Consider the following 132842-nt stretch of genomic DNA (forward strand, 5'->3'; position numbering starts at 1 on the left):
AACACAAAGATCCCTCTGAGAACTGAAGGCACATATAGCACCAATGGTGATTTACATGTATCTCTCAGTGAGGATGAAATGTATTTAATGAAAATCCTTCCTCTGTGAACCATAAACTGATATGAACACACACCATAAGCAGCAAAGCTGGATAATCCTATGAAATCCCAGTGGAACATTGTTTTGGGTCACCCATGTACTGGATTGGGTTTTGAAATATGTCCCACAGCTTAAAGCAAGGACTAAATCAGGCAAGTGTGAGGGGAGATGCAGAAAGAACCTAGAGCATCTATAAAGCCAGAAGCTGGGGTTATGTATAAAAGATATTTTAGTCCACTAGAGCAATCAGGCAGTAATCACCATGGTCCTGATAAAAACACAGATTCTAGGTAAAAAGGAATGTGTGAGGAGGTGAGATTAAAGCACTGTTCCAAAATTTTAGGAAAAATAAGCATTTGACTCACAACTACATCCAAAAGTGCACAAAAATGGAACATTGGATTGATAAAATGTTTTGCAGACATTCGAAGAAACAGGAACTCTTTTCTTACTGCTGCCTCATCTTCGTATATACGAAATCATACAAAAACCCTCTGCTGTGGTTGGAAAGTGTCAATGAGTAAGACAGAAGATGGGATACTACTATTAATAATTTTAACAGTTCACTAATTTGTAGTGTAGGAACATGAACACAGATTGTGAGGTAAGAAGAACTGTAGAAACTTCAAGACAGGATACAATAAACAGATGACAGCACACATACCCACTCAGGGGTTCAGCACTCTTCATCAGAATACCTATGGTGTCCCTGAAAGGTCAAATGCACTGCATTTAAAGGAAACACCACCAAATAGAAAAAACAAAAGTGACAAGCCAAAAGTGAACGGCTAATAGCAAACATGTACTAGAGTATAATATAAATCATGCGATTACAGCACACATTGCTGTGCACTTTTTCCTCTTTCACAAGTGTTCTCCGCTTCAGTGCAATGCTTCCCGTTTTGGTTCAGTCACATTGACGTCCCCCCAAACACACTTCTGTTTTGTGTTTTTACAGCGTTTTTCCATTTGCTGATGCTTCATTAAGCTGACCTTTCAAGGGCAACAAAATACACAGCAATTGGCTTCCACACATTACAAAACAAATAAGAGTACAACTGTTTGCTTTAAACTCTTATCCAACTCAATTGTTAAGAGCTGATGAGACACTTCCTCAAGCCTGCCCCACTATCAACCTTCAATGTTAAGTTCATATTTTTTTTTTTTTTAAATCAGTATTATCAGAATTTTAAAAGTGAAACATTTTTTTATTCCAGGAAAAAGTTTCTATGGAACAAAACAGGATCCAATCAGTCTGGATACTAATCAATTCAACACACTGTTTGTCCTTTTATTTAATAGTCAATTTTTCTGCATGTAGTCCAGCAGGCCCTTTTTTTTTAGCGAAACAAGCATGAGATCAAATGTATGATGACATAGTTCACAGAAAAGTGTGTAATCTGGAAACTGCTGCCTGAGAGCGACACCTGGTGGAGGAAAGCTGGCTGTGCTTTAAAATAGAACCAATACATTAAATCAACTCTTGACAGCAAATAATTATGTATGACCTGTAGCTGTTGACAACTGCAGTAATTTACTAAACAGAGAGCCCAAATTATTTATTGAGTTTATTACAGCCAGTAGTTTACGATACAAATCACCTTTCAAGATGCCCAGCTGCCACCTTCCTAAAGTGGGTGGATATTCTGAGCACTGACACAGTAAAATGACATAAAACAGAGGAATGCATTCAAATTTAATTATCTCAATTTTCTCTATTTTGCTATTTTTTTTTTCAACAAATTTTTGTTTATGATCAAGGTCTAGTCAAACCATCCCTAGACCTGGCAGAGTCAATCGTTTTCTTTTTTTTTTTTTTTTAAGAAATAATTTATCATTTTGCGATGTTTTCAGAGTTTTAGGTTTTTCAATGTTTAAGTTTTTTTTTCTTTTTCCATCGGTGAAGCAGGTTTCAAAATGCTCGATCTGCAAGAGAGAAAAACACAGGGCTCAAATACACATTTGCTTCTTCTCTTTAATATGATTTGCACACCAACAATTTATGAATGAACCTAAAATGTCTCTCCTGAGAACACACCTTAGACGCTGGGAACACCAGCAGGGGTGGAGGACTTCTGAGCAGCCTCCTTGGCCTGGTGGGCCTGGAGCACAGCAACAGCCTCATCCACCTGCAAAAGCATTACATTTATGAAACCAATTTATATGTTGCACTTCCCATTAAACATCAGTTATGAGGTGCATAGGCCATCTGTAGCAATTTAATCCTTTACGAAATACCACATTTATTAGAAATTACTTGTTTCACTAACCTTTGAGCGCAACGACTCAGGTGACTCAAGCATGTGAAGCAGCTCTGAGTTGTCAATCTCCAGCAGCATACCAGTGATCTTGCCAGCCAGGCTGGGGTGCATGTTCTGGATCAGAGGGAACAGACGCTCACCTAAAGGGGAGGACGAAGTCAACAATTAAATACCGAGTATAACGTGCCATGAGCATTTACACTTATTTCCTTATAATCTGAACTAATTATTTACCCAGCATCTGCTTCTGTTCCTGAGGTGGGGCTGCAGCCAGCATGGAGGCAGTTAGAGGCTCCTGTCCTTGGACATGGACTGCCGGCTGAAGGAGGAGGGGGGGGTTAATGACTACACAACCACACTTTTACCACTTGAAGCAGACCGTGAATTACAATGACCCATATTAGTCATGAATACTTGTATTACTTTTTGCTTATTAAGCAGCACATAACTGTGCCAGGTTCTAAAGTCTGAACCCCACTTGGGGAGAGGGGAAATAAAATTAATAATTATAAAAAAATTAATCAGTACAACTGCATTTAATGTTGAATATCCTGAAGGTGTACATTTAGAAAATTTGCAGCAATTATATTTATGAATTACATCCACTGATATCTTACCTGCTGCATGGTGACCTGTGGCTGGGAGGCCATGTGCTGCTGAGGGTTGCGCACACCAGCAGCATATTTGTACTGGGGCATGGCACGCACTGGGGCTGCGGCGGCTGAAGCATTGGCAGGGCGCTGGTTGAGCGCCTGTGTGGCTGCAATGACAACAGCAAGAGGAGCCTGATCAAAACTGCATCAACTCATCATCGGCTCGTGAGGAGACTAAATGCATCTGATTCCTGTCAAGTCAAAGATAAAATACTTACGCATACGCTGAGAAGCCATCATGCGTGGGACCTGGGTGTTGGTGGTGGCGGTTGCACGGATGGTGTTTAAGGCCTGAGGCCTGGGTGCTGTTGGGCGCATAGCATTGGGCATGTTCTGGAAGTCTAAAAGAAGGAAAGGGGGGATGGGGGGGAAGCAAACAGTCATTAGACTTTAGCTCTTTTTAAGTAAAGGCTGCATACGTATAATCTACATGTAATCACTTACGCTGAGGACGCACTCCTTGAGTAGCCCAACGGGGGCTGGGGCGCAGCTGGGCCAGCTGGTTGGCAGAGTAGTATGCAGCACGGTTCTGAGCCTGAGAAGAATCAAGCCATGTCATTAGTTACTGCTACTCCAAAAAACACAGCACACTGGTACAGTTGACCAAAACAGAGTTTTATGTCATGGAAAAGTACTAAATAGGGTGTTGTTGACTCACCTGAGGGATAGCCGCCATGAAATATCCTGAAGGTGGAGCAGGCTGGTATGGGTTAAGGACAGGGTTGGGCACAGCTCGAACAGTGGCCATCCTTTGCATGTACTGGTTGGTTAGATGAGCCTGACGCTCCTCTTTCCGCTGGGCAAGGGCCACATACAGTGGCTTTGTAGCCACAATACGCCCATTCATCTCTGTTACAGCTTTAGTGGCCTCTTCTGGAGAAGAGAAGCACACAAAGCCAAAGCCTTTGCTCCGTCCACCCTCCATCATCACCTAGGGAAACAAAAAAATAGGTTAGCATTTTGTCTAATTATTGCCTTGTTAATTTCACGATCACAAATAAACCCCTCAAAGCTTTTACCTTAGCACTTGTTATGGTGCCAAATGGGGAGAATTCTTTGCGCAGACGCTCGTCATCAAGGCCATCATCCAGGTTCTTCACATACAGATTGACACCCTGGTACATGGAAAATCACAATGAAACTGTTGGACGGTAGTTCAGCATTCCTGCTACTGTCCTTCAGGTTATGCTCCAACATCACAGCAATGAAATTAAATATTGCACCAATCAGACGCAAGATAGCTTTCCTTAAATTGTTCTTGTGACACAATGTGGTGCATGAAAGTGATCTAACCAAGAAATGGGCCAACAAACCTGATATCTGGTCATGCGATCCTGTTTCATCTGCTCAAATTTGCGTTTGAGCTCATTCTGCCGCTCCCCTTTCTTCTGTGCACGGCCCACATAGACTTGCCTGCCATTCAGTTCTTTACCGTTCATTTCATCTACAGCCTACAACAAAACAAAAGTCATGATTAGGTGTGGATTCAAAGAATAAACTACAGCAAGTGCCTTTTTCAAAGCCTCTGGAGATACCAAAAGTCCCCCGCCCCCCAAGAAAGAACAAAGCTGTTAACCTTCTGGGCATCTTCATGCCTCTCGAAGCTGACAAAGCCAAATCCCTTGGATTTGCCACTTTCATCAGTCATAACCCGGATGCTGAGGGCAGGCCCTACAAAACACAAGAGCTAATCAACACATAACACAGCAAATCATACTAACAGCATTTGTGATTATTAAAAGTGTGTCTCTGAAATCTTGCCATCTTACCATATTTGCTAAACAACTCCTTCAGCTTCTCATCATCCATGTCCTCGCCAAAGTTCTTGATATAAACGTTAGTGAACTCTCTGGCTCGTGCTCCAAGCTCAGCTTCCCTCTCTTTACGCGATTTGAATCGTCCAACAAATCTGTTAATAACATGACATACAAAATTTATTTTCTAACTTCATCAAAATATATTCTGATAAAGTTTAAATCAAATACAATGGGGTGAAAGTCCTCCTATGTTGGTAAAATGAGCGTCAGACATTGAAGAGAGCATTTTGGGAAAACAACATACAGCTTATGTAATAAGGAGTGATAACTCTAGAGCTACTGCGATATGTGAACTTCACTGCTTCAAACCAAAATGTAATAAATCCTATCAGCTCAGTTCCCTCACGATTTAAAACTAAGCTCTATAACAACAAAGTACATTAGGCAAAACAGGAGAACAAGATGCAGTCACACACAAACTTTGATCACACTCCTTCAAACACAGACTTGTACAACAGTAGGCACACTTACACTTTTCTGTCATTGAGCAACATGCCGTTCATTTTCTCAATGGCCCGTTCAGCAGCTTCATGGGTCTCAAAGTGCACAAAGCCGTAACCCTTTGAGCCATTTTCATCACAAACCACCTTGGAGAAGGAAGATTTTAGGAGGTCAAAACCATTCACAAACAACATGCATTCCACACAATTGAAACTCTACAGGCTTTAAACGGTCCAATCATTAGTCATGCTAATTAGTTGATTTCATATACAAAACACAGCCAGAAGAAATGGCACCACAGGATGATACCTTGCAGGACAGGATGTTTCCAAATGCAGAGAATGTATCATACAAGGCCTTGTTATCGATGGATTTGTCCAGATTCTTGATGAAGATGTTTCCCACCCCACTCTTCCTCAGTGAGGGGTCACGCTGAGACCACATGATACGGAGAGGCCTGCCTTTTATTACATCAAAGTTCATGGTGTCCAAAGCTCTTTCGGCTAAAACAAATAAACAAATATGTTGCACTTACTTCCATTTTCTTCGTAATTTAATTATTCTAGTAGTATGGCATGTTGATAATTTAATAAAGCACATGTTTAAAATTAAAGATAAAACGAGGTAGCACGGTACATGTTCAAAATGGAGTCTGTCAGTACCACATTTCCTTACATGCTCTACATAGATCGCGGTAAACTTACCGTCAGCTGGCTGTTGGAAGTTCACATAGGCATAGCCTAGGGAGCGACGGGTGATCATGTCTCTGCATACTCTAATGGAGAGGATGGGTCCAGCCGGGCTGAATTTCTCGTATAGCATGGCTTCGGTAACGTCTGGGTGCAGGTCTCCCACATACAGGGAGGCCATCGGGTAGCTAGGCGCGCTGGGATTCATGGCTGGCGAAGCGTGTTCTCAGGCTACGTCTCAACTGCAAGTTCGATATTTTGAGGACAATCGTCAACCAAAATTAGCCTTTTAAGATTTGAGAGATTATTTATATCCGTCTCTACACCAATGCAGGCAGTTATCGCTTAACCGTTAACAACGTGGGCTAGTTAGCGTGATTAGCAAAATGTCGGAGCGTGGCCTAACCGATGTGACTGGCCCAAATTGAAATTTCAATTTTCGCAATCACTTACAGCACTCAAATTTCGGTAGCTTGCAAAACAAATGTTATAATTAACACGTATGCCTGAAAGGACAACTGACTTCAACGTAAAAAACAAGTAGTTAACAATATACCTGGCTAAAGTTAATCGCCCACGCTTTCAACAATGAGGCTAACAGCTTAGCTTGCTAACGTTCTTCTCGTTCCGTCTTTCTTTCTTATCCGTTGGCAGCGTCTTCTTCGCGTTGCTTGAGTTGGCAAATCAAATCCTGCTTCACCGATTTTTGTTTTTCTTATAAAAATATGTCTGCGTGTGCTCTCTAGCTTTTGGTTTGTTTCATAATAAAATGTGTGCCGAGACTAGCCCCAGAGCACACCCTACGCAGACGGATTACAGGATTGAAAGAAAGGTCGGCGGAGGTTGTTTCCCTGTTCCACTCGAAACCACGGCGCGTTTGCTACCAATGCTTGACGTCACACATCTCGCGATATTTGAACTCTATATTTAATTTACAATTAAAAATCTGACGCATAATCTGTCTCATAAACGTTTAAGATTTACTGTTTTCTACACCTTACGAGGCTTATATGTTCAGTTATGTCTTCAACATTGTATTCTAATTGGCGTGTATTCACGAATTTCTTGTGATTATTCGCCTATAAAAGCGAGGGGAAAAGGAACAACAAGGGCATACTTGTGGTGGCAAAGCACAGACCACGGACGCTTGGGGCAGAGACTACCTGGTGTCCTAAACAACGCTACTTCCATCACGTTTCGGTCAGCCATTGCCTTTTCTGATTACTGGGACGAAGTCCTGGAAAACTAAAGACATTATCTAAAATATAAAGCGTTATCCTTCACATGCAGTGAACATGTAACCTTTGTCACACTACAAGGAAGATAAGCTGAGGGAAACGTCTGCAGGAACACTCCCGTGTCATTTATTGCACTCGTGTTCACTGGAGGGTTGGTTCTGAAAGATGCGGCAGCAACTCAGCATTTCTCTGACATGGTTGTGCTCTGGGCGCTCACAGCTAAGGTAGTGAAGCAGCAGACACACCCAAGGAGCCGAGCAGCACAAATTTTTCGTTTTTCCTTTTTCTAGATTTTCAAGTATTTTCAGCTAAACAACACGTGTACTTCTAAATCCCATCAAATAGCTTTCAGATGTGTATAAGGCGTTTTAGTGTTTGAATTTCTCCATCTCCAATTTCCAGATGTGGTCTGTGTTGTAGAGTAGTTATTTACCGGTATTTGTAACTAATCCATTATATTAGATTCTGCATGTCGTTTATATTGCTGCGTGGAAAAAAAGGTGGGTATAGTGGTAACTTGTAACACAAATCCCACCAATGTAGCAATGAAATGGACACATTAAACTTAATTATTTTTTTTATTCCACTTACATGAAATTACACATTTCCCCCAAAAATTACAGTTATGCTTGGGTGTCCTGTAAGAAAATTCCAAAGACAGACAAAGCTAACCAACCCAACAACAACCTTCTTTACTCCTCCAAAAACTACTTCTTACCACCATGCAGTTCAGGCAAGTACTGAGAAAAAGGAAAAAACAAAACAAAATGTCTTAATTTGAAAAAGCATTAATTAGATACGCAGATGGATCTTTTTCTTTTTTTTCCTTTTTTCTTTTTTTTTTTTTAAACTGCCGTGCCAATACAAAACAAAAACAATACAAGCTTGTGTGCTCGTGCTCTTTTGTTCTTCAAAGTTTTCTATACCTCATAACTGATGCATAAAAATACAAGAGCAGTCTACTAAAAACAAACAAAAAAGATAGTAAGAGTAGAAAGTTGAGCAACAGTATGTAGAATGTAACCTTGTCTTCCAACTAAATCTTGGCTTCCTTCTCCCAATCACATCTTCACTGTCTTTACCTCTGCTGTTATTCCCCTTGCCATGTACAAACTCAGTTGTTGTCACCTCAAATATAAGGAGGCAGCTCCTGTTTTTGTCAAGCACAAATGTGTCAAAGGATGGTCAAAAACAGCACCGTTAATGAGTAGTACAGCACATACAGCTTAAATATTTTCTTACTTCTACAAACTTAACCTGCTGCATGTTTCATGAGTTTAAGAAACTGCCCTTTCACCCAGCACCTTAATAATGCAACACCCAAAAACATCTAAACCCAAACACTTTTACCCTCCCACCACACCACTTGAATTCCCCTCCCCTTTCCCCACAGTTACTACAAAAAGAAGGAATAGTAAACCGATGGGAATGAGATGAGTACTGAGAGACCTTAGATAGAAAAAAAGATGGAAAGAGTTGGATGACAATGATCAAAATTAGGTGGTCTCAGTGTTGATGATCATGATGAAGATGAGCCAGGACAATGGCAGGACAACAGGGATGACTACGGGGGTCTGGCTCAATCTCTTGGCTCTGAATCCTCGCCTTCAACCTGGTTGTCCGAGGTCCACAGCTGTGGAAAGAGAAGGAGCAGTAAGTGGGAAGAAAGGAATTAATGACCCGGCAGAGGAAAGGCAAACATGCAAGGACAGCAAAAATCATTAACATCTAATCTTAAAGGAATGTTAAAATACAGACCTATGTTAAATAACTTATTTGGGACTACCAGAGCTGACCACAAAGTTTTAGTCTGAGTCAGGTAAATCATTTTGTGAAGAAAAATGTCATTTCAGTAGTAAGATTTAAGAAATGTAACTTACCGTCAAGTTATCTCTCAATAGCTGCATGATTAGTGTGCTGTCTTTGTATGAGTCTTCACTCAGGGTGTCAAGCTCTGCAATGGCGTCGTCAAAGGCCTACAGGGTTCAAAAACACAGTTCGGTGAGATTTCGATAGCCTAAAACAAGCTGTTGTGTTTGTGTACACAGGTTTTAGCTGTCATTTGTATTTAACAGCAAATTTACACTTGAGTCCTCAAAGATTGATAGCAGAGAAATAACATTACAGTTAGCACTTTAAAATCTTCAGAAATGTAAACAGAAGCTATGTGGAGTAATGAGTTTACCTGCTTGGCGAGCTTGCAGGCTTCTTCAGGTATGTTGAGGATCTCATAGTAGAAAACGGAGAAGTTAAGGGCAAGACCAAGACGGATTGGGTGTGTGGGCTGCATTTCACTTTTGCTGATATCAAAGGCGGCTTGGTAGGCTTCCTGTGAATTTGAAATGATGCCTGAAAGAGAAAGGAAAGGGCAGTGGAGCTGCGTTTTCAAACTATTTACCACAGATGTCCTGTCCTGTTCACACACACATCTGACTGGTCTAACCCATGGGGACCTGCACAGACTTCCATTATGCATTTTAAAAAGAACAGAACTTAATATAAAACTAGACTGTATAAAAGTATAAAATACAATTTTCAGCCATGTTCCCAGTATTAGTAGAGTTTAGTAACTTTAAAGAGACCATCAAAGAGGGAATGCATCGGTCTCATTTGTAGACACTGGCATGCTTTCTTTCCCCCAACCATCTGGGTCAAAAAAAAAAAAAAAAGTAGGAAATCCCTGAAAGGACCATAATGATTTGATCCCAAGAAAAATATTCAAGTAATCCAAGCTGGTCACTGTAGACCAAATAAAAGGTATTGTATGTAAAAAAAAATAAAAATAAAAGAACCTATGCTTCAATGTAATCTTTTTCAAAGTTTTCTAAAAACTGACAGCAACTACCAAAGATCTTTTAGCCCTTAGTACATTCATCCTACCTCTTACTCAAGGAGGACATTTTGACACTTCAGAATCAGAATCTCTATTGTCATTGTAACAAGTCAACAAAATAAAGTGCAGTCCCTGTGGTGTTAAGAGAAAAAGGTTTAAATATAATTACAAAAGAATAGTATAAAGAAAAGAGCACAGTCATTCAGTACACTCCGATACTTTCACAAGTTAACTGATATCTTATCTAATATGTATATTTCAGTTTATCTCAGTCAGCCAAAGATCTAAACCATCACCATACTGAAATGGAGCTTACCTTTCTTGGTGTCTCCTGTAGCCACCTCCGCTAGGTAGCGATAGTAATCGCCTTTCATTTTCAAGTAAAAGACTTTACTCTCTGCTGCTGTAGCGTTTGGAATAAGATACTTGTCCAAGAGACCCTGTTTGAAAACAAAAACAGACAGCAAAGTTTTAGAAAACAATGGACTAAGATATTTAATATAATAGGCAAGGCAAGTTTATTTATATAGCACAATTCAACAACAAGGTGATTCAAAGTGCATATAAAACATGTTCTCTAATATATGTAAGTAGGGCTGTTCGATATAACGATATATATCGGACGACGATATAAAACGTCTATTGTTTCATTTTCCGCTATCGTTTGTTTCGTGGTGTCGCAAAATAATCTGTTTACGGCAATATTTTTTCATCGTTTTGATGGTCACTGTAGTGGCTATATTAATTTCTTAAAGTTCTCTCTTTCTCTTATGTTTAATATAACCACAATACGGACGGACAAGCAACTGTTTTTATGCGTTGTCGTTAGCAACAACGACGGTAAAACCATCACGTGGCGCCGCCGTCCGCTTGTTTATTTTCCACAAACCTTTCACAATAAAGCTCAAGATTCTGTTGAGACTTTTCAAAATAAATTGAATCACGTGAAACAGTATGCAGTGTTTACAGATGAGAAGCAAAGAAAGAGCCATCAGGTGCCAAAAAATAAACCTTAGACTCAAATGTTAGAACAGGCTTTTCCCCGCAGCACGCCGTGTAATAAATACTCAAAGAAAATTGCGGCCATTACAACTTATGTCTAAAAATGTATAGTTTCACGCATCGGTTGAAACACTCGACTCCAGGTACACAACGCCCAGCTGAAAACACTTCACGCAAGTCGAGCTGCCCGAGATTCACAGAATTTACAGAAAATGTTACATTTTTGTCATTTATATCGTTGTCAGGACGATAGACATCTTATACCGGGATATGACATTTTGGTCATATTGCACAGCCCTATATGCAAGCACGTTTTACAACATTGAAGCCAAAACGGCAGCAGTCATCTGTGACCTTTATTGTAAATGTATGCATAATGCATTGACAAAAAACGGTATTCTTACATCACGTGCTGTTAATATTCAATTTCTACTCATCACTTGTTTCCTGAGCCTACAGGAGAAGCTAAAGGCATTTCTGCCTAGTCCAATTAAAAACAAAAACGTGGACAGGCTGAATGGACAAGTGTGGAGTAAAGATGTTGAGATGGGAAATTTGTGGCAGAGGAAAAAAGAGGGCGTGGATGAAAAGCAACAGGGGTGAAGGAAGAGGAGAAAGCCAGGCTGCTGAACTCCTGATGAGCTTTTGCTTAGAAGTAGGTCACTCAGAACCCAGCTCGGCTCTTCACCACACAAGGATGCACCACTTGGTACCCTAGTTCTGAGGGTAACATGAATACTAGCAGGCAGGGAACAGAATACCTTTCTTTAGTGGGAGTGTGCCTTGGTAATGTGCTATATTAAAGAGCAATGAAACGATATCAAACATTAACGGTAAATGGACTGATTCTTATATAGCACTTTTCTACTCTCCCGGAGTACTCAAAGCGCCTGTATACAACGATGAATGAATACTTTAATTTTAATGTAGTTTCCATCTGGCCATTTGCACTTCTCACAAGAGCTGTGCAATAAAGAGATTACAGATGGCAAAGCAGAATTGTTCCTTGTAGCATTGGTGACCAAATGTTAAACCTCCATTAAAATAACATCTTGATTTGTATGTTTTCACAGGTCTTAAATATGACCTCCAAAAACATGATGAGCTGAGTTTTGTTCCTTAGGAAAAATAAATGTTGCAAGATGGAAATACATTACAAAAATGGTCTAAAAGCATTTTGTGAGTGCTGTTACACTGATGTGACTGAACAGAGAAGCCCTCTGGGATGTCAATGTAGGTCTGGGCCACTGGCAAGGCTAAAATCAAAACTACAACCATGGCATGATGGGGAGTAAATAAAACAAACAAACAAACCCAATAACAACGTAGCAGCAACTCTGCTTTCATTACATTTTTATCTTAAGTTCTATCCCCAAGTTAAGAACAGAGAGTTATTACTAAAATATGGAATAACTTAATATTTCTAAACATGACAGTAATGCACAAACTATGTCTGCATGGAGATTCCTTCCAGTTAACACGTGGTTCCTCATCTTATTCATGCCAGTGAGAGTGAGCATCAGGGTGTGTGCACACGTGTTTGTGCAGGCACCATGAGGCAGGAGCACTCACTGCTACAATTATATTATGTAACAAGTACTAACATCACATTGCTTAAAACCAACCTTAAAAGAAGAAATTAAGTGAAATATTTTGCATCCTCAGTAATGTTTGCACTGTCTGTGACAACAGCTTTTTTTGTCCTGCTACTAAGAACAGGAATAAACATGTCTTTAGACTGGGCCAGATGAAAGCTCACACAAACTAGTCCACTTAAAGTACGCACTGCTGGTGCACTTGTCCCACACCCCTTATGTGCCCATTTGGCTCTCTCTTTCAGTCCCCATAAGGCTTTTTGGCGGAAGTGGAGAGCAGTGAGCCAGAACATTTGTAGCTCAGCCTCTGTCATTATAGGATTAGGGCTCAATGAGTCACCGGGCAGATAATGCGCAGGGAAAGGGATGAACAGAAGCAGAGCTCCGACAGATGGATAGAGTACTTAATATGTTTGCAAAAATTATAAAAATAGTTAACACAAAAACAAGTGGCTAAGATCAGTAGAAAAAGTAAACTATTAGTGGAGTTAACAAATGCATCTTTTTCAAAAATACAAATACTTCATCTGGTAACAGAATGTAGATGCAGCAAGCTGATCAAGCCAAAAGAAAGATGAGGGCTTTGTAACCCTCCAAACAGATAACCATGTGTGCATTTATATTCCCAGTAGGGACATGCACAATTAGTCAACTAATCATTAGCGTTTTTCAAGCATTCATGCTACTGTGAATGCATTCACAGTATTGTTCTTCTAATCTTTATTATTATTTTAAAATTTTATTATCTATTCCGTATGTTTTTTAGACTCCTGGTAGAGTGGGAGGAGGGGGGAAATTTATCTTAAAATCTTTTCTTAAAACTGCTGCTGTGTCCACAGCGTTTGCTCTACAGATATGATTTTACACTCAAAACGTAGCCATCGCTGCCCTCTTTCATCCAATGTGTTTATTATTGTAATAGGTGTTATGGTTCTTTCATAAATGTCACCAATGCTCAGCCTCTTCCCTCCAACTCTTTCAGGGTCAGAATTTTGTCAATACGACTTGTACTTTTCATTTGGGAAGGATTTGTTTCGGGCTGACTTTTCTGTTTATTTTAAGCAGCAGAAGTGAGGCGCATGTCTGTGTGCGTGTGTATGGAGCCATTGGGTGCAGTCACTATAGCAACCAGGCTCACACCTGCCTGCTTAACTAGCTCTGTCTCTCACTCTGCCAAGATTCATCTTAAACACTTCTCTTTCAACTGCTGCTGTGTCCACAGTGTTTGCTCTACAGCCATCATTTTACCCTCAAAATGTAGCCATTGTTGTTCTCTTTCCAACAGCGTGTCTTTCAAAGCTCAGAGTTGTAAACTTTTTAAACTGTGTGGAGCCAAGTGGAGGGATCACATTTTAGTCATTCAGTGATTCAAAGAATATGAACTTTTAATATTCATTCAGATGTTTTCGGACTCTAAATTTTATTTTGTTATTACTCATCTTTTTCTAATTTACATTTTAAACATGTTCAGCTATTTTCCAACTTCTTCTGTCTGAACATCAGCTTTCGAAAGTTTTGCACTTTTGTTTTCAGGTTAAAAATTCTGTATTTTCCAGCTCATTCAACATTTTTAACTTAACATTCAGCAATTAATTCATTTCAGTGAATACATTCAGATTTCAGCATTCACACTGCAGTTTCTTCAGAAAATGCACTTTCTAGTTACTATTGTCACTAGCTGGTACCAGATGTAATAGTTGTTTAATCTAATTGTCTTACATTTTACTTTCTAACCACTGCCGGTGAATAGCGTGTCCTAATGTTATGCAAACATCTGTCACCAGATCAAGCGTAGTTGGTAAGAAACGCCAAAAAAACATTTATCTTGGCCTGATTTTTTTGTTAACACCATTACTGTTAGTTCTTTTAAAGACAAAAAAAAAAAAAGATCAGAGAGACAAGCAGCATAACTGAGCGTTATTTGAGAGGTGGATGTGCTTTCCCTTCTTTATAGGATGAGGAGTTCAGTCACTCGGGAGGGGCTCAGAAGAGAGCCATTCCTCCTCCACATCGAAAGGAGCTAGCTGAGGTGGACAGGTGCTGTCCTACCCAAAGGAGCCCCGAGGGTACATGAGTGCATGATTGCAAGGTGCCTCACAGTTGGGCAGCATGACTCATTACTGAAGAATGTGACTAACGTTTTAAAAAAGCCTTTGCTTGGAGTTTTTTTTGTAGTTGAACGGTTCTTAAATTTAACCTGAAATCTGAGTGTTTTTGTTTTTAAATAGCCAGTTACTTGATTTTTTTTTTTTGCCTCATTTAGTTGACAAAGAAATTAGTCGCCAGGAACATCCCTAATTCCCAGCATGCTAAACTTGGAATCTCGAGTTTACTTCAACTGGACAGTCCAAAGTAGAGACTCAAGTTGTCCCTGGTAACTAAAGATAAAGGGCCTTTCTCAATATGCGTACTTGCCTTCTCGTGTACTTGTGATACGTCATCAGTCGGAGACCAAGTACTGTTCCAATTCGAAGTACGCATCAAGCCGAGAACGCGAAAAAGTCCCGGATGTGTTCTCGCTCCGCCCGTTTTATCGAGCATGCATCGGTGGTGACTTGTGTGGACTTGGTACAGCTAAATATCCCAGAATGCATTTCGTCCAAAACTCAAACGCGGCAATGGCGGACAAGCGGGGCTAAAAACTTTTAAATATTACTCTTTCTGGGTCACAAAATAAACTATTAAGTTCTTTTCAAGCGAGAATGTAGCTGTGTAAACTTCAAATATATGCTCGATTTATCAAGATATCATATATTTCCAAACGCGCTCCGACGTTTTCGGAGACATCTGTGACCCGCCAGCTCCATAGCAGACAGCGAGGTCGAGGATTATTACAGCCGGCAAGAACAGCGGACTCCCGGCACATCGTTTTCAACCCCCTCGCGGTCTCTTCGCTACTCAGGTTTAACAAACCCCAAGTAGCTGTCTATTGTATTGAGTGTCCACTAAAATAAAAATAAAAGCGTTCTAACATCTCACCTGCTTGTTTTTATTAAGGTATGTACACGTATGTACATGTACACTATTTTTATTAAGATGTGGCTGTGGCTCAGGAGGTAGAGTGGGTCTTCCACCAATTGAAATGATCAGTGGCTTGATCACTGGCTCCTCTGTTCTGCATATCAAAGTATCCTTGGGTAAGACCCTGAACCCCAAGTTTTCCCTTATGCATCCATTGGAGTGTTAATGCTAGAAGGCGCTTTAGTGTATAAAAATGTACTTGTATGTGTGTAAATGTGTAAGTGATTTGGTGAAGTTTGTAATAGAAAGTGCTTTCATTAATCAATTAAAAAAATGGAGAGAAGTGTGCTGTATAAGTACTAGTCTTAAAGATACGCGCTCTTTCCATTACAATCTTTGTAATATTTACAGAATACTTCTGTAATCATATTTTTGGGCATCAAGATAAACACCCTTTCCACAATGGTACAAAAGTAAAAATACAGCAAAGCTGACTTTGCCAAGAGGACAAGTAAAGTATGTTAGGATATTCAAATGAGAAGATGCTGATAGACTCATTACATACATCAGTAAGGTCAAATGCAAACCACTATTGCCGAGATGATCTTTAACAATAACTCAATTATGTTCTAGCATTGAGGTCACAGCAAGGATGGTGTACTGTTAGACTGAATTATTTCTATTACACCCCCCCCCCCCCCCAACCTGGGGAACACAGTTCATGCTAATCTTTAAGCAAATTCCCATTATTTTTCCTGTGCCTTTGGTGGAATATTTCTGTGGAAAATCACCACAGCCTCAACAACTTTAAAGATTTCAGCAACATATTAAAAGTATATGTGTAACAAATTTTCATGACTTTGAGTTTATCATTTCAAAGGTTCTCTTGACCCTCTGCATCTCCTCCATCCATTAGTCTGTTGTGAGGCCTTTCTGCTCATCACTACTAGCTTCAGCTTCAATAGCCCATTTCCTAGTACCACACCATCCACCATCCCTCCACTGCAAATGTCCAAACAATCTCAGCCATGTCTCTTAACCCCCCCAATCTAAAAGAAAAAATAATGAATTAATAATAAATGAATCTCACCAGGACATCATGGCAGATTTCTTTCAGCTCAGTCTCAATCTTCTCCCGGTAGTCCTTGGCTAAGGCTACCTTCTTTTCAGAGCCCTCGGTCTTCTGCTCAATGCTGGAGACCACGCGCCACGAGGACCGACGGGCACCCACCACATTCTTGTATGCCACTGACAACAGGTTGCGCTCCTCGTTTGACAGCTCCAGGCCTTCCTCTGTCACAGACTTCATCAGAGCAGCCATGTCATCATAACGCTCAGCCTGCTCGGCCAGCTTGGCCTTTTGCACCAGTTCCTTCTGAGGTGCCTCAGACATGACTGTTCACTGGAGAATGGGGAACATAGAAAAGGTTGAAATCAGTTAAGTTAAAAAGTAGTATGACAACTCTTCTGTTCCACCAGCAGATACAATTTTTCATTTCAGGGTCATTTAATGCGTCAAAGTGGAAATACAATAATGAATGTGGGTCCTAAAAAAACAAACAAAAAAAAAAAACTGCACACATCACCTAACACGTTTAATTGAGTTTCCCCCCCGTCTTTCAGTACCTTTACAAGGAACAACAATGATGCATACCGTGGAAGTTTTTCCTGTCATTTGAAGGATTTATTTATAGTCATAAAGAAAGACTGTGACCGACTGAAAAAAACTGAGATATTTCTGTTTAAGGGATATCTGTGCTTAAATAAGACCAGTAAACAAAGCTGTAGATCTATTTAATTAATATGCCAACAAAGCCTGCACAGCAACACTACAAGTAGCCACCTAAGCATCTTGTACAGTATTAGCCCTGCAAGTTACAGGGCAATGTGAGATCCTGTAGACTTGTAACAGAAGAACTGTGGAATACCAGCTAGAGTTTACAGCCTAAAGCACTATGTAGACTATGCACACATCAACACATAGGAATTGTCATTACTATGTCAATAGCTTACATCCGATTGACCTATCAAAAACAGCCAGTGGGTTTACACAAAAATCAATCCCTTTTTTCCATTCCAGTACATGTAGTGTAGTGTGTTGTGTTCAGATCCATCCTAACATACAGAAAATAATGCATTTCTTTTTTCAGTTCCAATCTTTGGCCAAATAAGCTAGGAAATTTTAAAAGTTATTGTAACCGTCATGTTATCCGTAAGTAAACAACTTCTTATAACCGTAAGAGCATAAGTGTGTGAACAAGGAAGTCGATCTTTGCCCGTCAGTGTACCCCTCGCCTAGGAGCAGAATGCACCATGTTAATATGCATCGACTTTAATCAGCAAATAGATGTGCAGAAGGGATGATAAGAATAATATAATGCCAAGAGAATTTAGTGGACACCGTACGGACAAAAATAAGAACTCAATCCTGTATTGCTGGCTCGCCTCTCTGTTCCTCCGGTACACACACCACACCCTTCCCTGTACCTGTGGCTTGCCCAAAAAGCGGAAGCTAAAGTGCGCAAAGTAAAGCGTGCTTGGACACATTATACTGGCATTAAAGTCACTATTGTAGTCGATACTGACCCAAAAGCGCTTCTCGCAAACTCAAACACACAATCTCACCGTAGAAACGCAATTCAGTGAATGAAAAAAACAACCGCTACATTCAGGCCCGCGTGACTCGTTTCAAGTATGGCCCCGTCTATTTCCTGAAAGAGTAACGCCAAGCAAAAGTCTTGCATAAACGTGACTACTTCATAGGTAGCCCGTCATGCTCACAATTTCAAATAAAATATCTACACACAATGTTAACTACAAGAATACAAGGAAAAACAGGAGACAGCTGAGTAGGCGCGACGCCTTTAAAAAGGTGTGTATCGCAGTTGAACTAAGCTAGCTGCTCGCCTGGTGGCACACAAGAAAATACATTTCAATTAACCTCGTTTTTCCTTTCAACACTAGGCACCTAATTGTAAAAACTTTCAATTTAAGATGACAAGCATCATACCGCTTAATTAATAAATCGCTAAATACCCTCGTTTTAAACAAAATGTGCCGTTTGTATGAGTGCCAAAATTTCAGAGCTTCAATTATTCGACAGACACGCCTTCTCCGTCTGCCATTTCCTTTTGAAACCAGACATTAGCCATATCCCACAATGTAACGTTAGCTAAGCTAGCCATGCCATTGTTCTTTAGATTGATGAGCGTCGCCGGAAGACGCAACCCTGCTACCAACTGGAGACAATGAATCTCTATAGCTAGTCTGATTAATGAAAAGTCAGAAGACCTTAAGATGATACATACGAGTTTCAAAATGCACTTTAAAAAGCTGCAAGTCATTTCATACCTGAGTATTGGCAGATGTCAGTGTTACCAAGCCACAGCTGATTCTCTCAGCCGCCCGACTGAATGCAGTCCACGGGGTTTCCTTCCAATCACATCAGTCCAAGGCACTGCCGGAGAAAAGGAGGGCTGACGTCAAACGTTACCATGACAACCAAAGCAAAGTAACATGGAAGTTGTAGTTCACCATTACTTCTCCAGTCTTTGTGAGGCAAATGAGTGCATATAATGTAGTCGACAAAAGCACCCTTTGAAGATTTTGCAGTTCATTATTTTACCGCTATGATACAGGCACTTGTGATTAAGCTTATTTTACTGCCTCCAGCAAGCGGAGAATTCCTCTTAATAAGACAGTTAACATCAGTGATATATCCAACATACAGATCTTTGTCTTACTGTATATCATCATTTTGTATAAGAGTAGAGACTGCAGACACCAAACACTAAGAGGAAATGTCAGTCACTGAATGACACTCAAGTAGCTATATATATATATATATATATATATATATATATATATATATATATATATATATGTACAGATCAATTTTTATTAGAAGAACCATGTCCCTCACTCAAATGCCTCTGTGATATTTCCACAAAATAAAATATTTTCAATAAGATTATTTGCTAAGGATGCTGAGGGCATCACAAACTAGAACACAGGACACGGTTACAGTATATCTTGCTTAACAGAAACTACTATTTCTGCATTCTGGTTGGTTTCCAAGGGGAGAGAGTAAAGCTATTTTTGCCCTGTCACATGTTTTCCCCTTGGGCCAAGATTTCAAGCTTGTAACCTATTTAAGAGCAGAGCACATAGTACTGGGTGTAGAAAATCATAGGCATAAATGCAAAGAAGAAAAAAGATCTTCACACTTGTCAGTTTGTGGTCCAGGAAGGGCGTAGCACCAAACCAGAGTCATTTCGCAGAAAGGGAAAAAAAATAAGATTAAGCTGAGTGATTGCTTACATGTAACCGGTTGGGTGAGTTCTCATTCAGTCCATCAACCTTATCCACAGAACTTGAATGCACATGCACAAGATGAATGGGTACACTGCAAAAAGTCAGTTGTCACAGGGTCACTCAGCTTATGTAACATCTCTGATTGAAACCTTAAAGTGCTACAATAGAGTCTGATTGGTGTAATTAAGCAATAAAAACAGAACTAAACTAGACAATTAATAAAGGGATTAAAAAAAAAAACAACTAAATTTTGATCTTGGATCTACATGTCTTATTAAAGGTAGGTACTCCTAAAAATCCTGCAGGGTATTTAGATTTCACAATGCTGACGTGGTCCTTGGTGAGTGATGTATCAAGAGTTTGTTATTTGCAGGATAATTTATCAATGAATAAATTATAAATAATGGCAAAAAAACTCAAATGATCATTAAAGACAAATTAAATGAAAATAATCCGTTTAAAGTGAAAAATACAGACTAACATTTAAGTATGTAGATTGGACAATGTGTAATATAAATCTGGAGGTGTAGTCACATACATGATACCTGTAGTAGAGTACAGTTTCACGTGGAGTTTTATACGCCTGTAACTTTGAAATTATATTTAACAAACTCTAACTTATATCACTTTAATGGCATTTCTACACATGTAGGAATGGCTATATTTTCTTCAATCAAAATGTGCTAACCTATGCATGAGCAATTGTGATATCATTGTGTAAAAAATTTATATCATACTATGAAATAACCCCAACATAAAATCAAGTCTTTTGCAGTCTCACATCTTGTATATGGTCTTTCGTGGTTGTAGTCAGGGAAGAGACAATGAGAAAAGCTGTTTTAAGGCCTTCTTCACAAAACCTGTTGGTCCAGCAGAACACCACTCTGACCCCACTATTTACTGTGCACCAGTCACAAGATAAGCTCCAGGCTTCCTCATCGGTGTATACAGAGCCAGAGGTTGCCTGAAACAATTCACTCTGTAGATGTTACACTACAGTAAATCAATAAATAACCACTCTTAGAGGAAGCAAAGAGTGTGAACTATAATAGCCTTTTCAATTTTATAGCTCTAATATTCTGCTGACATTTTCCACCCTAATTACCAACAGGATGTGTGCATTAACAAGGAAGTATGAATACAAAAAAAACAAACAAACAAAAAAGCCCACCTGTGTACCAATTTATGTAACATTCCCATTAAGCAAGGAACTCATTATGCTTGTGCTACATTTCTGGTTCATAAATATAGAGATTTTACCATCAACAGTGCAGCTGAGCAGAAGATCTTTGACTCATAATGGGGTATGAGCCGAGAAGCTAATGAAACCAATTGCGCAGATTAAATTTGTTGGTGTTACCTGAAACAGATGGAAGAGCGGAGGCAGACGAAGAAATATACCAAAGAAATATATCAAACACACCAAATAGTCGGCAGGATTAAAATTGTAGAAACTGTCCAATCATGTTGATTGCCCATAATAACGAGGAAGGAATAACAGCTAAGAAAAGGATGAAGAGTGGAAAGGCAGCTGATCCAGATGACACACCTGTGGAGGGTTGGAGATGTCTAGAAGAAAGATCATTGGACTTTTTAACCAGATTGTTTACTACAGACGATGCCTGAAAAATGGGGAAGAAACGTGCTGGCAAAGTATGTAAGGGGTGGTGCAGGACAGGTATGAGGGCAGTGAGATAGTGGTGAGCTCATTCTTGTTTGCAAGGTCAGATTGGAGTCTCTGTGGACTATGACGTTTACACATGACTTTGTGATCTGTAGCGAGCATAGAGAGCAGGTGGACAAGCTGTTTTCTTCCACCTACTCGGCGGAGTATTCTTCTAGAGCGAATACGAGGGATACAGACAGAAAAGTGAAGTTCCAAGGAGTAGAGGTACTGACGATGGGTAAATATAAATACATGAGATGAACATTTTGAAGCAAAAGCGACACAAAAGAGATGAAGAAGAGAGTGTAGGGAGGGTGGGGTGAGTGTCAGAGGTGAAATGTTAAAGGGAATGTTTACAAGATGATAGGGAGACCTGCTATGATGTATGATTTTGAGACAGTGGCACTTACAGAAAGGCAGGAGGCCAAGTGATTGACCAGATTGGAAAAAATATGAAGGACATCTCAAGGTCAGATGGCTTGGACATGTACAGAAGACAGACGGTGGAGATACCGGACAAACAATACTGAATTTGGAGCTGTCGGTTAAGAGGAAGCCCACAGTAGGTCATGCAGATGGTTGGAGTAACAGAAAATGATGGAAGGAACAAGATGAGATGGAGCAGATGCTGTGGTGACCCCTAAGAGGAGCGGCAGAAAAAAAAGAAGCTGAGCTTCCATTAAGTTTCCACCTACTGTAGGGGAACCTAAGGCAGAATTTAGCAACTTTCAAAGTTAAAAACACAACTTGGTAATATTAATATAAAATAACTTTATTCAAAGGCTATACATTACATTTTGTGGACAAAGATATGATTATTACAAAAAGTAAAAACATGGCTGGTTGTCAGTCCAGACTTTAGCAGTGTTACAATGTCAGTGGTTAATGACCAACAGGTCCAAATGTATTGAAAATAGTTCCTTCCAATGAATTAAAACTGTCTTTGCCTGCTATGATCAACTTATATAAAATAAGGTAAAGTAAGATGATGTACGGTGTAATTTAGTTTAGACTTTGCAGGTTCAGAGCTGAAACAAACCAAAGAGCACGAGACTGCACTTGGGATTGTTTTCACATACACCATAGAGATGACAGTGAGACAAGTTACACTGCAGAATACATACAATAGCTGTGCACAATTATGTCACATGTATTACTACAATGACCAACTCTGGGGACAGGAGTTCATTAGTGTTGTCATTTACAACACCCAGTGCAAACCTATTTTCAGTTGACATACCTCTTATAATAGGATCAAAGGTAAATATCCAGATGTTTACTGCAGCAGCAGAGTAGGAACATGGAAAGCTTTGCAGTGATCAGACGTGTAGTGCCCTGTCTGCAGAGCTTTTACAAATTTTGCACATGACAAAAACTTATTTGACACAAACAAAATTTGTTTCATGATAATCTGAGGGGTAAATGCAATGCACAATTTCAGCAACTGTGCAGGACAGTGCATTTGACACATTTTTCACTTCAACAACAATAGACTCATTAAAAAATAATGGTACCAAGCCAAAAAATGTGTTTATATATATATATAGATATATATAATCAGTGCAGATTAGAAGTAAATCTGAATCTAATAGAAAGAACACAGCATTAGTGGTTATGAATGTGACTTTGCAAGGACATTAATGAACTCTAGTCACATTCTGTATAACTATTATTTTGACATCAACCCTTCTGCATCACAAATCCATCTCAGTCAAAACCCATAATGGATTTCACATTACACTGGATTTGGCAGATAACTTCCAATTATCATCATCATCATCTTTGTTCATTTGAGCCAGTGCCAATTCATCTTGTATTCAAAGCTTGCTGTGAAACAGTGGGAGACCTGAGATGGTGGTGGAGCCCATGGACAAGCTAGTCTTGTGAGCATAACATTTTGAAATGATCAGATTTTGCAAATATTGCATACAATCAAAAGTGGAACACATACATTTATGCCAAGAGAGGGTAGCTGTCTTCAGTCCAATTGATTGTGTAAAATCCCTACATAAGCACACCCATACATCAGTTAATCATCATGAGCAATAACTGAAGCTGTACTGAAGATTATCTGAAACACCTCAAAATGTAGAAGCCTGTCCTGAGTTGGTTCCAACTGCCTTACAGAAAGAGGTTAATCCATTACGCCTCCACACCAACCAACTCTGGGGGCATTGGAGACTTTGGATGTTTGCTTTCAAAGTGCTGCTTAAAGGTCTTCGGGTCGGGCATTTGTGTCTGGTAAAGGAAAAAAAAAAAAAAAAGACGACATCAATGAGAATGACATCAGTTTACTCAGATATATCAGCAAAACCATAATATGAGACAAAAGGTGTTTCACAATATGATCTCGACTGGTTGGATATTAGATTACATTACAAACACCAGCTTGTTTAGTCATTGTTAAGGCTTTGAGCTGCTGCCGCTCTGTAATCGCTTGGATAAGTGATAAATGGCTAGAGGAAACACAGAAACTTATTTACAGGTAATACAGAAAGTCACGTTGCCTGGTGAGTTTTCCAGTTAAAACATGTAAACAGGATGTAGCATGACAGCTCATGTTTGACTTCAACCTGGTCAGTCAATCCAGGAGCAAACACAGACTGGTGAAGAGGAAAATCGCCTGGAGTTCTGACAAATTTCAAAAGCAGTCCGATTCTGGACAAGCACTGAAGAGAACATGACTGTGAAATGGTCTCAGAGACAGAAAATCTGTTTGTCCCACTGAATGCAGGTAAAATCAAAAACAAATTGCCTGCATTTGTCGCTTCATTCTTCCAGGAAGAGCAGAAGCTGATGTCATTTATGCTAAACATTGGGCAGTGCTGTGCCAACCGAGCAGCATTGCATGCCACCACCTGTGTGTCAGATGACGGCAGTGACAAGAAAAGCTGACCGTCCTTGGCACAGGTGTGAAAAGAGAAGCAAAAGGTGTATGAGGGTATTAGAAAGGGATTTTAACCACTTTCCATCACACCTTTCTAACAATCGTAGAGATGTAGTTGAAACTTGAAGGGGGGTGGGGGGGGCTGTAAGATTACTATGACCTGTTAGCTTGGCATACTTTATCAATAAGCTGTCAATTATAAACCTGCACAAATCCATGCTGTCCAGGTAAAACAGCACTGGGATGAATCCAATCTCGGTTGTGATCTGCTTTCAGCTTGTGACTCACTTCTGTTCTACTCTTAATGTTTTATATTTGATTGTTTACAAAATATAAGAAATGCCAAGCAATTCTAACTCAGTCTAGGAAAGCTTACTGACCTAGACTTTACTGAAATGAGATCATACCTAGTAATCACATAACATGGTGAAGTTATTTAAGGTAGCTGGCTGGGAAGTATAACTTCCAACTTCAGTGTTACAGTGAAGTGTGAAATGAGATATGGTATAGGTATTGACTTAATCACATTGCAAACAATATGATCAAATCCACTGCAGTGATTTGCCAGCCTCCTGTGTAGTGAGTTCCATCCTAACTACATGGTTAAATGTTAGCTAATGCTGCTAATGTCAGCTTTAGCCCATACCCGACACACGGTGCATGTGTATACTAAAGCAGCCTTAGCTGCAGCCTTCTGGTCATGGCCTTTACTCTTCTTGATCTCTGCCTGCTTTTTGGCGTTTTTCTGCTGGGACTGGAACTTTTGGTGCCCACGGGCCATTTCTGATGTTCCACCTGCCAAAAATATACAACAATTTAATCAACACAGCACTAGCAAGAAGATGACAAGCCTCTAATACAATGACTTTAGGGAAGGTGAAGGGAAATGCAAGGCACCAAGGGAATAAAAGCCACACCATCCTGAAATGCAGAGAAGTGACAGCAGCTGAGGGTTTGGCTTAAGCACTATTAATTATTTACAGCTGAAGCATACCTGTCTCCTAACTTAACTAGACTTCAAAACGTGCAAGGCAGCAGCGGCTGTGAAACGCCGTTTGGAACTAGGCTAACTGTTGCTTTTTGGGTCACATGCATCAGGCAATTATCTCGGAAATTTCCCCAAAGAAAATCTAAATGCTCATTTTCAAAGTTATTATAGACAGACTATAAGATTTAGGTCAGTATTGTAGGGACTGTATGAACTCTGTTTCTGAGCGACATTTTTAAAGCCGAACTCGTTTACTATCATCAAACCAGAATCAGTCAGCTATTCGAATAATAAGCACGTCACAAAATAAGTGTTGATGTCTCTTTTCAGTTGCCACATTGCATTACCTTAATCAGCAAATATTTAAGTTAAAATATCGTCCACCACTGACCACCGTGGGTGATGTAAGGACAGTCCTCGCCATGCAGTGCCCATTCAAGGCTAACGTTATTTGAAAATGCTGCTTTAGTCTTAACAACTTCAACTACCGTTTTTCTCACTTCGGAGACATCTTGATAACACTAAAATAACTTTTTTTTTTTTTAGAAAAAAAATGTAACCATACATTTCTTTTCGTACTAATTCAGAGACACTAGCATTCAGTTAGCCGGTTGCTATCAGGTAGCTTGGATAATACATTGACACATACAATGAACACGACTTTAAGTAGACACTGAGCACTAAAACGTACTACTAGGCGTTTTGTAAATACCTTACCAGTTAAAAAAAGTACTTGTATCAGTGAAGACAATCACTAAACTGAAGCAGCACTACGCTGAGTCCTCTGGAACTCTCGCCTATCCCTGCCGTTTGGCGTCACCGCACTAGTGCGCATGCCCAAACCATGAACTATGATGCATTCAAAGATTTCCAGTAAACCCCAAATCATGACAGTTCTACACGAATCAAGTTGGGGGCTTTACTGACAGCACATGAAGGCTCCATCTTTCTTTACAGGAGGAACATTTCCCAGGAAGAAAAATTGGCGTAATAAAACGTAAAGTAGTTATTTAACCACAAAAATACATTTCCGAACGAAACAACAAGAATAGCAAAACACCTTTGAACTCAGCAAATGCATAACAGTTTTCCCTTCAAGGTGCAAGACAAATGCATGCCACAAGGTGTCGCGATACAACACGAAGGAACAGCCACCATAGTTTTCTCTTACGCCAATTAACAATTAAGATGATATTCATAAGCTTTCGTAAAATACATTTTATGACACCGTTAATATCACCAATATAGCCAATTAAAATATCAAATTGAGTTGGAAGAGCGTGTGTTTTCGTTTTTTTCTGTTTTGCTGCTCACGGGCTTGTTTTTAAACACACACAGAACCCCACCAAAAAACAACACGTACATACAACAACGTACATTATATATAATTTAACGTTGGGCAGTCCACCTTTTACCTATTTTTCAAGACACGCCTTTCTGCTTTCCATTCACCAATGGGGAGCAGTCCTGTACTACGACGCTTAGAAGTATATCACCAATCACAGGGATAGCTTTCGTTTCCTCGTTTATCCTGCCTTAGGTGCTGTACTACCTCGGTCTTAATTGATCACCTTTTCCAAACAGAATACACCCCTGTCTCCATTTATACGGATTATTATCGATTTGTTTTGTTTTTGTTTGTTTGTTTGTTTTTAATATGGACATTTTCTTCTTACACTATGGGCATCGGGAAATGTGTTCGCGAGGATCCAGAGGATTTCATTGGCGGTTTTTAGTGAGACCTTAAATAGAGCCAGCCTTTCCCGGGCTCATTTTTGCAGTTTCCCACACAAACTTACCTGCACTAACTTGAAAGTCCAGTTTCTCTAGCAATCCTAGAAAACAGCAGGGACTTGAAGCAACATGGACCTGGACAGGTAAGAGAAAGTTTTAGCATCACTGATAATAACTTCTGTCAGTTTTAGTCCAGTTCCTTTTAGATATATTTTTTGTCTTCTTGCTATCAGTAGATGTGCACTGGAGCCTATGCTATATAAACACCCCCAGGGACACAAATTACTAAACTAAACTAATATAATTTATTTTAGAATGAGTTAATTACCGTTCACGTACCTGCACATAAACGTTACTGGTTTCGTTTATGCTTTCATTATTATGAAAGATTTCACAAAAATTTGAAAATTAAGAACTACCACGATGTCAGACGAAATTTATCTTCATGCCAATATCTCTGAATGACTTCATTTCCACTGGTTCATTTTTAAAGATATACCAGCAAAAGTGGACTTAAATAAACATGCTCCACATGGAGCAGGCAATTTGAGTGAAGTCTGGTGAGAAACAGCCTGGGGCATTTTTAGTGGCTTGGCACTGGCTTCTGTTAATGAAAGAATGACTTTGTAGTAATAACATGCCTCTCTGTCTTTTCCCATCGGTCGTTCCCAGCAAAAGGCTGGTGGTGGTGGTACCAAACGAAGTGTCGGTGGCCCATCGCAAACCGCTCGGCAGTGAGGATGAGGCATGGAAAACCTTCCTGGAGAACCCACTGACAGAAGCCTCAAAGGCCATGATGAACATCAATGGAGATGAGGACAGTCCAGCAGCTCTAGGGGTGCTGTATGACTACTATAAGGTATGAAACAAAGAAGAATAAAGGATATTGCCACTTATAATTATCTGATTTATTTTAGGCATGGAAAATCTTCCTGGAGAACCCACTGACAGCTGCCTCAAAGGCCATGATGAACATCAATGGAGATGAGAACAGTCCAGCAGCTCTAGGGGTGCTGTATGACTACTATAAGGTATGAAACAAAGAATAATAAAGGACATTGCCACATACAATGATCTGATTTATTTTAGGTCTGAATTGCTTCTGGACTTGTCATAATCCTTTCAGGTTCCCAGAGAGAAGAGGTATACACCCAGTGCCATTAAGCCCACAGAGCCTTCTGCTCATGGGCACAGCAACTGCGGAAAGTTGGACATGGTGGGTCACCAGCTTCAAGCTATGGTGTCACTGCCTGTTAACCTCTCTTTAAACAACAGCACAACCACTGAGCACCAGCAGGGCTACAAATATGGAGCTGAAAGCCACGCAGGAGATTCTAGAGAAGGAGATGGTAAAGGTGGAGAGAATGGACCTCTTGCTCTGGTCAAGACAGAAAGCCAGGCCCCCATGCCACTTTCATTTTCTGGTGGCACCTGCCAAAAAGAGCCTAGAGACCAAATAAGGAGGCTGTATGAGCAAAGCTGTTATGATATGTCCCTCACTGGCTATTTGAAAGACGAACAGAGGAGCAGTCTGGACAGCACGTATGAGGAGCCAGTGGAAAAAGAGGTCAGACCTAATCTGAATAGAATTGTTGGTTGTTGCTATACAAGTTTTGTTGATACTGATAAGTATCCTTTTTCATTATTATTATTATTATTCATTATTTTCATTATTATTTTTTTTTACATGAATAGTTTGCTCATTAGTATCTTCTTTTACAGATGTACCATAAAAATTCTTCCTCGGGAGTCGATGAATTTCACCACAGTCTACCAGCGTAAGTTTAAAAACATGGCGATACTACAAAAAATTAGAATAACATTTATGTGCACACATCTTATCCTGAGAGAAGAATGACTATGAATTTTAGGTGCTTTTTAAAAAAAAAAAATTGCCAACAAATCTCATGTGGGGAAAAAACATAAACACCGTTTAAGTTTCCCCATTTACTGTGATTGTTCTGTGAAGCTGCAACCACATTTATTGCATCACGAAGGGCATCCTGCGTAAAGCTATCAAATCAAAACATGCAAAACATTATAAACAAAATAAAACCTGTAAAGTCAGTCACAGTTTCCTTAACATGACACTGCAGGCGGAATTTATGGAACTATTTTCAGCATTGGATTAACCCTCATTCAGTGCTTTGGAAGAATGGTGTATGTGGGGGTTTAAGTCTAAAGAAACTGCAATGTGTGTTTTTTAAGGTTAACCAGGGTTTCGGTGTGTTTCAATGAATCTATGCGGCCCAGACACACACTCACTGGCCACGCTGTTTGGTACAAAATGCAATGCAATGTTCAATTGCTTGTTAACACAATATGATCTGATCAGCCAATCACTTGGCAGCAACTGGATGCATTCAGACAAGCAGACATGGTCAAGATGAATTGCTGAAGTTCAAGTTAAGCATCAGAATGAAGAAGAAAGGTGATTTAAGTGACAGAGGTTGGAGGAGAATGGCTAGACTGCCTTGAAATGATAGGAAGGCAGCAGTAACTCAAATAACCACTTGTTCCAAAAAAGAAGAGCATCTCTGAACACACAACACACTGAACTGTGGTTCAGTGTGCTGTGGCTACAGCTGCTCTGCCCGCTAAGAAGAAGACAGTAGGAATCAAAATCGGACAATAGAGGATTGGAAAAAACATTGCGTGGTTGGATGATTTTGATGATTTTGGCTCCAATAGGTGGATGGTTAAGACCTAATTTAAACAACATGAAAGCATGGATCCATCCTGCACTGAATCAACGGTTCAGGCTGGTGGTGGTGTGACGGCGTGGGAGATATTTTCTTTGCACTGCAGATGCCTTAGTGCCAACAGTGTCGCTTACACTCCACAGCACTACCTGAGTGTTGTTGCTGTCTACCTCCATCCCTTTGACCACAGTGTACCATCTTCTCATGGCTGCTTCCTGCAGGATAATGATGTCAAAAAACTCAAAGCATCTCAAAGCGGCTTCTTGAACATGGCAATGAGTTCACTGTACTCGTGTCCGCAATTATCAGATCTCAATCCAGTGGAGCAACTTTGGGTAGAACTGGAGATGTTCATCGTGGATGTGCAGCCCCGGAAATCACGGCATGTCATGGCAATGTGGAAAAAAAAGTCTCTGAGGAAATTTTCCAGCACTTTGTTTAATCTACACTATGAAGAATTAACACAGTTCTGAAAGCAAAAGGGACACTAGTAATAAAGTTTTTGTTGAGTGTATGTTGGGCTCAAGTTTGTTTAGAGTCATAAGTGTCTTTAAAGAGTTCCTTGCAATCTTCTTATCTGCTCATTTCACCCCCCCCACGATTAAAATGTTGATTTAAGTATTTACCTCTGGACAGTAATGTGTTTAGTATGTCAAAGGTGATGCTGACTATCTGCTGTTGCTTGACCTCTTTTACTGAGTCACATACACCAGCATTAATCTGCTCTCCTAGAGTGAAAGTTTTAAAGTTTTAACAAGTTCCTCCATTTGGCTGTGATTGCTTTAATTTGATAATATGACAGGAATAGAGTTTTTCTAGTGCACAAGCATCAACTTAAAGAGTTTTTCTAAAATGAAAGAAGCTGGTATATAATTTGATTTTTAGATTAGGATGTCCTTCATTTTCAAAGATTGTCTTAAGTCATTAATTTTTATCAAATATTAATATTGTCAAGGATTGCAAGAGTTCAATGACTGTAGTCCAGTTTCCTTATTGGCACACACAGGATTTAGACTTCAAAGCCTAAACTATATATTAGGAAGAGTGTATAAGGCTATATTTAATAACATTCAGTTTTATATTTTACTTTCACCTGTCATTGTTTTAGTAGTCATCTTACCAATGGCAGTTATGGAGCCCATTATGTCCTTACAGTGACAGCTTCCGGTACAACCTGGAGGCCACGTTATCTCTCCGGCCACGCCAAGGAGAAGGACCCATGGCCTACTTGAACCGCGGCCAGTTCTACCCTTTGACGCTCTCTGCGGCCGGCTTCAGATCATCCCTGCATCAGCCCAGAGGGAAAGTCGGAGTGACTGGAGTGACATCATCCCATGGAGCTGATAGGAGTCTATCCAGGAGTGATCAGTGCACCGTGGGAGGCTCTGAGCTGCCACAGAACAGTATTGTACAGGTGAGTGAGGGAAGATGGAGGAGGCTGAGGACTTGATCACTCAGTAGTGTGAAATATTTGACCTTATTCTACTTCATATTTTCCTGTAGAGTGTTATCATGGTTGTCTTTGGGGACGACAAGGGCAGAGATGAGCAGCTGAAGAATTGGAAATACTGGCACTCAAGGCAGCACACTGCCAAGCAGAGAGTGCTGGACATCGGTAAGACGTTCTGTCCTCACTACCTGTACAATAATGGTGTAGATGGGGACTACTAGATATTTTCACCTAAACCTCACAAAACCATTTAAGGAGAGACTAAGTAGGTGGCAGTCTTACAGGAGGCTCCAGGAGAATCCTGTCACATATCCAGAGCTGAAACCTGATATAATTTGAATAACAGTCAAGCCTGAATTCCCACAGGAGTGCTGTGGAAAGACGCTTATGGGTCTATGTTTGCATAGACGTTAACAGGAGAAATAGGTGGGGGCTTGGATTGTAGCCATATCATGTGCGTTCAGCAAAAGACGTGCCCCAGCCTGTGGCTTAAAACCGAAAGGAATGAACCAGGTGTCATAAACTCTGGTGAATTTTCATGGCAAGTATTGGCATGAACTTGCCACAGACAAGGTGGGAGAGTGAAAATAAGGCAGTGTATTTGGAGTTAATGGTGGAGTGTTGTGAACTGTTGAAAATATGAGATAATGAAATAGACATGCTGCCTGTAATGGGATTTAAAGACAAAATGCTACTGTAGGAGAGAAACGGTGGAATGTTAACTGTTATTGTTGTTCTGACTCAGAGGGAGCAGTTTCCTAGTTTGGGAAATGATCACTGCCTCAACCACTTACTAAATAAGTATACTGTATGTCTTTATGAGTTCTTGGATCAGTATGAACAATCAAAAATTTAGTTGACACTCAGTCAGGGAACAAATTATTTGAACCTCTACTGATTTTGTAGCTTTGCCCACTAACAAAGAAAAGATAAGTCTATAGTTTCAGCGGTAGGTTTATTTGAACAGTGAGAGACAGAACAATAATAAAAAAGAAATATTCAAATGTTCATGAATGAAATAAGTATTTGCTCACCATCAATCAGCAAGATTTCTGGCTCCCAGGTATATTTTATCCAGGTAACGAGCTGACATTGGGAGCCTTCTTAATTTGTTACCTGTATAAAAGATAACTGTCCATAGAAGCAATCAATCCATCCAGATTCCAAACTCTGCACCATAGCCAGGACCAAAGAGCTTTCTGAGGATGTCAGGAACGAGACTGTGGAGCTACACAAGGCTGGAATGGGCTACAAGACCATCGCCAAGCAGCTGGGGGAGAAGGTGACGACCGTTGGTGCGATTATTCGCAGATGGAAGAACCATAAAATAACTGCCAATCTCCCTCGGTCCGGAGCTCCACGCAAGAGCTCACCTCATCGAGTTTCAGTGATAATGAGAACACTGTGGAACCAACCCAGAACTACTCGGGAGGAACTTGTCAATGATCTCAAGGCAGCTGGAAACCCAGTCACCAAGAAAACAGTTGGAAAGAACATGTACAGACCACTGAACATCTCAATGATTCAGAGGAGGACTGGGTAAAGTGTTGTGGTCAGATGAGACCTATTTGGCATCAACTTAACTCGCCATGCTTTAGGAGAAAGAATGTGGCTTACGACTCCAAGAACACCGTCCCCGCCATCAAACATGGAGGTGGAAACATTATGCTTTGGGGGTGTTTTTTCTGCCAAAGGGACTGGATCAAAGGAGGAGAGATGGGGACACGTACTGTCTTGGGTGAGAACCTCCTTCCCTCAGCCAGGACATTGAAAATGGGGTGGGTGGGTATTCCAGCATGACAATGATCCAAAACACGAAAGGCAACAAAGGATTGGCTCAAGAAGAGGCATGTTAAGGTCTTGGAGTGGTCGAGTCAGTGTCCAGACCTTAATCCTATAGAAAATCTGTGGAGGTAGCTGAAGGTTCCAGTTGCCAAACATGAGGCATGAAACATTAATGACTTGGAGAGGATCTGCGAAGAGGAGGGTCTCTCTCTCTCTATTATATAGAGATATATAGCAAGATACAAAGATAAATGTATAGTTGTTTTTGTTATGCAACTATGTTTTGAAAAATTCATACACAAAAAAGAAAATGTGCCTCCAGACAGGCAAAATGTTAACAGATCTGACGCCAAACTTCTCCTGTTTCCTCCGTTTGCCTTCAGCTGACTACAAGGAGAGCTTCAACATCGGGAACGTGGAGGAAATTGCCTACAATGCTGTGTCTTTCACATGGGATGTCAGTGAAGAAGCCAAGGTGAGGGGGGGGGGGCTGTATGTGTCACACCATGGAAGCTGAACAGGTCAGACGACGTAAACTCTTAGCCCTGTGTGGGGAGGATTGCTTAATAAAAGCGCAAGTTTTTGTCTTTAGGACTCCTGGTCTGTGCTGAACCGCGTCAGTGGACTGTTTATACCTCATACTCTCACTCTAGTTGAGGGATCGTATGACTGGCCCCGATGACGGGAGGCGTGTCTCCTGCTTTGTGTCAGGTTATTTGGGGCTGCAGAGACGCCGGGTACAGGGCAACAAACCCTTGAAAACAACCCTGCTCAGGTTTCTACGCAGTGACGTCGGTTAGTTGGATGAAGACAAATTGCACACAGCGTGTAAACACACCCACAAACACACTAAAGAATGAGTCCACCCTAAGGTGTTTTGAGCCCTGGGGCTCCCATTCAGCTCCAGTTTTAATGGGAACTTCTCAAACTGCCTCGCTGACAGACGGGTAATTGCCGTTTTGCTGGTTTGTGGATAAATATTTACTGTGTGGCGCACACGCTTTTCACAAACCGTAATTGCTTTAAATGTGTGTTCAGGCGGTACTGTGACGGTACTGCATCGAGCGGTGTGTGTGTGATTGTACACCTGACCACAATCGTGTACCACTGTGTACCATTAGTCTTACAGAAAGGGAAGTGACTGTCTCAGATGGCACCTTTTATTATTAGTAGTTAAATCACTTTTATGTCAGGCTACATACTACAGGTGCAAAATTAGAGGAATCTTAGTCCTTTTAATGTGAGTGAAACTCAAGGAAGTCCCTGTGAGGTTGAACTTTTCTCTCAAGCTCTGGCCAAAATTCCATGGTAGCACCTTCATGCATGTTAAACAAAAAAATAATGTAACCAGCATGTTTGGATTTTTGCCAGTATGTATATTCAAAGCATGGATGATCCTGTAGTCTGGCCTCTTGTTTAGAGGTGGTAGGTATTTTGAAAGTGAGAGCACTGAGGATTTAGCTTTTAACTGTGACGATATCCTCCCTTCGTCATCATTCACAGTTTGTAATAATCCCTTCTTCTGGGTTTTGCATATGATCTGCTTTGTCTAATGAATACAATTTGTCCTACTAAATATCAATTAGGTCATTAGAAGCACTGATTACACTGTGTGGCTGTGCTGTAAGATGTGAGCCAAGTGGTTCTCACCCTTTCTGCTGCACTCTGACTCACAAGCCTCCAGTATGAGGCCAGACCCCACCCCCCAGGGGAAATGAGGTGGAAAAGGTTGAGGACAAAACAATAGGGTTACTGTGAGGAAATGTGAAGCCTCGTGTCACTCCTATAATCTTTTTTTTTTTTCTTTTTAGAAACGTAGCTCTCCACTGCTAATTTGACACCAGTTTAGATGAAATAAATATATCTATACTTTTTTTATTTGGTGGACACGTTATGTTTTGTTTCTGCATGCTTTGGCTGTTGCCAGGTAACAGTTGGCAACCTCCTTGTTACAGAGTGTGAAATGTGTTGGTTTGGGCAGGAGATGAGTGGCTTCCTGCTGCACACAACTCTTGTTTTCGTGTTTGTTTGTGCTGGTTGAGTGGATGGCACTAAACAGCCACTCTGCAGTGCCCTCGTGAACTTTGTTTCTCCCCCCCCCCCCCCCCCCCCCTTTTTAGGAAGGTATGCTTACACATGCGGATCGCGCAAACACAACAAGCCTCCCACGCACACATACACACGCTGCTAGCAGCAATGCGTCCAGCGCTTGTGGAGAAAATTGAAATGGCTTGGGTCTGTGGAGGTGTGAATTTGTGGAGGTGTGTAGGAGGCTCATTTGTGCTCCAGGCTTTTCCAGCAATCAGCCCTCACCTCTGCAGGTTCAGACACGATGCTGTTGATGCTGCGTAGTGGGAAAATTGGTGTTTAGCCGCAGTTATGAATCCACTGTGATCAGTCTCTGCCGACGTGTTGCTGAAGCTGCCCGTCCTGTTTAGCTGGGAGATTCATGTGGAAATTCTGTCCGTTTGGATGATTTGGCACCAATCATGAGAATCTGTTCCATTGTGCAATTAAATGTGTTAAGATAATGACATGTATTATTGCTTAAAGAGCACACTAAATGATTAAAATAGTGGTAGGATGGTGCTGTTACTTGGGTGACATTTTGTGAATTCTTTTCACAAGCTTTTAATAACCTGCAGATCTGCAGCTATGCCCAATTACTTTAGCTCTGGGAAAGAGGAATGGGTGGAGAAGAGCCATATATTTCTGAAATCTGGGACACTCGCGGTTCTGAAACAATATTAAACAGTTGATTTCTTTATATAAAATCCCACATTCTTGTACCTCTGTGTCTTTGAAGTGTTTTTACTTGACACATGCGAATTTGAAGGAGGCTTATGAGTTGTTGTGGCCTGTGAACTGCTGCTGTTGTGATTCATGGATCCTCTAAACTTTCTATCATTACCACACAGTTTGTGAGTCAGATACAGCTTCATTAGAAAACATATTGACTAATAACGAGTTCTTATGGTTAAACTAATGCAGGAATACCTTTTAGTTAATAGCAAGTTGCTGTTTATTGCTTTACAGGTGTTTACAAAAGTGAAATGGAATTCTGTAACAAAGATTTTCTTATTTGAAATGCACCATTTTTATGCCTGCCTCTTTAGGGACCCCTCCCTAAGATCCCACATTGTTCTGATTGGCCAGTTTCTGGAAACTTTGGTGCAGCAGCTAGTGCCCATAAGCTGTGCGGCATGTACTTTATGCTCTGCTTGTAGAAGTTGATTATATTGAAATTTGTATTCAACCTGACATCAACTCAGGACTATAATAGAAAGAATATGTTCTAAATAGAATACCCATGCTGGTATGAGGCCTGACTTGCTGGCCATTTTATTATTATTAGCATATCTCTTTCATTGCTATACAGATAATACCCAGTTATATCTATCTATGACAACAGCCAGATGACAAAAATCAATTGATGAAAGTACAGGCTGGCTTGTCTAAAAGACATAAAGACCCATATGTCCTGTAATTTTTTTCTCTCAATTTCAGACAAAACTGAGGTTGTTATATTTGGCCCTAAAAATTGTGCCTAATTGGTAGGGGTGCAACGATACTCGTATCGATATTGAACCGTTCGATACAGTGCTTTCGGTTCAGTATGCATATGTATCAAACAATACAAAATAAATTTTTAATTTATTTTATCAACTTTCCTTCTGACGATGCTGTCTGTGTTGAGCGCTCAGTGGATCTGCGCTCGACAGTGCAGCTTAGGCGGAGTAGTCGAATGCAGATTCACTGAGACAGAAGTTAAGCTCTCCTTGCAACATGGCAAATTGAACCTCCCCCACCCTCATTCAGATCTGGCGTTTGGAACTATTTTGGGTTTCATGTGACGTATGACCCTGAAGGTAAGCGCCATGGACTAAAGTAAAACAGTATATTGGATGTGCCACGCAATGCTCAATTACATGGGTGGGAGCTAGTGTGTTAGCGCAGTTAGCTCGTTAACGTGTTGGCCGTCCAGCCCCGGGCCACCCGCAGTAGCTCGTTAACAGAGATTTGCCGTGTTGTGGCGTTAACGTCATTTCAACGAGATTAATGCTGACAGCACTAGTGGGAACACAACAAATATGACAGCACATTTACGCGGACATCACCCTAGTGCAAAGACAAGTGGAAGCAGACAAAAACGACAAGCACGCATGCTACAAACTTTACCCTTTACCCGAGTCATTTAGACAGCGGTTAGCACATGATTCTTCTTATGGGGACCTGATATGTTTAATATGCTGCTGAGAATATAGCCCAGAAGAAGCGTATAGTATAGCTTTTATTTTGGAAAGAGACATTTCTCTGTAATAAAGTCTGTTTTCCAAAGATGAGCGATTCCTCAATCAGATACAGGGCTCGCAAAATCCCCTGCCCGGGCTAGCGATTTTTCCAGTCGGGCTACCAAAATCTATCTCTGCCCTGCCCGTCTGCCTATCATAGGAAGGAAAAATATATGTTAATGCTTTTGCATTCTTTCGGAAATGTAGCTGGGTAATTATGTCATTGGCATCGGTGAGCCACTGTCAATATGTGACATATTGAAATCCCGTTTGAATTTGCGCTTGTTTTTTGCTTTCACTTTGCAATCGCGCGAACTGTGTATAGAGAGCGACAGCACTGATTGGTGAATGATGATAATTTGTGCACCAATTCCTCTGACATCGTCTTATCAATCGTTAGCTTACTATGCAAACATGACAAGTGAAATCTCCCGCAGCAAGCTTAAACATGTGAGAGGTTGATCGCGCAGAGAATCGCTGAGCTTATGTGAGTGCGTGTGTAAAAGCAGCAGGATATATATTGTAGCGGGTCAGGGCTGTTCGGGGTTCTGTTTGTACAGTTATGTTTTGTTTATGTTGCCATAGTGACGGGTGACGCCCTCTCGCTGCGACGGTGTGTCCTTCCGGGGTCAGAGGGCGCCCTGTGTGGTGTTGTTGTTGTTGCTGTGCTGTTGCCGCGCTGAGCAGTTAGCTAGCGGCAGTGTTCTTCTGCAGATGTCAATAAACGGCTGTGCTCCCTGGTTAGCTCACGGGAAGCAAGACAAACGATACCTCCGTCTCCTCCTTGTCTGAGCTCGCCACATTGGTGTCAGAAGTGGGATGATGGTGGCACCCCATGTTCTGACCCGAGTGACTTTTCCCCCGCCGGTCGTGACCGGCCGGTGCGCCAAAAGAAGGCACCTGGACATTTACAGGACTTTGTGTGGGGTAATGAGGTCGTCGGGGACGACTGACCCCTTAGGTGGGGGCTATGTAGAGGGTCAGGGCTGTTCGGGGTTCTGTTTGTACAGTTATGTTTTGTTTATGTTGCCGTAGTGACGGTTGACGCCCTCTCGCTGCGACGGTGTGTCCTTCCGGGGTCAGAGGGCGCCCTGTGTGGTGGTGGTGGTGTTGTTGTTGTTGCTGCTGTGCTGTTGCCGCTGAGCAGTTAGCTAGCGGCAGTGTTCTTCTGCAGATGTCAATAAACGGCTGTGCTCCCTGGCTAGCTCACGGGAAGCAAGACAAACGATACCTCCGTCTCCTCCTTGTCTGAGCTCGCCACATTGGTGTCAGAAGTGGGATGATGGTGGCACCCCATGTTCTGACCCGAGTGACTTTTCCCCCGCCGGTCGTGACCGGCCGGTGCGCCAAAAGAAGGCACCTGGACATTTGCAGGACTTTGTGTGGGGTAATGGGGTCGTCGGGGACGACTGACCCCTTAGTTGGGGGCTATGTAGCGGGTCAGGGCTGTTCGGGGTTCTGTTTGTACAGTTATGTTTTGTTTATGTTGCCATAGTGACGGGTGACGCCCTCTCGCTGCGACGGTGTGTCCTTCCGGGGTCAGAGGGCGCCCTGTGTGGTGTTGTTGTTGTTGTTGCTGCTGTGCTGTTGCCGCGCTGAGCAGTTAGCTAGCGGCAGTGTTCTTCTGCAGATGTCAATAAACGGCTGTGCTCCCTGGCTAGCTCACGGGAAGCAAGACCAAACGATACCTCCGTCTCCTCACTTGTGTCAAGCCAGCCTCCAATTCGAGACTTGCAGTCAAGCCAGCCTCCAGTTTGTTTTACGTTCCCTGTGTATTCAAAGTATTACGGGAATGGATGTGGAAACCGGATTTCAAAATAAAAGCCAACTTCGAGTGAATTAACAGGTATGTTAAGAACATAATAACATATAATTTAGGCTTTTTTTTTTTTTTACAAACTCTAATGTTAGATCTATATGACACAGCCTTGTACCCTAATTGTGCCCTGTCACTATCAAGGCCATCTTATTTTGGATTTCAAAGTAAAAGCCCTGTGAATCTTCATTTTTGAACTACTCTTTCAATGACTTAATAATGCTCTTAAAAGCAAAAGTCGTATTTCCAAATACTATTTGAACTTTATATCAACGCTTTCCAACCACAGTCTTTTTACAGTGATACCATATCAATATCAAGTCAGTCTGATTTTGCCTTTCATAGTAATGGCCCTTTGAAATTGTCCATAATTGACTTAATCTTCTAACGATTCAAAATGCTCTAAAATGAAAAATTCTTGTTTCCACAGGGTAATTCCACCTTAGATCAACAGTATACAGCCCCACAGTGATACCATATCAATATCAAGTCATTCTGATTTTGCCTTCCAAAGTAAAAGCCTTTTCAAATTGTCCACAATTGACCTAACTTTCAGTGATTTCAAAATGCTCTAAAATGGAAATTTCCTGTTTCCACAGGGTAATTCCACCTTAGATCAACAGTATACAGCCCCACAGTGATACCATATCAATATCAAGTCATTCTGATGCCTTCCAAAATAAATGCCCTTTCAAATTGAGCATATACGGCCTACTTTTTTGACGATTTCAAAATGTTCTTAAACAGAATTTTGCTGTTTCCACAGGATAATTTCACTTTAGTTCAACAGTATACAACCTCACGATGTTACCATATCAATATCAAGTCATTCTGATTTTGCTTTCAAAAATAAAAGCATTTTCAAACTGCCCATATCTGACTTGATCCTGGAACAATTTCAAAATGCTCTAAAAAGGAAGATTTCAGTTTCCACAGGGTAATTCCACTTTAGATCAACAGTATCCAACCCGACAGTAAAACCATGTAAATTTCATGTTGGTCTGATTTCGCCTTTCAAATTAATGGCCCGTCGAATTTGTCCATATGTGATATACTCTTTCAATTATTTCAGAATGTTTTAAAAATGAAAATTGCTGTTTCAACACATATTGGGTTTTCATTTTGAAAAGCAAAATCAGACTCAATTGATTATGACAGAATTGAATCATAAAGATGATGTAAAAGGAAGCTGAAATTGCCACTAGGTTGTAATTGATAGTACGTTTATATTTTAAGTCTGTGGAAAGATGTCATGGTTGGTTTGCAAGCTGTTTTGTAATTTCTTTATTTAGAATGACATCTTTCCACAGACTTAAAATATAAACGTACTATCAATTACAACCTAGTGGCAATTTCAGCTTCCTTTTACATCATCTTTATGATTCAATTCTGTCATAATCAATTGAGTCTGATTTTGCTTTTCAAAATGAAAACCCAATATGTGTTGAAACAGCAATTTTCATTTTTAAAACATTCTGAAATAATTGAAAGAGTATATCACATATGGACAAATTCGACGGGCCATTAATTTGAAAGGCGAAATCAGACCAACATGAAATTTACATGGTTTTACTGTCGGGTTGGATACTGTTGATCTAAAGTGGAATTACCCTGTGGAAACTGAAATCTTCCTTTTTAGAGCATTCTGAAATCACTGAAAGTTAGGTAAATTATGGGCATTTTCAACAGGCCATTATTTTGGAAGGCATAATCAGAATTACTTGAAATTGATATGGTAACATCGTGAGGTTGTATACTGTTGACCTAAAGTGAAATTATCCTGTGGAAACAGCAATTTTCACTTTTAGAGCATTTTGAAATCTTTAAAAGAGTAGGTCGTATCTTGGCAATTTGAAAAGTCTTTTATTTTGGAAGGCAAAATCAGAATGACTTGATATTGATATGGTATCACTGTGGGGCTGTATACTGTTGATCTAAGGTGGAATTACCCTGTGGAAACAAGAATTTTTCATTTTAGAGCATTTTGAATCGTTAGAAGATTAAGTCAATTATGGACAATTTCAAAGGGCCATTACTATGAAAGGGAAAATCAGACTGACTTGATATTGATATGGTATCACTGTAAAAAGACTGTGGTTGGAAAGTGTTGATATAAAGTTCAAATAGTATTTGGAAATACGACTTTTGCTTTTAAGAGCATTATTAAGTCATTGAAAGAGTAGTTCAAAAATGAAGATTCACAGGGCTTTTACTTTGAAATCCAAAATAAGATGGCCTTGATAGTGACAGGGCACAATTGGGGTACAAGGCTGTGTCATATAGATCTAACATTAGAGTTTGTAAAAAAAAAAAAAAGCCTAAATTATATGTTATTATGTTCTTAACATATCTGTTAATTCACTCGAAGTTGGCTTTTATTTTGAAATCCGGTTTCCACATCCATTCCCGTAATACTTTGAATACACAGGGAACGTAAAACAAACTGGAGGCTGGCTTGACTGCAAGTCTCGAATTGGAGGCTGGCTTGACACCAGTGTCTCCTCCTTGTCTGAGCTCGCCACATTGGTGTCAGAAGTGGGATGATGGTGGCACCCCATGTTCTGACCCGAGTGACTTCCCCCCCCCCCCGCCGGTCGTGACCGGCCGGTGCGCCAAAAGAAGGCACCTGGGCTCTATTTCAGGAAGCCGGTTTAATGCAAACTCTGAGTAAGTATACCCTGAGTTAACGGAAACTCTGGGTTTTCGGTTTCACAAAGCGAGTTTAGATTAATCCTGAGTGAGTTACTATGACGACACACTCCGTGAAGCTAACCTGCCCCCTAGCAGGTTTACTTCAACTAACCCTGACTTTCTCCGCCTCTTTGTCGGAAACCTGACTGTAGGAAGTGTCAGACATGGCGTGCCCCTTCCTTGAAGAGCCAGTAGATGTTGAAGCCCAAATTCTCCGCAGAGCTCTCCGCCGGGAGAGAGTGATTAGAGCTCGTTTGGACATTTTATCATTTCCTGATGATTTTCTGTGTGAACGTTACCGTTTTTCAGCACAATCTATAATTTATTTGAATAACATCCTCAGGCCTAATATTGCTCATGTGACACATCGCGGACATTCTCTCAGTTCTGTACATATTATTTGTATTGCACTTCGGTTTTTTGCAAACGCGAGCTTTCTGTATAATATTGGTGACGCTGAGCACGTTTCCAAGGCTACCGTCTGTCGGGCAGTCAGGAATGTTACAGTTGCACTGAAACGTCTCCTCGTCTGTGGTGTTCCCCGGTCATAGACCCACAAGATTTATCAAAGAGGGATTCCACAAAATTGCAGGTATCAGGATGAACGAAACTTAATTCATGATGTGGTGATACTTGAACTACTACTTAAATTTTACATTTATTCTCATGGTTCCCAGGCGTGATTGGCTGTATAGATGGCACTCACATTCCAATCATTGCTCCTTCAGTAAATGAAGGAGACTATGTGAACAGGAAGTCTTTCCACAGCATTAATGTACAGGTACATAGTTCCCTGTAGCATTTCAAACTGACAAATTATTTCATTATAGTAATGGATGCTAATTTGTGTTCTCTGCACTGTGAAGATCATATGTGATGCTGCCAACATTATCACAAATGTGGAAGCCAACTGCTCAGCCTCTGTGAGTGGTGGTGGTGGAGGACCCCCACCTGTTTTTCGGGCCTCCGCTTTTTTTTCTGTTGGCTATAACGGGTCACATTTGAGCATACAGAGTAAGCAAATATGTACTTGTAATGTGCTCAGATAATTTCAATAAGTGCTTACAGAAAGAAAATTAATGTAGCCTCTAACTGCAATTGATTGACATCGGACAAACAGACCAAGCACTATGGCTCATAATACAATTACACCTTACCTGTTTGGACTATATTTTTATATTTCATTTTTACTTGCTGCCAGGAACGTTTGGGGCCTGTTGGGTTGCACCTGCGCTCACATCACATCACAAAATAAAATGTATGAAATAAAAAATAAAATATAATAAAATAACGTGTTAAATGGGTGGAAATCCCTAGATCAATGTTTAAATTAACACTCACGCATTGACTCTGTCGGCTATGTTTTGCCATGCATGCTCCCTTTCTTTTGCAGCTGAGCCTGTGTTACTTTTTTTCCGCAAAATTTGCATGTTATCGACATATGCTGCCATCAGAATTTCGGCCTCAAGCGCTGTAAAATACATTGACCGCGCCTTCTTTCCCTCCGTCTCCATGGTGACTCGCTTAATCTGTGCTCCACTAATCAGGGCTTTATGTATCCTCGTGTGCGCGCTTAACTTGGGGTTAAAGCAACTCCACGTTGACTGAACTAATTGTTATCAGCCTTTCTGAAACCGAATATTCCGAGTTGGACAGTTCGGGGTTACTCAACCCTGAGTATCGTTTTTCACTCTGAGTTTTCTAAACCGGCTTCCTGAAATAGGGCCCTGGACATTTGCAGGACTTTGTGTGGGGTAATGAGGTCGTCGGGGACGACTGACCCCTTAGGTGGGGGCTATGTAGAGGGTCAGGGCTGTTCAGGGTTCTGTTTGTACAGTTATGTTTTGTTTATGTTGCCGTAGTGACGGTTGACGCCCTCTCGCTGCGACGGTGTGTCCTTCCGGGGTCAGAGGGCGCCCTGTGTGGTGGTGGTGGTGGTGTTGTTGTTGTTGTTGCTGTGCTGTTGCCGCTGAGCAGTTAGCTAGCGGCAGTGTTCTTCTGCAGATGTCAATAAACGGCTGTGCTCCCTGGCTAGCTCACGGGAAGCAAGACCAAACGATACCTCCGTCTCCTCCTTGTCTGAGCTCGCCACATTGGTGTCAGAAGTGGGATGATGGTGGCACCCCATGTTCTGACCCGAGTGACTTTTCCCCCGCCGGTTGTGACCGGCCGGTGCGCCAAAAGAAGGCACCTGGACATTTGCAGGACTTTGTGTGGGGTAATGGGGTCGTCGGGGACGACTGACCCCTTAGTTGGGGGCTATGTAGCGGGTCAGGGCTGTTCGGGGTTCTGTTTGTACAGTTATGTTTTGTTTATGTTGCCATAGTGACGGGTGACGCCCTCTCACTGCGACGGTGTGTCCTTCCGGGGTCAGAGGGCGCCCTGTGTGGTGGTGGTGTTGTTGTTGTTGTTGCTGTGCTGTTGCCGCGCTGAGCAATTAGCTAGCGGCAGTGTTCTTCTGCAGATGTCAATAAACGGCTGTGCTCCCTGGCTAGCTCACGGGAAGCAAGACCAAACGATACCTCCGTCTCCTCCTTGTCTGAGCTCGCCACAATATTTTAGTTCTGCTGAGCCAAATAAGACAGGTCAGGGTGAAGAAGTGACAGCCAAAGAAAAGCTTACCACAAAACGGAAAAGTTATGACAAATCAGACTATAAGGCAAAAAGAAAGTGCAGCTTTATGGTTTCATGGACAAAAGAATTTCTGTGGCTGCAATATGACGAGCTAAATAACCAGGGCTGCACATAAGTGGTCCGCAGGTGCGCATTCGCTGTCAAAATAAAAAACGGGCACAAGATATGAAGTTGCAACGCGTGTTTGCATACATCAGCATAGAAGTGCTGTATCATCAGCACTTCTATGCTGATGATACAGTTATTTACAGCTGTGGTTCAACTCTTGTCCAAGCCATCGACTCCTTGCAGAAAGCCTTTTCTGCTGTCCAGCACTCATTACATCAGCTTAAACTTGTTCTCAACGCAGACAAAACAAAGCTCATGTTGTTTTCTAAATCAAGGAGACGAGCCCAAACAATCCCATCAGTAACCACTCTTGAAGGTTGGTTCACACCTATAAATATCTGGGAATCTTAATTGATGACTCGCTTACCTTCAAACCACATGTAGAGAATCTTGTGAAAAACCTGAAGTTAAAACTGAGATTTTATTTTCAAAATAAGTTGTGTTTCTCTTTTAATACAAAGAAGCGGCTTGTTGCTGCAACATTCTTGCCTGTGCTGGATTATGGTGATATTCTATATATGAATGCTTCTGCTCAATGTCTTCGAATGGTTGATTCTGTGTATCATGCTTCTCTGAGGTTCATCACTAACTGTAAATTTCAGACTCACCACTGTGAGTTATACTCTCAGGTAGGATGGCCTGCTTTGGTAAGTCGGAGGAACTCTCATTTATACAGTTTTATATATAAGGCGATACTTGGGTTGCTGCCTTCTTATATATGTTCCCTGCTTGTAATGAAACATGCTGGTCGGTATTCTCTTCGTCCGCATGGTTACTTGTTGCTTTCTGTTCCATTTGCCCGAACTGAACTTGGTAAAAGAGCTTTTGTCCATTTAGCACCCTCGGCCTGGAACAAACTGCAGAAGGAATGGAAAATGACTGAATTCATTTCATTAAGTGATTTTAAATCTAAACTACGAATCCTTGAGGCCAAGTCCATAACATGCAACTGTTTCAATTAGATTGATTGTCATTTTAACTGACTTTTTATTTTATTTGAATTTTATTGAATTTTATTTTTATTTTATTTGTATTCTTTCACTTATTGTTGCATGTGTGTTGTTGTTGCCTGTGTTTGAGTAATTTCTGTAACTGTGAGACATCTGCTGCTGCCTATCTTGGCCAGGTCTCCCTTGAAAAAGAGGTTTTTAATCTCAATGGGATCTTCCTGGTTAAATAAAGGTTAATAAATAAATAAATAAATAAGATTTTCAGGAGGAGGACAGACATTTGTTTAGAACTCTTAAAGATGTCGAAGAAGCAAGCTCCTTTAAGCAATTACTGTGATGTTCCTCCACCTCCAAAGAAATGTCAGAAGGAGTCCGAACCACAAAAGAAGCATGTATTCTCGGAAAAGTAGTTGCAGGAGGTGAGCTGGCTTCAAACAAATGATGAACGCACAGAGATGTGGTGCGGAATGTGCCGTGAAAATTTAATAAATGACAAATTAAAAAGGCATGAACATTTTTTTTTGTATCGAAAAAATATCGAACCGTGACACCAAAGTATCAAACCGAACCGTGAATTTTGTGTATTGTTGCACCCCTACTAATTGGATACTTTCTCTGCCAGAAAAGTGAGGAGTGTCCTCTTTGGGTCAGGGATGAGTTTTTGCCCCAAGTGGAGGAGTTTAAGTAACTTGGGGTCTTGTTCACGAGGGAGGGGACAAGGGAGTGGGAGACAGACAGACAGATTGGGGCAGCGGCTGCAGTGTTGCAGATATTGCCTTGTCCCGTTGTGTTAAAGACAGAGCGAAACGTCAGAGCGAAGCTGTCAGTCTACGTTACTGTCCTCACCTATGATAATGAGTTCTGTGTAGTGACCAAAAAAATTAGGTCGCGGATACAAGCAGTGGAAATGAGATTTCTCTGAAGGGTGGCTGGCCTCTCCCTTTGAGATAGGGTGAAGAGTGTAGTCATTTGAGAGGTGCTCAGAGTAGAGCTGCTCCTCTGCATCAAAAAGAGCAAATCAAGGTGATTGGGCATCTGACAAGGATGCCTTTTGTGTGAGTTGTTTTGGGCATGTCTCACTAGACAAAGGCCTCCTGGGCAGACTCATGACACCCTGAAGAGATTGCATCTCTCAGCTGGCCTGGGAACATGTTTTCCCAGATGAGCTGGAGAAGGTGGGGAGAGGGAGGTCTGGGTGTTCTTGCTTCCTGTTCCTGCCCTGCATGGCATGGATTTAGCAATGTTATATGATCATCATCTCTGCTTCAGTTTAAGTCACAAAATTTAAAAAACTGAATGTTTTGTTTTTATTTCTTTTTTTGTTGCTTCCTAGGTCTTTATCTCTGTGAACTGTCTGAGCACAGACTTCTCCTCTCAGAAGGGTGTGAAGGGGATGCCTATGATTATTCAGATCGACACGTACAGCTACAACAACGGCTGTGGCAGCAGGCCAATCCACAGAGCCTATACTCAGATTAAGGTCTTCTGTGACAAGGTAAAGAAGCCTGCTAGCACATGTGCTCAACGGTGAGCTAATAACATGGAATTGGATAAACCTTTTTAACCTGTTTTTAACATATTCTGACATTTTTTTCTGTTTGCAGGGTGCTGAGAGGAAGCTTCGCGACGAGGAAAAAAAGCAGCTCAGGAAGAGTATGAAAGGTGAAACCTTTTTTTGGTTTTGTTTGTTGCTAAGACGTGATTACAATTTATTTACAGAAATAAAATTGTTCATATTGTTTTAAAATCCACTGAAACAAGGTTACAAATCCTTGACCTTAGGACACTGAGACTTAAAAAGGTTTGCAAATGTAATCAATTCTGTACTTGAAGTTGTCGCTTGGCAACAGATGTTAAGTTCACACTGCCTCTGGATTAGGGAAAAATGGCAGCTCGGGGTTGACCACGATAAAGAGTGCTGAAAGTGCACTGTTCAAAAGCATTGGAGACCTGGACTCCCAGCCCGTTCTCTTCATTCCAGACGTCCACTTTGGAAACCTGCAGAGAGCGGGGCAGGTGAGGGACCACGCTCTTTCCAACACACACACACACACACACACACACACACACATTCGTTTTGACATTTTAGTGAAGACAGAGTTGACATAATGTTTTTTTGTTTTTTGTTTTTTTTTTTATTTTGTTTGCAGGTGTTTGCTTTCAACACTGAAGAAGTTGATCGAAATGGGTGAGTCCCACAGTGGCTTTGTGTTAGTGCACACTGCTCCACACGCTTAGACCTTGAGTTTATTGTTGAGGGTCTCTCCATGGTGAGAAGATTACAGAAGGTTGGACAAAGGCTAATTTTGTTTTTATCCTTGTTTCTACCTTAGAAGAAACAAACTGTTACATGTCAGGGAACCAAGAGCATTCCCATAAAATGACACGTGTTTCTGCATGTGTGTTCATCAGAGGTGTTTTAATGAAGAGGGTTTCATGTGTTGGCCAGGAAGACCTCTGTCCACCTGCACTAAAGAAGTCCAGAGTGGAACCAGAAAGAAAAGGTAACTTATTTCTCATTAAGAGTTCTTGTCCTTGTTGGTGTCGTGGTTTGACCTAATATTGTCTTCCTATACCTTGAATTTTCCAGTTCTACTATATGTGAGGAAGGCGTGTGATGAAGTGTTTGATGCTCTGATGCTGCGCAGCCCAACCCTCAAAGCTCTGATGGAGGCTGTGAGTACTGAGAATACATTGCTTACAAAACAGAAGTCATTACTTCTACAAACCAATAGTTCACTGCCAAACGGTTTGTAGATGGGTCAAAGCTAATGTGACCTGTTGGTTTGCAAAGCCCTGTTTTTGAAGCATCATCTGGAGCATCTTGGTTGTTACCTTGTTAGCTTCTTCAAACCAGACGTCACAAAATGAGCAGTGGATCCAACAGTCGCAAGATAGACCTGTGCTTTATCCTCCTTTTGGCTAGTAATGTTCTTCGCTTTAAGATGTGAAACTAGGGATTGAGACCATAAACTCATCAGGAAAGTGTTTTCTGAGACTGAAGATGTGAGAAGTAGTTATTTCTGATCCTTCTTACATCTTACACTTTTCTGAAACCGGAATAGTCGCAAGAATTGAATTCATGCATGTATAAATGGGGAGAGAGAGAGAGAGATTCAGTTTTGTTAACATCTACTTTGTCTTCACAGATCTCTGAGAAATATGCGGTGCCTGTTGAAAAGATAGCCAAGGTTTACCAAAAAAGCAAAAAAGGGTGAGTCCAACTCAATAAAAACAGTTTCTTCTGCTTTTCACTTGCTTCCATGTCTGTTTGCTTGTTGGCTTAAGGTAGCTTTACATGCCAACCAGTGTCAGTAACCCTTGCTAACGAGGAGAAGAAGAGATGAATAAATATGCCCGTCTTACATTTAGAAGGCATATTTTAGCATAAACCAAACTTCAGGACAAAACTTTGAAATTAAATGAAGTTGTAGGGAAGCCGTGTGAAGAACAGCCGAGGGATCATGTATGTAGAAATCAATTTGCAATAGAGACATGAGCTGACCAGATCAGTTATTACCGTTAAATGTGTTTACTGTCTTTCCCAGGCTCCTGGTGAACATGGATGACAACATCATCCAGCAATACTCCAATGAGGACACCTTCATCCTGGCTATCGAGAGCTCAGCAGACTCCTGGCGTGTGACTCTGTCAGAGATCTGATGGCTACTAACCCCTGCACTGTCATACTCATTATGCTCCAGACGGAGGTTGATCAGTGCTTGGTGACTCTTTATCCATTTCATGTGCACAGACTCATGGACGCTGTTATCAGTGTTGTATGCTGGAGCCAAACTGTTCTTTGAAATCACACGGGAGTCTCTGCAGGCTTTCCTGTCCTGCATGGATCATTTTGAACATTGGCCCTTGGCTCTGGGGACACAGGCTCAGCAAACGTTGAAAACTTGTGGATTTGTTTTTAGGTTAGGAAAAATCTTTTGATCTTTCCTAGCAACCTTACCAGCTGGCAGGAATGCAGTTGTGAACCCTTTTTGCCCAGCTGTCACTAAAAACAGGATTCATCCCGGTCCGCACAAAGACAGCAGCAGCTCTCTGTGGTGTCAGGAAGAAGACGTCATAACAGATTAACAGCACAGAGCACTGCTCCGGGCTTCTCCTGCACCTTCTGTTATCCTCCCTGTACTTCCTCCTGTGATCGAAACTTTGAAATGACGTGACGGGCATTTGAAAAGCCTTTGCAACACCTTTGAGTGCCACACTGCTCTTTGCTTGCTACCTTCCTAATCAATTTTAGACATGTCTCGACTTTAATCTGAAGTGATGGTACTTTAACTCTTATTAGCAGAGGTGGGACCAAGTCATTGTTTTGCAAGTCTCAAGTAAGTCTCAAGTCTTTATCCTCAAGTCTCAAGTCAAGTCTCAAGTAATGTCAGGCAAGTCAGAGTCGAGTCTCAAGTCCCTGGTGTAAAAGTCCGAGTCAAGTCACAAGTCTGAAACTTTGAATTTCAAGTCCTTTCGAGTCTTTAAAAAAAACACACGAAAAAAGCATGTTGCAGTTATGCTAAATGTAAATATTAGACCATGTGATTTTAAAATCTGTGTTTTTCTCAACACATGACAAAATAGTGAACTTAGAAAATATACACAAATTGTGAAATTGCACCTCTATAAAATGCAGCTCAATTAAACCTAGCTCCAAGGATAATTTTCACCGACAGTTCTGAGATAAGCTGCATGTTATTCTTGGATGCGGTTGTAGGACCGGCTTTAAAATCGCATGACAAAAATATCATACATATAAAAAAAAAACTGTATCACCAACGTAGCCTGGACAACATTTGCTAGTTAGATGAAGTCAGCTATCTCATCTTAGCATATTTATATGCATATTTATAATCATACGGTTCTTGGAGTGAGTGCATACACTCATGAAGTTTAGTAACTTCCGGTCACTGCAACAAGCCCAGGTACAGTTTACCGACGGATGGGTGCAGGACCTTGAAATGCACCGTGTAGAAAGTAAAGACCATCGTATGTATCATAAGTTTACCAGTCTCACAAATCGTCGTCATAAATACACATTCCTTAACCGTTTATTAATATAACCTTTGAGCTCAACGGTAATTAGTCAGTAGTGGAAATAATTTCTGGTAGCATCACAGAAATGTAGCAGTGACAATAATATTGTATGCTGTAATCGTACTGGGCAATTAGTGATACAAAAACCTGTTTTATCCTGTGAATAAAAGTATATGTTTTTGTCAATGTACCATAATAACAGAAGCGAAACACAATATTGTGTCAGGACAATTCACTATTTATGCACAATAAATAAAGGAGCATAGCGCGACAATTTCTGTTCAGCGCCAGACTTGCTTGTAACCTATATCACCAATTATGTTAAGAAAAATGACGCATTAACTACAACAGCAGACTGACCTGTGTGGAAATGCTTGGAGCAGACTAACCTGTGAGCTGGAGTGTTCTGGGACGTTATATTTGATCTTTCGCGTCTTTGTTACTTTGGAAACATGGCTGAACAATTTCTCTTCAACGACGTAATCCGATAACAACCGATCTCTTTACCCGTCGGCTTCCCGTGGCTGTCATGCGACCGGCTATTGCAGTTAATAATACAACGGCTTCTTGACATTTTTGTGTTTCTTTTTATCTCTGTGTAACTGATTTTAATTGAAAGCCTGCGTGCGCTAGTACCGCTTGCCACGAGTTCCCAGAATCCTTTGCGGTTCTACCCGTGAATGACGTCACATTTTCAATCTCTATATAATATGCATGTTAAATTTTATATTTGGGGTAAAATATCAAGTCTTTTCAAGTAAACCGGTTCAAGTCCAATTCAAGTCCCAAGTCATTGGTGTAAAAGTCCAAGTCAAGTCACAAGTCTTAGAACATTTTTTCAAGTCAAGTCTAAAGTCATAAAATTAATGACTCGAGTCTGACTCGAGTCCAAGTCATGTGACTCGAGTCCACACCTCTGCTTATTAGCATCCATTATGTTATCATTTTTTGATTGGTTATATTTTTACTGCATGCTAAATGTTTCCTGTTGGTGCCAGTGAAAAAATAACAGTTATTTATCCCAGATTGTAACTACATGCCACTGTCCTGGGATCTATAATTAGATTGAGGCACCGTTATAGAACAGGACTTCTGGTCTAAATTGCTCTTGTTAAATTGTTCTGCTTCCTCTGTGTGTGTGTGTGTGTGTGTGTGTGTGTGTGTGTGTGTGTGTGTGTGTGTGTGTGTGTGTGTGTGTGTGTGTGTGTGTGTGTGTGTGTGTGTGTGTGTGTGTGTTAATTGCTTTTCCTCTCACTAAAGAGACTGCAGTCATTAGTATTTATGACATTCGTTAGGGACTCGCAGGGCCCAGCCGCTCTATCCGTTTACTCCTTTGAGGCTGCAGCAGCCGATCAGAGCACAGCAGCGGAGCGATCCTGTTCCAGCTCGGTGCGTCTGCCTGTATCCTTCATATACTTCACATGCAGTGAAGTACAATTTTTACGATGTGCAAATAAAAAAATAGTTTTCTATAAAGTCACTTCTTTCTGCTTCTGCCAAAATCTACAGCGTGCGTTTTTACAGCTCAACAGTGGCTACAACTGTCACCTGAAGTGTGATGTTTTCAGGTTTCCCCGTCTCATTTATGTAAATATAACATTTAGGAACTCCACCGATAAAATAGACATCCGAGATATGTTAAAAACTGTTACCAAATCAGTTTTACACCCATCCCAAGTGTCACAATATGAAGGCAAAATCACACATGCTATGAGCAGCCCTCTGATTGGCTACATCATAGTTCGGATGGCAAAACTGCATGAATTTAGTATCTTAACAGAAATGAGCACTGGTGTTCTGCATTTTGAATCAGTTTTCTGATAATTCTCTGGGGAAAACTTTAAGAAGGCCATTGAGTAAACATTCGTAAGCGAACTTCTCACGTGGGATAGGTCAGAGCAAGTTGTACCGGTGTCCTTTAAACTGCGTTTTAATACCAGACTCATCTTCTAGCTGTTATTCATTTTATGTCAAAACAGCTTTCTAATAGGCATATTTTAACACTCTCACATGGCGCTGTGAAATGGAGAAATGACGCCTCTATGTAATGTTCTGTATTACAGTTTGGACAGATCGCACTGATGGATCAACTTTAGGTCCTGAACATGGTTTTCAAAGTCTTTGGAATTTGAACATGTAGAAGGGCCTGATCACAATTGATGTTGTTGCTCCGTTGCCTGTTCACACTGTAATGAAGATGACGTGTCCAATAGAGGTGAATTATCTCACCTTTATCTTATCTGCTTACCATCATGGTAATTTAAGGGTTTGTAATTTGTGAAATTTTCATAGGAAATCACTTCAGACAGTTGACTTCCATCCACGGCTTAGCCTTGAGATAAACACTCCCAAATTAGAAACTGAGGGGAAATGGAATAACTTAAGATGTTAATTGATTTAAATATTTGTAATTACAGGAGTGGAAATGTAAGTCAGTATCTAATATGTACACCTGTGTAGCCAATTTATTACAACACTGGTTTACCATAATCAATAGCGTTCACACTGCACTGCTTAAAAGCCTTTTGGAAAAAGAATTGGAAAACACCATACATATTCATACACATCCTATTCATGTCTTTTTCATTCAAACGCATATACTGGTTACCAGTGCACATCTACAGTACGTGTATTAATGTTACTGTACCATTAAAACAAACTAACAAAAACAAACCCCAAACGGATCCTGAGGCAGTCAGGTAGGATGGAGTCATTGATTCATTTATTTTTTTAATTGAATGATCTTTGTTGTGATCACTGTAACCTAACACAACACATTTTGGTCATTTCAAATTAACATACTTAATTATGCACAAAGGTCACATTGATTTTTACAGGTTAATTATACTTTTGTTTGGTAATAGTGCAATTATATGGTAAAAATTGGTGTCTGTATAAAAAAGGCTGAGCATGACCTTAAAATGAATGTAAGCAGTCACATTCTTTAACTTCCTAAGTCTAAGGTTTTTAAAATGTAGCACAAAAAAAAATATTGTTAATGAGTTACACAAAAGTCGTACATTTCTATTGTCAAAATGTACACAGTGGTTTCAAACAGTGTACTTGGAAACTAACTGATCCAGGGATGTGTCTATATGTAAGGTTTCCTTTCACATGTTAAGGATTTGAAACTGCAGCTATTACGACGTGTCACTTACAGGCTAAAAGGAGCTCACTGGGCTGATTTAGAGTATGCACTTGTAACTTTGCAAAAGTCTTTTCTGTGTTTGTTAACATACAAACCTAAGCCATATTTCAGAGTTTATTAACCCTCCTTAAAGAAACTCTGTAAAGTAGTACCTGCCTTGAGGAGACCTCAGGTCAGCTGGAAGCAACATTATACAACAGGATCAACGAGCTTCTGCCAGTGTGACAGGTTAACTGTGACAGGAAGCTGAACGGAGTAGTTTTCAGTGGATGCTGGAAATGGTACAGACAGTCCTAGAAAGAGCAGTTTGGGTCAAAAATTGTATGTAATTGTAGTCATGCTAGTGATGTGACTGTGTATCAGAATATTGATGATCTCTCACTTCAGTTCAGACTGAAATCTTTAATCGGTGACTCCATTGGCATTTTTAGTCATATCATAAAATACTGGCTACAGGTGTACACCTCAGTGGTTTCTGAGGTTTTTGACTATGCTAGCATGATTAACAGTTGCCTAGTGGTCTTTGCATCACATTGCACAGCAATATTAGCACTTTAGGAATATAACCAGAATTCAACCAGCTAGCAGCCAGTTGAATTGAGTCCCCTCAAGTTGTGCTCATTGACTGATGGCAACATGTTTATGAATTAGACAGTAATTTTTTCCAAACCTCCAACAATGTCTCTGAGAGTGTTTGCAATCAGCCCAAGTCAGGCTTTGCAGAAAGATTGCATCTGGTGATGCCTTGCAATGAAAGGTAGTTGTGAATGTGCAACAATCTCGAGCTCTGAGGTGTAAAGATATCCCAAACATTTTGCTATTAGCTTATTGGGAATCACCTCATTAGTGATTATCTCGAATAATATCTTGTAATGTTATGTTGACTCAACTAAAGATGGTAACAGGCTGCCAGTAACAAAGTGCCTGAGATACAGTTATTTGCAGGTAGGAACACTGGTTTGAGTGGTGAGTCAAGGATGCCACTGAGGTGAAAAAGTAACAACCTAAATACTTTAATCATCTAATTCCACAATATTCCACAATTAAGCAAACACCACATGATTACTTGCACACAATATATTGTAAATTTAATTCTTGCCTTTGAATTTGACCCCAAAAGAAGAAAACAGAATCCTGTGTTCCAAATCTGTAGTCACTAAATACAATATACCATACAAAACCTACAAAATGCAACAATTACAAACATTTTGTTCAACGCTGAACAATTGTACAGTATAAATTTATACAATACTGTTTTTTTTATTTTATTTGGCACTTGACCACAAGATGCTTTCTTTACGTTTTAACAGAAACGATCCACATGACAGCGTTTTTCTTAAAAAAAAAAAAATCATAAAAAAATAATAAATGTGACACATTATGACAGTATCATTGCAGTAGTTGTGATTCTGTTTGTTGCTCTGCATCTTTTTTCTCTTTACATAAAAAAACCAAACAGCAGTTATTATACTGAACATTCAAAGCTTTTTCTAATTGGAACATGTTGCAGTTACTGAAACGGCTCGGCTGGGGCCTGGAGGAGGGCGGGGTTACATTCAGGGGTGGAGAAGTTTGGTTTTTCTCTTTTCAGGTTTTCTTTGAAAGCAGAGTGAAGAATAGAGAGACAAAGGAGAGGAGCACGGATTGAAATTATGATATTTATCCTGCGTGTGAGACTGTGGGGCCGCTGCTCACGGTGTGTCACGTGGCGCCGTGTTGGAGACACGATTGGATGGTGATTTAATGATGGAGCTCTCAGCTCTGATAGCTTAGTGCTTGTTTACAGTTGCCTCACTGATGTTGTGCAGGGAAGTCAACCTAAAGAACTTCTTCTGTAAACCTACAGACGCGTCAGCTTTGTCGATCCACACTCGGTCAATAACACTGACGACACAGAAGCGAGCACAGGGCTGAATAGCGCTACCGTCTTGTTTGATATCCATAAACACACACTAAGAACACACACATGCGTGTAAGTCACATGCATATGTGCTATGTTAGTCTACCCCCCCGTACCCGACAACTGGTTCAACATGCTGCCTTTAAAAACATCAAAAGTGAAGAAAAAGCGGTTTTGTTCTTCACGCAATTAAAAGAAAAAAAGGTTTGCATGCTCGATATCTCGCCACAGCTTAAATAAACAAAGATTTAAAAAAAAAAATTATTATTAATATTTCACGACGTTTGTTCATTGAGCACTGAGCGCTCTGGACTACATGGGTTTGCTATACAAATGTAGAGATGCACTTTAAAATATCTACACGGTACTCAAATACTTGTTAAGACTACTTTTCTATTTCTGCCTTAAGCTAGCGCGCGGTGACGGCCTCGGCGTTGCCGCTGCGAAACACAGACAACGGAGCAGAGGGACGCTTTCTATCCTTCAGCGAGACCTCACAAAATGAAAACTACTGATCAGGGTGCTTATGCATAGTAGCGTAATATCACATGTTCTTGTTGGCCCAGCACAAAATATGAAACAAAGTCTATCAAGTCTGCAAAAAAAGAAAAAAAAATACACAAACACACGTACACACTCTCACAGTAGAAAAGAGGAAAGCGGTACTCGTTCCGAGTGAAGGACAAACTTCACAGGTCTTCTCTGCAGATAAAAATGATCTTGCCTACAGTACTAAACACCATCATCTCTCTCGTGGTCTTGTGCACACTCTGTCTATTATACATGTTAGAGTGATGGAGGCTCTGTGCGGCCCTGGCCGGAGCCTGGGGGGGTTACAGAGAGTCAAGCAAAGACACTGATACAGAGACTCCAGTTTATACTGCGTATGTACAACCTACTGTAAACCTTCTTTAAACTTGGAAATGCCTATAGGAGAACTGAGGAATGCAATTACAATCAGTGGGGTTTAATAACCTGATGGGACATCAGTCTTAGTTGGAGTTCGGAGGGTTTCGGATAAACGGCTTGACAGAGGGGTGTGGGAGGGCTGGGAAATTGGAGAGTGTAGCTCCTGTGGCCATCTCCTGTGTGAAAGTCCTCAGTGCACATTGAAAGGCCTGTCTTCTTCATCCTCATCATCCTGTCAATCTTCATCATCAGACTCTCCACAGTGGAGAGTTGTGGGCATTTAGCACCCCAAAGAAGCACTGTGGAGACACAAATGAAGATCAACAGTCACACACAGGTGCTGACATGTTCAAAATATGGAAGCGTTTTTGATCAACACTTCCGGGCTTCTTCCCACTTCTTCAACCATGTGTTGCAGGCTGGTGTTGTTACAGGTAATATAAAAGCAGTTGAGATGCAATCCCACGTTATCTCATATCTAAATTAAATCTCTAATCTTTTTCCCATTTTTCCCGGTTTGCTGACCGGAAACAAAATCCTACATACTTGAATATGCTATCACATTTTAGAGCAGATTACGCCAGGCTAGGTTGGTAAGATTGCAGTCAATATTCTGTTAACCCTGCGAGGTGTAAGTGATCAGATGTGCTAGCCCTAATCCCACCCTGCAGCTGCGGAGAGCAGCACCAGCCACTGGTGGCAAACAGTGCTTTGCAATATTAAACTAAAATAAATACCTGAAACCCCAAACTCTTTTGAGATTATCTACAATAAAACGCTGAATGTGTTTCAGAACATTTTTGCTTTTGTATGTATTACTTTACATAGTTGAAGCGTATCATTATCACATGAGAAAATGTCTAAAAAGCCCCTGTTACAAACGTGTCCACAGCAGAGACAACATCAGCATGTCTATTATTGTTTGCATGAAACTCCTTATAACTGCGCTGTTACAGTTTGATGTTTGCACTTTCAACACAAGCTGAAACAGAGACTCAGCGAGGCTGCGTCTTGCTGCTAGCTCATCTTAAATTGGTCATGTGACTTGGACGCGCCGTTTGATTCCAGAGGGTTACGTCGACTGAGAGCCTCTCGATCTGTTTATGACAGTGAATTAAAACAGAGCATTTAATTCTGTTTTAATTGAATTAAATATAATTACTACCAGATACATCTGCTAATTCATTTTCAGAACAGGCCGTACTCGCTCACGGTACATTTCGTGCTTCCTCGCGTTAACTTTCTCTCACTGGTCGTTTGTCGGTTCAGTTCTGTTTTGTACTGTGCTGAACTTGGACTGCTATTAACTGGCAACAACACAAGAGGCCAGAAGTTCAAAACAACAACAATAACAACAATAAGTGTGTTCTTCCACACGTGAACTCTTATTATGAAGGAGTAATGTGCGCCCTCACACATGCTTCACAACACGTTTCTAATGTTTTGCTGATAAGGCGAAGTGGAGGAGAGACATTTGATGAGAAAGAACTTAACAGAGGATTCTTCTTAAGGGGCTTGAATTTCGTATTATACTTTTTTCTTGCAAACACACCTACCTATTCTAGCATTTACTTGCAAATTCAAAAGCCTGACTACAAAAATATGGTAAATGGCCTGTATTTATATAGCGCTTTACTAGTCCCTAAGGACCCTAAAGCGCTTTACACAACCAGTCATCCACACATTCACACACTGGTGATGGTAAGCTACATTGTAGCCACAGCCACCCTGGGGCGCACTGACAGAGGCGAGGCTGCCGGACACTGGCGCCACCGGGCCCTCTGACCACCACCAGTAGGCAACGGGTGAAGAATATTTGCGTGCTCTGCATTTCTTGGGCGTCTTGTTATCCTTGGTGGCTGTGGGTGCCATAAATAGCTGCAGTCGTGTGCAATAGCTTGTTTTCTTAGTGTGAAGTGTTGTTTTTGCTTCTCGTTTGCAGTTTGAATATTTATCCCAGGTAGAACCCCCCCGTTACTTTTTCCTTCGGTAGTTAGATTTCCGTTCATGGTTCCAGATTGAGACTAACGTGTTTCCTTCTCTCTGCTTCACGAGAGTCAAATTCCTTTTATCCTTTGATGTTGTTTTAATCATCCATCCATCCATCCATCCATTCATCTTCATCCGCTTTATCCGGGGCCGGGTCGCGGGGGCAGCAGCCTAAGCAAAGAGGCCCAGACCTCCCTCTCCCCAGCCACCTCCTCCAGCTTATCCGGGGGAACACCAAGGCGTTCCCAGGCCAGCCGAGAGATATAATCTCTCCAGCGTGTCCTGGGTCTGCCCCGGGGCCTCCTCCCGGTGGGACATGCCTGGAACACCTCACCCAGGAGGCGCCCAGGGGGCATCCTTGTCAGATGCCCGAACCACCTCAGCTGGCTCCTTTCGATGTGGAGCAGCAGCTGCTCTACTCTGAGCCCCTCCCGGATGGCCGACCTTCTCACCCTATCTCTAAGGGAGAGGCCAACCACCCTTCGGAGGAAGCTCATTTCTGCCGCTTGTATCCGCGATCTCGTTCTTTCGGTCACTACCCACAGCTCGTGGCCATAGGTGAGGGTAGGGACGTAGATCGACCGGTAAATTGAGAGCTTCGCTTTTACACTCAGCTCCCTCTTCACCACGACGGACCGGTGCAGCCCCAATCCGTCTGTCGATCTCCGGCTCCCTTCTCCCATCACTCGCGAACAAGACCCCGAGATACTTGAACTCCTCCACTTGGGGCAGGAACTTGTTTTAATCAGTCTAATTAATTCAGTCTAATAACCTGAGGTGCAAACTGTGATCCAGTGATGAGAATAACGGCATGTCCACATCTATTCACAGCTAAAGATGGGAGGGGAAAAGGAGTCTGCGTATGGGTATCACCACAATCTCACAGGATGTAGACAGGATGCATTGTTTTTTTGCCCTTTGTTGGCACAACCAGTTTCAGTTCTGAGTCCAGAGCTTTGTTTATCAGTCTGCAGGATCTCTTTGGTCAATCCAACGCTCAGCTGGCACAAAAATGCCAGTTGTTTGACATTTATTTGAGCTAATGTATCACATTCATCTGTCAGTCACAGCCACAACTATTAAAATTTAAAGTTTTTTAAAGCAATGGATTTTTAAAATAGCATAGCATTTATATTTGCACACATTAACAGAATTATTTCCGAAAAAACAAAAATGATCACAACCAACATTATTAGTCCCCAGAATAAGTCAATCACTGGAACTCTGCACAGGAATGGACTGTGAGGTTGCAGACCAAGAAAAACTCCACTTCTGCAGAAGAGAACAACTTCAAGCCTGAGTCAAATATGTTAAGGACAACACGGAAGAAGATTATGCTTACTGGAAACATCCGCTTTGGAAAGATGAGATGAAACTAGAGCTCTTTGGTAACACTCTTGGGATGCTTCAGTGCATCTGGAACTGGGAATCCTTTCAATGTGGAAGGAATCATGAAGAAAGAAGCCTATGTGAAGATTTTCAGAGAAAACTTCAAGCAGTCACCAGCAAAACCGGCTCTGGGTCATCGCTTTGACGTTCAACACAACGACTGATGAAGAACTACCTCCGGAAGACCAATGTGAACATTAATGGCTTTCTTGCACAAAGCCCATACTGAAAATCTGTGGGGTGAACTGAAGACCATGAAATATGGAGGAGCTTGAGAGATTCTCCAAAGAAGAATGTGCTGGGATTGCTCAGGAGACGTGTGTGAGGCTTGCTGGAAACTTCAACAAATGACTGTAGGCTGTGAAACAGCAAAAAGAGTTTTGATATATTTTAATTCATATTATCCAGGTGATTGAGAATAAAGTCTGCAGTGTTTTTTCTGTGCAAAATACATTTGGAAGAATCTTCCAACATCTTAAAGCTTTTAGCATGAAAAATTCTGTCTGGTTATGCTCTACAGCAGCTCTGTGAGAAAGGACGGCTGGGGAAACCTACAGAAATCATCATCAGCTGTCAGCTGCAGGGAAGAGTGCAGAGGTGATGATGACACGACAATGATTCTCACAGTGCTATACACAAACACTGAGAACTGCCAGGCTTCTCTTTCTCCACTGATTTCAACACACCACAACCTCATCTTGTGACACTCTGCTGTCAGATTGCTGTTGTAACTCATCTGTTGACTCACAGATCTCCTCTTCACATTATCTGATTCTTGGCTCTCGAAGTTACAGCTGACACCGGGAAGGTTTGTCTTGTAGTGCCGCAGGTCCTGCTGAAAGCTCAGAACCATCAAGACAGAAAAGAAGAGAGAGGTGCTCACAGAAACATTGTAGCTATCCTACACACGGGGGCTTTAAAAAGAAGAAGCTTCTTCTGAGCATCAGCACCTGCTCCAAAATACCAGGCCACCTCCTACAAAGTCTCTCATGTCAGTCCATGAATTACATGCAGCCACAAAGTCACTGACACTGTGGATGACCCATCCCACATCCTACACTGCGCACGCAGCCTCGGAATAGATTCCCTCCAGCAGACGTCTTCTCTGCCTGCAAGGCAAAACCGCTCGTAGGAGAAGCGCGTTTGTTCCTGAGGTTGAACCTCAGCCCTCCACCGATCCGACCACACAGCAGCACCGTCAGCGCGAACAGCACGACTCTAAACTGAGCACCCTTTGTTGGATCGGTGTTTCTTTTTTACACTCTCAAGTTTAAATTTACATTTAACTTAACTTTAACTTCAAAGACAGAGACAGAAGTGAATTTTACTGCTTAAAGGAGCCTTACAGGTTGTGTCGATGCCTCAGATTTAGAACTGTCCAGCACTGCTGGGGTCACACTGCAACAGGCGCACGATGGAGGGGTCGCTCTTTGCTCCTTTGATGAACTCTTCCAGAGACAGTTTGCCTGAAAAAAATCAGAACAGAAATGATCTTTTTATCATTCATATTTACGTCCACAGCATAAAGCTGAAGAAGAAAGAAGCATATATACCAAAACAGTGTGAGATAAAGTGCAACACACTGGTGAAGAAAATCCTCAAACAGGAAATGTTCCTGCATTTGTCTGGCAAGTGTGACTGTGTTGGGACCATTAACATTTTAAGTGAGATTATAACAATTTCAGGGTTAATCTCTTATGCTTATTTGGTAGCATCTTTAGTTCAGAGGCTTTACAACATGAACGGTACATCCTAATATGTTCCACTTCTCACCAAAAGGTGGCAGTGTTGAGACAGGTCCTCTCTTCTCTGATCACTAACAGACAGACTACAGCTATCTCCCCACGAGTTGCTCTCCACTTGTGATTCTCATTACAAGAAGTAAAAGACTCTTCCATGCTTTAGTCATTGCGCTCTCTTGCTCTCGCATCATCTTGCTCCCATTTTTCTCCCTTTTCCTCTCCATCACTGCCCCACCCAGCACCATCATCCATCTTTCTCTTCCTCCTGCCTTATTTGTGCCTCTCCTGTGCTGAAGGATCACGACACAGAGCATTACTGATGCATCAGAGAGCTGCACAAGCATCCAAGTCTAACTGTGTGTGAATCTCAAGTGTGACGTATGTGAACGGTGCTGGCAGAGCAGAGCTTCTTTATCTCGTATTAAAGAAGACTTTGGTGACAGCTAATCAGGTGGTAGTTGGATGGAATCACTCAAACAACAAACTTTTCATCCAGAGTGATAAACATCCTAAAGCAATTATCAGTGAGAGAGATCAAAGATCAATACACAGGGAATAATAGTCTTTGTGCACTTTATAAACTAGGCTGTGTGAAGTGTGGATAATTTCATGCTTTTATGCTGAAAGTTAAAACTACTGGAAGTAAATGCTACATCAGAGTACTTCTTACCGTCTCTGTTGGTGTCCATCTGCCTGAAGATCTTCTCTGTCCTCTTCTCAGGTGTCGACTCATCCTCGGGCATCTTCATCACGGACGACACCATCTTATATATCGCCTACAGAGAGACACACACAGTAAGGTCAGATGAGCCGGGTACTAATTTATGCCTTCAGCTGTAGAATCTCACACACATTTGAAAATGATTGCAGCTGACAGGCGTGATTCTGGCCGGCATTTTTCTATTGGTTGACACGACTTTTCATTGTCGCAGCAGATCTGCTGAAACCTCTTGTCTGCTTCTGCCTGCGTGTATCTTGCGTTATGTGATTGGAGATGTTTAGTGTCTTTTTAAAAACATTTACTGAATGCTTTATTGCTTATTTTCACTGCTGATTAAACAATGAACAGCTGAGTGTGAGGTCTGTTTTGCAGGCTGTAGATAATGTATGGCAAAAGGAGGGATTCCTGACGCAGTCTATGTGCTGAAGATTTTGACCTGTTCAGTTTTGTAAGAGATCGTCTATTCTATTTTTGTAACTAGGAGACTTTCTGGGTCATTATAAAAACTCTACTACAAAACTACAGTTTGAATAGCTCACTCCCTGCTTTTTTAAAGGTTACCACATTTGCAACTACATAATCTTACTTTTGGACACCACTAGAGTAGCTTTGCATAATTCGCAGTTCATAATAATGCTTATTTAAACTAAACATTGTGATCGGCTGTCCCTCGCACATATACCCCCTGGTTTGTCCATCCATTCGTCCTTTCACTTAACTACTTATCCAGTTGAGGGTTGCGGGGGGGGGGGGGGCAATCACGCAGTGATTATATAACAGAATATACAAACACACGTTAACTTTATCATACTGCAGGTAATCAAATTGGAGTTTTTATTGCTTTCCTTTCGAAAGCTGAAGTCTTAGTTAATGCTAGCAGTACTTTTCTTTTCAGCCTTCAAAATCCCTGCTGCTTTTACTCGGCTTGTTATACTCGACATCCACTCAGACCAAAAGCAACAAGGCCTTCCACTTTGTCCTGCTGTAGCGTGCCTTGACAGAGTTAACAGAAATCACCGTTTGGAAATCACTCTCGAGCAGAGAGCGTAAAACCCCAGAGAGTCCCCTGTGATATTTGCTTTATTGATATTAGGGACATTTATGGTGACAAACACGCCGGTTATTGAGCATATTTCCACAGTATGTCCACCTGTTCAGAAGTGATTCCAATATGCCAGCTTGTTGCACTGCGTCGCCGCGCTGTGACTGCGTATTTGCGCTTTAGGTAGCGAGGCTTGGAGACCAACACGCAGTCTATTTATCAGTGTTGTGTCTCCTTTGCTTTCTGTTGCATTGCAGGCTGTTTGGCAGTAAACAGTGAAATCACAGCCCACTCTGTCTCTAATAAGGAGGCGGTTTTGAGGGGAATGGGAGCTGACATGTGAACAGATGAGGGATGATTGTGATTACAGTGCAGCCAGAGCTTTATATAGGTGCTGGTTATGCTGCCTATTACCAAAGCGGCAGGGCAGCTCGGGAGTTCAGGGACAAGAAGCAGCCAGAGTGACTTCACTTTGGAGATGGGTCTGTTATTAATTGGCATCCTTCGAGGTGCTGTGAGTAAAGTGAGCTGGTGTTGCATGTTAGGGATTTAGCTGCTCATCTAATCCAGCGAAGCAACACGCTGTACAATAAGCTCACATTTCTAAATCCCCAAATTACAAGCAGCCAGTAAGAAGTGAAGCGACGTGTGAAGCTAAGGACGCTGAGCCCAAGAGAGTCGGAGGATTTTTCTTCAGAACTTTCTAAAAGGATGATTCTGTGAATACGATACTTGGAAATTCCACCTTTTGGTTTTTCCAGTAAACTATTGTTTGCTTCAGCTTCATCAGGGAACAAACTATACTGGTCTGTGCACTCAATTTGGTTGCCCCAACAACCTTTGTAATAATTGGATTCGTTTGGTGTGTTTCATGTTTTGAACAGGCTCTATATAAGAAGCCAACACCAGAGGACAATCTTCTACTTCTTATTTTAAAGGCTTAATCACTGCTAACCAACTAACCTCGGCCCTTCCTGTCTCACTTACGACTTCACTGAAGATGACATCATTCAACAGCCGAGGCATCTTTTTCTTTGGAGCTCTGTTGCAAGTAGGAGGAAAATACCGCAGAACAAGGACTACCAACGAGAGCTTTAGCTTCACTGGGCCTTGGATTTCAGCAGTTATAAATTCATTTTTTTCCCCGGCTGAGAACCATGGCCTCGACTAATAGTCGAATATAGAAAAAACCAGAAGGGGCGTGTTTGGAGGTGTTGTCTCCTGAAATTCAGATAATTTATCTCCAATTACAATGAAATTACCACAGAAATGAGAGATTGTTCATTATTCTTAAGCTTCCTTTTAAATGTGCTCATACGTTATTTCATTAGACTGACATTTCAAATTAGGAAGTGTGTCATCAGTGACAGTTGTTCATTGGAAAAGTGAGTATTTTTTCCTACATAGTCACACTTTTTGTTACTGCAAATTTTCTAGAAATACTGTGATAAATTTAGAGGCTATATCGCTACCTGTCATGTTACTGAATAACACCGGCTTTACCCGAGTTAGCCTCCTAAATCAAAAGTAAAGCCAGTTCCTCAGCCTTTGTCTTTCTTCCCCTGCATCCAAAGACAACAATCTTTGTCTTAATAAGTCAGGTCTTTCTGTGGTCTTTCTCTTCACATATGACACCCTGCCAAATGCTGTATCCTCCCTACAGTAATTGCCTGTCTCCATATCAACTCTCACTTCCCACTCTTACTTTGGATTCTTGTTATATCTCCTGGACTTAGCCTGGGCATTTTTTTCTCCTCCGCCAGTAAATTTCTTATAATTTATCTGTAGCACCTGTGTAGGTTTCTTTTTTTTTAAATTGTAGAGTCAAGCTTCAGCCATCTAAGTAGTACCCATTGTGCAGCCTGAATGTCACAGGGAGAGAGAAGGCTCTTTCATGTGCCTTGAGCAAGCACACAATAATGTCTCCAGTGAAGCCAGAAACAAAGGCACAGGTGTGTGAGGGCAAATACAGAGAAAAAGACCTAGCCACTTGTAAGAGTGAAGGAGAAGAAAAGCAGGATTGCATAGGGCTCTTGGTTTTTACCTTCCCTCCGTATAATACAGGAAATGATGTGAAAAAGGCACCATTGACAGAGGAAGAAATGCAAAGAGTGAGGGAGGGCTTCAGCTTGGTCAGACTTATTTGTGGAGCCGGCTGAGCACCGTTTGAGTTGGTCAGCAGTAGCTACACAAACACAACACAGAGTCTCTCGTATCACCCTCACACCATAGCTGAATATGTTTCCCACGGCGACTTTATCCGCCCGAGCAGCCGTCTATTCATCTACTCTGCTATTCTGTTCAGTCCCTAAATTACTAGTATGAATGCTCTCTGCCATCTTCTTTTTTGCCAGTGGAGACAATGGACGTCCCTCTGTGCTCGTCTGCTCTGCTGAAGGCACCTGGTTTCAGATGAAAGGTAGACAGAGGGTAGATATCAACTATTGATGAGACAGAGTTCAGATTTTGTCATTATCTGAAAAGGATGATCCGGGCTGGCGGTGATCCATCCAATTCAATTACTCTCACAGCAAAGATAATTATGATCATCACCAACATTTACACACTCTCTGCAGGAGAGAGCATTAGCTAGCTGGGAAAAGCTGGAGCTCCCAGGCACAATGGCGAACGGAGGCGAGAGTGCATGGGAAATATGAAGACCACAGTGGGGGAACAGACAGGGTCCTTAGAGTGAAGCACTGGCAAGTGATATTAAGATAAGATATTCTCACATGAATATAGAGGAGAATATGAATGATCACAAAAGAAGACAGAAGAGCTCGTGTGATTATTGTACTTGAGTGAACAAGGCTCTGTTTGGATGACGTTCAGCATGTTTAACATACGTCCAGCTAGTTTTGACCATTACTACGCCACCATTTGTACATGTGAGGTTGAAGACACTGTCTTATCTTTAGAGGTATTTGGTAAAGCACATTTAAAACGTGATAATGGTGCTAGATTCAGCCATTGGACCAACAAGGTGATTGCAATTCATTCTGAGCTAGACAATAATGTATATAATAAACCAAGCAATACATGGGAGCTGGTGCTGGTGGTGCTACTTGGAAATATCAGGGAACCAGAAAGGTCTACAGGCACTTGGATGCAGGGCTACTACTGTTAATCGTTCACCATTATCACCAGGACACAGATACACAGGAGAAAATGAATGCATTTACCTTTATGAGTCACCTGTCGGATCTGCCGTCTGATTCTACTGGAAGCAGCGTGTGACTGTGATCACACTAATCTGAAGGCTTTAGTCAGATTCAAGGATTCTTTTTTAACTTTAGCAATTCCTTTTAAAGGTCTGTCTGAAACCTTTTCTCTAAAATAACGTTTTCAAAATCAGAGGCAGAGCCTGGAGCTTCCAGACCCCTCTTCTGTGGAACCAGCTCCCAGTCTACCTTTAAGCTTAGGCTTAAAACTTTCCTCTTTGATGAAAGTTATAGTTAAGGCTTAAGGTTTCCCTGAATCCTCCCATAGTTAAGATGAAATAGGCCTAGCCTGCTGGGGGCTTACGCTTATGCCGAGTGTTTCTTTGTCCCTCACCTCACCTATGTGTTCATACATGTAATTTTCAGCAGTTATTAAACTCTGGCTTACTCTCTTATGATTTGCCTTTTATCTAATATCTCTCCTCTTTTTCCTCAGCTGGTCACAGGCCATGGCTGCCCCTCCCTGAGCCTGACTGAGGTTTCTTCCTGTTAAATGGGAGTTCTTCCTTCCCACTCTCACCAAGTGCTTGTTCACTGTCTTATTGTTGGGGTTTTTTTCTAATAATGTGCGGTTTTATCTTACAATATAAAACACTTTTGGGCGACTGTTGTTATGAATTGGCGTGATTTAAATAAAGCTGAATTAAACTAAGCCTTTTCTCTGCAGAGGCAAGGGGCCCTAAACCAGACCACAAGCCAAAGACGAAAATAGATGAACATAGCGTGCACGTCTGCACGTGACACTAAAAAGTTAAGATGGCACAGAGTTCTTCATAATCATGCACTTCTTAAAGCGTTACCATTTGCAACATACTTGCACTCACACGTGCTCCTTCAAAATTCATTCATATTCACATCAGCTGAATAGACGCGAGCATCTGAGTCACTGCTTTCTGTTCTTTTGTCCTTGTGAACAGTGACACCTTTTACTGGAAAATGGGCAGAGGGTTTATGGCGTCAGTGTGTAGAAAGAAGTGCCAGTGTGAAGTCTGACTAATAGTGGTCTTAAAGTAATGGGACTAATTTAGCCTTGAATCAATGATAGGTGAAGCAACACAGCCTGGCTAGCTCAGGTTTAAGGCATTGTCATGTAAACGGTGGTTCAGATTGTGCTGAGAGAAAGTAAAGCCACCATGCATTGGTGAAAAGAAAATCAATTATATTCACAGCACTTATTATTATAGATGCCAGAATGAACATTTTTAGGGCAACAAAGAGTTAATCCACAGCACGCTGGATGGGATGACTCATAGAGACCACCCCAAACACAAATATCATCAAGCTGCCTTGTGCCTTAAACTATTCAGACCATGTTAGCACGTATCAGTTTTTATTTCATTACAATTATCCACCAATATATCACTGCTTAATTCCTTTTAGTCACCTCCTCCTCAGCCATATAGAGCCATAGTAACACACACAGATGTATAGTCACAAATGCGCACACACTGCATTCCTTTTGGGTTAATCTGTAAAAAATAATTGCTTCTTCTCATTGCTTCCTGTTCTTCCTCCATCCCGCCTTCCCCTCATTATCAGGATACACAACATAAATGGCCTGTTTTGAAAATGGCTCACACACTGAAGATCTGATGAGAGTAATTTGAGTGAAACTGCAGTGGGAGAGACTGGCCGGCATGTAATTGTGAAGGAAGTCAAATATAAACTGTGTTTGTGCGTGTGTACATGAAATAGTCTGTTTACACGAAAGGCTTTTGCAGGAAATGCCACCCACGCTCGGCTTTTATCCTGCTTTTCTGTCTTAAAGGTGAGCTGTACCTGGCTACACGGATCAGAAAGCAGCTGTTGAATTTTTCACAGAAAAACAAAATGTGGCTTATTTCAAAATGATCAGAGTTTGTATTGCATTTCATCTGTTTCTTTTATTTCCTTTTCTTTCTTTGAAAGTCTGCATAGTGTGCTGCGCTTTTTAGTCTGCCTTCATTATCTTAATAAATAACAACAGGTGAGCAAGCAGTGTGATTTAATACAGACATGCCTCCTCATCTGCCCAGCGCTGTAGCTTATTCTGGTGAAACATGCACTCAAACATGACAGGGCAAGAAATAATAGAACCTGCAAGCCAAAAGGATACTGAAAGCGATGTAGCCAGTGTGGATTAGGCTGAGCCCGAGTTCCATTTGTTCCTGTAAAAGGTGTGGAGCAGAGGGAAAATCTGCTCTTCTCCTATCATGACAGGGCTACAAGCCATATATAAGATGGAGCTGAGCTAATTAATCTCTGACTGTTTCCAAAACTGCTTTTACTTGGCAGCACAATGAATGTTTCCAATCAATCCAAGTGTACCTTTTAAGTACACTGACATTTTAATGCTGGCAATAAATAAGGGCCTGAATGACGTAGCTCTCAAAAATCATGTCAATGTGGAGTCACATCCAGCACCATGAAGAGTGCTGGAGGCCACAGTGATGTTAGATGTTCTCCTTGGTAGGAAATTTTCTGTATTTTAGACACTTTTCCACAATCTACACAGAAGACTCACCTGCACAATCTCCAGCATCTCAGCTTTACTGATGTACCCATTCCCGTCCAGGTCGTACATACTGAAGGCCCATTTCAGCTTCTGCTCCAGCTTGCCGCGCGACGTCACACTCAGCGCGATGATAAACTCCCGAAAGTCTATTGTCCCATCCCCGTTAGCGTCGAACGTGCGGAAGACGTGTTCGGCGAACTTTGAAGCGTCTCCGTAGGGGAAGAAGTTACCGTAGATCTTCTTGAACTCCTCCATGGAGAGGTTCCCGCTGGGGCAGTCCCTGAGGAAGCCCTTGTACCACTCCTGGATCTCGTGCTCGGTGAAGTCGGTGCTCTCCAGCAGGTCCTGCATCACCTCAGGGCGGAGCTTGCTGTTCTGCTTCCCCATGTCGTCGGTCCTGTCAATCACTCAGCTCACAGCTGGGAACACAGAGAAGACAACGAGCTTGATTTTGAGATGTGACAAAAGTAATAATGTATTTTCTAGTGCTTTTAGCGTTAACCGCTGCAACCATCTTTGTATTTTCCCATAACTCCATGAGTCATGTTACACATCCACGAAGAACAAATGTCTATTAGTGTGAGACATTCAATGAAAAAAAGTTTTGCAAGGGCGACTGTTGCATACATTTTTCCACTGAAGAGTTGCTCAGTTTAGACCTGTGCTGTGTTATCAACTAGTAAAATCAAATGTGTCTGTTTTTCTTTATAAAGCACAAGTTCATATTTGGACTATCAGCTACACAGATGAGCTAGCTGCTGTCTCCTTTAGTAGCTTCGCCTGATATGAAGCAAAAATGTAAGCAAGCCCCTCAGACGTTACGTTGATCACTCCTTTTTTAAAACTAATGGAACTTTCCATGGAAAGTAAAAATAGCTCTGTGGACCCTGAGTGCACACAGCACCAAAAGTACATGGATTTAATTACTCTATAAAATCTCCGCAAACACACTTAACTGGCTTAGATGCGCTGGAAGGAAAAGGCAGTACAGTCAAATGATTTGGAGACTGATCTGCTTAACAAACATCATTCAGATTCATAACCTCTCGAGAAAGACAATTTCTCTATTGTCTTCCTGGAACTTGTGATATCAGTGTTTGCGGTCCAGGGCCCGTATCCCTAAAGATTCTGAGAATCCTCTCAGAGAGCTCCTAACTTAACCTAAAAATTCCTTGCCAGGAGTTTTAGCTTAGAAGTGATTCCAGAACATTTTCAGTGAACTCTGAACAAGGAATGGATGGAAAATCCTATCTCAGTGAGGAGGTGTGGTTGACCCCGTTGCTAGGTATGAGTCATCATTTCAAAAGCCGTGATTGGTTGATCCTACAAGTTTGATGGAAATGAGCTTTTGGTGATAATGAGCAAAGGATGTACCCTCAAATCAATAAACATAATTATACACTCTAATCTTATGCTGACTGTAATTGTAAATAATATTTCACATTCAAGAAAATATCTGGAAAATGAATAGTAAGCTGTAGGGGTTATAGCCATTAGAATCTAAAATATGTGAAAACTTAAACTCATTACACCCTGTTCAAATAATGATTCGTGTCTTATTTGCTCATATTAATATCCTAGCTGACATATTTTGTACTTTCACTCCCATATGGACCCTGTTGAAAACAAGATGGCCTATCTCAAGAGGCTGTCCTTAATGAAGTAGAAATCACAACGTTACAAGTCCAGTGTGGTCTTAACGAGGGTAACACGGCTCAGCTTTTAGCAATGTCTGTGATTGCAGACCCAAGTCATCACTGCTGCATTGTTGCATTTTCCCGGTTGCCAAATACCTCGGGGTTGTGATTACTTTCGTCTCCGGTGTAATAGCGTTGTGGCGTCGAGTTGGTGAAGTAATTGCATCTCTAAGGAGATCCACCACAAACATGATTCCTGCACGATCCAATCTGTAGCATCTCAATAATTCCCTGTCATCCAGTGTTTGCAGGACATCTCTCCTGCCTCTTCTGTTGGCCATTTTGTGCAGCTGCTTAGGGGAACTCCTAAGCCACTAAAAGTCCTCTTCCCTGCTCTTAGCAGATCTCGCCTTAGGAGCCCTTTTAAGCGCTAGGAATCTTGAGGAATAGCTTTTATATTAACTGGGATTGTCGTGTCACTTTTAGGGGAAATTCTAAGAAAACGTCATGACTCTGAGAATTTTCTTAGAATTTGGCCGCTAGGAGCCACTTTTTGCACAAAGATTCTTTAGGGATACGGGCCCAGATCTTTATAAAGAGGTTAAAGCTTTACGATCCCCATCTGCAGGCTCTGAGCTGAAATGTTCATGTAAAATGAGAATGTTTACTTAAAGTAGCGACAATGATGATTCATTAACTGGGCCTTTATTTGAGCTAGAGCAAATGGACCATTGTATTACTTTTAAGACAGTAAAAGCGACGGCGCTCATAAAAGCTGCTCATTAGATTTCGTGTTGAGCAATTGGTGACTGCTGGCTAAGAAGATCATGAAACTTCTCAGGGAGATGATGTTTATTTGTGTATTTACTTTATTCTTTTATGTGTCTTTAAATCACCCAGTATTTCACTGTTTCCTAGTTAGGCTATATAAAATGAAAATGCTTAACAGCTGGGTCATTCAAATACCCAAGCACACTGTTTCTTCTTAAAATGTCCACTCCCAAGCACAATCGTGTTATATAATGCCACTTTTGTTTTGTCTGCACTGCAGTCAATTATGATATTATTTCTTGATGACGCGTTATTTATTTTCTTTCTTACTGCACTGGAGACTCAGTAAGGCATGGAAATACTAACAAATACAGCTTTTAAGTGGTCTTATCTGCCCTTTTGGTGACACAAACAGGAAGTGCTTGCTCCTAATCTCAGAGAGATTGCGCTCTCATTACACTAACTATAGTGTCAGTGTGTATGTGAGTGTACAATATATGCACAGGCATATTTTTCAGTATGAATGCAATCAAAGTATATTTAGAAGTACCAAGCTATGGTGACTGCATATGCTTTGGAATTCATGTGTTGAGGCTGTGTACATTTGTGTACAGTATATATTCAGCTCTGTGCGATGTGCTGTTAGGCCTGCCTTGGCCTGCACTCTGAAAAGGAAATTAGTCACTTATGTCTTCAAAACCACCATGAATAAAAGCATGTTTTAGGAAACCATAGGAAATGAAAGCCTCTTTTTTTACGTCACGACGAACAGCTCGTTCACAGTACTGAATACTGCAATCTCAGAGAGAAATGAGAAGCAAAAAAAGAAGGTGACTTCTTTGCAGTCCCACCCACCAGCAAGTTCAGGTCATATCAAGGTATGACTAAGGCCGTCACCAAGGAAAAATATCCCCAGTGTAAGCAAGGCTATTTGAGAAGTGATAAGTTAAGTGAGTGCTGAATTATCTGAGCTGCAGCCGTGCTCTAAATCATGGTACAATAACCAGGCAGGCGCTATAGAACAGCTACCACTTCTCTTCAGTAAACATGGCGATGAAAAGTGCCCTGATGCTTGGGGTGCTATGGTCATAATCAACTGCTTGAGTACCATGTGACTGATGACACTTATACAATCGCCTTTGTTTACTTTTTATTAAACGACTTCTGCTAACACGTAGGGCACAACAAAGAACTGCAGTGGACTGAAAATGTGGGCCGGGGAGATGTTAGCACATACAGCATGCGCGCTATAATCCCAAAGTATGAATTCTGACAAAAGTTAAACAGGACTAAATGGTCAAAAACTTTACAGCGGTGTCAAAGAGTATGCAGGGCTTGAACTTCTCTCCTTTTTGTTTGTCACACAGCTGTTTCTCTAGCTTTTCTGTGAGCAACCAAACGCAGCGGTACGAAGGCCTACGGCAAGAGAATGTCCCCATATCTAAACAATTATCACGTCTTGCCTCATGATATTACAGCTGGCTTTTTCTCTCCGAGTGGCCAATATAAACACTGTATTTCCAACATGGTCAGACACCACAAATTCATTTTCTTTTTCTTTCCAACTGCTCTAAAAAACAGCAGCTATGCAAGCAGCACTAAAGGTGGTCCTAAGCCCAGCTGCACTTTGAGCTACATTCTTAAGATGCGAGGCCGACATCTTAAGATGTCTACGGAATAAAGATGCAACAGCAAGATGTCCATTATAATTTCAGGCCTCAGTGAGACTGGATGCATTCAGACTTATATCATGTTCAATGTTGCAAACAAGATCAGAAGTTTTACAATTAATATTTAAGGGAACATGAATCCAGCAGCAGGTAATGGAAATAACATTGGTATTTATCCAGTATATATACTGGGAATTGTGCGTGTCTTTAGAGAATTTCACTGCAACCTATCACATATGGTAGATATTACACTGTGAAGGTGTAACATCTACCATAGAGAGATGCTGCTAATGTAACCAAATGTGGCTGCAAAGCTTGTACAGAATATGAAACATTAAGCTATTTGTTTCTACACCAAGTCTTTAGTTACAATTTTGACACTATTCGGAAATAAAAATGAAGCAGTGCTTACTTTCAGGTGGTTTCTTCAGTGTGCAATGGTGCACTCTCTTTTATTAGATGATTCATAGAAAGAAATACATTCAAGGCCTTTAAAATTAAATGAAAGGAAATGACGGACACATGTGATTTTTCATTTTTCTTCTTTGAAGCAGGTGAAGCTGAACAAAGGTTTTGGTTGAATAACTTTCAAAAGCTCTGACTTAGTGCCAATTACCACACTGACCGAATGTCAGCAACGGACCCTCGGAGCGGTTACACCAGAGTCTGTCGCCAAGCACTTCACCTAATGAAATCCACAGCCGTGACCCTGTCTGCTGCTCTAACACCAGCCTGCGTACACACACAGACACATGCACACTTACAAATCTGTAATTAGTGACCCACTGTGCCCTGTCACCTGCTATTTCCAGCGCGTACATATACGCTCACACAGCCCACTCACCCCACACACCGCTGCAGCCATGAAACCACTCTGCCAGTCCCGATGACATGCTTAGCCAACCGAGGATGCTCCTGGCAACCCACTTGATGATGACATGGATTTTCAGCTGAAGCCTGTATGTGTTTTTTTCTGGACCACTGGAAGTTCTACGTTTTGTGGTGGTTTCATCTTCGTGTGGTCTTTTTTTTAATGACCAAAAAGTTCCTCAAGGAGAGAAAAAACAAAACTGGCTACTTCTATAATGGATAGCGATTCTTGCGAGTAACATTATCATTAATAAATTCGTGTTATTGAAAAGTGATTTTCGCTATCCTTGGTAAAAATACACAAAGGGGACTGTAAAACTCTGATCTAAAGGCCTGGCAATCCTTAGGACAACAAATCAGATAGATGTCTATGTATATGTACTGCAATGTGCACAAAGGATTGACAGCAGCTGACATTAAAACGAGTAGGCACTGCTGAGTGACAGGACACGTGTCAGAGCGTCTCAAGGCTGCTGCATCCTTCAGTGTGCTCTTCAGAACGTCAGACAGTGGAAAAGCTGGTTTCTTGCATTTCAGGCTGGGGGTGCTAAGTCCTCATAATATGTCCTCCAAAAAAGCCTACACTCTTGTGTTAGATAGGCTAATAGATGGTCCCATTTGAGTTTTGGGCTTCTTCTAAGCTTTACTGTAAGCTGTAGTTCCAAGCATGCCTAGGAACCCACTGTCATGAGCAGATTATCTACTGTGTGGAAGATGGATAGTGGTCCTGGATAGTGGATCCAGGCCAACGTTAGTGATTTTTGCTGGATTTTAAGACGTTTAAACTCTAGCAGTGACCTGTAGTAGTCGAAATTTTTCAGGTTTTCATCCTAGATGTCTTTTTATGATAATCAGTTGCAGGTTAAGCAAACAGGGTAAGGATCTTATCTTGGTTTCTAATTACTACACATGGAAAACCTTGAAGGTAATGTAGTGACATCCAATTTCAGCCTCAATGTAAACACAGGGATTAAGTGGTTCCAAGGCACAATGGGGGCTTGGCTTAATCACTGACACTGGGTAAGAGGTAGGCTGTGTGTTGGACATGGCGTCGGTCCAGATACTAACACTCAGACCTTCACGATCACATCCTCACCTCCGCTGCTAGGATCACCAATTAATCTAACATGCATGTCTTTGGATTGTTTGAGGAAACTGGTGCGCTTGGAGAGAAGCCACGCAGGCACAAAAAGTTCAAGTGAGAGCATCAAAGACACTTTTACTGTTGAATATGACTTCAGAAATTGACTTCTACTTCATCAGTTGATTTATTTTAGTTGTTGTAGGGAGAGGGAGACAGCAGCTGCAGCATTCTTTAAACACCAAATGAACTATCATTCAAAATGAGCACAGTCATTCAGATTGAAGTAAAGTCTATGCACATCTGGTTGACTACGGCTTGGATTCACATTCACAATTTACAGTCCTTTCAGCTTTGCTGAAGAGACTTTCTGATCACTTCCCCGGTGGACAAAATCATTTCTTTGTAAAACAAAGGTTGCAATCAAACTGTATGAACATGTTTATGAGACAAGTGAAAGAAGAGAATACATATTCAGTAAATATTTGTAGTATCGATATGAATCTTATAGAGTCTTTCATCTTTTTCCTCTTTGATTCATAAACTCCTCACCTTTCTCTTGCACCTTGTTTTTCCATTATTTAAATGCTCTTCATCCTCAGCATTATTTCAACCTACACAGGACCAGCTCTCTCTTATGAGGCAATTCCACTGCAGTTACCATAGTAACATTCAGCAAAATCATAGAGCCATTGATGAGATTTCTGGCTGCATGCACAGCAGACACATGCACATGGGTAAAAAAGCACACACACACACACACACACACACACACACACACACACACACACACACACACACACACACACACACACACACACACACAGTACTCTCAATCAAATACACTGTGCTCTGTGTGTAGGTGTATGATAATGGTGGGGGGTGCAGAAATGTGAGGTGCAGTACCAACTGTGGTTAACTGCTAAACAAATTCAAAAAAGGTAATAAAATGTTAAAATGGAAAGAGAAAGTCAAATAACCGTAATCACAACTGGGTAAAATTGGCCAACGCTACAGTGGTCTGCATGAATCCTCCATTTGAAGCATCCATTCAGTTTTTTATACACCGATCAATTCCAGATAGAGACGTGCAGCTTGGTAACTACAGTTCTTAATTCCTTGAGGGATGTAAACAGGAAATCTAATGCTGCAACATCTTGAGGCCAGATTTCTTTTTGTCTATTGCTGTCTCATACGTGCCATTCTTCTCATGCTTGCATTCACACTGACACGTACGACTACATGCACAAGAAATACCTGCGTGGTGGACCTGGAGCTGTCAAAAAGTCAAGTGGAGAATGATGCGCACTTCTCATTCTCAGTATTTGCAATCTTTGCTGCGTAGCAGAAGAGGAGGAAGCAGCAAGCAATTTTTGTCCAGAAGGAGGAATATACTGCAGATGGTAATATAAATGTTAGCTAGCTACGTTTATCTTTTTTTTTTAAGACACTGATGTCTGTGGATTGGTTTGCTGTTTAGATGTCACCATAGCTGTTGCACAGAATAATACATGGTCTAATGAGCATGATGAATGTAGAATTTTAAGGATTGATACCAGTATCGATATTTGGCAATGTAAAAATCAGATGTTCTCATAAATCTGTCGATGCTGTTTTGGGTTTTTTTGTGTTTGCGGTGTTCCAAACATCTGCATTGCCAACAGGGAATTTGCAGAATATCATCTGGTGGATAAACTATGCAAAATCAACATGGTTGAAGGGTGTTTCTCCTGCCTCTTCTTTACTTTTTTAATTTGATTGTTTGCTTGTTATATAGTTAATATCGGCCGATACTGTCGGCCTGCAGATAAATCGGTCAACACTTACACTCTGTGCAGTAAGTAAATAGTATACATGGAAAACAAGATGAAAGTGTACTAGCAACCCCCCCAAATTGAGGCACAATGTTTTTATTCACATAAAATCAGCTGGATGTTCTGAGTCCTGAAGCAAACAACATATCAACAGCCCATTCTTCCTAAAGTGTACATTATGAACGATTACAGATAAAATATTTTTACAGTAAAACCCAAACTATACCTAAACTGCCCCAATAGCTGCCCCTTATTGAAATCACAAGCAGCAGCACTGCACCAGTTGCCCGTGTAGACAGAATCTTGAATGGAGAAGACTAACAAAAATAAATGTGTGGATTTTAAGATGTGGGCTTGCTGTGAAAACCTGATAACTCTGGAGAAACAATAGTTGTCTCACAAGTAAGGAGGTAAATTTTTCCAGGTTTTCTCACCAAATATGCCACGAGATGTTGAATTTTTCTTTTTAAATGAAGTCGAAAATTGTTGCTTGAAATATTGTTTTAGCTGTGTTCTCTATAATTTCCGTTCCTTTCTTACACACTGACCATTTTGAGAAAAACATACAGTTAATGAACAAAATCTACCAATTCATTTAGTCATTGTTTCTTAAAAGTCAAAAAAAAAAATTACTCTAAAAGACGTTGCTGTTATTTTGCAATTTGTGATAAAATGATGAAATAGCAGTTCTATTTCTTCAACCAATCCAATAAAATTAGCTAATTAGCTTAACTGTATCTTCTAATTCAACCTTGTAAATCCAGTTTTTCACGAATGCCTGGGTGGTATAAATGACTATAACACCTTGGAGAACAGGTACAGCTATCAATGCAATGTAGTTGGAATCATTTGTATTGTAATTAACTTTCACTGGTATCTTGGTTTCCAAAACTGAAGCGTGCTGAATTAGCTAATCACATCAGACTAGCACAGTAGTGAACTCACTGTGTTTACCGTTTTATTCCCTGGCTATCTTTTAACAGGGACTAGACTGTAAAAAAGAAAAACAGAATCTCAAAATTGCTAGTTTTCCTCCCATGTTGGAAAAAATGTTGGTACAAAGTGGCATTTGGTAACTGGTAGCTGGTTAGCATGCTAATTCACCAGATTACTATCTAGTATATAGATTGTAATTTCAATCAGAAGCCGTAGTAGTATTTCTAGGGTAAAACTGAAGCGCTGCAATGTAACAAGTTTGTAGAACTGGGCTGTGATGCCTACACACAGGGATGCAGTCACACATGGAATACCTGGGATGCTTAACTCCATGTAACTCATTTGCTTATACAGATACAGATCCTGTTTTTATGTCAGGATCCAAAGACTGCTGTTCTCTTTGGATCTGTTGAAGCTATATCAGAGAGTTCTGTCAGTTTTACTCCCTATCACCTCAACTCGTACATACAAAGTCTGACTCGTACAAGGGTGGCTGTAGCTCAGGCGGCAGAACAGGTTATCTACTGATTGAAAGGTTGGTGGTTCAATTCCTGGCTTCCCCTAGTCTGCATGCCAAATATCCTTGGGCAAGATACTAACCCCAAATTGCTCTCTGATGCATCCATCGGAATATGAACGCGTGTGAATGTTACTTAGAAAAATGTGCTAGTGTGAATGGGGCTATATAGGAACCAGTCCATTTACCATTTACACTATAATACATGGAATCCGTGTTATGCAATGGTGATGTTATTGATAAATGTGGCAAACAAATATGAGATTTTGAGTATAAGATACAGAAACCTGTTCTAAAAGGTTTTCATTAAGTGCAGGGATACTTCATTTGGAAAGCTTTCTTCTATTTGCTAAAGCACTTTGCATGACACTGCTAATTTTTAATTCATAGGGCTTTTATTATATTATATTTATATGCCGCATATATCTGAATGGAAAGTGCAGATGCAAAATCTGCACTTGGGAGAGCAGTTTGGGATGCAACCCCTGAATAAAACATATATATTCATCGGATCTCCAAGAGACTGTGAGGTGCAAATATAAAGCAGTCATTTTGTTGTTTTTAGGAGAGTGACTGAAAAAGAAATGGCAGTATTGTTAAAAAAAGAGAGAGAAAGTTTCCCATGTTTTTTTTAGAAACATCTGCAGCAGTTTAAGTCTCCAGAACAATGGACAGCAGGAATGAAAGGGGAGGGGGAGACACACAAAAATAGACATTAAAATAAGAAAGAAAATGCTGAGGAATGGATGACTACTCTTTCTGCTTATATCCTGCTGAGCCTGAGGAAACCCACCTCCTGCCCCAGCAGGAAAACTGTACAACAATTCAAATTATTCATCACTTAACTTGGGGGGGTTAAGGCCTTTGGTACATGTTTCAAATGAATCTTCATTAACTACAGTAGTAAGGCAAATCTCTAACCAGTCTGTAACTTCCACTGGTACCAAAGAGGCCTCCAACTGGCTAGTCAGCAGGTGGATAGAAGGTGACTCTAAAACCTTTAGAGTAGGACGTGTGAGTTTGCAGCAGTTGGAGTGAAGTCTGTCTTTCTAGGATCGAACTCCTTGTTTCGTCTCAGTTTGTTTGGCTCTTTCCCGTTAAGTCGCTACCAAACCAGAGACAGCATTTGAAGTCTTGTCACATTGATTGTTGCTAGCTGGTTAGCTGCCCACGATCGTTATTTTCAGCTGTTATACTTTTAAAAGGCCTTCTTAGTCTTCATTAGGTTGCTATGGTAACAGACCTGATAGCGGGTGGATGAGTAGGCAACCGCACACACTGTAGTGTCTATTGATTTAGGAGCAAAAGGAGCGATCCAGTGAGATGCACAAGATGACACACTTCCTCAAGTCAATTTTATAATCAGCTTAAAGGTTATGTAATTCAATCTGTGAAGCTGCAGTGCAGAGATCTGTGGCCATGCTAAAGGTATTAAACATTAATTAATTTTAATAATTATTTATACAGGCTTGTTTATTTGCATTAGATGTACAAATGTATGATGGCCCAATGAATCTGTAGAATAACAACAACATCTCAGCTCAACTATTTTGACTGTTATGAGAATCAGGTCTGGTTGCATGCCTGTGTGGAAAACTGTTCTTCTCTTCTGTGTCTGAGAGAAAACGACCCCTGCCTTGTACTCCGAGGTCGTGTCTAATTTGCTTGGCTCTCCATCTGTGTAGCCCTGGTGGGAGCGCTCTGTCTGCCTGGCACTAGATCATTGGACCTGCTAAATTGGTTGGATGACTAACTCCTGGGGCCCAACAGGGGGAAACAGAATAGATGTCTGCCCTGCTGTTATTGTGGTGATTACGTCTGAGGTCTGCTGCTAAATTTCATACAAGTGAGTTTTCTCAAATCCCAAACAGACCCCATTTAGCTCAGCTACTGAGCTTTGCACTGTTACACAGCTCTGTGGGTAGAGGTTGTCTTTGTCAGAGATAAAAGCCCAACTTCAGCTTGGAAGCTAATTGAGCTAAACCTAAATCTATGAACTTGCTTAAAACTCTACAGTCACTTTTCTATTGCACATATATTTTAACCCTTGTATGGTGTTCGGGTCTGTGAGACCCGTGTTCAGTTTTTTTCAAAAGAAAAATTAAACAATTAATTATTTTTTCACGTGTAAATGTGTTGTGTCTTTCCACTCACTCCACTTGATTATAACTGATTTATTTATAACATTTTATATAAAAGAAAAACGAGAAGCACATTAATTCATAAATGTGATCTAACAAAGGTAAAGGGAAAAAATTAACCATGTTTGCTGTTCATATGTCTTGTAATTGGGATGAAGTAAACATCTGTTGAGTAATTTAACATAAAATTGTTTGATAGTGTTAATTTGGAAAGCCAAAACTCTAGCGGGTCCACCAGACCCATGAACACTGGCTGAGTAACAAAAATACGAACACCACACAAGGGTTAATACAAGAACCCAATGAAAGGTCCTGAGAGCCTAGCTATTTCATTCTACCGTATGCCTATTTCAGTTATTAGCGCATACATTTATATGTATAGGTAACTATAATTTGTGATTAATAATAAAGTATAATGTTAGTGATGGTGATTATAAAGCGTTACCAAGAAAACTTCACGGTGCTGTGTACTACCACATGACAGCACTGTGGAATAAACCTTTAAATGTTCTCCTTCAGACGAGTCAGGACAGCTAATGGCACAAGTTCATAGTGACATTCCAGAGAAAGCAGCAGAGGATGACAAAATAGCACTCTAAGAATAGCAGTCGCACTGAAATCATTCCAGAGTTGGACTAGAACACAAACTTGACGTAGAAATCACCCAAATTTCCAAGATTTATGGTATCACGGCTTTTGACTTTCATGGACTGATTCCCAGAAGTTGCATGTGGTCGGTTTACATTGTCATAACTGGTGCAGACATCAGTTCCCAGATCCACATGGATCTGGGAAAAATCTGAACTAGATGTCAACCTCTTATTCCACGCAAAAGGAAGAGAACAGATTAAGCAGCTTGACATTTTTCCATCACTATAATGTCAACTTTTGCCTGTGTTATTCTTTTCTTTCCAAGTGAATTTTCCGTACGAATGACGGCTGATAACAAGAAAGAAAAGCACCTGCTCAGCAGCGATAGAGTGACATGGCTGTAAACTGTGCTGAACTGAAACTGATAAAAGCTGTTTGCAGAGTAATTATAGGAGCAGCTGGGGAATGCACGTCTGTTACAGGACTGAGGGTGCGGCCTGTAACACTGTATGCATTAATGAGAGAAAGAGTGGGGAGAGAGAGTGTGACGTGGGCAAAGCCTGAGTCTGGAGATGGTTCTGACTGAAGAATGCCCCTGGGGATGCAACAAAGCTGGCTCTGCTTCCTGTGGTGTAAGAAAATATAGAAACAGGATATAACATCACGGAAAATAACAAACAGCAGGGAAGTTACATCACAGTGTGAAGGTCAGGGGTCAGGATTAACCCGGGGAACCGGGCTGTGTTGAAGAGAGATTTTGGGGCATTAAGATTTCTGGATATTCAGACTGTCAGTCAGCTTGAATAAGTCTGTGTTGTTCCAAGTAAACTGACATTTTCTAACTGTTTGATATTAACATAATTTGCTTTAGTTTTAATGGAGCTTAATCCTGTACATTTCAATCTGTTGCCAAGTTAAGAAAGATATTTTAGGTTTGTGGCAGCAGTAATAACGACGGCCCTTTGTTTGACAGAAGAGAAACAACCGCAGGAGCTAGCTAACCAACAAAAGCCAATATATTTATTATTAAAAGTAAAGCACCTGACGTGGTCTGCAAGAACAAAAAGAATATCTTGCACAGTATCTGAGGCTCTTATTTTGAAACAGTGAACATTTGATTCCAAGACTGGAAATAAAGCCTGAAATTTATACTTATTTATGCAACAGGTTGTTTAATTTAAACATGTGCAGATTGAAGGATTTAGATATTGTTAATCATCTTTACATCAGCCTCCTGGTTTAAAGTATTTCTTTCTTATCTTTCTGTGTTTCTTTCTTTTCCACATGTCGCTTAGATGAGTTCACCTGTGCAGTAGGCCAGACTGGGTTTTGTAAATGTCAAGTTTACTGCAACATTTTTTCCCCTTTTGCTATGACTGGTATGTGGCTTTGTAAATACTCTCCCTCCCGCACTGATGTGAACATTCTGCGGACAGCCTTCTTTGCAGAATGATGTCTGCCAGCCTAGACGTCCACTATCTTTATTTGCTGTTTGGAAAAATGACATAATAACACTGATATATACTGATCTCACAGACACAGACATAACCACAGACAGACACACACATGCACACGGAAATCTCTCTTTGCCCTTCAGCGGGAGATAAAAGCTGAGTAACCATCAAACGCACAAGGTTACCACCTGTGATGATGAGGCAGAACAAAGGAGACACGCATTATTGTGCGTGAGTGGAAAACAGCCACTGCAAACTGCATTAAGAGGTCAGTGTATCGTAAAACGTTAACCACAACTGTGCTCAGTGTCGTCTGTTACTGGCAGTAAAAAGGCGCTACAACGTAAACGCAGACGCAGCTAAGTGATGTTGAATCGTTTCAAAATCTATGTTTATGTTTTTTTCTCCAAAAAATAAAAAATGTAAAATGTCGTCACAAAGACAGAGCTGGGAGACACTGGGCCTCAGTCGCAAATATGTGAAACTGAATCAGCCAGAAAAGGCAGAGCTTTCTAAAGTGTTTCCTCTGGAGTGGTTAAAAAAAGCTGCAATACTCGAGAGTTTTTAATGAATGTGTTTAAAAAAAACAACACAAAAAAACCACTTACAGATTACAAATGTGATCACAATCGCAGTGTCAGACTGCCTGGACTTTTAAGAAAGTGAAAGTGTAGTAATCTCTGTTTTTTAATGTTTATAATATCCCAAAGTCCAATTTGAAGCTTTGACAAGTAAATACAAATAACATTTCAAATGCACATTAATACATGTTATGTTTTAGATTTACAGAAAAAAAAACTACCCAAAGATTTTTAAGAACAAGTTAATATCGACTGAAGAAGGACCAAAGATGCAAGAGGAAATTACTGTGTAGATAACTGATCACACATTATGAAGGAAAGTCATGAACAGGATTTGTCATGTGGAAAAAGACACTCATAATCTATGGTAGACTAATCTGTGTGGATTTACAGCAGTTCTGTAACAGCTCACCTTTAATAAACGGCTTGAGATCAGATTTTCCAACCCGATATTTAAATTCAGCATTTTTTTAGTGACAATTCGATGATAGCACTCATCTGCTTATGCCTCACATACCCTAGTAAGGCATGCATCCTGCCTGCCAAAGGTCTCTGCGAGCACTGAGGAATTCCAAGTAGCTATGGATGTGAGATTCATCACGTAGTTGCCACCCAGTTATTTGGATCATTCCTGATGGGATATAATTTACTGTCTATACTGTGAATTATTAAGTGCATCTGGTGTGAAATTTAGAAAAACAGAAAAAAAACTTTAAAACTAAAAAAATCTTATTAAGGACATCTCATCGCAATATGTAACATTTTGTTTGCTGTTGTTCTTGTATAAAATATTTGTTTCATGATTATTTCTGACTACAAATGAGAGGAAAACATATATTACTCTTTTTGAACGTTACTTTTGTGACCAGGACAATAACATTACACAAAAGCAAAGTTTGAAAAAAGATAATGCTGATGGTCTGATCAGACCGACAACAGTAAAAAACACTTATTTATACCACATTCATTTCTTTCAAGCTCTCAATTTTTAAGCAACACATTTGACTTGGGGCAGCACAGTGGCACGGTGGTTAGCACTGTTGCCGCACAGCAAGAAGGTCCTGAGTTCAATTCCACCATCAGGCCGGGGTCTTTCTGTGTGGAGTTTGCATGTTCTCCCCGTGTTTGCGTGGGTTCTCTCCGGGTACTCCGGCTTCCTCCCACCGTCCAAAGACATGCAACTTGTGGGGATAGGTTAATTGGATAATCCAAATTGCCACTAGGTGTGAATGTGCGAGTGAATGTGAGTGTGAATGGTTGTCTGTCCCTATGTGTTGGCCCTGCGACAGACTGGCGACCTGTCCAGGGTGTACCCTGCCTCTCGCCCAATGACAGCTGGGATAGGCTCCAGCGCCCCCCGCGACCCTGAAAAGGACAAGCGGAAGCGAATGGATGGATGGATGGATGGACGTTTGACTTGCTTTTGTAGCACTTTGTGTTATTTTCAATCCTCACCGTGTGTGCTTCTAAGCTCCTCATCTGAGTCAGGCCATCGGTCTCTACTCAAATATTCTGAGCTCGTTTTCTAACGGCATCATCGTCTGCATCTTGCTAACATGAAACGCTATGTTGCATCACATGGATGATTTTCTCTTTTGTTTAAAGACAGTCAACATTAAAGGTTTCTTTGTAGTAGAGCAAAATAAATAAATAAAACAACAACCCAACAAAATTATAGATTTTTATTTCAGACGGCCATCATTATTATCCTAAGTGAGTAAGCAACCACAATTATGTAGCGTCTGGCCAGTGTTGTTCTGCTGGCAAAAGTTTACTTTCTTAATACTTCACTGTATGAGAGCTGAAACTCAAGGACAACAAATACATTCGTGGAAGGAATGCCAAGACTGCTAACCACACATTCAAGAAATATGGAAATATTTAACTTGCAAAGCCCCCATGGGGAACGCAGCAAATAAGACGACTAAAGATAGAAAAGTAAAGTTTCTTGTGCTTTCACATTGTTTTACACCCTGAAGATAATTTACAAAGTGTAAGCAGAAAGTAGGAGTGTGCAGTGTAGTGAAATGAACTCAGATAAACATTCTCAAGCACACACAGAAAACTTCTCAGTAAACCTAAGACAAGTATTCTCCAGCGAGGAACTCCCATCTTTTGTGTCCCGCGTCTAGCATGACAGTGTGCGCGTGTGAATTCCATTCCGCGGCTAAAAATAGAACATCTGTTTCCCATAGTTCCTCCCCACCAACACACGGGAGCCTATAGACCACGGCCATCCTTCAAAAATGATCTGTGAGCGTAACCTTCTGTGGGACCTTTTAGCTGCAGGCGATCCTTCAGAGCCCTCTGCTCTCCTCTGGGGCTGGATTTCAGCTCAGTGACCTATGACCTCTTCATAAAGAAGCCCTTTGGAGAATGACAAAGAGCCTGACCGACCAGCTGTCCCTCTAAACCTCCATAATCACTTGTCTGTCAGCAAGCGCTCACTCAACATGTATATCACAGACATGAATGCATTCAAAAGGGAATGGGAGCTTAAAGTATCTGCACAAGCTGCTCTGGAGCACACTTTGTTTTTGGGATCAATTTATCACCGTTGCCATTCTCTTTTGTCCAACACATATAAACTGTCGCTCAAATAAAGCCTAAAAATAAATGTTAACACATTATAAGCAAAGTGTTTTTGCTTTTTCAATTAAAAAATTGAAAATCCAAATTGAAGACTGTCACTCCAGAGCAACTCTCGAAGCCACGGTGAAGTAATTCCGTCCATTAATAGACCTGTGGTCAAATATACTAACGTGTTGCACTAAAAAGTACTGTCGCTATTTACAGAGAGCGCAATCACAGACTGTAAGTGGTGGGAAATCTGAGATTTTTGCGACTTAACCTGTTTCATATGTTTTTCTGGGAGTTCCTTTTTCACAGGACAAAATATAAACAGAAGAATATTTAGATCACGCGCACAAATTGATTTTGAATGAACTGTGAGTGCACCAGTGAGTGTTCAGAAAACAGGGCAGCCTTTGCAAATCACCCATAAAACTAACCACACCTACGAGCGCCATTATGGGATTCCACTAACGCGCTATTTTAGTCCGTTTAGGAAATCTGTCGTAAATGTCATAATTCTGACAGTCTTTGAAAATACCCAGGTCCCAGTGCTAGAAGCCTCTATTCTCAGACAGCCAGGCATGTAATAATGTATCCCATCTGGTCAATTATTAAAGTTGTTCATCTTCCCTCAAGTGTGGCTGGAGTTCCTGCCTTGTGAATTCTTTCATCCTCTCCATGCACCTTGGAAGCAGGTGAAGTTGTGCCAGAAAATTTTTGCTGCGATTTTCCATCTGATCACAAAAGTCATACATAATCCAGTGTAACAGCACATTATTGCAGGGTCTTCACCTTATAATATAAAGCGCTTTGAGGAGACTCGGTTTGTGATTCAGTGCTACATAAATAAAACTGAATTGAATTGAATTAATAATGACATGAAAGGAAACGTGCTCTTGACAAGTAAAGACTAAATTCGACCTGTCTTTGCAACGACACTAACCAGAGTTTCCAGACAGACGTGCACCTTCTAAGTGCATGTACCAGCGGCAGCATAGACAGTGTGTGTTGGCAGTGACGGTGTAACAGTGCAGGTTAAAGAAAGCAATGTGCATCGATTGTGATGACAACAAAACACGGCTGTACGTAATGGATGTGCGACGCATCCATCTAGCTTGATGGCGCATTAACAGTCAATGAGCAGGAACGCTTCACCCAGAGCGAACTTCAAACTCAAACCACAACGCCTCGGCAGAGGAGTGTAATTGCCTCTTAAGTGGCCTGGTACTTTTTGTTTTGACCTTTGCGCTGAGTGCACGTAAAGTAGTGAAAAATGTCACAGCTGCCTAAGTGCAGTAATCAAAGCCACTGACATTTCTACACTCAAGTCAAACGTGTTTCTCGGCACCAGCTCCATCAGTAACACTGGGACACTACACACACACACACACACACACACACACACACACACACACACACACACACACACACACAGAAACAAATAAATTCTGTCTGACTAAAAGTGCAACAGTGAATATCTATATTGTTATGCATATCTTTTAGATGTTAGCACTGATGCGAGTAGCACTCTTGCATGTTTATATGAGTGGGCCCATACTTTCAAAGTGTTTCCACCTCAAATTAAAGCCACGTGCTACACAAAAGCAGAAATTATAGCATAACACTTTGTTTTTACGCCATTAAACAAACCATCAGCGGCGCTGCGTGTTTGCATGAGCAGCCCTTTATTGATTTTGTGGCATGTTCTCCTGTTTGCACGCGACAACCAGGCAGTTTTGCTAACTTTCCAATGAACCCGGCATAGCGTGTCTTTACAGCACTACGTTCTACTTTTATTCTTGGGCTATAACAATTTTTCATGATAAAGTGATCAAAATAAATCCTTTTTTATCCCTAATTATCTTACTCTGAGCAATCCTCAGCATTTTAACTCTTGTCCCTTTAAGCCTACCATTATTCAAACCAGAAGGTTAAGCTAACGTTCTTCTCACGGGCTGTCCTCTGGCTTCACCTCGGCAATCTGAATATGCTACTCATAGGCACCATCTCCTCCACCTGCAGGTGCAGAGGTTCAAAACTCCAACCAAAAACCATCCTGTCTCATACTGATTGACAGTTTTAAAAAGAAAATCAGGTCCAGAACATCTGCAGGAACAAAGATACAGCAGGACATGTTTTGGTAAATGTTACACTTTTTGCCTGAATATGGTGGATAAAGTCTTTCAAATAACAACTGTATGTATATGCTTTGCTATCGTTGCATGACACAAAGGCACTGAAAGGCCGGATGATGTGAAGAACCTGTGCTGTCAGGAAATACCAAAGGTTACATATCTCCCTGTGTCATCACTCACAGCTGCTTTTATATGTACAAATTCAGCTTGCAGCACTTGCAGCTTTGCTATAAGCAACATGTGACAAGTCATTTAATCTCACATACAGCTTATATTGTTATATTCTGACTCCTCAGCACACTCTTTTATAAATTAAACAACCTTTGCTTTTAGCTTTAGCCTAGCTGAAAATTCGGTTTCATCAGTGCTCTGCTGACTAAAAAGTCCTCTGAGAATTGGCGTGAACAAATAAACATGATGCTGTTTAGCTACTGATGGGCTCAAAAAAAAAAAAAAAAGAAAATGTAGCCACTGTTGTTTTGAGTTTTTTCTCTAGTAAAGCAAGGAAAAGTGCTGATAACTTTCTTACATAACTAAGAGTTTAGAGCAGTCTAAAGCCTGAGCTTTTGCCTCACAGGGATTACGTGTACACACACTGACCTCATTATTTGACATTTTTACCATGGGTCATCCCATGTCAGCTCACCAAATGCTTCCAGCCTGCCTGTCTCTGATTTCCCGGAAGAAATTACAGGGTGACGATACAATTTTGAAGTTTCCACTGTTATTTTCCTCATAAAAATCTTTTTGTGATGAAGATGGGGTCATGTTGAAAGCATCAATTTTTGTGCTTCCATAGTTAAGGCTATACTGGATTAATGGTTCATACATAAGTTAGCCTAGTGCATGAGACACACATTATAGAATAGACTTTCTGTCACAATTATTAGACTACACATTCTGAGGCTGCAGAAGATATGATATCATTTATGATATAATATCATAAATTTTGGATATGTTGCTATCAGACACCAAATCTTCCTATAAAAGTCAAATAGAAATTGTTAGATGATGATGTCATTCTACTGGAACATTATAATAGACTCAAATATGCTAGTGCAGATTGTGCTATCTAACTTTCAAGCAAAATCAAGCGTTGAGAAATTTTATATTAAACTTTTATATACTTTTTTTTTTACATTCTTTTATATTGAAATGATCAGGCTGAAAATGTTTCTGAAAATGTAAGTAATTGATATGTTTGATGAACATCTGTTGTGTTGGGACCTTGAGAGGCACAGAAACAACATTCAAGCTCCAGATAGGAAGGGCCCAGCCAGACGGTGGATTCAAATCCAAGACTTTTAATACCTTTTTATACCATCTAAGAATATTTTTTATATTCAAACCTAAAGTGAGCACTGAATTAGTATTTGAAGTCTTGAAGACTTCTAGGTTGAACAAAGTAAGAGCAATCCAGACCGGAAAAACATCCAACTGCCTTCCTAAGTGTCTGTCTGTTCTCTTATCTCTGTATATTTCTCACTTAAATTACTTTTTTCTCTTTCTCCCTGCCTTTGGCCATAAATCAACAGTTACATAAACTGCCTTCAAGTTAGTTTCCACCAGTGCTAGATGAGACTCCCTTAAGTACAAAACAGGATGTTATAGAAGCCTGGCTCGTACAGTTCAGCTGAGCATGTGTGTAGCAGAATTAAACTTCTCCAGGTTTTTCGGCGGATGTGGGCATAAACACATCGCTCAAACGTCTCTGTGTGAGTGTGGGCTCGGTTGCTAGAACACGAGACGGGAGAAGGGTCGACTTTTTCCATGATATAACCGTATTAAATCAGCTGAGACCAAACATATAAATACACGCGAGCTTGGAGAGGCTACATTTGCGCTCACCTGGGTCCAGCAATAACGTTCTCATTCATGTGCACTGAACAGAAACAGAGCCAGTGATGTGCACACAACCAACTGCCAAACTCTGCTCCTGTCACACACCTGAAACCACACACACGCTTGCATACACACTGTGTACGCTTGCAAACTCGCACTTTTACACAGGTGATGCAGCTGATGTTTGCACAGAGCTCTGAAGCTGCAGAGCAGATGAAGCACATCAGCAGCCTAAGAAATAAACAGCTTCAACTAATGATTATGATTATGCAATTCTCTAATATTGCACTGTTTGCTAAGGCATTGTTAGATTTAAAGCCAAAAAAGTGCATTTAGTATGCCTGGGTTCCTTAAAGTAGATCAGTATTTATCATTGGATGACATATTTTATGTATGATGGTAGAAAAAGAGCATTCCTGCCTCAGTTTTGGGGGCATTTGGCCCTTTTTGATTTAGAAACAGACAGAAAGCTGTTTTACAGTTTAGCTATCAGATGCAGTTAATCACTGTTTTCACGCAGCCACTCACACGGAACAATGAATAAAACTGCGATCTGGGCATGAATTTGATTTTTCACCTGTATACTGCTACCTTTCTCTGTATTTTAATATGTGTCTCCTCTCTGCAAACATGCTTTCATACTGCCAACATTCCCAGCCTGTTGAACAGATATGAAGACAGATATAATTTCTTTCTGTCCCTTGACTCATGCGGCCCATTTTGCAACAAGGTGAGACCCTCAGGCTTTCAGGACATTTGGGACTGCTTAACATGGAAGCTGCACTTAAAGTAGAGCAACGTATGCCTTCAACTGTAGCTTGCACAAATTATTACGTGGCAAAATTCATTCAATTTCAATGTTTTTGAGGTCAGTCTAGGAATAATCAGCTGATAATCCATCTGAAAGGGGGCATAAAAAGGAGTGACTTATGTCTGTACTGTTTATTTGCCTAAACCATCTTATCTAATAACATTCACAGATAACAAAATCTTTTTAAATGGACCATTTATGGTATTCTACAAAGACCACACTTTGAATGCAGTACACACACACACACACAATTAGGCGAGTGCTAATTTGTGCCCTAATATTCTGTACAGAGGCGGACATTTCATTAGATGACACTTTAGATACAGTGACAGAAACCGGTTACATGCTTTTGGCCGATCTCCACTTCATTCATTTGGGAGGAGGGAGGCACTGCTGAGGAAAGGATGAGAGGAAGAGATAAAGTCTCGCAGTTTAAGAGAAGCAGCGAGAGAGACAGAGGGAGGGAGGAGGACTGACGAGTGGATCCAAACCACTTGTTATCCGCATTTCCCCTTCTTTCCACCCTATTTGGGCTAAATACTAGCTGGCATGCTTTTGTGAGAGGCATGCAGGGAGGTGGGGGGGGGGTGTCTGGTGGTGAAAAGGGGAGCTTGTCAAGCTTGCCAAGAAAAGTCAGCAAAAAAAGAAGAAAGAAATAAACTCCTCTAGACAAAAAAAGCTCTTCTATCTTTCCATTATTGATTTGTTTTAAAAAAAAACAACAACAACCATTTTTGTAGTGCATTTCTCTGAGGCTTTCCCATCCCCTCTGAGGGGGGCAGGTGGCAGCTGCTCTGCCCCCCACCACTTCCCCGCCTCTGACTCTCTGGCAGACAGAGTACGAAGCTCCAGCCCACACTACTGCCTGTAACATTAGTAAAGCTTTGAAGAAAAAGCCATGTGGAGCTCCACACACGGCCCCATGTAATGTTCACACTCTCCTTCCTTCTCTCTTCTATCTGTGCACTCACTTCCTGCAAGGGCTTCGAAAACAGATCCGCCTGTGTTTGCTGCAAAAGAAAGCAACTAGTCTTCAAGAGCCGACCCTGAGCGGGGATCTCCCTCGAAACCCTCCGACATCACCCGGCATTTCTGCACTTAATACATTCCGAAGTTTAGATTGAAAGGTGACAAAAAAAAGCACTCTTGACACACACACACAGTGTCATTTGCCACTTCCCTTTTGCACGGGTACGTGTTTTAAGTACACGAAACGAAAGCCATCCTTGATCCAGCTTTAACTTCACTGCACACTGTTCCAGAAGCAACCGCTGGCTGATAAAGCACACAATACACACACACAAAAGAGAAAACACAGGAAGCTTACCTCACTTTGTAGCAATGTACAAGCTGTTCAGCAGTCCATCACCCAGCACTTTCTCTCTAGACTAACTTTGTGGCACTAGCAGCAGCAGCAGCAGCAGGAGGAGGAGGAGGAGGAGGAGGAGAAGCAACAGGCGAGAATAAAAGAAAGCACCAGAGAAAACAAATATGAAGCAAGAACGAGAGAGAGGGGAGGGGGGGAGAACAGTCGAGAGGGGGTAGGAGGAGAAGAGTGCCTGAGAGAGTGAAGCAGAGCTGACGGTGACTGACTCCCAGACTCTCCTAGTCTGAGAAGGTTTATTCAAAGCCCACAAACTAATTGCTTCTCAGACTGCTTGCCTGCCTCCCAGGCCTGACGTCAGCAGTCACATGACCTTGCTGTGGTGTGGAGGGGAAATGAAAAGGGGAGGGCAGACAGCGAGTCACAGAGGGAGAAATAAAGAGACAGAGAAAAAGACACAGGGAGAGAGAGTGCGAGAAGGAGAAGCCGGTGTTGCCTTGGTAACAGGAATTCTGCACCACAATGATTTCAATAGGTCATCTGACACACAAATGCACGCACGCACACACACACAGATTCTTAGTGTTAAAACACAGACTCACGATGAGCAGTTGGAGCGAAGGAAGAGGTAAGAGAGAAAAGGAGAAGTGGAATAAAAAAGTTTCTGTTTCTCCAAATCTTATTCAAAAATGTGTTACAAAAAAAAATCACCACTTCACCCGCCCGTACAGTGCCTGTCTGTAAAGCTCAAGTTCGAAACCTTCCATATATGTTGCGTTGGCTTCCAGAGGTAACTGTTCACTTCTGTTGTTTATGCTGAAACGTCTAACAATACTCAATTTCTGCAGGACCCCAGTGATCTATTCAAGACGTGACTACTAAAATAAGTGTGTGGAAGTGAATAAATTATTAATATACCCACATAAACTTACCAAGTTTCATTGATTTAGGGAAGAAGAGACAACAACAGCTGAGTTTCAGTTGTGTCTCTGTTTTAATGTCATTATACTGTAAAATTAAGCTGTAGATACAAAAAAAGGAGCAGTATGATTATACCTCCGTGTTTTATTGGAAACACTACATGCACTAGAGTTAATGAGGCACATCAGCCTGATTCTTTCAGGTAGCAGCGTTTGGTTGAAATGTGCCACAAATGTCCTTTTACAGGAAATAACACACTGATACTCAAGTGGTTTTGAGGTGGAGACTTGCAGGAGAAAACTGATGCCACTCACACACGAGGGGTTAATTTTGAATGTTTTAGTCAGCAGCTTGTTAACCAGACATAAGAGCAGGGAAATGGCTCTGTGCAGACATAACAAAATCCATGTGTAAACATGTGTACAGTTCAGTAATTTATGAGTGTGAATATGGAAGACAAAGGCTCTAGGACGGTTCTGGTCCCAGCAAAAAAAAACACAGACTTCATACAGGAGATGGATGTTACTTTGGGTCTGCCAAACTTAGACAAGGTGGAAGTGCCTTAAACCTGCTTTCTTTCTAATGGCCAACAGGAGGTGTATCTTCTGACTCCTGAAACTAGTCCCCCCCATCCAAGGCACATGGCTGTTCAAAACATCTGCTTATAGGAGGCAGCCAATCAGAAGTGTTAAATTAAAGGGATCGCAAAGGGAGCTAAAACAGCTTGTTTCAGAAAATGAATGGTCTGAGGGGGTGAAACAAAGCCGTGTACACGATAAATTTGGATTGTTTTGAATTTACTGTAGTTTACTGTAAATAGAAATTTACAGCTAGAATAGACCTAAATAGGACATTTCTGACATAGTGAAGCAGGCTAACAGATTTCACAGATAACAAATCATTACACGATATAAAGAAAGACAAGAACATCCCATTGATATACTTTGGCATGAACTTAAAGGCTTTCTTTCTAAAAACTGCATTTTGTATTTACTTAAGTTATCTTTGACTAATATTAAAATTGTTTGAGGTGTCAAATGTACAAAACAAAGTTATCATGAACGGGGAAAATACTTTTTGCAGCACTGTAGGTGCAAATATGTTTTTCTTTTTGTACTAGCAATTGTAGCATTAGCATTACATACTCATTTGTTGAAGGGTCATTACACTACCATTTCCAAAATGTTGTTTGCATTGTATTAAGTGTAACTGGGCCAGAGCCCAGTACGAGACAGCGAGACAAAAAAATGGCCAAAGAACCTCCTTGTCCCCCCTCCCTCCCTACACTCATCCAGTCTGTGAGTATGAACAGCTTTGGCATGATAACATCATTTGAATAGCATCTGCTGGCCAGTTGAAAGGAGTGCATTGGGGCCCAGAACAGGGTGGGGATGTGTGGAGGGTGGGGGTGAGGTCAGCCAAGAGAAAAGCACCCTCGGGTTGAACTACTGTGAATAAGGTTATGTATGAATGAGTCAGAGGCACAGAGAAAGAGACTAAAGAAAGAAAAACAGGGTGAAGAGAAGCTACAGAGTGCAAGGAAAAGTCATTCGGAGAGAGAATTTAGAGAGTCTGTCAGGCTGGTAAAGTGACTGAAAGACATATTAGACTAAAGTCTGAGTCCTGGGATTAGTGGGCTGGCTGGTGATGCCTTAAGGTGAATGCAAAGTCTTTCAGAATATGATTTGGCAAAGGAGGTGGGAGAAAATGGTATTTATTATAACCACTGACGGATGATGATGACTGCTGTGAAGTATTTTTTAACGCAGGAGATAAATAAACATGCTGCAGTAAAATTGTATCATCCAGGATGAAAAATGCATACAGAACCATATAACGGAGTGGCCACTTGAAGCTCGCACTAAAACTAATCAATCCTCAAAAATCTGGATTTCAAATCCAATCAGCATAACACATGGCTTGGGTCTCTATAGCGAAAATAGCCCATCGAAATAACTGGATTATGGGCGTGTGTTATAGGCATCATATGAGTCTGTCCTGTTGTCCGTATTCACAATGTTGTGAAAACTTTTAAAGCATGTTTAAAATAATTACCTAAAAATAATATTGTGCAATTAACAAGAACCTGCGTCCAAGCTCGGGACAATTTGCAGAGATGTGGTGACATAAAACCACATGGATGAGTCTGGGTTTGGCGGTTGCCAGGAGAATGGTACTTAGTTTGACCGCACTGTGACAAGTTTGGTGGCGGGGGATTATGGTGTGGTGTTGTATAGTTGTAGTCGGGCCCCTTAGTTCCAGTGAAAGAAACTCTTAATGCTTCTTAATGCATACCAAGACATTTTGAACACATTCATGCGCTTAACTTTGTGCGAATAGTGTGGAGATGGCCCCTTCCTGTTCTAACATGACTACGCACTATTGCACAAAGCAAGCCCCATAAAGACATGGATGAGCAAGTCTGGTGTGGAAGAACTTGACAGGCCCACACAGAGTCCTGACCTCATCCTGGTAGAACACCTTTGGGATGAATAAGGGTAGAGACTCCGAGCCAGGCCTCTTGTCCAACATTGGTGTCTGACCTCATAAATGTGCTTCTGGAAGAATGGTCATATATTCCCATAAGCACACTTGTGGAAAGTCTTTCACGTGTTGTTGAAGCTGTTACAGCTGCAAAGGGTGGGCCGAAATCACGTTAAACCCTATGGATTAAGAATGCCATTGCACTTGAGTTCATATGTGTGTGAGGCACATGAGCCAACACTTTTGGCTATATAGTGCATCTATTGTGCTGTATATAGCGCTGTGGAAACACTTTATGTACATATTTCCAGAAAACAGATGCATTACTGTAGACCACCTGGTGTGGCTGCTTTCGAAGCAGAACTTCTACATGCATGCAACCAGTTTCTGGGTATTTGTGTTTGTGCGTGTGGTGTGTATGTTGTGTGTGGATAACAGGCACTAGAGAGAATTCCTTCCTCCTGAAGACTCAGGAAGCAACAGCCTGGGCGGAAGAGAAAACAACAACTCTTTCCAAGGCAAACCCTTCAGAAGTTCTTCCTCTGGAAACGGAAACAGTCCCTGAACACTGTGTCAGTGTTTCAAACACATTTCTAAATAACTCCATTACTGTTTAACTTGAGTTTCTAAAATCAGCTGAAGGCATTAAAATAAACTAAGGTTAGAAACAATGAAAGTTCCTGAATTGGCAAATCAATCAAAACAAGCAGTGCATGAATGCATTCTTATGAGTGGGTTGAAGTTTTGGTGATATTAATATCAGCAGCTGGGCTGGAGGTATTACATAACAACAGCTTATAAAATGGATAATCAGCAGGTCAGCTGAGGCAGGCCCATGATTGTCAACAAGGTTTTGAGTTGTACTGGGGCATTAGTGTTTGATTACGCACTATATTACAGGTCTATTTCTGTGCTACCAATAACAGAGAGAACATTGATTATTGTAGAAAAATCTGTCAGTGCACTTGGTGTCCTGAACATTTGATGTGGTGTGAAATCATTTTAAAACAAAGTTTATAACAAAGGACAACAAAACAGTAAATTTTATTCTGACTGTGGTACTATTTCTGCACTAACCTTTACAGTGAGATATTGCGATTAAAGCTTGGGATGCACGCAATGTGAGTAGTAGCGATCCAATAGCATAAAGACAGAGACCTATGGCTGCAAAATGGCCCATTTTATAATTAAAATATACCAGTAATATTAATAAAAGCATTAGAGAGCGTTTAGCAAGAAGGTTCCGGGACACTCTGCAATCTAGCTGGCAGTTAAGAACATTATCTACTAACCATATATAACAATGGGCTGGCATTGAGGACAGGGTGTAAACCCTGTCAAACAGAACTTGGAGCAGAAAAAAAATGAAAAGATTTTGCTTGATAAGAATTACTTTCACATATCCTGATATGAACTTTGCCCTTGTTTAAAATTAACATTCAATATTATGATCTCACATTTGTACGACATGAAATAAGGAAAATATTATAGTTTTCTTTTAGGATTTCTTGTGAAATTCTAGCATAGGGGTAAATAAATGCTGATTTCGCATGAACTGTTGCTCCATCCTTATCAAGAACTGCTTGGAACAGCATGAAGCATTTCTGTCACTGCATGTCAGATACTGTTAATTGGTATTACAGATAATGTGGCATTGCACAATTGCAAGTCTTGCATTTCTGTGCATGTTCCAACTGCAACACACACGTATGGGAATCAGCAGAAACCTGGCTGGCAGAGAGGGAAGTGAAATCATCTCCCACACACCATATGGTTATGAATGTAACAATGCACTGTCCTAAGAGGAGACAGAAGACATCCACATGCCCACCACCAACCATATAAATGTGCAGTCATGCAGAAAATCCCATTGGGAAAAATAACCTGTAAAAAAATGAAAAGAAACCCGCAAGGAGGTCACTTGACTGCAAATCCTCCTTCACCCTATAGCAGTTGGAGTCAGGGAGTCTGGCATATAAAGTATATACACAAAGCTGTTCTTATAGCCATACGTTCAATTCACAAATCTCACTACACTCAGTAGAACCACTAATCAAAAGCAAATCTCTTCCTTGTGTGTTATGCAACTGCAACACAAGGGGAGGGCAGACTGATGCACCTCGCTGAACAGGCTAATCCAACATATCACACTGTTTGCCAAAGCACATGACGACAGCATCTCAGAGGTCTGTGTAGTGCAACAAAACACATACGGTAATGCATATTAATTTAATATAAAACATCAGTTGAAGGAGAAAATGATTTGTGCACAAAGTTAAAAAGAACTTGAAAGAGATAAAAACATAAATACATGTCTTTGAGATTGATTAGCTGCAACATTGAAATGATTCATCGCATTAAGGCTGTTATTTCTTTTGCAGACGTTGTTTATATGATGACAGGTATCGGACTGGGAGCAGACCCTACATGTGGACACTGACAGTCAGACAGTAGAACACAGTGAACAAGTGAGTACATACAGATGATAACACACAGGAAAAAGGCAAACTGGGAATAGAGCAGTGTCACTAGGCAACAAATGAAAGTAGTTATAGCCATGCTAGCTGCTGTGTGAGCCTGCATTTGGGCACAATTCAGCTAAACTGTAACATTAACATTACTATGAGGAGCTGGGTGTTAAGAACAACATGTCACCCTTTCATTTGTAATTTCCATGAATGAGACATTGGGAGCAATAGACGTTTCAACAAATTGTTGTCAGAGTGGCTATAAATGTATCAGGAAATGTAGACAGAAAAATGTTACAATTAATAGGTCTAATTTTGCTCATTTCAGATGTCACTAAGTAATAAACTACTACAAATACACAAACATATTAACTAATTTAGGCTAATCAAGTAAATAAATGGGTGGTATCACATGGAAATACTGTATCAGTAATCACAGCCAGAGTAAGGTTATAATTCTCTTTTCTTTCCATTCTGTAGAAACTATGAAAATATGGCAACCAACCAAATGAGAACTGAAACGTTCATCAGCTTAAACTGCATGTCAATCAATATGATTTTATCATCTTTGGTCAGTAGCAGATTTGGCACAGTTCCCTGTGGTCTGCATGGAAGACATCGACTTGTCTGCAAACACTAGCCAATAGGGGTGCAACGATACACAAAATTCACGGTTCGGTTCGGTTCGATACTTTGGTGTCACGGTTCGATATTTTTTCGATACAAAAAAAATATTCATGCCTTTTTAATTTGTCATTTATTAAATTTTCACGGCACATTCCGCAACACATCTCTGTGCGTTCATCATTTGTTTGAAGCCAGCTCACCTCCTGCAACTACTTTTCCGAGAACACGTGCTTCTTTTGTGGTTCGGACTCCTTCTGACATTTCTTTGGAGTTCTAAACAAATGTCTGTCCTCCTCCTGAAAATCTTATGTACGCAAACACGCGTTGCAACTTCATATCTTGTGCGCGTCTTTTATTTTGACAGCGAATGCGCACCTGCGGACCACTTATGTGCAGCCCTGGTTATATAGCTCGTCATATTGCAGCCACAGAAATTCTTTTGTCCATGAAACCATAAAGCTGCACTTTCTTTTTGCCTTATAGTCTGATTTGTCATAACTTTTCCGTTTTGTGGTAAGCTTTTCTTTGGCTGTCACTTCTTCACCCTGACCTGTCTTATTTGGCTCAGCAGAACTAAAATATATATCCTGCTGCTTTTACACACGCACTCACATAAGCTCAGTGATTCTCTGCTCGATCAACCTCTCACATGTTTAAGCTTGCTGCGGGAGATTTCACTTGTCATGTTTGCATAGTAAGCTAACGATTGATAAGACGATGTCAGAGGAATTGGTGCGCAAATTATCATCACTCACCAATCAGTAGTGAAAGCAAAAAACAAGCGCAAATTCAAACGCGATTTCAATATGTCACATATTGACAGTGGCTCACCGATGCCAATGACATAATTACCCAGCTACATTTCCGAAAGAATGCAAAAGCATTGACATATATTTTTCCTTCCTATGATAGGCCGACGGGCAGGGCAGAGATAGATTTTGGTAGCCCGACTGGAAAAATCGCTAGCACCGGGACGTCGGGCTAGCGATTTTGTGAGCCCTGTATCTGATTGAGGAATCACTCATCTTTGGAAAAGAGAGTTTATTACAGAGAAATGTCTCTTTCCAAAATAAAAGCTATACTATACGCTTCTTCTGGGCTATATTCTCAGCAGCATATTAAACATATCAGGTCCCCATAAGGAGAATCATGTGCTAACGGCTGTCTAAATGACTCGGGTAAAGTTTGTAGCATGCGTGCTTGTTGTTTTTGTCGGCTTCCACTTGTCTTTGCACTAGGATGATGTCCGCGTAAATGTGCAGTCGTATTCGTTGTGTTCCCACTAGTGCTGTCAGCGTAAATCTCGTTGAAATGACGTTAACGCCACAACATGGCAAATCTCCGTTAATGAGCTACCGCGGATCGCCCCGTGCGTGGGGCTGGATGGCCAACACGTTAATGAGCTAACTGCGCTAACACACTAGCTCCCACCCATGTAATTGAGCATTGCGTGGCACATCCAACATACTGTTTTACTTTAGTCCATGACGCGCTTACCTTCAGGGTCATACGTCACATGAAAACCAAAATAGTTCCAAACGCCAGAACTGAATGAGGGTGCGGGAGGTTCAATTTGCCACGAGCTTAGCTTCTGTCTCGCTAGCTTGCCCTGCGCTCAGTGAATCTGCGTTCGACTACTCCGCCTAGGCTGCACTGTCGAGCGCAGATCCACTGAGCGCTCAACACAGACAGCATCATCAGAAGGAAAGTTGATAAAAGAAATTAAAAATTTATTTTGTATTGTTCGATACATATGCGTACCGAACCGAAAGCACTGTATCGAACGGTTCAATATCGATACAAGTATCGTTGCACCCCTACTAGCCAACCATTTGCTAAGCAGTTGCGAAACTGTTTGATGGAAACTAGAAACTGAGACAGCTGGGCTTCAAACTAAAAGTTGTGCAATACCACTGAAACCAACATCTTTTAACATCTGCAACTTTTACTTTGAAGGTGAACTGTCTCCGTTTCTGGTTTACACTGCAATTTCTCAAGTTTCCACTTGGTTAGCAATCTGCAAGCAACCATAGCAATTCACCCAGTTATAGCCAGCAACTATTCGCAAACTGGTCCGAGAATACGTATCTGTAACAAACCCACAGCAGACCCGGGTGCACGTTCATGCTTTCAAGCATCTCTTTATTAGAACTCAAGGTTGCCATTCGCTCTGGCTGAGCAGGTGGGTGAGCTGTTGGTGAACCCAGTGGTTGCTCCGTGGCCCTCCTACGGGTAGCAGGAACAGGCGCAGGCACAAGCCGGGTACAAGCCGCTCCCACCCGAGGAGGGGGATGGGTGCGGTGGGAGGCTGCTCAACATAACAAACAACCAATAACAACAAACACAGGACCCAGTACAATATTTAAATCAGTGGGGCATGATTGTGGATGCCGTGCAGGAAGTCATGCCCCGCCACAGTATCTTTCCCTAGTGACTGGAGGTTGCCAATCAGCTTCCTGCCCCAAGTGACTAAAGCCTAACTAGAGCACTTGTGGCTCCTAGAGTTTCCAGAAGTTGAATGGGAGGCAGACCCTTCAGCTATGGGGCTCCCCTGCAGTGGAACTAGCTCTTGTGTTCACATGACAGACTCTAATTTGACCTGAAGCAGAAAAATGACTGTACTTCTCTCCTCATATTCATTAATCATATTAATTGTGTATGAGTCAAATGTGTCTATATTTCCTCACAGTCCAGAGAGATGAGAAGATTGTTACTTACAGAATGGATTTATTTAATTCTATTTATAGCTAAAGAGGTGGGCTGTGAAGAAATGGGAAATTTTCAGTGAAAGAAAGGTTTGTTATACAATCGGCAAAGTGTCTCAAGAGTTACTCAATAGCATTACAACCCACTCTTTCCTAAATGATTCAGAAGGCTGAAGACAAGACTGATGACCAGTCTGTCCCATCCCATTGTTTTTTATGGCAGATGGCAGGCTGGATGCAGAGAAAGGATTAAGCAGAGCCCACTGTCTCAGTCTCTCTCTTATCAGAACACAGCAGGTTGGGAGCCAGAAGCAAGAAAAAGCAACATCACCACCTCCCCTATGAGTCACTCACTGGTCCCCTGCTCACTATTACTTAGAGCCAGCACGAACACAATGAATACATATGTAAAGACCCAGCATACAAACACTCCCACAACTGCAACAGTCTTACAGAAATAGAGCCGCTGGGTTCACATACTGATGACTGCCTGCTGGGGAGAAGGGAACAGATAGATGCAGCTCTCCAATCAAATGTCAGACATGATCAAATTCAAGAAGGAAGCTCAAAGCAGCAGAAGATATTTTGGCATTTTGATTTCTATTCACCCAGAACTTCCAGTGAGTCACGCAGAATTTTTTCCCCCAACTTTGGACAAACACAAAAAGGTTGATGAAAAAGAGCTAACACTGTAAACAGACTGATTGCACTGCAGCGTGCACAGAGTGTTATCCACTTTCCCATTTAATTCTCACATGTGCGTATCTAAACTTTCAATTTAGATACACAAAACAGCTAACTGTGATTGCTTCCATTGATAAAATATTATCTGTAAACTGAAATCAAAATTCAGTGACACCCCACCTCCCCTTTTAGATTTTAGATTAGCAGAAGCGGAAGAGGTTCCACTGACTCCAAGTGACCTCAAGCATGAGTGGGGGAGGCGCAGTTGCTGGCTGTCCTTGTTTTTTGCAGTAGACCTCTTATATGGACAAGCTGCAGCTGTCTGTAACTGTGAGAGACATGTCTGTGTGTGTGTGTGTGTGTGTGGGGGGGGGGGGGGGGGGGGGGTGTGTGTGGCTAACAACTAAGACTGAACATGTGTGGATCAAAGACCAAAGGATGCTCGGTCCATTTATCTCTTTTAACACACACACATGCACATATTTGTCCGTGTCTTATGAGTAACTGTAACGGCCCTTGTTCAGAGGGAGATCTGGGGGCCTGGGAACCGTGTCGAAATCACACTGGGCTTCCTCTGGCTCATCTTGGAGTCATGGGAATCAACACTGACTAAAAACAACAGGGCTCATGCATGCCGCAGAGTGACAACTCCACATTTCACCAATTCAGACTGGACACAGCAAACCATCTTCACAAGGAAACGGAAAGAGAAATCTCTTCTTTATAATGATGTAGCTCATTTCAACAAGTGTTAGTACTGGAACATTTATATATTTTGTGGGTATCTGTGTCAATGTTCCCAGAAAGAAAAAAACCCCACACACACTAGGTTACTTCTACTCCCAACTGAGAATACCTGCTGCAGTTTCACATTAAAAGCTTTCAATATGGTCAAACACAAGATGACTTGTGTACCAAAGTACTCACAGAAAATACTATGTGGTAATCATAGCCTGTATAAAAGACAGACATGTCTTAAACCTGAATTCTTTGAAGTGGTGAGCAGATGGGCGACTCCCTTGAGTGTAGAAAAACTTGCTGTATTCCTCATTTTCAAAATCAGGTCCACCCCTCGCTTGTCACAACAGGTTTAAAAACACCTAAATCGTGATGATGAAAATGCCGGTGGCTATGTCTCTAAATTATGTACAGTCTATGGTATTTTCACTTAGCTTTTTCAGTTACACTGCTTTCACTATGGCCTTTTGACCCAAGTCAACAGGGCTTGATAAAAAATGATCAGGGTTACACCTAGAATTATGTTCCTGGCCTGTGACCCGTAGAATCAAAACGATCAGATCTTATTTTAAAAGACTGAAAGCGCCGCAAACTGCCACTACTATCAGCACTACTTTGAAAACTGAACAATAGATTGCTCAGTAATTATGAAAACTTTTGTTTTTTTTTAAAAACAGAAACCTCACTGAAGCATTTAGTTTAATAAAGCTTAATCGGCTTAGTGTGCCACGGTGTTCTTTGCCTGTTATAAAAATCTATATTTGTAGGGTTGAAATGCAGAGAAAAGGTTGGTACAAACACGAGTGAGCAATGTGTTCCTCCTGATTACCCCACAGGTTCACAGTGTACCCTGGTTTGCTTTATCACTCTTTCATGTTGGAGGTGTGATAATATTAATGTGGAAAGAAACCAGTGGCTACTGTTTTGTTTTTTTGTGCTAACCTTTACCCTGTACGCTTCTTCTGAGCGTACAGGGTAACGTCTTGATTTTAGAGCACAGGCTTGGTCAGATCTGCAAAAAAACAGGGTGCAGCCACAACAACCTGGTGCTGAATGCCCAGAAGACAGTGGAGATTATTGTGGACTTCAGGAAGCACACAGCCCCACTCCCCCCCATCATCCTGACTGACACCCCCATCACCTCTGTGGACTCATTCCGCTTCCTGGGTAATACCATCACCCAGGACCTGAAGTGGGAGCCCACCATCACCTCCGTCATCAAGAAAGCCCAGCAGAGGATGTACTTCCTGAGGCAGCTGAAGAAATTCAACCTGCCAACACGGACGATGATGCAGTTCTACACTGCAATCATCGTTGCAGTGGAGCCACTATCAGGGACAAACAGAGACTGCAGCGTGTTGTGCGCTCTGCTGAGAAGGTGATTGGCTGCAGACTCCCATCTCTGCAGGATCTGTACACCTCCAGGACATTGCGGCGTGCAGCTTGGATCTCAGCTGACCCTTCTCACCCTGGACACAGTCTGTTTGACCTGCTCCCCTCAGGCAGGAGGCTCCGGTCCATTCGCACCAGAACCTCTCGCCATAAGAACAGTTTCTTCCCCTCTGCTGTTGGACACATGAACAATAACCATATGACTGTTCCCACCACTAACACATGACCCTACGCTGTGTCACTGCATCATTCTATGTTTGGCACTGATCACCACCTGCACTCATGTATATATCTTTCTACGTAGCACTCTTAATTCTTATTCTCATGTATATATCTCATGTATAGCTCATGCACATATCTTTCTACGTAGCACTTTTAATTCTTATCCCTACTTTTATTTTTTCATGTCTATTTAAGTGCTATTTATGACACTATTTAAGTGCTATTTATGACACTATGTTTGCACTGAAGCACCGCAGCAATTTCCTAATGTTGTAAACCTGCTCAACATTTGGCAATAAACCCCTTTCTGATTCTGATTCTGAAAATAGTTAAACAAAACTAAGAGTCATCAGAAGCCTATTAGCCCACCACGACACCCATTCATTAATATGATTTATTATCTGTACACCAACACTATCGTACAATATTCTTGTGAAAATAAGGTTTTCATGTGAGTGCACATAGCTAGGTGAAAACCAAGTGCATCCCATGATTCAGCAGCTTGTAGCTTCAATAACTCAAAGTAATCTTTAGTAGGACTCTGTCAGTCTCACACTGTTGTGAAGAAATTCAGGCCCACTTTTCTTGCTTTAGTTGAGGTTTGCAGGCGCTTGTTTATGCACAGAGCTCCCGTTTTCTGGGGGGAAAATCTAATATAACTACTGTACATTTCAGAAGGAAATAGTCAAATTAACTTGGAATTATTGGAATTAAGCTTGGTCACTAGGTCTGATATATTTAGAAGAAAAAAACTGGAAGAATACCAAAGCTGAAATCTTATTTTTGAACAGCAAATCCTTCTAAATCTAAAAGTAAGGACAGGCCCAGCTGTGTGCTGATTACTTGAAAGCTGATCAACAATCTATCTGTCTAAACTGTCATTAAGCCTCCAGATTATTAAAAGAAAAATGAGAAAAGAATAGAAATTATCCTTTTTTTAAGACGTCAAAGACTGTCTGAGTACAACGTGCAATGAGGAGTGAATGGAGACTGAAAAAAATGACAATGCAGGACTTCGGTTCATTATTATCCTTTTTACCACAGAGATGAGCCATCTTATAATAACTACCCTTCAATTCCAGGCATCGTTTTTGGACACCGAGCTGCATGACCTTCTCTTTGCAAGCGCAAAGTGTTTGTCTCAGCTTCAACAATGAGAGCTGATGCCATTAAAGCTTTTTCCTGTTGGGCGGCTGCAGGGGAAAGTGTGAGGAAAGCTACCTTCCGTGTTGCAGCGGCTGAGGGAACAGAACAGCTCCTGAGGTTCCTGTCCTCTCTCCCCAGGCTTTCTCAAACAACACAATTTTGGCACAGCACAGTGTGGTAGCCACAAACTCTGCAGGCAAACTGACAACTCTGCATGTGTGTGAGAGGGTGTTTGTGTGTCAGTGGAAGCAAAAGAGCATATTCATCATTACACAACAAAGGAAGAATTTTTCTTTTTTCTTTTTTTTTACGCAGACGCACAGATTTGCTCCCTTTCTTTTCTCACATATAGCCAGCGCTTTGCATTACCTTATGAATTATGGAAAAATAAATTGTTTTTATTGTCAGTCATGTAGAAATGTTGAAACAGTATAACTGAATCTCCATGACTTGCTGAGCATTAGCTGTGTGTTTGCAGAGCAGCAGCAACTATCTGTATCTACACAGGAAACATTATTGAGCTGCAGGTCACCTGTGTTTTGGCAGAGCTCAGAGCCCAGTACACAGTCACTGTAGCTACATGGCAACCGAATAGCAGAAAGTCTGGTTCACCAAATGACATGTATAAAATATAAAGCTATATCGGCTGCTTTTGGGGCTTTATTTTACAAAATAATGAGAAGTAAAATCTCACAATATGAAACTATGATGATAAGGTGCTCATAATGACAACAGTACTGCAAAACATCTATTCTGTGATACCTGATACAGTGCATTATTGGCGGTGGTGATGATGAGTGTGTGTTTTCTATAAATCTAGAATAAATATTTCTCAAAAATAAATGTTTTAAAACCTAATCTATCAGTGTGTAAAGTCTCACTGCTTAACGCCAGTAAACTGCAGATTGCACTCAACTGAATTATTACTGATACAAGTTGATGATTCAGTGAATATCACTTCCGTCTGATGACAGTAATATGAGTGAGTTGTTGAGCATATCCTGAATATTTCTGTTGCTACGCGCTACTGTTTGTACCACTGTTAGCTGCTGTTAGCCGGAGTTAGCTGCTGTTAGCCGGAGTTAGTGAAGCTTTCTTCAAGGGGATCTAATGTTGTTGGAATCTGACACTTAACAAATAAACTCTGATACAATGTGAAAATATAAACAAACTATTTATCAAAGGAAAAGTTATTTTTAGGATACTCAAACCTAACATTAGCTGGTGTAACGTTAGCTAATTAGCTGTTGTAGCTGCCAACTAGCTGTTGCTATTGTTGGCTCGTTGTCAGTTGTCTGGAGATGATAGAGTTCCATGTCTAATCTGCTGAGAATAAGTAATGAGCCTGTTAATGCAGGTTTTTGTGTTTTAGAGCCTTGACCTTGGTTTAGGAGAAGAGGTCTGAATGTTTTTTAGCTTTGAGTGTGACATACTAATGCTGATTTTTTCAATTCAAATTCTTTCTTTGTAAGACCTAAAACTGACATCATATTAAAAAAAATGAATCTTTATTCAATGCAAAATTTTTGTTACATTTTATAATTTCCCCCAAAACTACATGAAGTTACATCATCTTCTCACTTAAACAACTGAAATGAGGCCCGCTGTTGGCTTGTGTTCATTTGAGAGTGTTGGATAGCTTTAGCTGATTTGTCTTATTTAGCTTTGTAAACATGTCTGCGTTCAGCTAGGTAAAAGTGATTTAAGTGTCTGATTCGGTTTGTTGTTATTAATGTCTTCGCCTGTTGCTATCAGTGTGAGCGGAACTATGTGCCTGCACCACTGTGTTTATGTTGTGTATGCATGAAATGTACTGCATCATAACTGGACATATTGGAGGCTGACCTGTTGGTCATAATTGGATATAGCTGATAATACTTGAAGTTTGCAGATTCTGGCTCATAATGGTAATATAAAAGATTGTAATCCTAATTCTAAAAAAGTTATCATATTATATAAAACTGAGAATTTGTTTTTGCAAATCCTTACATGGTGTTTTTACATGTTTAAACATTTTTTGGAATTGGGTTGTGTGTGCCGTTATCTATTTTAGAAATGCTTTCAGTAAATGTATATTATTTTCCCCTGCTGCCCCTGCAAACAACTTACTTAACTTCTATTCACGTATTCCTAATGCATAGGGACCAAAACAAAATACGTTGCCACCAGTATATATGAGTAAGAAGCAGCCAACACAATATACTGCAATATTAATACTTTATCCAAATTATAATGGGGGGAATATCTGCACCGAATTAAGATAAATCTGATCCCTCACTTGGCAATAATAGGGATTGTGACAGGAAATAAAAGTGAGATTAATGAGAAAATAAAATAATAATTATCGTTCAGTGATGATGATGGCGCAGTATCATTGCTCTACGCTGTGGGAAGAGTCGAGTGAAAGGGCCTCCGTAACAGCTCCAACTGTAACTCCAAACATGAAGTGTTGCTGCAGTGTCTTTCCCAGAATAGTTATTCAGTGGGAAGGATTTGCAGTTTGGAAGACAAATAAAGACATAGCACATCATGTGATAACACTTTTTAGTGTTGGGTAATAATATTAGGGAGCTTCTCGATAAACATCTCAAAATAGACTTGCTGATGTCAGAGAAAACATTTCTCTGATCTTTTCTGTGAAAAAAGAGACGCATAATGTAATAATATAACTTTATCACATCACCTTCCAACCAAACAGTAAGCAGGGAGAGAAAAGAGAAATAAAGATCTGAGAACACATTTGTATACAGATAACAGTCAATCCATCAAAACACATTCCCATAACAGTTCCTTCAATCCACCGACATCTTTGAATCATGTGGCATTATTTGCCCTGGCTTTGTGAGCTCTGGTTTGGCTCAGAGCAATGTTAATAGGCCTATGGGTGAAAGCAGAACCACCAGTGTTTACGCACACTCACGTTCTCACTCTTGCTTGACCGCTCTCTTGCACACACAAACATATGTAGCACGTAGCTGTCCAGGGCTTGAGCATATTTCACACACCATTTGTGACTAAAACAAACATTAATGACCTGGTAGTTGGCCTGTCTGATGTCCGTATATGGAATGTAACTTCTGGCTCAATAACAAAGTTAGTCAGGGAAAAAGAGGAAAGCGCTGAAACAAAACTAATAATAGCATGAAAAATCCATGACGAAGGCCAGTTTTGGTTTTCAGGAGATGGTATTCAATGCCATTACATCATCACGCAGCCATTTAAGCAGGCTAATACGAGCTCACCGTAATGGGCCATTAACCGTTATAGATAGCAGTGTGGCTTTCTAATTTCATCCATTTTGGGTTTTGTGAAGTTGTTTTTTCTTTTTTCCAGTTTCTAAAAGCCTGTGATGGAGTGGCTTTTAGAACCCCCCACCCAACACACACACACACACACACACTGTGTTTTCATATCTTTGTGGGGACATCTAATTGACATAATGCTTTAACTAGTCGCTTACCCTATGGAAAATGAATGAATAATCCTAACCCTTAGCCTGAACCTAACCGTCACCCTGACACTAAAATCACATTTTGAGTTTGAAAAATGCTTTCAAACTCGTGGGGACTGGGATTTGTCCCCATAAGGTCTGTTGGTCCCCACAAATACAATAAACGTCCAATTTTTGGTCCCCACAAAGATATGTAAACACGAACACACACACACCTGCAGGTGCATGCTTTCCATCTGGAAAGTCATGGAAAGGAGGCACAAAGGAAGTAAAATAATTTAGATACAGACACACACACACACATAAGTGTGGGGAGCTAAGGTTGTCTTTGAACAAAATGTGACAACCGCAAGACCTCAGCCTTTCTCTGGTACCATGGCAACCTGTTCTATGCATTTGGTAGGTGAGGGAAAGGAGCAGATTCAGGTGTAATCAGTACAACAGTCATAGGGATCAGCCACTGAAATCTCCTCTGTGTGTGTATTCAAATCAAATTCGAGCAATTGTGTTTAATGAACAGAAAGACTACGTTGCAAGAGATTTACATTTTATTAGCAGCAAGCATCCTCCCGAGCTCTATTTTTCTAATATATCTGTGAGGATAAAGCATTCCTATAAATGACCAAACATCACTGACAGCTGAACAAGAAAAGCATGTAATTGAACTTATGCATGTTTATCTGACCTGCTTTGCTTCATTTTAATGTGGTGAAGCTGAGCTCATGCTGTTTGTGCTTTTGCGCTGCGGCAGGCTGTGGTTGTGGTTTGATGGGCACAGGGATCCCAGCCATATTGAAATCAGGCAGTGAGTGGTGCACTTTATGAAAATCAATTACAAATTGCTGGCCCCAAAGCAAATCCATAGTGCAGATGAGATGGCATATGGGACACTGTTCTGGATAGATTTCTCATAGTGTTGTATTAAGGGACATGACTTGCATTTTCTGTCTCTAAAACCTTCTGTAATGATCCGTTGTACTCATTCTGAATGACAAAGTTCAAATTAAACGTTTACCTTTTGTGCTTTGTCTTCAAATCTTTAAATTATCCTACCTACACAAGCAGGCGTCATGCACAGGCTGGCCCTGCACCCCAACAGTGGTGGGTACACAACATGATGCAAGTGTGCTAAACAGGAATAACCCTGCGTAGCAAACAAGATTTTAAGGACTGAATGTAAAATAAAAAATAAAATGGCATTTAAAACTACATAATGCAGAGAAAGACGTAACAATGTATTGCTAATCTCCTAGGACACCAGCCCAGGCAGTGTGGGTGTCTGGACGAGACACGCTTGCTTGCTCATTCGCTCATCTGCTCAATAAAACTGGGCTGCGGCTGCAACGTGTTGTCTCCCTACCATATTTGATGTGGTACACTCCCACATGTAACCCCCTCCTCTTATTCACTCTTCCTCTCACCCTCCCATACTCGCAGCAGACCGGCTGTCATGATTTGCAGCCCACTCGTGAACGTTTACCTCATATAACTGTCGCTCCGGCAATCTTTCATCCTACTTCTCCTCTGCTGAATGCTGGGTGGCAAACTGGAGCATTATATAAAGAGAATGTGGGCTACACATGTGTGTGGATGTGTGGTTTATTCACCTGTACTAGTTACAAAACTTTCTAAAAATTCATTTTAGGGTAATTATAAATAATAAAAATAATACTGCTGAGTTCTGACCTTTTGTTTTTTGTGTGGTTCAGTTTTTCTCCAGTAGTTTTTCACAAGATTTCCTTAAGTGTTACTATGCCTCCTTAAGCATCATTCAACCATTAGACAACCTCACAAACACAGGCAAACTAAGCAAAATGAAAAAAATATTTCACTTCAGTGCTATTTTATTTTATTCATACACCACTAAATCACAAGTCACCGCAAGGTGCTTTATATTGTAATTTACGGACCCTACAATAATACAGAGAAAGCCTCAATAATGACACAACCGCACACGAACAAGCACTTGGTGACAGTAGAAAGGGAAAACTCCCTTTTAACAGGAAGAAACCTCCAGCAGAACCAGGCTCAGGGCGGCATAGCCATCAGCTGTGACCAGCTGAGGGGAGGAAGCCAGGACAATGACACACCAGTTCCCTTTAAATGTCTTTATTTCAGAAGACAGTTTTTGATTGTAGCACATGTGTGCATTAGAAAATGGAGCATAATCTCATTCTCTATAGTCCACTATAGTCGCTACAAATCCCTCTAACTATAAGGCACATACCCTGATCTTTACACTTGTCTGCCAGTGACAGGCCTTCCAGCCACCACAGCACTCTCGATGGTGGGAAAGCCCTGCACTAATTCAGGGCATGCCCATTGACTCCTGGCCAGTCAGAGTGTGAAGCCAAAGCCTGTCAGTGAGGCTTAGCAAGTCCTCTCAGTGATGCCATCACTTCTGACAATCTGCCTGGCCTCAGCACTGCGGTGTAACTTTGTGGCTGCTAAAGTGTTACAGTAGCACGTACAGTTTTTAGCAGTTCAGCTGTCAGTAACTGCCTGACTCTTATCTTGCTTTTTAGCATCACCAGTGTGGATGCCTGTCAATGGTTTTGGTTTAGCTTTGTGTAGTTTCACCTATGTAATATTCAGTGCTTCCTACATACACCTTACTTAGGCAGGTCATAGACGTAGAGTTGTGAAAAACAAAGTACACCCTTTTGCAGTTCAAAGGTGCTACATATTAGGAAATAAGAAAACAAAGCTAAGACTAGGGATGGGTATCGAAAACCGGTTCTTGTTGAGAACCGGTTCCCACTGTTTCAATTCCTTGGAATTGTTTGCCATTTTTGCAAACAATTGCAGTCTACCGGTAGCGTCTCCTGTCAGGCCAGGATAGACAAATGTCGCCGCGCAGTGACTAAGTTTGTGGTCAAAGGCTTGAACCCATTTGCCACAGCAGATGGTAAGTGAATGTGTTTAATTGTAGGCAGGGACATTACTGGATATTCTTGTGACACCCCATTGAAGAGCCGTAGGCTGGATCTCTTAAGATCTCACTGTTGGGTTTGTAAGGTTATGTTACTCCTAAATTTCTATCTCGTTCAAAGAGAAGATATAAAACAAAGTTCTAAGCTAATCGACCTTAGTGTTCTCCTTTTTTAAAAAGAATCAATAAGAGAATCGATAAAGAATCGAATCGTTAATGTCATGGTCCCTGTGCCTGCCCAGCCGGCCTCACAAGGCTACACTTGTGTTTTGCTTTTTCTCTCCCCTACCTCTCTGCCTGGGCGGAGCTCACAGCTGGCTCCCACCCTTGGCTCACACAGCTGTTGGCGATCAGCTGATGGCGATCAGCTGATTACCGGTCTACTATTTGAGGCTGGGTCACAGATCCTCTCATCGCTGGATGATTGAGCTACTGACGTTAGTCTTTCTTTTGGTCTTATACCTTTACGCCCTACCTTCGTGATTTGTGAGTGATTTCTCCCTTCCCTATTCCAGTTTATCTTCCCGGACCTGTGACCTCCCCGCGGTACGGACGTGTGTGAGTCGGATGTGAGGACGTGAGCGAGCGTGAGAGAGAGAGACAGAGCCTTCCCCTAATCCCCTGGAACCCTGGACTTTCCCCGTCACTGTATATAGTATTGCACTGGTGTGTAAATAAATCGTGTTCTGATACGTCAACCTGCTCTGCGCTTGAGTCCCTGCTTTCAGTTTGTGACAGTTAAACAGAATCGAAAATGGAATCGGAATCGTGAAAATCTTATCAATACCCATCCCTAGCTAAGACGCAGACCTAGTATGCAAAAAATAAGTGCACCCTGTGATTTAACAGTATCTAAAACCACTTTTAACACCAACAATTTGGAAGTAATTGTTTTGACTTTAACAGTAAGGAATGTTTTTGACAAAAAGCTCCCCAATAAGGGCTGAAAATGAGTGAAAAAGCAGCTGATGTCCAAAGAAAACTTCACAAAGCCCGGGGAACAATTGTTGAAAGCCACTTCCAAAAGACCATCAGGGTGTACACCTCACCCCTGGCGTCGTTGCCCACCTCTCAATTTTGAATACACGTAGACATTGAGGGCTAGCAGGAGGGACTATGCGCTTACCTGCTGCTCTCTGGCAGGTAGCTCCATGCCCTCCTGGGTTTTAAATGCACCTTAGAACACACATGCATCAACACTACAATGAGCGGGTGGAGGGAGGTTTGGAGTCTTCTCTCACCCCCGTTCTCTGCGGCCTGCTGGAGCGGGGGGGCTAGGAGGAGGAGTTGGCCGTCTGACTGCAGTCTGGAGTGTGGGGCCTCCCTGCTGCTGCGGAGTCGGGGCGGTCTGCCTCTCCCCACCGCAGGGAAAAGGGTAACACCACCTGGGTCTGGGTGCAGTTCCCCCCTCCAGGGGCAAGGGTACCTAGACCCGGTTCGTAGAGTACGCTTGGGGAGTGTGATCGTGTGTACAGCGTCTCTTTATGTCTGTCTCCATGTTGGTTGAGTGTGGAGTAAGTGCATATGAGAGCATGAGGGTGGGAATGGATGTTTGTATCTGTGTGTGCCTGTATGTCTGTGTCTATATGTCAGGTTGGGTATCAGATGCCACCTCTCTGGGGACATCTCAGGCTCTCCAAGGTTTGGAGGCCTATCTCCCCCACCACCACTTCCCCTGCCAGTGGCGGACTCCCTCAGGTGTCGGTGCGTTGGTGGTTCTTTGTGTCTGGGGATGGGCGTCCAGGTACACACCGGCTCACTCCTTGGCGGCCGCTTATCGGGGCCTGGAGCCTGGGGCTCGCTCGGGCCACTTCGGAGGTGGGGTGCCCCCAGCCTCTCGGCCTGGGGCTCGGTCACTCAGGCGCAGCTGGCTGCCGGCGGAGCTCACAGGCGCGTCACTGCAACCCCCCCTGGCTTCTGCTCCGCGGCTGCTGGGTGAGCCCTCATCTGGGACTCTCCTCAGCTCTTTCTGGGACAGTGGTGCAGCTGCCCCTCTGTTGGTCTTCCTTGGTCTCTTGTGTTCTGGGGGCCTCTGGATGTCTGGAGTTTTGATCTCCTCCATACCTGCTTCATGCCCTGGAGGACGGGGCTGTGGCCCCCCCACACCCTCTAGCAGATTATTACATGAAGGAACCTTTTAAAAAAACAAGCGCGTCCATGCTCACAGGTGTACACACGGGTGACCAAAAAACCCAAAACCCAAAAAAAAGAAAAAAAGAAAGCCACTTCAAAAAACTGGCAAAAGTCTGGCTCCTTGGAAGCAAAATGTAGACTTTTATAGACTTTTGCACACAATACTGTAAAGATCATGACTACCAATATTTAAAACAAAAAGCTGCTTTACATGAGCTATAAAGGGACAAATGAAATCCTCTTTTTTTGTCATTTTGACATGAAAATGTTTTTATGTAGGATCTTGTGAAGCCCATCACAACACTGCTAAGACGCTGGCAATTGGTCATCTCTAGCTAACAGAGAGAAAAGTTATGGCAGACTGACAGATATACAGAGAAACACATACACAGAGCAGAGAGGTTAAATATAACAGACAGCTGGTGTGTACAGCTGACATTTCAACACGAGACACAGAGGGATGTAGCTTTCTGAAGGACACCGTGCATATCCTCATACCTCCACTCGCCAAACAATTAAATTAACAGTTATTTGTGTCTGCCAAGAGGATTAAGCTGTAAAGTGCTATGTCATGTCGTAAAGGCAAACAATCTCCCTCTGCCCCGCTTTAATACAACAGTCTGAAATCAGCATATACACTTACAGTAAGTATGTTTGAGAGACTGCAGCTCTATTATAGTAAACCATTTCACACTCTCAATTTCACTAAAATCTATTATTACGTTTAATGCCAACAGTGCTTATGATCTAACACAACAGACAGGCACTCAGCGCAGCGCCGCGATGACTCACAGGTCAGAGATCCGCATCGAACCAATTGGGAGGCCAAGTGTCAGCGCTGTCATCTCTGACACACAAAATTACTCTGTGACACGCACGAGAGAGAGACGTCGGGCGCCTTTCATTCTCGTAACCTCTCGAAACATAAAAGGCTGCTTTAACTGCTTTCTGTAACATGGCAACAGATGTGTTTTCACATCAAAATCTTAAGATGATGTGAACTCCTGTACCCAAACGCTTAATTGTGTCCATTAGAGTGGTGGTTTGATTATCTGACACAAATCAAGACCTCAGTGGATGAAGGACTCCAGGATCCTTTAATGAAACTCATTTCATTACGTTTGTCATCCAGTTCCTGTTTCTATATTGGTGTACTTCTACATGAATGTCACAGTGTTACCATACATGGGTACGTTTTGGTATTCATTCACAAACATCAGCACTCGGTTCACTGTGAGCAACACCTAGTTTCCATGTTGTGCTATGTATGCAAAGCATAAGACTGCGTGGTATTAAATAATTAGAATAAATCACCGAGCTGTTTTCTGTGCTTCATTTCAGCTGTTAACAGATTTAATTCATCTGCCTCATGCACATCTTTATTTGCAGGAAATGGCAAAGATAAAGATGGATTTATTATTGTTTTTACTGTTACAACAATCTTCATGCCACAGTGAAAAACAGAAGCAGATCCATTCAGCCTGTGATGACACAGGGGCTGTAATAAAAAAGGTCTGGCTTGCATGTTGAGGCAGTAACATCAGTCAAAGATCTCTCAGAGGGTTCTTGTAAAATTAGGTTTCGGTTTGCATCACACTGCCATCTCTGTGAGTTACTGCAGCTAGAAATCTAAATGTGACATCCTAAATACGAAGAACAGGAACAACAGAGTTTTTTTAAAAGTATTAAACAAACACTAGACTCCACCTGTGAACGCATGGGTAGGGTGCCGGGCGCAGAGCTTCACCTGACACCAGCGGACGGCACATCATGTTCTCACTTGTCACCACCGCGTCTGTGCGAACCATAAAGCAGAGTCGGAATGATCAAGTTTGATCTCAGCCACACTCATGTGGAGCAGAGCGCAGCCACAGGAGAACAACTGCAGAGCTCTGTGTGAAGAGGGGTGAACTTGGATGCTGGGATATTGTGTGCAGGTGCTGTGCTGCTTCAAGCATATTTGATGAAGCATGTGTCTTGACATTTCTTCTTCACGGGACATCGTGGATACACTGTTTTAGCTTCAGTCTTTAGGTTTCTTGGCATGTGACTGCAGTGATCTGGGTTGTAAATCAGCGAATTGCATAATACTGCACTCAAAAGTGTTCCAGCCCTTGTGATCTCAATATTTATAAATGAGCTTCCCGCCTGTAATTTGACCTGTTTACATCCTGACAGCAGTATTGAGCTCAGTGAGCTGCAGTGTAGCTGCATCCTTGGTTTAAATGAGGAATGCCAACAATCCTAGCTATCCCTCCTGGGAAAACCGAAGGACAAGCGCAGACATTGTTTCCCACACTGTGCTCATCATGTTAGAGAAAACGAGCCAAAGAAAATCAAACGACCAGCTCACAAGTGTTACCATGCTGTCATAGCTGGCTGGATTTCTACATGTCAGTTGCCCATCACAGAGAGCATGTCTACTCTTCTCATCCTGCATGCTACATACATATTTTTTTTTATTTCTAGTAATGTGTATATGATTTTAATTTGTGTATGATCAACTGCCAAATACAAAAAATACATCACATATATTTTTTACTGTATCTTAAAAATAAAAATGACAAGTAAGAGGGGGGAGGAACAGCTAACGAGAAGTTCCAACTCAGACAACACTGATAATGAAAGTGCAAGCAGGGAGTGACTAGGCAGCTAACAATGAAGTGCAGTACATGCAACCGAATTAGCACAATGGGAATGCTAAGTTGCTGTGTGTACAGACAATGTTGCCTATACACTGTAAGTTGCACTAAAGTTATTACAAGGCACCAGCATGTTGGGTCATGAATTAATATTGTACAAAAAAGTGTCTGTGGCCCAACCATGAGCTGCTACAACCAACTAAAAGCGCTGTTAAGACTATTGCTGGTGGAAAAGTTAGTCTAGGGCTCCATTGCCTTTTGTTTTGATATTCATCATCTTTTAACAGCCTTTGGGTTTACAGGGTGCTTTCGTCTCATGAACTTTCTGTTAGAGTGCAAACACTTAACAGAAATTCATACCAACACCCAGTAAACCTAGCATGGGAAATAGGTTACACTGCATGCTCTGAGACCACACTGTCAACCACGGTGCTGCTCAATGGTTTTCTACTAACAGACGCTATTCTTTCTCCTTATGAAGCTGGAGCCTCTTTAACTGATACTATAAATAATGAGGTTTTGCCAGCTTTAAAAAAAGACATTGTTGGAAAAAGGAGCTGCCTGAATTACTGCTCAGTTACACACAAGCACAGCAAACTTAATGCGGTTCTGAAAAATAATATGAAATAATATATCCCTAACTGAAGCTCTATTCAAAATTTACCAGTGAACTTTCTGCTTCGACATGTTTTCATTTGTAAATCACTCAAACATGGATGATTGGCCTTTAAGGACACTCCAGGCAACCAAGAGGTGTGGGCATGACTTTCTACAAACCCAATTTAGGGAAGTGAGTGTTTGATATGCTTATAATGTAAGCCCACCTATCCATTTAAAAAACAAATGCAATACCACAGCTATAAGCAGAGCGTGTGGTACAGTGCTTGTGTCCCTTTCACTACACAGAGCGAAGGACTTTGGTATGCAACCCACTGAGATGAGTTTGTATGCAGTCCTCCAAAAAACCCCAACAATATGCAGCCAAGCGTAGACGATGTTGTGCGAAGGTCAAACGCCGATTGGCTGAAAAGTTGTCTAGAACAGGAAAGAGACACCTCCTTCACCACAAAGGGAAACAGGTGTGAAAAAATAATGAACGATCAAAATAGCAGCGTGAGAAGAACAGTGCTGCAGCAGACTGTTTGAATTGTTTCTAGCAAATCTTTTTTACAACACATATATAAAAGCAACACTACAACCATTAACTTGGTAAGATAAGTGTGGCATTGAGTCTTAGTTGGTTTTCTAGTAAAGGGGCGATTTGAGTTCGAATCCCAGCACTACCCTCCTCTTAGGGGAGGAATGGTGTCCACCATGAAGCTACCACACTGGTGCTACCAGCTGTGGAGACCCCGTGTTGCTTGTTTTGGTATGACGGTTAAACACGTCATTCGTTTTCTTCCGCTTATCCAATTCAGAGGGGCGGGGGATCTTCTTATAGGGGGGCTGGATCCTATGAAACATCAAGTGTTTGTTCTTTTTGGGCTTATAATGTGCTTGTGCTCCCTAGAAATTCATACGTAGTCAGCCTCGTATGCATTTCTTTGGACTGTGGCAGGAAACACATTCCAGCCAAAGCTCTGAGACAACACTATCAATCACTTTGAACCCAAATCAGGTAAGTAATGAAAAGGATGCCACTCACCAAGGTGAGCTTTCTACTTCTGGTAGATGAATTTATGCTGGTAGTCCTTATCCACCAATAACTTTATCTGAAAGTTACCAGCACCTGAGGAAAGACAGAAAATATAATTTTTAAACTTCAATTTAATAGCAGGACGACTTTACCAGTAGAACAGCAGCTGTTTATATGAAGCTTATGTGTGAGTTCTATTAGGAAGATCTGTAATCAGTCATCTGCCTGCTTTCCTGGGTGTTAGGCTGCTTTTCTGCTCTTTACATCACTACCACTTTCCCACGCTTTCAATCTCAGTACAGACTTCATTACTCTAGTCCAATCATTTCCTTGTCTGCCTCCTTTGAGCCAATCAGCCTCCACTTTGCATGCAACCCACCTCCTCTCCATCTCCACCTCACCGACACCTCAGCCAGAGCTCCATCAAAGCCTCAGTTCATCTTCACCACCAGCAGCACCTAGACTCTGGGGGGGTGGGTCCTGTCCTAAATCCTATCACTGCTGGGATTTCGTGCTGCCACGATGGGTCATCGAAGTCTAATCGCAGAATACATGAATTTTTCTATCACAATAAATCATGTTCAGTTCAGAAGTGAATGTAGCGTATTCAACATGCAAGCACGAAGTCTGTAACCATAAGTGTACTATTCTTTGTTTGTTAGAGTGCATGTGAGTTAATGATTTAGGGTCAGTGACCCACACAAGTGTGAGAACTGGTTTGACTGCAGCGCTGCCTGTACTGACTCTTGTCATAGACTTCACTTGATTAAAGCTGCTCAGTTGCAAGTTGCCATTTTCACTATTGTACATTGTAACACTTTGAACCAGAGAACTTTACACTGTACCCATTCATACACATGCTACAAAGAACCATGCGGTGCGTTGCCCACTAAAACAGAAGACGCTGCGGACTAAACACTGCACAATCCTAAGAAAAATACAAAGGAGACCTATTATGCTCATCTTCAACACTATTTGTGTACTATTGGACTCAACCAGAGCAGCTTTACAATATTCACAGTTCAAAATCACCGCTGTCTAAAACAAGTAGCTTTACCTTCTCTCCCTTCAAAGCCACCCAGCATTCTTGTGATTGGCCGCACCGCTCAAACAACGAATTTGAGCAAAAGGTGGATGGGTGCCTGCGCTGTGTGCATGAGAGGACTGTATCAACAGGTCCACTCTCAACTGTCATCACACACAATGTCTCACTTTTAGGCTTACAGACTCGTTATTTGAAACCTTGTCGATAGTTAATATGAGCATCATCACTGCCCCATATCGCCAGTATATATATTTCACTTTGAGCAAGTCATGCGCTTTATCACATGCTGTCATATAAAAAACAGAAAGATCACTTACACTTGAGTAATATCTTACACTGTTAAAGCATCCTCATATTTATCTTCAAATATTCCAGGCCTGACCAGAGGGCACGTCTTTCTTCATAAAAACTTCTCCCGCGGTCTAACGATCCGCCTCCTTTCTCAGATGTCTCTCAACACATGTAAAAAACTAAAGACAGATGGTGTCCTTGTGATAGATCTGCACCTACCAGGGCTGTGGACTGTTGACTGTTACATGTATCTAAAAAAGAAAAAGTTTTTTCTACTTTTTACTGCTGTCATATTTTCATACAACACCAGAAGGGAATTCAAAATGATCCAATACATCAGAAAGACTTCTTTACGTTTCTAGATAGGGGAAAAAATAAAATAAAAAATAAATAAAGCGTTTTTCACTCTTAACACAAAACCCCAGCTTGTCAGTGCTCTCTGGTGGTCAAACTCAGATTATGGTGCCTGTTCTTAGGGGCAGTTTGCTATGTCTGTCACTCCTGCGGTCGCTTTTTAAAGCCTGGCGTTCAGATCTGATATAATATGTCTGAATGAGCACGGCTGATTTATCGGCGGTGCCTGTCATCAGAGATATGTGATGCATACAGACTAAACAGAGTTAAGGTTTGTTTACTCTTCACCTGTGTGATAAGGAGCCGGCTGTATCTCAGCCACCAGGAAAAATCTCTCCAAGGCAGATAAATGTGGGCGTGTACATCCACACTCAACTTCAGTTCATATGTAATGAAATGATCATGGGCCCGAGTAAAACAGGAGGCGATGCCTGCCCCCCCCCTTCAAATCACAGCTTAAGACTCCTTTAGGACAGAGTTGTGATGCTGAGTGAAGGTTTTCAAAGCCTGATCGCCAACAAACACAAATTCAATTCATCTTAAATCCTCCTGAGCTTTCTTTCTCCAAGCAAACAGTCCGAGTTTGAATCCGCCTACAGCCCGTAAACACGAGCAAATCGGAACAGTATGCTAACTAATGTTAACAGGCCAGAAAGGACAAATGTAATAACAGATGAGTTACGTTAGTTTCTGCTATTAAAACCTCATATTACCCAGCTGTGCTCGGATACAGGACGCGGGTACGTGCTGAGCAAACCTGCAGCACAACAGCAAAAAGTAGACCGCTGTAGACCACACGAGTGAGTCGCTTTATGTTTGTGCTCGGCAGTCATTTACCACAGCCATTTGCGAGGAAACAAAAGAGCTACACATGCTATCAAATAGGGACAAACAACTTCACAGCGGTCACTCACCACTATGTTACAGTACACCCGGGGCTGGCCTCTTCGTCTGCCGGCTAACCTGAGAGCCCAAACCGCTCAGACACAGGAACACATGTAGCCCCCAACAAGTGTCAGCGAGCGCGGAGTCAGAGCAAAGATAGCATAGAAAAGATGTGCTGCCCAGGAGAGAGAGACGGTTATACAAATGGTCTATTGCGAGGCATTTCCCTGCATTAAAGTGTGAATGTAATCATTAGAAACTAAATAAAAAAAATTTTGTTTTGCTCAAACAAAACATATTTTCTTTGCAACACACGAAAGGCGTGTCTGTGCAAATTTTGCGGTACCAAGAAAAAGAGCGGAGTGGGACCTCTATTTTTTTTCTTTCGCTTTAGCCACCGCGAATCAAATTACATTGTAATGACTTTGTACTTGACTCTGGCGCCATCTAGTGGACAACTAGACAATAGGGCTTTTTTTGGTGGTGTCCCCAAGAAGTGATTTTCGATGTTTCTCTCTTTCTCTCTCTCTCTCTCCCTCTGTGTGTGTTTTAATGTTTAATACATTTACTTATATTGGTAAGTAGACTATAGTAAATAGCATATATGAAGGGTAATATATAAAATAAAGACATGACCAGTTCTGCAAGTTTTTTTTGTGACTGCGTTATTGTACTGACCTTATAATCATTATAGCACTTTTTGGTCCCTTGTTGTGTTTATATGACTGCCATGTTGGATTTGTCTCTGTTTTTGATGCCTTCTTTGCTTAAAAATACATTTTAATGTCAATAAGACTTTTTACTCAGATGGATGTACAAAAGTCACTTTGCTAAAACAGATTGCAGCTTCTACCTTGTGGGAGGAATGTTCTTTCTGCCTCAAAATGATATCATTTATGAGCGATATGTTTGACATATTTTTGACAGATTATAGTCCAATAAGTCATTTATATTAGTTTAAATTCCTGCAATCATTTTTTTTTGGCAAATACCAGAAATCAAATTTTTGCAGACGATCATTTTTGGCATGACTGTGTTCCTAACTCAAATAAATTGAAAAAATAAATAAATAAATAAATAAATAAACACAAATAAAAATATCTTCAGATCATGCACTAAAAATATTGATCTCTTGAGAAAAAATAATGCATTGTAACAGATTTATCTAATTTACTTCTAAGTACTTTGTCACTCTAGTTTATTACAGTTTTCAGGTATCTGTACTGGAAAAAAACACGAGAGATAACTTCAGACAGAGATGAAATAAGATGTAAGACAGAACTGGATAGAAGAAGAAGAAGAAGAAGAAGAAGAAGAAGAAGAAGAAGCGAGGTTTCATTTAAAGGCTCAATGGGCTTTGTTAAAATGTAAAGTGTCCTCATACCAGATCTGTATCTGATGTGATTTTTCATATTGTGTAACGTCCTTCAAAACAAAACTGATGCATGCAACCTTGTGTCATTCAAAGGTTGCATGCAAACACTCAGTATTTTAGAGCAGGGTAAACAGTTTAACTTGTCGTACTGTGAAGAAATCAAAGCAATGTGTTGGACTGGAGTAGAGCGGCTGTGGTGTTCCTGGTTAGTTAGATTACATCAAGTGTAGCAGAGATGAATTTGAATTTAAGCTGATGATACAGAGATTCAACCACTGAATTCTACATTCATACCAACAGCGTGGCCTAGTGGGGAATGGAAATCAGCTAAATAGCGTGTGAACTCATGGGTTAAATCTAGTTGAATACAGTTGTGTAAAACCATTCCAGGAGCAGTAAACCTCAGCACTGATCAGCCACTAACTGATCTTCAGCTTCTTCCACCTGCTCAATCCCACTTTAACACCTGCCTGCACTTATTCTTCTGCTTAGGTGTAGAGGCAAACTCAAACCTGGTCATGATATTATGTTATTAGTATATTAATCTAGCATGGCTTTCAGTTAGCTTTTCACAAAAATCCAGAGAACACTACTACTTTTGACCTTCTTTAAGCACATTTCAGAGCCTGTGCTTTTTCACTTATACCTGACTAAAGACGTTGAGTAAATACTTTGACTTTTACTGGAGGTTTTACAAAATGTATTTATTTAGTTTAACACATATGTACACATCCTAAAAACCCCAGCACATCCACACCAACAAAAGAAAAATTTGTTGTCTATTCACAGTTAATAGGAAGACTATCCCATCAATACTTGAACATTTGGTTGGTGCAGGAGTGTCAGTGAAGATCATGGATGGATAACCTTTACTTAAGCAGCCTCAAAGAGTGAGTTATACTTATGCTTTTGAACTCAGGAGGTAGAGCAGGTGAGCTGCTAATTGGAAGGTTGCTGGCTGGATCCCTGGTTGCTCCAGTCTGCATGTCAGAGAGTATCACTGGACAAGATATTGAACCCTAAGTTGCTTCCTGGTGCATTCATCATAGTGTGAATGTTAGAGAGAAAACACTTAGTTTTAGGGGGGGAAAAAGGTGCTTTTGTGAATGAGGCATGTTGTATAAAGCACTCTGAGTGCTCCAGTAGAATAGAAACATGCTATATAAGAACCAGACCATTTACTATTTTATCATTTCAAAATAGAGCTGCACAGCATACTCGGACTACTGTGATGTTTCAGTAAAATGATATGAAATTAGTAAAGCTAATGAAGTCAGAACAGCTGGAAACTAGCTCTTCTTCTAAGAAAACAGAAGCTGACTCTTTGCTGTTACTTAAAGGGTTTTTAGTATGTTTAGTGTAGGTTTCTGCAGTATTCAGTGACCCAAGCAGAGGAGCATCAGTGTGGAACCAAAAGCGGGGTCCAACAGTGCTGGTTTGCCTGTTTGCTTGAACAGAACGCCTACAAAGGACAGGGGCCGTGTTATCTGGAGCCACAGTCAGTTCAGTTCTTCCGTTTGTTAACCAACAGTGAGCTGAGGTTTATACAAAGATGCACCACCAGGTGGCGATCAAGTGCTGCACTCCATATTCATGTGGTCCTGTGTCTCTCTTTACCTTAGAAAAGGCGCCAAAATAAAACCCTGCGATTCAGATAATTTTAGCCCCAAAAGATACTGCTCTTTGCAAGAGGTTACTTTTTTTTTCAGAATTACTGATTATACTACAAACAAGTGTTGTTTAATTTGAGAAAGACAAAACATCTACAATAGTTTTCTGAATTTTTGAACTACAAACCAAAGTCAGCTATTTGCTATTTCGAGATTCTCAAATCCAAACATTTAATGCTTTTCTTACAGGCGTCTGTAAACTAAATACATCTGTGTAGTGCTGGTCAGACACCTAAAGCTCAGAAATTCTACATTTTACAATATTTGCTACAACTAACCAAAATAATAACCGCAAAAAAAATAAAGAAAATTATATTTTTCGAATTTAATCATCTAAAACAAAGGCAAGAAAAGTTTTTCAGTGGACTCTCGGATACTGTTAACATTTCACAAGTCTCCAGGAAGTTACCCTCTGCTTCTGTTTAGCTGTAAATAAATCACGGCTATCATTAATCTCAGCCAAACTCCACTGGATCCCAAACGAGATTTATCACTGCCGCGACTAGTATTTTTCCAACTCATGCACTTGCATCAGTTGGATCTGTCCATAAATCTACTCTCACTTTAATGAGCGGAGAGGTAATCAACACCAAGTGATGCCAGGCGTGGTAATAAATTCTGCAGGAATACTAATTGGGGTTTTGAAGGGTCAGAGGACTGTGTCTCCAACATAAAGCACTCTGTCACATGCTTCTCACATTCTGCTTCTCATCTTATGCACCAGTGGTTGCTTTATTAAAAGCTCTGGATGTCTGAATGATAGATTTTGGAAAATATGCATTGTATTTCCTATATATGAACTGATCTTATCTGTCATGTGGAAACCGCAGCAGCCAGTTATCAGGGAACATACTGTCTGTGCCACTCATTGTTAGACTTAATTGAAACATTGTTTTGGGGTCTGTCTCTGTCTGGTGTGGAGGAGAAAATGCAAAAAAATAAAAATAAAATATTGAATCAGTCACTTTGTCTATTGTCCAAATCCACTTTTTGTTCTGCTCAGTCTTAATTACTGTTAATCACAATTAACTGTCCAACCCCCACCCCCCAAAAAAGTAGATCGAGGGCCAAATAACAATTCTTCACTAGAACAAAACCCACCGAACGAAGGCGGAGAATTCTGTGAGAAAGAAAGCCTAGTGATCAGAGGAGGAGCGTGAAAATGGCCTAAAAACAAAAGAACGTGTCCAGAGGGGAGGATTACATTTATCAGGACCGCAGAGCCGCCACGCAGACAGAGACGGGATCAGAGAGGGATAACTCGCAGAAAGCAGGCTTAGAGAAAAGGGAGAGAAAACCGGGGAGCGGCCTGAATAATAAAGGAGTAAATGCGTGACACGACACACACACACACAAACACACACGTGCAAAAAAAAAAAGAAGTTTTTAATTATTTGGGCTGTATTTTGGGACATGAAATTGCTAATTGTGTCAACAGTGATTCCGTAAAATTGTTATCTCCCGAAAAGATTTGCTCATGCCTTTTACGCCGTGCAGCATTTTTAAATGAATTAATTAGGCGATCACAGTAATTACTGTTTATATTGTTGTTAATGAGCCCAAAGGCAAGCGAGCTGCACTCATCCAAATTACACTCATGAGGCACGGAGCCAAGAAAAGGTCCAAACTAGAGTGCCGCATGTTAAACATTCCCCGAGTCTTCATGGCAAAGCGATAACCGGGAGCACGCCGAAATTACACTCTAACCTCACATTTCCTTGTGACCAAACATCTTCCTCATTAACATGTGTAATTAGTTTTGAGGCTCTAATAAAAATTACAGATTTTAACTCTACCCTCTGTCTCCCCCTCCAAAAAAAAGCACTAGTGATCTGATATCACCTGCTGTTTAATATGCATACAAAGCAGCCCCGTCAGATCACAATCACTCTGTCATTTCACTTTATTATGTTCACTCATTCTTTTTTTTAATTTCTCCTTCCTGTCTGTCAAATTTGCTCTGACATTTACTGGCTGCATTTTACCCGTGCTGTATTTCTGCAGCTACCTGAAGCACAATAGCTGAGCGTTCTAACAGAAAGGTCTTATTGTAAATATGATAATTCCATCAGGTGCTGTAATCAGGTTTGTGAGTGACACACACTGACAGCTGTCTGAAGAATTTTTTTGTCCCTTTGATTTTGTTTATTTAAAGAAAATGTCAGAGCAGCTGAGTTTATACTGCAGTAGAGGGGCACATCTTCAACTCGCAGGCTAATTTTGTGCTGCACGTTTTCACTCGTGACACAGAAGTGAAAGCAGATGTTTGTGAAAGCAGCAGTATGAGTTAATCATTTATATATTTGTCTATCTCTATCTGGATCCGGATGTCTTCTGTGTTGGCACACATGTTCTGTGCTGCTATTTTAGCTGCTGGGTAATTTGAGAGCATGGACATGGTGACGTGGGCAACAACAAAGCTAATTTAGCAAGTCTTCTCAATCCCTTTTTTGGGGTCATACTCAATAATAAAGGAAATTAAAGAATAATAAAACAAGGAAACACTGTAAATATAAACATGTTAATATACGGCACCACTCCTCCCAATATATTAGAAACAAGAAGAACTCAGAGAGCACAAACCTCCAGCAAAGCAGCTCTCAGTGTTAGCAGGATTTACTTTTAAGGGAATAGATATGATAAATGGACTATGTGAATTATAATGTGATAGTTAGAATTGCCATATACCAGTATCATCATTAGGACCAAAGGAAGTAGAATTTTAAACATGGTTTTAAAGTGAAAAGACGTTTTATAAAAGCTTGACGTATTCGACCTTGAAGAAGGAGTCAGAGGTCCAAAGTAACGTGATATTTAAAATCCCCATATATCATTCTCTCTCTATATATATGCTGTCAATACAAACAACGGCAAAATACTTTTGAGTAACTGTGTGAGGTCAGAGGCCAGATATGACATGATTTGACGCGGCCCCTATAAGAAATAGGCAAAACAGAATGGATAGATGGCATCGCGGAGTTCAAGCGTAAGGAGGATGCAGCTCGGTGTAATAAAAGACAAAGAAAAACCCTGTTTAGCTACACTTACAGTGCTATAAATTATTACAAATGAATCTCTAATAATCAGTGTAATTATTTTTCCCATTAACTGACCTGTCGATATACTGACCAGCTGTTTAGCCTCACATGAATCAGTGCCCTGCTGACAGTGTTAGTGCAGGTTGTGTGAAAATGAAACAGAGAGACAGAGGAGATGTTGCACCTGTGTTTCTGGAGGGTGGGGGTCATCCAGTGCTGATGAAGTCTCCCTGCCTCCTGCTGCAAAAGAACAAGAAAAAGATTTCACTGTTGCCTTGGCAACCATCACGCTTCCCCCCTGCCAGGCGCACACAAATGCACACAAGAACCAAATAAATGAATAAATAATGACACAAAAAGAAAACAAAAGTGCACGCACGCACACACACACACACACACACACACACACACACACACACACACACACACACACACACACACACACACACACACAATCAAGACAGCAGCAACCTTGAACTTCTAAGTCATACCTCTGAACTTCTGTACTTGATGGCAGCACTAACAACACTTAAGAATAGAAAAAGAGCCCCCTCCCAGCCCACATCCCTCCAGCCCCCCACTACGACCCTAAATTTTCATGTAAAACATCATAAAACAGGTATATTACATGTAACTGTAAGAATACATGTGCATACATGAAATACAACTTTTCCAGCAGAAGCTGAAGGCAGCAAAGGATTAACCAAGATCAGAGGAAATGGATGTGTCGTAGAAAATTCAATTATTAGGACAGAAGTTTAATTATAAACTTGTTTTGTTCTGTTTATTCCCGTTCATTTGGCCCTGCAGTGCCTGAAAAGTCACAAAACGCGAATGTAAGCGATGAACAAGGTGCAGGCATAGCTGATCTCGGCCTGTGTGTTTGGGCGGAGGGCTGGGCAGGTGCAGCGCAGACATGAAAGCAACACCAATCAGCAGCTCTGATTGAGATGTTACCTCAAACTGTTCTGACTGGGACCAGATGGAGCACAGATCCTTATTTATAAAGGGTCTCTCTCAGGTTCCACAAACACACACGCAAATAACACCCGCTGAAATGCCAGTAACACCTACTGAAATCTTAGGTTGCACTCAGCTCTACGGTGCATGATTAACACACCTGAGACATAAGAGAGTGATGTGTGTCATATGAGCATGTCTCAGAGAGGAGGCTCACACACACTGTTCAATTCAATTCAATTTTATTTATATAGCGCCAAATCAAAACAACAGTCGCCTCACGGCGCTTTATATTGTACAGTAGATCCTACAGTAATAGATACAATACATACACTGACAAATAACATTTACCAATGTTAACTCCAGTCTGTGCGTGCATGCACAGCTTTCTAATGAATACTGCTATCGGTTAATGCATTTGGAGCCCTGCATCACCGCCCCGAGACAGATCTTTTTACTCATCCAGTCAGGGGTTATTGATCAAATGCAACCTTTGTGTGCGTGCTACCCTTTGGAACTCGAGCAAACATGGGGTCGCTCAGTGTGAAGGCATTGAGCTTCAGTGCTGCTCTGAGGTGAAGAAAATGATTTTAGTCCATGTGAGGAAGTGATGGCTCTCTCTGATCTCCACCACAAACAGGCTAAGAGCAAATGCAGTGAAAGTAGTTCTTCTGTTCTCTCACTAGTCAGTGAAAATAAGGCGGCTCACCCCATATACTTTAAAATATGCACGTCCTCAAACACGTTGCGAGGTCCAGCTCCCTTAGCATCTCTATTATGAGACACGTGGAGCATGAAGCACTTATCCCAGCTGAGCCAAAGTCTTGGGTAGGTTATAGCTGTGGAAACAAGTCACCTACAGATCATCCTAAATGGTGGCAGATGTGGTTATTTTCAGATGACTTCTCTACTGCCCCCCCCCCCCCCCACACACACACACACACACACACACACTTAAGGTCCCGATCAGGTGACAAGCCCTTAAGGAGCAGAGGAGGTGGGTACCTCGCATCGAAATCAATGCAAACAGTCCGTGTGCAGACAGACAGATCTTACACTCTTGCAAGCTCTGGTGGGCAAACACTGTGATGTTATCTGACCTTAACATCACATTATAACTGTGTCCAGGTATAACCCCTCATCTCTTTGCAAAGTTCACAGCTGGCCTCTTCCCAAGAAAAGGCCAGTGGGTAAGTTGTCAAGTAAAAATCACTTATTGCTAGCTGAGACAGCTGTTTCAGTCTTTATACATCTAGGGAGGCACAACGCGACACAAAGATACATGCCAAGACACGGGGATACTGCATACAACGGATATTGTGATTAATATGACTGACAAAAAAAATCCGAACCAAATGTTGCATATTGTTGATACACATAAAAAAAATATAAATATTACCGCACAAATAGCCATAAAAAGACAGAAACTGCCAACTACAGAGAAATTGTTTCAATTATTTTATAATGCAATTATTAACAAATTGCATATTAATTCCTCTACCCCAGCCACCCCCACCCCCCCTTAGACGTTTATCTAAATAGATGCTCCCTAATTAATGTGTCTGGCGGCCTTATTATTCTTTGAGGATGATATTTTCCTGTGATGAAAGGCAGAGAAGGTCAATTTTAACACAGACCCACGGGAGTGAAGAGGACCAACACAGACTGGGTTTGTGTGTCCCTCTGTGTATGCATTTTGTTTACCTGTGTGCATATGTATATATCAGTATGTGAATGGATGCATATATGTGTGTGTGTGCGTGTGTGTGACTGTGGTTGTGCTGTGGCTGTCATCATTCATCATCATCTAAGTTTCATTTTAAAACTTCAAGCTTTTCCTGCACTCTTTGCTTGTTGGTTGAAGGTGAGGTGAAGGTTTAGTGTTGAGTAAAGTAATGAATTTATACATATCAGGTTTTTACAGTGCTCTAACTACTGGATAAGATATGAAATGTTTTTTTCAGTGAATAATCTCATTTTCCACTGATTACACCAGTTCATCATCATTTCATTTCACTTGAGTTCTTTCATCAGTGAAATTGAATCAGATCACAAGGACACTAGTCACGTTTACATGTTTCATATTTAAAAAAAGCTGGACATTTACATCATATAAATTCTTTGAGGTTTTCTGCATTCATTTCTGAATCGTCACATTACACATCTGCATTAGAAATGAGCAGAAGAGATGTCTTGGGAAGAAAGTATTATAACATTAATGTTGCTGTGTCATTTCTTTTCTCCTTAGGTTTGGATATTACGCCCGCAGACAGTAATTATATAAAAACTAGTGCTGCAGCTTTAAACTCACCATCTCAGAGATTAGGCTCAAAGTAGACTTGTTTTTCCACACGCTGTTATACAGCTGATCTGTTTTCCCTCTGTTTTAGAGCATTAAGGGAACCATCCTTTAATGTCTAATAAAACATCTGGGTACACTGTACTGCCCACCCATCCCAGGAGTACCTTTACACACTCTCATTCATGCCATATTTTGTTCTATGAGTCATTCCTTACCGTTTACCTCAGAATTCAGCTGCTAGCAATAGCGACTGGCTGAAACCCGCAATAATGAGACCTGCAATTAGCACCGGCCAATCAATGGGGTAATTGCAGAGCGAGACTGATGGACTGCAAGGGGAGAGGAGGAGTTTGCTGCCAGCACTATATCGATTTCCCTCAAATCAATTAGTTGGTTTCCAGCACTTCTGAGAGTTGGTCCCCAGCCATCTGCTTCCATAGTACAGAGAGGAGCAAAAATACTGTTGTATAGATTGTATACTACGCAGATTCCATTTCTTATTGTGCGTGGCTGCTGAGGGAATCTATTTCAGTAACACTGTCTAATCTGTTTCATGAAAAGCAGAAACTGGAGCACAGAAACTATGTTGTTGATAAATGTGCGCATTACATTCCTTGCTGTGGGCTGGATGTAACACCAGTTCAGTCATTGTAAACCAGAATCTCATAGATGGTAGTATTACATGAGCAGCACACCCTCACTACTAAAGCAGCAAGTCTCATGGAAAAAAGTATCATCTTTACCAGTTAATGATTATATGAGAAGACATGGACTTTTTCTTGTAAAGTTCTTTAGTTATACCAGCAAAATTTCTGTCTTTCTTTATTCTAATTCATGCAAAAAAACATTTTGACTCACAGATATACATTTTTCTAACAGGTCTTCTAGGGGACTACCTCGTGTGTTTGACAAAACTCAGATATGGAGTTTTGCAGGGGCTACATGAGTGCAAACCAAATCCAATAAAAAAAAAGCAGGACAAATCTGCTAATGTTACCCTGTTAACAGTCAGGACATGCCAAAGCTGAGAAATGCTACACAGTGTATGTTAAGGGAATGTGAGAACTTGACAAGCTAATGTAGTTAGTCATGTGCTCCTTGGCTTTGAAGTCATGCCCAGCTGCTACTGTGGTTAGTGTTTTATGTTTTAGAAAGACACTATACATGGGTGCCAAGCAGACAGCAGCACATAGAAATCAAAGTTTCCCAGGCCTGTCATGCGTCTTTGCAGCTGCTAAGCGATAGTTGTGTTTAGACTCTGTACAATTACATCAGAAAACAAGATATCTGTGATTTATTAACACAGTACAGTCTCAGTACTGCTCAGGTAAAAACTTAGAACAGCTTCTGACTACAGCGGAAAAGGAGTTAAATATATTAAAAAACTGGTTTGATGTAAATAAGTTATCATTAAATATAAAGAAAACAAAATTGATTATTTTTGGCACTAGACAAATGAAAAATGTATCTAAAATCAGGGTTAATGGAATTGAAATTGAAAGAGTGTACGAAAATAAATTTCTTGGAGTGATGATTGATGATAAGCTGAGTTGGAAGTCTCATATAAACCATGTGAAAACAAAAATGTCAAAAACCATTGCTATTCTCTATAAAACAAAGCATGTCCTGAACAAAAAAACATTATACACACTTTATTGTACTCTGTTGCTTCCATATATGACTTATTGTCTGGAGATATGGGGTAATGCATATAAAACAAATACTCTTCCTATTTTCAAATTACAAAAAAGAGCTATAAGAATTATAAACCAATCAAACTATATAGAACCAACTAACATTTTGTTTATTAATCTGAATACCCTGAAATTTTATGATTTAGTTGAATATAAAATGGCACAGATAATGTATAAAGCACAAAATAACTTGCTTTGCCCCAGTACTCAGAAGCTGTTCAAAGTCAGAGAGAGTCAATATGACTTAAGGGGAACAGATTTCTTTAAAAAAACAAAACACGATAAGGACAAATATAAAGCAGAGATGTGTTTCTGTTAGAGGAGTTAACCTGTGGAATAGTTATGACAGTGATTTAAAAAGGTGTGGTTCATTTTCCTTGTTTAAAAACATGTTTAAAAATAGAGTATTAGAAAAATATATAAATCAAGAATGAAAAGAGCAAAAAGGAGAAAAAAAAACAACCTCTTGATTCTTTTGCTTTGATGTGGTTACTTATCTAAGGTGGAAAGTTTTTTTTTTCTTTTCTTTGTTTTTTTGTTTTTTTGTTTTTTTGTTTGTTTGGTTTTTGCTTTGTTTTATTATTTTCTTCAAGCCCTGTGTACAGAAGCTGCATACAAAAAGATATTTTGTGAAAAGGGTTGGCGTAATAAGCAAATGCTTCAGCCAATACCTTTTGATTAGCCTTGTCTCGTGCTTTCTTGCTTTGTGGTAGATCTTTGTTCTGTATTCACTGTTTGTTTGTTTTTTTTTTCACTGTTTTCACTGAGATTTGAATTTGAATGCTAATCAATCAAAATCAAAATCAAAATCAAATCAAATCAGATGTTCTGTTTCTAGTTTAAAACAGAACTATAGTACGGTGCTGTGCAAAAGTCTTGAGCTAACCATCATTCCTTTATATAATGGTAAAGAAATAGGTACAGATTTATTGAAACATGCGCAAGCATAAATGCATAAATGCAATACTTCTAAGATTAGAGTTAAACCTTTACTGTTTGATGAAGCTTATAGTTAGGCTGGATCAGATGACCCTGAATTGTCCCCTAGGTAATAGGCCTGTGCTGCTGAGGGGGCTTCCCATGATGCACTGGGTGTT

General features: G+C 41.1%; 5 protein-coding genes and 1 long non-coding RNA gene across 10 annotated transcripts; 2 read left to right on the forward strand and 4 right to left on the reverse strand.

Annotated features, from left to right (window-relative positions):
* Positions 1–1643: 1643 nt before the first annotated feature.
* On the reverse strand, positions 1644–6828 carry LOC309717633 (polyadenylate-binding protein 1A). Its single transcript, XM_082552348.1, has 16 exons — positions 6517–6828; positions 5976–6202; positions 5581–5774; positions 5302–5417; positions 4783–4922; positions 4590–4684; positions 4327–4464; positions 4033–4128; positions 3672–3944; positions 3458–3548; positions 3232–3354; positions 2978–3120; positions 2595–2679; positions 2370–2500; positions 2138–2228; positions 1644–2025 (listed from the first exon to the last, which is right to left on the reverse strand). Exons 2-15 carry the CDS (start codon positions 6166–6168, stop codon positions 2139–2141), a joined length of 1908 nt encoding a protein of 635 aa, XP_082408474.1. The 5' UTR covers positions 6169–6202; positions 6517–6828; the 3' UTR covers positions 1644–2025; position 2138.
* A 929-nt stretch (positions 6829–7757) lies between these two features.
* LOC309717634 (14-3-3 protein zeta/delta-like) lies at positions 7758–19066 on the reverse strand. Its single transcript, XM_082552349.1, has 6 exons — positions 18941–19066; positions 16680–16991; positions 10348–10471; positions 9384–9547; positions 9079–9174; positions 7758–8831 (listed from the first exon to the last, which is right to left on the reverse strand). The coding sequence occupies exons 2-6, from the start codon at positions 16980–16982 to the stop codon at positions 8778–8780; spliced, it is 741 nt and encodes a 246-aa protein (XP_082408475.1). The 5' UTR covers positions 16983–16991; positions 18941–19066; the 3' UTR covers positions 7758–8777.
* Positions 19067–22320: 3254 nt separating this feature from the next.
* Positions 22321–26284, reverse strand: LOC309717810 (zinc finger protein 706-like). The gene is made up of 3 exons (XM_082552669.1): positions 26162–26284; positions 25103–25251; positions 22321–23807 (listed from the first exon to the last, which is right to left on the reverse strand). The coding sequence occupies exons 2-3, from the start codon at positions 25235–25237 to the stop codon at positions 23712–23714; spliced, it is 231 nt and encodes a 76-aa protein (XP_082408795.1). The 5' UTR covers positions 25238–25251; positions 26162–26284; the 3' UTR covers positions 22321–23711.
* A 611-nt stretch (positions 26285–26895) lies between these two features.
* Positions 26896–49905, forward strand: LOC309716725 (grainyhead-like protein 2 homolog). Its single transcript, XM_082550709.1, has 16 exons — positions 26896–27321; positions 27851–28016; positions 28096–28209; positions 28305–28745; positions 28901–28956; positions 31036–31294; positions 31384–31495; positions 33499–33590; positions 46940–47101; positions 47211–47268; positions 47486–47622; positions 47757–47794; positions 48019–48110; positions 48197–48282; positions 48756–48820; positions 49155–49905. Exons 1-16 carry the CDS (start codon positions 27308–27310, stop codon positions 49267–49269), a joined length of 2007 nt encoding a protein of 668 aa, XP_082406835.1. The 5' UTR covers positions 26896–27307; the 3' UTR covers positions 49270–49905.
* Positions 49906–51789: 1884 nt separating this feature from the next.
* Positions 51790–120999, reverse strand: LOC309718161 (neurocalcin-delta A). Of its 5 annotated transcripts, none has more exons than XM_082553191.1 (6): positions 120736–120994; positions 118141–118224; positions 69211–69620; positions 62394–62499; positions 61328–61447; positions 51790–56902 (listed from the first exon to the last, which is right to left on the reverse strand). In XM_082553191.1, exons 3-5 carry the CDS (start codon positions 69586–69588, stop codon positions 61350–61352), a joined length of 582 nt encoding a protein of 193 aa, XP_082409317.1. In that variant the 5' UTR covers positions 69589–69620; positions 118141–118224; positions 120736–120994; the 3' UTR covers positions 51790–56902; positions 61328–61349. The 5 variants fall into 5 exon arrangements, with proteins under 5 accessions (XP_082409317.1, XP_082409318.1, XP_082409319.1 ...); XM_082553192.1 differs by lacking the exon at positions 120736–120994 and adding an exon at positions 119494–119588; XM_082553193.1 differs by lacking the exon at positions 120736–120994 and adding an exon at positions 119512–119565.
* Positions 62518–68782, forward strand: LOC309718163. Its single transcript, XR_014279893.1, has 2 exons — positions 62518–64871; positions 67144–68782. It is a non-coding gene; the product is annotated as an uncharacterized lncRNA (long non-coding RNA).
* Positions 121000–132842: the final 11843 nt, after the last annotated feature.

This window comes from Aulonocara stuartgranti (genome assembly GCF_965226115.1).
Source record: "Aulonocara stuartgranti genome assembly, chromosome: 11".
Classification (NCBI taxonomy): domain Eukaryota; kingdom Metazoa; phylum Chordata; class Actinopteri; order Cichliformes; family Cichlidae; genus Aulonocara; species Aulonocara stuartgranti.

Excerpts from the sequence above, each read along its gene's own strand:
- LOC309717633 (XM_082552348.1), bottom strand. The coding sequence starts at position 6,168 with ATGAATCCCAGCGCGCCTAGCTACCCGATGGCCTCCCTGTATGTGGGA. Across the intron at positions 5,775-5,975 it reads CTTCCAACAGCCAGCTGACG|CCGAAAGAGCTTTGGACACC; the intron begins GTAAGTTTACCG and ends TATTTGTTTTAG. Across the intron at positions 3,355-3,457 it reads TCAAGGAGTGCGTCCTCAGC|ACTTCCAGAACATGCCCAAT; the intron begins GTAAGTGATTAC and ends TCCTTCTTTTAG.
- LOC309717634 (XM_082552349.1), bottom strand. The coding sequence starts at position 16,982 with ATGTCTGAGGCACCTCAGAAGGAACTGGTGCAAAAGGCCAAGCTGGCC. Across the intron at positions 10,472-16,679 it reads AAATCTGCCATGATGTCCTG|GGTCTCTTGGACAAGTATCT; the intron begins GTGAGATTCATT and ends GTTTTCAAACAG. Across the intron at positions 9,175-9,383 it reads CCTGCAAGCTCGCCAAGCAG|GCCTTTGACGACGCCATTGC; the intron begins GTAAACTCATTA and ends TGAACCCTGTAG.
- LOC309717810 (XM_082552669.1), bottom strand. The coding sequence starts at position 25,237 with ATGGCCCGTGGGCACCAAAAGTTCCAGTCCCAGCAGAAAAACGCCAAA. Across the intron at positions 23,808-25,102 it reads ACACATGCACCGTGTGTCGG|ACACAAATGCCCGACCCGAA; the intron begins GTATGGGCTAAA and ends TTCCTTTACCAG.
- LOC309716725 (XM_082550709.1), top strand. Across the intron at positions 28,957-31,035 it reads TTTCACCACAGTCTACCAGC|TGACAGCTTCCGGTACAACC; the intron begins GTAAGTTTAAAA and ends ATGTCCTTACAG. Across the intron at positions 48,821-49,154 it reads TACCAAAAAAGCAAAAAAGG|GCTCCTGGTGAACATGGATG; the intron begins GTGAGTCCAACT and ends TGTCTTTCCCAG.
- LOC309718161 (XM_082553194.1), bottom strand. The coding sequence starts at position 69,588 with ATGGGGAAGCAGAACAGCAAGCTCCGCCCTGAGGTGATGCAGGACCTG. Across the intron at positions 62,500-69,210 it reads AGATGCTGGAGATTGTGCAG|GCGATATATAAGATGGTGTC; the intron begins GTGAGTCTTCTG and ends GTCTCTCTGTAG. Across the intron at positions 61,448-62,393 it reads GATGGACACCAACAGAGACG|GCAAACTGTCTCTGGAAGAG; the intron begins GTAAGAAGTACT and ends GATTTTTTTCAG.